Below are 140,219 nucleotides of genomic sequence, written 5' to 3'. Positions count from 1 at the left end.
TCTGGCTCAGCATTTATTGCTTAAAAATGTGTTGCTGGAAAAGCGCAGCAGGTCAGGCAGCATCAAAGGAGCAGGAGAATCGACGTTTCGGGCATAAGCCCTTCTTCAGGAATGAGGAGGGTGTGCCAAGCAGGCTAAGATAAAAGGTAGGGAGGAGGGACTTGGGGGAGGGGCGTTGGAAATGCGATAGGTGGAAGGAAGTTAAGATGAGGGTGATAGGGCGGAGAGGTCAGGAAGAAGATTGCAGGTCAAGAAGGCGGTGCTGAGTCTGAGGGTTGGGACTGAGAAAAGGTGGGGGGAGGGGAAATGAGAAAGCTGGAGAAATCTGCATTCATCCCTTGTGGTTGGAGGGTTCGTAGGCGGAAGATGAGGCGCTCTTCCTCCAGGTATCGTGTTGCCATGGTCTGGCGATGGAGGAGGCCAAGGACCTGAATGTCCTTGGTGGAGTGGGAGGGGGAGTTAAAGTGTTCAGCCACAGGGCGGTTGGGTTGGTTGGTCCGGGTGTCCCAGAGGTGTTCTCTGAAACGTTCCGCAAGTAGGCGGCCTGTCTCCCCAATGTATAGGAGGCCACATTGGGTGCAGCAGATGCAGTAAATGATGTGTGTGGAGGTGCAGGTGAATTTCTGACGGATATTGAAGGATCCCTTGGGGCCTTGGAGGGAAGTGAGGGGGAGGTGTGGGCGCAAGTTTTGCATTTCTTGCGGTTGCAGGGGAAGGTGCCGGGAGTGGAGGTTGGGTTGGTGGGGGGTGTGGACCTGACAAGGGAGTCGCGGAGGGAGTGGTCGTTCCGGAACGCTGTTAGGGAGGGGAGGGAAACATGTCCTTGGTGGTGGGGTCTGTTTGGAGGTGGTGGAAATGACAAAGGATGATATGATGCATCTGGAGGTTGGTGGGCTGGTAGGTGAGGACCAGTAGGGTTCTGTCCTGGTGGGAATTGGAGGGGCGGGGTTCAAGGGCGGAGGAGCGGGAAGTGGAGGAGATGTGGCTGAGAGCATCATCAACCATTGCGGTCTTTCAGCATTTAATGTCCAATCCTCATTGTCTGGAGGGCAGTTAAGAGTCAATCACATTGCTGTAGGTCTGGAGTCACATGTAGGCCAGACCAGGAAAGGACACCAGTTACCTCTCGAAAGGACATTAGTGAACCAGATGGGTTTTTCCAACAATCAACAATGGACTGATAGTCATCATTATACTTGATGTGAAGCTGCCGGTATCGGACTGGGGTGGACAAGGGTCATCAATCACATGAAACCAGGTTATAGTCCAACGGGTTTATTTGAAAAAACTAACTTTTTGGAGCACTGCTCCTTCATCAGGTGCTATTAGACTTGTTATTGAATTCAAATTCCACAATCTGCCATGGACGGATTTGAACTCAGAACATTAGCCAGATGTCTGGATTAATATTCTCACGGTAACACCACGAGTCCATTGCCTCCCCAAAACAAAACTGCAAAAAAGCAAGCAATCTCCTGGCATGGACTGTAAAGTAGGTGGAACTTTAGCTGTGAGTTTCAGGTTGTGTTGGGGCTGTTGTATTGTACGAACAGTTGGGGAAGCACCATGGGGAGTGTAGCTACTGCTGGAAGGTATTTCAGGAAATTGAGAGAGTTTGCAAGAGCCTCCGTTCGGCTTTTCCAGGGGAGAGACACGGCGGGATGGTTACCGTCTATTTACACGCCAGGCCGCTGTGCCAGTGAAACAGCTCAATGTGATAAACTGACAGCCAGGACTCAGAGCAATGGGATCAGGTCAGTGTTGGACGTGGACCAGGCCAGGCACTGTACACTAGAAATTACACAGACCCCCACCCCCAGGTTCAGGTCACACTAGAAATTACACAGACCCCCACCCCCAGGTTCAGGTCACACTAGAAATTACACAGACCCCCACCCCCAGGTTCAGGTCACACTAGACATTACACAGACCCCCCCTCCCCGCCAGGTTCAGGGCACATTAGAAATTACACAGACCCCCCCTCCCCGCCAGGTTCAGGGCACATTAGAAATTACACAGACCCCCCCTCCCCGCCAGGTTCAGGGCACACTAGAAATTACACAGACCCCTTCCCCCCAGGTTCAGGTCACACTAGAAATTACACAGACCCCCTCCCCCCAGGTTCAGGTCACACTAGAAATTACACAGACCCCCTCCCCCCAGGTTCAGGTCACATTAGAAATTACACAGACCCCCTCCCCCCAGGTTCAGGGCACACTAGAAATTACACAGACCCCCACCCCCAGGTTCAGGTCACACTAGAAATTACACAGACCCCCACCCCCAGGTTCAGGTCACACTAGAAATTACACAGACCCCCACCCCCAGGTTCAGGTCACATTAGAAATTACACAGACCCCCCTCCCCCCCAGGTTCAGGGCACATTAGAAATTACACAGACCCCCACCCCCAGGTTCAGGTCACATTAGAAATTACACAGACCCCCACCCCCAGGTTCAGGTCACATTAGAAATTACACAGACCCTCCTCCCCCCCAGGTTCAGGTCACACTAGAAATTACACAGACCCCAACCCCCAGATTCAGGTCACACTAGAAATTACACAGACCCCCACCCCCATCCCCAGGTTCAGGGCACACTAGAAATTACACAGACCCCCTCCCCCCCAGGTTCAGGTCACACTAGAAATTACACAGACCCCCACCCCCAGGTTCAGGTCACACTAGAAATTATACAGGCTCCCCTCCCCCCAGGTTCAGGTCACACTAGAAATTACACAGGCCCCCCTCCCCCCCAGGTTCAGGGCACATTAGAAATTACTCAGACCCCCACCCCCAGGGTTCAGGGCACATTAGAAATTACACAGACCCCCCTCCCCCCCCCAGGTTCAGGGCACATTAGAAATTACACAGACCCCCCTCCCCCCAGGTTCAGGTCACACTAGAAATTATACATACCCCTGCCCACACCCCTGGTTCAGGGCATATTAGAAATTACACAGACCCCCCTCCCCCAGGTTCAGGGCACATTCGAAATTACACAGACCCCCCTCCCACCAGGTTCTGGGCACATTAGAAATTACACAGGCCCGTGCCCCCCCACCCCCAGGTTCAGGGCACATTAGAAATTACACAGACCCCCCACCCCCACCCCAGGTTCAATGCACATTAGAAATTACACAGACCCCCAACCCCAGGCTCAGGGCACATTAGAAATTACACAGACCCCCAACCCCAGGCTCAGGGCACATTCGAAATTACACAGACCCCCCTCACCCCAGGTTCAGGTCACATTGGAAATTTCACAGACCCCATCCCCCAGGTTCAGGGCACATTAGAAATTACACAGACCCCCAGCCCCCAGGTTCAGAGCACATTAGAAATTACACAGACCCCCAGCCCCACCCCCACATTCAGGGCACATTACAAATTACACGGACCCCCAGCCCCCAACCCAAGGTTCAGGGCACATTAGAAATTACACAGACCCCCAGCCCCCAGGTTCAGAGCACATTAGAAATTACACAGACCCCCAGCCCCACCCCCACATTCAGGGCACATTACAAATTACACGGACCCCCAGCCCCCAACCCCAGGCTCAGGGCACATTAGAAATTACACAGACCCCCAACCCCAGGCTCAGGGCACATTCGAAATTACACAGACCCCCCTCCCCCCAGGTTCAGGTCACATTAGAAATTACGCAGCCCCCTCTCCCCCCAGGTTCAGGGCACATTAGAAATTACGCAGCCCCCCACCCTCTCCCCAGGTTCAGGGCACATTAGAAATTACACAGACCCCCAACCCCAGGCTCAGGGCACATTCGAAATTACACAGACCCCCACCCCCAGGTTCAGGGCACATTAGAAATTACACAGGCTCCCCTCCCCCCAGGTTCAGGTCACATTAGAAATTACACAGACCCCCACCCCCAGGTTCAGGTCACATTAGAAATTACACAGACCCTCCTCCCCCCCAGGTTCAGGTCACACTAGAAATTACACAGACCTCAACCCCCAGATTCAGGTCACACTAGAAATTACACAGACCCCCACCCCCATCCCCAGGTTCAGGGCACACTAGAAATTACACAGACCCCCTCCCCCCCAAGTTCAGGTCACACTAGAAATTACACAGACCCCCACCCCCAGGTTCAGGTCACACTAGAAATTATACAGGCTCCCCTCCCCCCAGGTTCAGGTCACACTAGAAATTACACAGACCCCCCTCCCCCCCAGGTTCAGGGCACATTATAAATTACTCAGACCCCCACCCCCCCCCCAGGTTCAGGGCACATTAGAAATTACACAGACCCCCCTCCCCCCAGGTTCAGGTCACACTAGAAATTATACATACCCCTGCCCACACCCCTGGTTCAGGGCATATTAGAAATTATACAGACCCCCTCCCCCAGGTTCAGGGCACATTCGAAATTACACAGACCCCCCTCCCACCAGGTTCTGGGCACATTAGAAATTACACAGGCCCCTGCACCCCCACCTCCAGGTTCAGGACACATTAGAAATTACAGACCCCCCACCCCCACCCCAGGTTCAATGCACATTAGAAATTACACAGACCCCCACCCCAACCCCCGGCTCAGGGCACATTAGAAATTACACAGACCCCCAACCCCAGGCTCAGGGCACATTCGAAATTACACTGACCCCCCTCCCCCCAGGTTCAGGTCACATTAGAAATTTCACAGACCCCATCCCCAGGTTCAGGGCACATTAGAAATTACACAGACCCCCAGCCCCCAGGTTCAGGGCACATTAGAAATTACGCAGCCCCCTCTCCCCCCAGGTTCAGGGCACATTAGAAATTACGCAGCCCCCCCCCCCACTCTCCCCAGGTTCAGGGCACATTAGAAATTACACAGACCCCCAACCCCAGGCTCAGGGCACATTCGAAATTACACAGACCCCCCTCCCCCCAGGTTCTGGGCACATTAGAAATTACACAGGCCCCAGCCCCCAGGGTTCAGGGCACATTAGAAATTACATAGGCTCCCCTCCCCCCAGGTTCAGGGCACATTAGAAATTACACAGACCCCCACCCCCATCCCAACCCAGGTTCAATGCACATTAGAAATTACACAGACCCCCCCCGCCCCCCCAGGTTCAGGTCACATTAGAAATTTCACAGACTCCCTCCCCCAGGTTCAGGGCACATTAGAAATTACACAGGCCCCCAGCCCTACCCCCACCCCAGGTTCAATGCACATTAGAAATTACACAGACCCCCCCCACCCCCCCAGGTTCAGGTCACATTAGAAATTTCACAGACTCCCTCCCCCAGGTTCAGGGCACATTAGAAATTACACAGGCCCCCAGCCCTACCCCCAGGTTCAGGGCACATTAGAACTTACACAGGCCCCCAACCCCAGGTTCAGGGCACATTAGAAATCACACAGACCCCCAGCCCCCAGGTTCAGAGCACATTAGAAATTACACAGACCCCCAGCCCCACCCCCACATTCAGGGCACATTACAAATTACACGGACCCCCAGCCCCCACCCCCAGGTTCAGGGCACATTAGAAATTACACAGGCCACCAGCCCCACCCCCAGGTTCAGGGCACATTAGAAATCACACAGACCCCCACCCCCCAGGTTCAGGGCACATTAGAAATTACACAGACCCCCAGCCCCAGGTTCAGGGCATATTAGAAATTACAGAGGCCCCCCTACCCCCAGGTTCAGGGCACATTAGAAATTACACAGACCCCCACCCCCAGGCTCAGGGCACATTAGAAATTACGCAGCCCCCTCCCACCCCAGGTTCAGGGCACATTAGAAATTACGCAGCACCCCCCCCTCTCCCCAGGTTCAGGGCACATTAGAAATTACACAGACCCCCAACCCCAGGCTCAGGGCACATTCGAAATTACACAGACCCCCCTCCCCCCAGGTTCTGGGCACATTAGAAATTACACAGGCCCCTGCCCCCCCCCCCACCCCCAGTTTCAGGGCACATTAGAAATTACACAGGCTCCCCTCCCCCCAGGTTCAGGGCACATTAGAAATTACACAGACCCCCACCCCCACCCCAGGTTCAATGCACATTAGAAATTACACAGACCCCCCCCCCTCCAGGTTCAGGTCACATTAGAAATTTCACAGACCCCCTCCCCCAGGTTCAGGGCACATTAGAAATTACACAGGCCCCCAGCCCTACCCCCAGGTTCAGGGCACATTAGAAATTACACAGGCCACCAGCCCCACCCCCAGGTTCAGGGCACATTAGAAATCACACAGACCCCCACCCCCCAGGTTCAGAGCACATTAGAAATTACACAGACCCCCAGCCCCACCCCCACATTCAGGGCACATTACAAATTACACGGACCCCCAGCCCCCACCCCCAGGTTCAGGGCACATTAGAAATTACACAGGCCACCAGCCCCACCCCCAGGTTCAGGGCACATTAGAAATTACACAGACCCCCACCCCCCAGGTTCAGGGCACATTAGAAATTACACAGTCCTCCCTCCCCCCAGATTCAGGGCACATTAGAAATTACACAGACCCCCCCCCCCCCCCCCCCCAGGTTCAGGGCACATTAGAAATTACACAGTCCCCCCACCCCCAGGTTCAGGGCACATTAGAAATTACTGGGTAAAAACAATGACTGCAGATGCTGGAAACCAGATTCTGGATCAGTGGTGCTGTAACGTTGATTTTACTGCTCCTCGGATGCTGCCTGAACTGCTGTGCTCTTCCAGCACCACTAATCCAGACATTAGAAATTACACAAACCCCCACCCCCAGGTTCAGGGCACGTTAGAAATTACACAGAACCCCACCCCCAGCCCCCGGGTTCAGGGAACGTTAGAAATTATACAGCCCCCCCTCCCCCAAGGTTCAGGGCACCGTTCTTCTTCAGATAGGCTGGTACAGGGTTGGCACCTTGACTGTGTGCAGTTCCTCTCAAAGAGGCGGGGAGGCAATGGTCTAGTTGTATCCTGTTGATCCAGTGACCCAGCTAATGTCCCGGCGACCCAGGTTCGAATCCTGCTAAGGCAAGGATTCAATAGTTCTAAAGAAACTGACCATGAATCCATTGCTGCTGGTCAGGAAAAGCACATCTGGTTCACTAATGTCTTTCAGGGAAGGAAATTGCCATCCTTTTCCAGTCTAGACAGGCAGGAAGCTGGAAGAACACAGCAAGCCAGGCAGCATCAGGAGGTGGAGAAGTCAACGTTTCGGGTATAACCCTTCTTCAGGGCTAGTCCTGATGTTACTTGGCTTGCTGTGTTCTTCCAGCCTCCTGTTTGTCTACTTTGGATTCCAGCATCGGCACCTGGGGGTGGGGGGGTGGGGGTCTGTGTAATTTCTAATGTGCCCTGAACCTGGGGGGTGGGGGTCTGTGTAATTTCTAATGTGCCCTGAACCTGGGGGTGGGGGGGTGGGGGTCTGTGTAATTTCTAATGTGCCCTGAACCTGGGGGGTGGGGTCTGTGTGATTTCTAATGTGCCCAGAACCTGGGGGGGTGGGGGTCTGTGTAATTTCTAATGTGCCCTGAACCTGGGGGTGGGGCTGGTGGCCTGTGTAATTTCTAATGTGCCCTGAACCTGGGGGTGGGGCTGGTGGCCTGTGTAATTTCTAATCCTTACCCAGTATGACCCAAATGTGACTTCAGACCCACAGTAATATTGTTGCCTCTTAACTGCCCTCTGAGTAATTAGCAAAAGAGCAATAAATGCTGGCCTCACTAGAAACACCCACATCCAGTGAATAACAAACACACAAATAAAGTTTCTGTTTAGAACGGAAATGAGAAACTTCTTCAGCCAGAGGATGGTGAATCTACAGAATTCATTGCCACTGAAGACAATAGAGGCCAGGTCATTGAGTGTATATAAGATGGAGATAGAAAGGCTCTTGAGGATCAAGGGTTACAGGAGAAAGTGGGAATATGGAATTGAGAAACTTATCAGCCATAATTGAATGACGGAGCAGACTTGATGGGCTGAATGGCCTAATATCTGCTCCTATGCCTTATGGTCTTATGGGCTCGAGCAGTGGTTTGTGGGAAGTATTCCAATGTAAGGTAAAAGAGGCAGCCATCTTAAATGGTCAGAATGTTGGCAAAACAGAGAGATTTCAAATCTCCATCAACCATAAGAAATAGGAACAGGGTAGGCCATTCGGCCCCTTGAACTTGCTATGCCATCCAATAGGATCATGGCTGATCGGACATTCCTCACGTCCACATTCCGGTCTTTCCCTGTAACTCTTGATTCCCCAACTGTTCAAGAACCTATCTCAGCCTTAAACATACATAAGGACTCTGCCCCCACAGCTCTCTGTGGCAAGGAGTTCCAAAGACTCACAGCCCTCTGAGAGAAGGAATTTCATCTCAGTTCAGTCTTAAATTGACACCTCTTTATTCTGAGACAATACTGTCTCCTAGACTCTCCCACGAGGGGTAACATCCTCAGCATTGACCCTGTCAAGCCCCTTAATGAGATCACCTTTCACTCTTCTAACTCTAATAAGGACAGACCCAAACTGCTCAACCTCCCTTCACAAGACAGTGCCTCCATTCCTGGTATCAGCCCAATCAACCTTCTCTGGACTGCCTCCAATGCCAGTCTGTTCCCAGAAAGTAATTTGTCTTCTGTCCAGGTCCATTGTTCTGAATAACCCACAGAAGAGGAATGCTTTGTCGCTGGCCATGTTGGAATCTCTGCACAGAGACCTCCTCCACGATGCAGAAAGCAATGACCTCCGAGTTATTGTGATCTCAGGTAATTCCAGCCATGATTTAGCATTTAATGGACCGACTTCGATCATAGTGAGGCTCATGTGGTAAAGTAAAACATAGCCAGGGAAATAAGAATGGTGGCTGAGTGGTTAGCCTGCCTCACGGTGTCAGGGACTTGGGTTCAATTCCAACCTTAGGTGACTGTCTGTGTGGAGTTTGCATGTTCTCCCTGTGTTTGTGTGGGTTTCCTCCCACAGTCCAAAAGATGTGCAGGTTAGGTAGATTGACCATAGCGTCCAGGGATGCTTAGGCTAGGTGGATTAGCCCTGAGAGATGCAGGATTGTAGGGTTAGGGTGGGATGCTCTTTGGAGAGTCAGGGTGGACTTGTCAGGCAGAATGGGATTCCATGGAACTGTGGATGCTGGACATCAGAAATTGCTGGAGAAGCTCAGCAGGTCCGGCAGCATCTGTGGAAAGAGAAACAGACTAAATGTTTCGGATCCAGTGACCCTTCTTCAGAACCAATCTGAATCCGTCCACCTCGGCTTTTAAAAATATTCAATGATTCCCTTCCGCTGCCTTCAGAGGCAGAGAGAGTCCTAACGTTACACAAACCATCTGAGGAAAAAAAAATCTCCCCAGCGCTGACCTAAGAGGGTAAATCTAATTTTAAAGGAACCCTTCTTTTTTTTTTGGGCGCACCACAAGAGGCTTTCCAAGAACACCTTGTCGAGACCTCTCAGGATTTTGTACACACCTGCCCCTCTCGTAAACCCCAGTGGACACTGAGCCCTGTCTGCACTTGTTATAGGACAATCCAGTCCTTCCAGAGATCAATCCAGTGGGTTTCCTTACAGTAGCCTCCAGTTTATTTCCATCTTTCTTTAAATAAAGATTCAAAACTATTTGGAGAGGAGGTCACACCAATGGCCCTGTATAACCGGGGCTGTCAGGTGACTGTGCCTTAGGAGGGAGAGGTAGACAGAATGAGTGCCTCTGTTACCGGCCCCCTTTAGAGATCAGGTAGCTACTCCCACCAAGATCTGGGCCTCTCCCCTGCCTCCTCCATGATCCCCATGTTCCACCTCCCCCTTCTTGAGGGTTAAATGGCAAAGGGAGGTCCCTGGTTGGTGGGGAAGCTGATTTTTCTGTTGCTGGGGTTAGGAGGCAAAGCCAGCAGAAACATTCTGGCCATGTCTTTTGTTTACCAGTTGGGTAAAATGGTCACTGAGCCGCTGACTCTGTGTGAGTTCTCATTCGGGAACAAGGGTTTGATGGACTGTATGGCCTTCATTACTTGTAAAGTGCTGAGGGAAACATACAGGCTGTCTCTCAATCTCTCTCCGTCTCTCACAACATGACAGAATTGTTTCAGTGCAGAAGGAGGCCATTTCACCCATCATGTCTATACTAGCCATCTCAGTATTTTGACCAGTGCCAAACTCCTGACTTTGCCCCTTCTCTTTCTCACTCTCTGGCACTGTCTCCCACTCTCACTGTTTCTCTCTCTCTTCCCTCTCTGTCTCTTTCCCACTCTTCCTATTTCTCTCTCTTTCCCTTTCTTTTTCTCCCTCTGTCTCCCACTCTTGCTGCTTATCTCTCTCTCTCCTCCCTCTCTATCTCTCTTTCTCATTCTCATGGTGTCTCTCTTTCCCTCCGTCTTCCTCTCTGCCTCTGCTCCTCTCTCTCCTACAATCACTGCTTCTCTCACTTTCTCTCGTTCCATCTCTGATTCCTCTCTCCACATCTCTCTCCTTCATCCTTACTGTCTCTCTCTCTCTCTCTCTCTCTGTCCACCTCTTACTTTCTCTCTCTGCCTTTCTCTCTTTCTCTCTCTCCCCCACTCTTACTCTCTCTCTGTCTCTCTGTGTCTCTCTCTCCCTCTCTCTCTCTCCCCCTCTCTCCCCCTCTACTTTGTCTCTCTCTTTCTCCCTCTCTACATCTGTCACTCTCACTCTCCCCACACCAGAGATCTGAGAGTGCAGAAAGCAAGAAAATAATCAACTCTTATTTAGCAGAAGAATATGTTTATGAGTCATTGCTAGAAATGTTTCTATTTATTCTACTTGTAATATTAGCGTCATATTTCCATTCGAGGCTGATACTGTGTGATTGGTGCATACAGCTGAAGGACCTGTATTTTCATCTGGCCACAACCTCAAGGAACTAACATCTGCTGAAGGATGGGATCATCACGCTGAGGTGTTTGCAGTCTGCACGGACGTAAGCTGATCATTTTACACTTAATGGAATGAATAACAATGACAATTATGCCGTGCCTTTAACAGCAACTTATTGTTACTTTAACAGAATAAAATAAAGATGATTATCAAGCCAGATTTAACACTGAGCTGCATAAGAAGATAGTGGGGTGGAATCCGAAAGAGGTGGAGTGATTTAGGAAACAAATGTAGGACTTTAGTGCCCATGGAGCTGTTAGCATGGTCACTCAAGTTAGAGTGCCAGTCCAGAGGGTTGCTTCCTCATTAGAAAGGGGAAGCAGTGGCCTACTGGTATTATCACTGCATTGTTAATCCAGAGTCAAAATGTGTGGTGCTGGAAAAGCACAGCCGGTCAGGCAGCATCCGAGGAGCAGGAGAGTCGACATTTCGAGCATAAGCTCTTCAGCTTATGCCCGAAGCATTGATTCTCCTGCTCCTTGGATGCTGCCTGACCTGCTGTGCTCTTCCAGCACCACACATTTTGACTCTGATCTCCAGCGTCTGCAGTCCTCACTTTCTCCCTGTTAATCTGGAGACCCAGATAATGTTCTGGGGACCCGGCGTCAAATCCCACCATGGCAGATCATGGAATTTGAATTCAATGACAAGTCAACCGATGACCATGAATCATCAATTGTCGAGAAAAACCCATCTGGTTCACTGATGTCCTTTAGGGTAGGAAACTGCCATCCTTAACTGGTCTGACCTACTATAGATAATAGAGACATGCAGTAGCCCCATGGGAAGCGGGCCATACAGGAGGAGGGGCTGAGAAATGATCTTGAGTGAGGAGGTTTCAGGAGTGAGATGGCAGTACAGTTAAAGGTTCTCTCTGCTGATCAAACTTCCTACAATTTACAGGTTATGAATCTGATTCAGGATATGCCGGTGCCAGTCATTGCAAAAGTTAATGGTTTAGCCACCGCTGCTGGCTGCCAGCTCGTTGCCAGCTGTGACATCGCGGTGGCATCAGAGAAATCGAGGTTTGCAACTCCAGGAGTCAATGTCGGGCTCTTCTGTTCCACACCAGCTGTCGCTGTGGGGCGATCGCTTCCTCGGAAGGTATGCCTTACAATCACAGAATCACAGAAATAGGTCATTCAGTCCACACTGACCCTTCAAAGAGCAGCCCACCCACACCCCTACCCTATCCCTGTACCCTGCATTTCCCATGGCTAACCCACCTAGCCTGCACATCTGTAAGACATAGGAGCAGATATTAGGCCATTCAGCCCATCAAGTCTGCTCCGCCATTCAATCGTGGTTGATAAGTTTCTCAACCCCATTCTCCCGCTTTCTCTCCTTAAACCTTGATACCCAGGAACCTATCTATCTTCGTCTTAAATACACCAGTGACCTGGCCTCCACAGACCTCTGTGGCAAAGAATTCCATAGATTCACTACCTTCTGGCTGAAGAAGCCAGAGACACTATGGACAATGTGGGTAATCCCACGGCCTACTCACCTGATCTGCACATGTTTGGACTGTGGGAGGAAACCAGAGCACCCGGAGGAACCCCACACAGACAGTTACCCGAGGCTGGAATTGAACCCGGGTCCCTGGCACTGTGAGGCAGCAGTGCTAACCACTAAGCCACTGTGTCACCCAATCATTTCACATTTTCAGGAATTACAAGTGTTCATCATAAATGTGATTCCCCATCACTGTTAGCAGCACTGGAATCTTATGCAATTTAAAATGCTTTTGATTTCTGTGGAGGGCTGCTAATTGTTAAAGTTCTGAAAGGTGAGCCACTGGACTATTGGCAGAAAAGGAAAGAACTTGCATTTTAATAGCGCCTTTCATGCCCCCAGCAATTCCAATGCTCTCTTGAAACAGTGAAGTACTTTTGAAATGTAGTCACTGTTTTAGTGTAGCCAGTGTTGGATTGAGTTGGACAAAGTTAAACATCGCACAACACCAGGTTGTAATCCAACAGGTTTATTTGGAAGTACAGGCTTTTGGAGCACTGCTCCTTCATCAGGTAGCTACCTGACAAAGGAGCAATGCTGTGAAAGCTTGTACTTCCAAATAAACCTGTTGACTATAACCTACTGTTGTAATGTTCACAAGGCAAAAACCAGTTTTACCCAGAAACAGCAAAGTGGCAATAATCAGAAAGTGTGCTGTCAGTCAGTGAATGGGATCTTTAATACTGGTCTGGGAGAGTCAGATTGGGCATCAGTTACATGTCTCATCCAAAACATGTGAAATAGTCGCAAAGTGGGCCATTCAGCCCCTTCAGCCTGCCCTGTCATTCAATAAGATCATGACATTCCCACCCACTCCCAATAATATTTGATTACATTGGCTAATTAAAATCCATTGACCTCCACCTTAAAAATAAACAATGTCCCTCCCTCCACATGACACCCCTGGCAGTGCAGTGCTCCCTCAGTACTGCCCTTGAAGCATCATCTGCTGTACTTTTCCAGCACCACGAATCCAGAATCTGGTTTCCAGCATCCGCGGTCATTGTTTTTACCTTGAAGCATCAGCCCTGCTTTTGGGTTGGAGTGAGACTAGAACTCACACCTTCCTTTTTCAGGCTGACCCTTTCTTCCCAATAAAAAAACCATTCCTTCATTCCAGTGCTCCCTGGTTCTTCCCAAGCCAAAAATGTATAAACATGGAACAAGATGAGGCCACTCGGCCCTTTGAGTCTGCTCCCCATTCAGTAAGATCCTGATCTGTTTTTAACTTCAATTCTACATTCCTGCATAATCCTGATCATTTTTCATCTCCTTGATCATCAAGAATTTTTCCTCATCTCTAACTGAAGAGGGTGGTAACTTATTATTGAACCAAGACCCCTAGATCTAGATTTTTCCAAAGGAGGGAAACATCCTCTCCATACCCACCTGGTCAATTCCCCTCAGGATCTTGCATGTTTCAATTAAGTTACCTCAAACTGTTCTAAATTCCAGAAGATACAGGCTCAGCCTGTCCAGCCATTCCTCATAAAGCAATCCATTAATTCCAGGGATTAGTCTAGTAAACTTTCTCTCAACTGTTTCCAATGTATTAACATTCTTCTGTGAGTACTGTGACCAGTAGTACACACAGTACTCTAGATGTGGTCTCACCAATGTCCTGTATAACTAAGTTAAAAATCACACAACATCAGGTTATAGTCCAACAGGTTTATGTGGAAGCACTAACTTTCGGAGCGCTGCTCCTTCATCAGGTAGCTACTGGGGCAGGATGATAACTAAAGTATAACCTCCCTACTCCTGCATTCAACTCTCCTCACAATAAACCATCACATTCTATTAGATTTCCTGATTCTTACTAGACCTGCAGACTAGTCTGTGATTGGTGCACTAGGATACCCAGAGGCCTTCTCATGAGGAGATGGGAATGTCAAATATGAAATACAGGAATAATCAGCCAGGATCTTATTGAATGGCAGAGCAGAAAGAAAGGGCCAAATGGCCCACATCCACATTTTGGAAGTGACATTAAACTGAGGCCCAGTCTGTTCCCTCTGATTGACATTAAAGATCCCACAGCACATCAGAGAAGGACAGGGAAATCAGTCCTTGCATCTCAGAGCTCTGTAACCTCTCACCATTTAGATAATATGCTATTTTATTCTTTCTGCCAAAATGGACAATTGTAGTCTTTCTCATATTAAACTCCATTTGCCAGATCTTTGCCCACTCACTCATTGTAGGCTCCTTCGAAACTCATAACTGTGTTTAGAGAGTTAAAGCTTCATAGAGATACACAGCACTTCAGCCCAACTCGTCCACGTGAACCATATATCCTAAATATATCTAGTCCCATTGCCCATTTTAGCCCATGTGTCCACAGCAAATGTATCTAACCTCAGCCTCTTCATTCAAATGATTTATACAGGGGCTTCCCGATTTACGAATGTCTGACTTATAAATGCTCATACCTGCAAACGCAATCCCATACAGGGGTGTAATATTAAGGATCCGACATACAATTGTTTCCCATACTTGTGAACGATTTTTAAAATTGTTTTGCACCGTGTTCCGACTTGCACACAAATCGACTTGGGAACAGAGTCAAGAACTGAACCTGTTTGTAACGCAGGCACGGTCTGTATAAATGATATGGAAGGGGGAATATTAAAAAGGCACTTTGGCCTGTGTCAGTATGCAGAGGTGCCATGTTGGACTGGGGTGAACAAAGTCAGAAGTCACATGACACCAGATGGAGCAGCGCTCCGAAAGCTTGTGATTTCAAACAAATCTGTTGGACTATAACGTGGTGTCATGTGACTTCTGACTTTGTGTCAATATGATCAGGGAAGGAATGTGTTTGTCTACTCAACCTTTGTTGTGCAGAAGAATTGAATAAATTCCATTCGTGACAGGTTGCTTTAGAAATGCTGTTTACCGGAGAGCCTATTTCTGCCCATGATGCATTGCTGCACGGACTGGTTAGTCGGGTGGTGCCTGAGGACAAACTGGACGAGGTGACTATGAAAATTGCGAACAAAATCTGTGAAGCAAGCAGGTCTGTTATCGCGCTGGGAAAAGCCACATTTTACAAACAAATGGCCCACAACCGAAACGAAGCATATCAAATTGCTGCACAGGTCATGGTGGACAACCTGGCACTGAGGGATGGTCAGGAAGGAATTCAGTCTTTCATCCAGAAGAGGAAACCTGTGTGGAGACATTCCACTGAAAGGGCACATGAGTAACAGTCTCCGCCCATCTTGGTGTGTGCAGTGTTTCTGGGTAAAGGTGCACTACTCTGAAGCCTAATAGCTATAAAATTCCCAATGTGAGATCTGATCCCTTCAAGGAACTTCATTTCTACTTGGAATGAATTGTAAATATAATACGGATGTTATTACAAATAAAGAAGATTGTAATTTATGTAAAAAGTAATGTTTGCACTACACATGTACCAGGCAATGAGCATTTCCAGTTAGAGACAATTTAACCATTACTCCTTCTTATTCAATGGTGTTACCATCAGCGAATCCCCCACTATCAACATTCTGGGGCTTACCATTGACGAGAAACTCAACTGACCTCAAGACACAAACACGGTGGCGACAAGAGCATGTTAGAGGCTAGGAATACACCTCCTGACTCCCCAAATCCTTTCCAGCATCTACACAGCACAAGTCAGGAGTGTGATGGAATACTCCCCACTTGCCTGGATGGGTGCAGCTCCAACAACCCTCAAGAAGCTTGACACCATCCAGGACAAAGCAGCCCGCTTGATTGGCACCACATCCACAAACATCCACTCCAAACATTGACGCTCAGTAGCAGCAGTGTGTACCATCTACAAGATGCACTGCAGAAAGTGCTCCTTAGACACCTTATAGGGCACCTTCCAAACCCACAACCACTTCCATCTGGAAGGACAAGGGCAGCAGATATGTAGGAACACCACTCCCTGCAAGTTCCTCTCCGAGCCACTCACCATCCTAACTTGGAAATATATCGCTGTTCCTTCAGTGTCACTGGGTCAAACTCCTGGGACTCCCTCCCTAAGGACATCGTGGACTGCAGCAGTTCAAGAAGGCAGCTCACCTCCACCTTCTCAAGGGGCAACTTAGGAAAGGCAAGAAATGTTAGCCCAGCCAGCAATGCCCACATCCCATTAAGGTTGAAACTTTATTGCTGGAACAGCACAGCAGGTCAGGCAGCATCCAGGGAACAGGAGATTCGACGTTTCGGGCACAGGCCCTTCTTCAGGAATCCTGAAGAAGGGCCTGTGCCCGAAACGTCGAATCTCCTGTTCCCTGGATGCTGCCTGACCTGCTGTGCTGTTCCAGCAATAAAGTTTCAACTTTGATCTCCAGCATCTGCAGACCTCACTTTCTCCCCACATCCCATTAACAATTAATTTTTAAAAAATTAATTACTTGTTTTGGAATTGTAATGAAAATGTAAAGAAAAACCGTGATAGATTACAGAATTATGCCACAGAAGAGACCATTCAGCCCATCGTAACTGTACCCACCCATTGGAAGAGCTCTCTGTTTATCTCACTCTCCAGCTCTCCATTCTCCCTTTAATGTCCCTTTTCAAGTATTTATCCATTCTTCCTTTTAAGAGTTACTGCTGGATCTGTTTCCATTGCCCTTTCATTCACTACATTGCAGTTCACATCAACTCACTGGGCCCAAACAAATTCTCCTTATTGCGTCTCGTGGTCTTCTGCCAGTCCATACAAATTCATCTCATCTGGTTTCTGTCCCTCATGCCTGCGAGAACTGGTGGGGGACTCCAAAATTAGAGGGCATAGGTTTAGGGTGAGAGAGGAAAAATTTAAAAGGGACCTAAGGGGCAACTTGTTCGCGCAGAGGGTGGTGCGTGTATGGAAATGAGCTGCCAGAGGAAGTGTGGAGGCTGGTACAATTACAACCTTTCAAAGGCATCTCCATGGGTATTTGAATAGGAAGGGTTTAGAGACTTATGGGACAAGCGCTGGCAAATGGAACTAGATTAATTTAGAGTATCTGGTCAGCATGGACGAGTGGGACTGAAGGGTCTGTTTCTGTGTTGTACAGCTCTACATCTCTGATTGAAAGGTGGTTCTGAATTCCTGAAGGCTCAGTGTTTTTAACTAGTGTCTTGAGTTACCTGACTGTGCAGCTGCTGCTTGTCGTTACTCCTGCTATGGTGTTTGCACTCACATCTGTCTTGTACCGTCTTCACATCCCTCTGTAACCACTTTGTGACATCCATCATCCAACTACATCCAGGTCAATCCTTCTTTCTGCTGCCCTCCAGTCAGTCCTCTAGAAGAGATCTTTGTAGCTTCTCAGCTCTGATCAAACACACAAAATGCTGACATTACAGGTAATTATAGAGTTCGATGTGCTCTTGTAAAAATGTCTTTGTAGCTTTTCTATCGCACTGTTATAGGGATGAGGAAAAGTCAGGTTTGCTCCCCTCTTGAATCCGTGAGTCTTGACTGGGCTACACTGGTGAAGGTTTTGTTATAATGGGCTTCGGCATTTCTGGCTTACTGAAGAGAAATCTGTTGGGGTCTCTGTACTGATTGCTAACTCATAAGAACACATGAGTTAGGACCAACAGTAGGCCATTTGGCCCCTCAAGTCTATTCCTCCATTCAATAAGGTCATGGATGATCTGCTTCTGGCCTTAACCCATATTCCTGTTTACCAGCTGCCCTTTTTGACACCTTTGTTTGTGAAGAATCTGTCTTCCTCCACCTTAAACATATTCAATGACCCTGCCTCCCCCTCTCTGGGGAAGATTATTTCTCACACTCGCAACACTTTGAGAGAAAGAGATTGTCATCTTTGTCTTAATTGGGAGATCCCTTATTCTTACCCAGTATTCTCCTCGTTGTAGTCACTCGTACGAGGAGTAACATCTTTTTAGTTACACTTTGATGTGGAGTTGCCAGAGTTGGACTGGGTTGAACAAGTCACACGACACCAGGTTATAGTCCAATAGAAAGCGTTGCTCCTAAAGCTAGTGATTTCAGATAAACCTGTTGGACTATTACCTGGCGTCACGTGATTTTTGACTGAGTTACACTTTGGCGGCATACTCCTTGTCATTGTAGGAGTGATCCTCCAATCCATGGTCATACAGCATGCCAACACTCACTTTCAAAGTTCCCAAATGAATAATTTTCATCCAATGTGGACATGGGATCAGTATCCTTGACAGGCCATCCCAGCATGGAGCCGTACCTGTCAGATAAGAATGGGAAACCTCTGAGGAGTTTCATGGGTCAATTCTTAGGATGAAAGGGTTTGTTTAACAAGGAAGAGTTGAACGTGTTGAGTCGGTACTTGTTGGGAGTTTAGAAGAACGAGAGGTGACCTTATCGAAACCTTTAACAATCTGAGGGGTCTTAGGTGCTGAAACGATTTGTCACCATCAGGGAAATCTAGAAATGGGGATAGTTTCAAAATAAAAGGTGGTCCACTTCAAAAAGAGATGAAGGAAAATTTTGGAATTCTTTTCACTGGACAGCAGTGAAGACTGAGCCATTGACTGTGGGGTTAGATTCAAGGCTCATAGAGTCATAGTGCTCAGTTAGACAGATTTACAAACAAAGAGGAAATGGTGGAGGCTGGTACAATTACAGCATTTAAAAGGCATCTGCAAGGTACAGGAAGGGTTTAGAGAGATATGGGCCAAGTGCTGGCAAATGTGGCCAGGCTAGGTTCAGACATCTGGTCAGCATGGATGAGTTGGAACGAAGGGTCTGTTACCATACTCTACATCTCTATGACTGAGGAGATCAAGCAGGTAAGTGGAATTGGTCCCAAGGTGAGATCAGCCATACTCCAGACTCCAGGGAACATCACAGTTCAGTTCAGTTCAGTCTCATGGATCATGATGTGGAGGTGCCGCTGTTGGACTGGCTGGGCAAAATCAGAAGTCACTTGACACCAGGTTATAGTCTGGCAGATTTATTTGAAATCACAAGCTTTCGCAGCACTGCTCCTTCATCAGGTGAAGCCAGGACACTGAGCAGCACTCCAAAAACCTGTGATTTCAAATAAACCTGTTGGACTGTAACCTGGTGTCGTGTGACTTCTGATCTCAGACTCAAGGGGGCAGTAGATCACAAACTTATCCACTGAACTAAATTAGTCTTCAAAGATTGGATCTACTAGACAACAAAGTTGGAGAGAAAATAATTTTCAAAGGGGTTCTGTGTAGTTTCAGGTGAAATTCTGCAAAGATAAAGTCTCACGCACTTTTGTTTCCAGTGTTCTTTCCAACACTGCTTGTGATAATTTTGGGTTTGATCGCACAGTTTGCTTTCTGAAAGACCTTCAAAGAAATTCCCACAAACAAACCTTGCAATCAGCATGTGAGGTCACACTGCTTCGATAACACGTTCATTGCAATTTGCAAAACCTAGGGTTTAGTCATTGTTCCTCTTGGAACAACCTTTGTTAAATATAGTTTTACGTAACTCTGCTGCAGACATTTTGGATTAGCAGATTGTAAAATTAAATCAGGTTTTAACATCTGCGCAGCTACCAAACCTAGCATTGAGTGAGGAACCGTGATTAGCGTAGCTTTAAGTACACCAACACAAGTGCAGGAAGAGTTTGGGGTTCAAATGGCAAATTAAATCTTCTTTTGCCTCTAATACACCTTTTGATATTTGTTGCTCTTAACAAGAAATGGTTTGCATATGTTATGCTTCAAAGAATCTTAAAGATGTTACAACACAGGAGACTATTCAGCCCGTGTATTCCATGAAGACTGTCTACAAATGCAGTCCAGCTCATCCCATTCCACCATCCTTTCCCTGTAATCTTCCTAACGTTCCCACTTCAAGCATTTACCCAGTTTCCTTCATAGTTATCCCATAGTGTCCTCTCCACACACCCCCCAAAATGTTTTTAATTCATCCACAGAATGTGGGCATCACCAGTAATGTTTGTTGTTCATTCCTAATTGCCCTTGAGAATGCGATGGTGAGTCACTTCCTTGATGACTGAATAACTTGCCAGGCCGTTTCAGAATGATAAGAGTTAAGGACGATGTTGTTGGTCTGGAGTCACGTGTAGTCGGAGGGGTAGGGCTGGGAAATTTCCCTCCCTAAAGGACATAAATGAAACAATGTTTTTCAGATCCAAGCCAGTTGATATACAGAAACTCAAGCCTCAGTGGATAGGGTTTATCGATTACTCAATCTTACAGCTCACTCTGCCACCCCACCCAATGCTGCTACAGGTACTCTAACTACTAACCATATGTTTCTTCATAACCTTAAATAATTTCCCAGTGTGAGCAACCAGATAGTTACAAACAGATGGGTTTTTTAACAGCAATACAGTAGTTATACTATCACCATTACCTGGTTCAAGTTTATTTCTAATTCACAGATTTATTTTCAAAAGTGCTTTGTTTGATTTGAATTGCTTTGACCAAATTGTTAATCCAGGCCTCTCAATTCCCTTATAACACAACTGCAATGCTACTGTTTCTATGTAAACTCCCCATAGTTTCAAAGGAAGCCAGGTACCATTCATCTGCAGTAGGGAGTCCAGGACATCAAGCTGTTCCAGGAAACAATGACCTGGTTTTATTTGTTCCCTTTCTGTCCTAGCACATGAACTGTCATAGAGTAATAGTGATGTACAGCACAGAAACAGATCCTTAGGTCCAACTTGTCCATGCCAACCAGATATCCCAACTCAATCTAGTCCCACCTGCCAGCACCTGGCCCATTTCCCTCCAAACTGTTTCTGTTCATATACCCATCCAGATGCTTTTTAAATGTTGTAATTGTACCAGCCTCCACCACTTCCTCTGCCAGCTCATTCCCAACAGGTACCACCCTCTGTGTGAAAACGTTGCCCCTTAGATCTCTTTTATACCTTTCCCCCTCACCCTAAACCTATGCCCTCTAGTTCTGCACTCCCCCCACCCCAGGGAAAAGACCTTGTCTTTTTATCCTATCCATGCTCCTCGTGATTTTATAAACCTCTATAACGTCACCCCTCAGCCTCCGATGCTCCAGGGAAAACAGTCCCAGCCTGTTCAACCTCTCCCTATAGCTCAAAACCTACAACCCCAGCAACATCCTTGTAAATCTTTGTCCATTCCAGCAAGATTGGTGAATGTGTCTGATTAGCGAAAAAAAACTAATACATCATCCCCACTCTGATACTTTATAGTCATAGAGTCATAGAGATGTACAGCATGGAAACAAACCCTTCGGTCCAACCCGTCCATGCCGACCAGATATCCCAACCCAATCTACTCCCATCTGTCAGCGCCTGGCCCATATCCCTCCAAACCCTTCCTATTCATATACCCATCCAAATACCTCTTAAATGTTGCAATTGTACCAGCCTCCACCACATCCTCTGGCAGCTCATTCCATACACGTACCACCCTCTGTGTGAAAAAGTTGCCCCTTTGGTCTCTTTTATATCCTTCCCCTCTCACCCTAAACCTATGCCCTGTAGTTCTGGACTCCCCGACCCCAGGGAAAAGACTTTGTCTATTTACCCTATCCATGCCCCTCATAATTTTGTAAACCTCTATAAGGTCACTCCTCAGCCTGAGAATATTTCTGCAATTTCTACAGTGGAAACTCAATATTTATGAAGATGTTTCAATATTACAGACACGTCCATTTGTGTTGGTGTTGTGTTCTGCTCCTTTCCTGTCTGTTATTCCCTTCATGCCTCGTTCAAGTTCAAGCACACCGTAATCCTACCATGGGCCATAGGGGTGCTCGCTCATTAGGGATGGCTGGTAATGGTCCGTGGTAGGATTATGGTGTTATTGAACTTGAGCAAGGCATGAAGGGGATGATGGTTTAACCTGAGGGCCACCACATCTCATGAAGTTGAGAAGGAGAGTCCTTCTTAGTAACCTCAGCTGGTGTGGGAATTGGACCCACTATGTTAGTATCACTCAACGTTGTAGAGCAGCTGTCTAACCAACAGAGCTCATGTACCCTCCTCAACTTCAGTTGACTGGATGGCTGGTTTGTGATGCCAACAGCGTGGGTTCAGTTCCCACACTGTCTCATGTTACCAATGAAGCACTTTCTTTCTCACTTCTACCCCCTGAGGTGTGCTGACCTTCAGGTTAAACGTCACCAGTTGTCTCTCGCTCATGAGAGAGTAGCCCTAAGGTCCAGTGGGACAATGGTGACTATAACACAACACAGAATTCACTTGTGAACCTAGATACTGAGCGTCAGCAACTGTGTCACCTCATCCAACCTATCCCCTGTGGTCATACATACCCATTTAGAGATGGGAGGGACTCAAGACAAACATTAAAGACAATAAACTCAGAATAATCTTTTGCTTCTCAAACTCAGAAATGAAGAACTCCGCTGTGTGATTATAACCACTGAGGCTAACAAACCCAACACATACAAGGATCAAAGTCAGATACTTCTGAAGAAATGTCACTGAACTCTATGTTTCTGTCTCCATAGATGCTGTCAGATGTGCAGAGTTTCTCCAGCCATTTCTATTTCTGTTTCAATTCAGGATATGTCTGGTCAGTGCAGTTTAATAACATATCACATGAGTCCATTAATCCACCGGGCCATCAGGTAGCTGCTTAGTTATTAATGCAAAGTTTAATTTTAGTCATGACCATGTTGTCTGTGTTTCCTGAATCTCCTCAATTTTCTATTCCCTCGTTCTTGCACGAGGGTGACCAGCCTCTACGAGGCCATTGTCTCCACAAGAATAATCCACAATACTAGCACACAATAAGCACAATAAGCACAATAAGGAGTAGCCATGGGCACCCGCATGGGCCCCAGCTATGCCAGGAGTAGCCATGGGCACCCTCATGGGCCCCAGCTATGCCAGGAGTAGCCATGGGCACCCGCATGGGCCCCAGCTATGCCCAACTTCTCTTTCCAATCCTCCCACTTCCTCCAAACGAAAGGAGTAGCCATGGGCACCCGCATGGGCCCCAGCTATGCCTGCCTCTTCGTAGGATATGTGGAACAATCCATCTTCCGCAACTACACTGGCCCCACCCCCCACCTTTTTCTCCGCTACATCGATGACTGTATCGGCGCCGCCTCGTACTCCCACGAGGAGGTTGAACAGTTCATCCACTTCACCAACACCTTCCATCCCGACCTCAAATTCACCTGGACAGTCTCAGATTCCTCCCTCCCCTTCCTCGACCTTTCTATTCCTATCTCAGGCGACCGAATCAACACGGACATCTACTACAAACCAACCGACTACCACAGCTACCTGGACTACACCTCCTCCCATCCTGCCCCCTGTAAAAACGCCATCCCATTCTCCCAATTCCTTCGACTCCGCCGCATCTGCTCCCAGGAGGACCAGTTCCAAAAACGCACATCCCAGATGGCCTCCTTCTTCAAGGACCGCAATTTCCCCCCCGACGTGGTCGACGATGCCCTCCACCGCATCTCTTCCACTTCCCGATTCTCCGCCCTTGAACCCCGCCCCTCCAACCGCCACCAGGACAGAACCCCACTGGTCCTCACCTACCACCCCACCAACCTCCATGTACAGCGCATCATCCGCCGCCATTTCCGCCACCTCCAAACGGACCCCACCACCAAGGATATATTTCCCTCCCCTCCCCTATCAGCATTCCGTAAAGACCACTCCCTCCGTGACTCCCTCGTCAGATCCACACCCCATACCAACCCAACCTCCACTCCCGGCACCTTCCCCTGCAACCGCAGGAGGTGCAAGACTTGCGCCCACACCTCCCCCCTCACCTCCCTCCAAGGCCCCAAAGGAAACTTCCATATCCGCCACAGATTCACCTGTACCTCCACACATATCATCTATTGCATCCTTTGCACCCGATGTGGCCTCCTCTATATTGGGGAGACGGGCCGCCTACTTGCGGAGCGTTTCAGGGAACACCTCTGGGACACCCGGACCAACCAACCCAACCACCCTGTAGCTCAACATTTCAATTCCCCCTCCCACTCCACCAAGGATATGCAGGTCTTTGGACTCCTCCATCGTCAGACCACAGCGAAACGACGGTTGGAGGAAGAACGCCTCATCTTCCGGCTAGGAACCCTCCAACCACAAGGGATGAACTCGGATTTCACCAGTTTCCTCATTTCCCCTCCCCCCACCTTGTCTCAGTCAAATCCATCAAATTCAGCACCGCCTTCCTAACCTGCAATCTTCTTCCCGACCTCTCCGCCCCCACCCCAGTCTGACCTATCACCCTCACCTTGACCTCTTTCCACCTATCACATTTCCGACGCCCCTCCCCCAAGTCCCTCCTCCCTATCTTTTATCTTAGCCTGCTGGACCAACTTTCCTCATTCCTGAAGAAGGGCTAATGCCCGAAACGTCGATTCTCCTGTTCCCTAGATGCTGCCTGACCTGCTGCGCTTTTCCAGCAACACATTTCCATCTCTGATCTCCAGCATCTGCAGACCTCACTTTCTCCACAATAAGCACAAGGCTGTTCAGGAGACAGGTAGCTGAAGTTCATTTACAACAACATCGATTGACAATATCGTAGACCTAGTGTAGTTGCTGTGCTTACTGATCTTACTGTACATTATATATACACACAGTTGACTGACTCAACACATTTCATTTACTCCATTACATAATTCCACATTTTGTTGAATTCAGTTCTTATAGCTGCTGTAGCAGGATTTGAACCCAGGTCCCCAGGACATTTCCTAATTCTCAGAACTAATAGTCTAGCAATAATACCAGCTATTGCCAGTTGGTATCTGAGAATAAGTGTGTGTGAGTGAGTGAGTGGATGAGTGAACGTATATCTGAGAGTAAATAAATCAGTGAGTGAATGCGTATCTGGGAGTAAGTCAGGAACTAAATGCGTACCTGAGGATGTGAGTGAGTGAAGCCCCAACCTGGCACAGAATCACACATATGTTCTTCCTTATTTGTCTCACTGACAGGCTGGAAATTGACTTTCACACTGAATACAAGGCCAGCCTGGCAATGGCAGAGGCTGATGCTTGAGAGCAGTCTACTGACCTGAGACAGATATCTCCCTGATCAGACTGAGGTGGGGACAGGGGTTGGAATGATCCAGTGTGAACAGGACAGCTTGTCAGACAACTCACAAACTTACACCCTGTTTCCATAGCATCAAAATAGTTTTGAGGATGCAGCTAGATGACACAATCATACCCCAAGGCAGATTTTGCATTCCACCTTCTCATTGTTAAGGCTTTTTAAACAATGCCATCAATTTTACATGATTTGGAGATGCCAGTGTTGGACTGGGGTGTACAAAGTTAAAAATCACACAACACCAGGTTATAGTCCAACAGGTTTAGATTAGATTAGATTAGATTAGATTAGATTACTTACAGTGTGGAAACAGGCCCTTCGGCCCAACAAGTCCACACCAACCCTCCGAAGCGCAACCCACCCAGACCCATTCCCCTACATTTACCTCTTCACCTAACACTACGGGCAATTTAGCGGGGCCAATTCACCTGACCTGCACATTTTTGGATTGTGGGAGGAAACCGGAGCACCCGGAGGAAACCCACACAGACACGGGGAGACTGTGCAAACTCCATACAGTCAGTATGGAGTCCACACCACCTGATGAAGGAGCGTCGCTCCGAAAGCTAGTGTGCTTCCAATTAAAGCTGTTGGACTATAACCTCGTGTTGTGTGATTTTTATCAATTTTACAGGTACTTTTCCATTGCCAGTTGACTCCCTTCTGTCCTCAGTAAATAATGTCTGGCTGCGGCATAATGACATTGTTCTAGGGCCTGGGAGAAGCTTTTCTTGAATGTCGAAGACCGAGCACTCACTGACTGACTTCCAGTTGACTTGATTTAACTTATTGTCACGTGTATCTTATTACAAAATACAGTGAAAAGTGTTGTATAGTGTCTCCAATCTCCAGCACCAACTTAAAGCACAGAAAACTAAACCAAATCAAAGAATATAAAGGCAGGAAAATGAAGTTATAAAGCAAGTGTCCAACTAATCCAGGGAGTCAGGTGTGTAATCCCTATGTTTGAGATTCAAGATTTAAAATTCTCTTCTTTGTATTTATATCCCTCCCTGATCGTCTCTCTTCCCATCTCTGCCACCTCTTCCTGCCCTAATCTCTAATATTCCTCTCAGATCTACCTCTGCAGCTTTTCCTTCATTCACTCGTGCTGTGGGTGTCACTGGCTGGGATCAGAATTGATTGCTCATCCCTGGTTGCCCCTTGAACCGCTGCAGTCCATGTGCTGTGGGTTGACCCACAATGCCCTTAGGGAGGGCATTCCAGGATTTCAATCCAGCGACACTGAAGGAACGGCGATATATTTCCAAGTCAAAATGGCGAGTGGCTTGGAGGGCAACTTGTGTTCCCATATATCGGCTGCCCTTGTCCTTCTGGGATGTCGATTGTCCTCAAGTCTCTCACACCTTCTCAGAGTAAATGTGAAGGGAATTATGAGGAGTTCACTGCCCTAATCCAGTTCGTTTGTCGTCATAACATTCATCACTTCCTTACTCGGGAGTCAATGTGGTCAGTTCTAGTGTCTCTGCTGCTGCCCTGGCTGAGACCAGCTCTCAGCTAAACACGCAATGTATCAGATCGGTTGTTTCAAGCTGAGAAGCCAGAACTAAATACCCCTTTCAACCAACATGAGCTTGTCTGTGCCCATTCACAGCAGTTAGGTGGGTGAATGAGTAAATGGGTGAATGGATTTATGGGTAAATGGGTGAATGTGTGAATGGGTAAATGGGTATTTAGATATATGGGTGAATGGGTTTATGGGTGAATGGGTATGTAGGTGAATGAGTATATGGGTAAATGGGTATTTAGGTATAATGGGTGAATGGGTTTATGGGTGAAAGTGTAAATGGGTGAATGGATATATGGGTGAATGGGTATATGAGCGAATGGGTAAATGGATAAAGAGGTGAATGGGTTTATGGTATTTGGGCGAATGGGTATATGGGTGAATGGGTGAATGGATAAAGTGGTATATGGGTATATGGATAAATAGGTAAACGGGTATATGGGTGAATGACTACATGGGTGAATGGGTATATGGGTGAATGTGTATATGGGTGAATGGGTGAATAGATAAAGAGGTAAATGGGTGAATGGGTAGATGGATAAAGAGGTAAATGGGTGAATCAGCTGCTTGCTGTGATGCTGAGCAGTCTTGGCCAAGGAGACTTCCAGACCCACGTATTGTGAGTTTTCTGATCTCAGTTGGAGTGCCAGCAGAAGCTTTGCAGTTTGCTTGGATATAAAATGTTTCCATTGCACCATTACATAGTGACTCCTGGGAGTTTGTCTCTCTTTGTTCTGCTTTCCACTCCAGATCGTACCTAACATCTCAAGAAAAAACAACTTAAAATTGTTTGCACATGTTTGGATTTTTATCATACTGATGATTGGCCATAATTTCTGTATTACACTGAAGTTAATTATTGCCAACAGCCTGACTGAAATGACTCAACCTTCAGGCATTTGAAGTACTACAGTGGCTTAACAGGTAAACACACTACCAACTCTGATAATGATCCTTTCGGGAAAAGGAAGGAAAAAAAAGTGCATTATTGCCCCTTTCATGACCACAGGATGTTCCAAAGTACTGTACAACAAATGAAGTACTTTTCAAATGTATTGTAGGAAATTCAGCAGCCAATTTGCACACCGCAAGTTCCCACAAATCAATAACAATGGGCGAATCTGTTTCTTTTTGTGATACAATCTAGAAATAATATTGGTCAGGACTTGGGGGAGATCTCCCCCACTTTTCTTCAAAGTAGTGTTCCAGGGTCTTTCAGTTCATTAGATTCGGGCTCAGTTCAAAGTCTCTTACTAAAGACTGCGTCTCTGCCAGTGTAGTATCACATCAGTCCAGCAATGGAGTCTTAGCTTTGATGTCTGTGCCCCATTTCCTAGAATGGAGCTTGAACACATAACCATGTGGCTCAGGAGTGAGTGTGCTTCCAGCTGAATATGGAATGGATCCCTAGTTTTTCCAGAAAGAGCCTATCCCAGATGCAGGGCTAGTGGAGACATTGCAATTCCATTTGACGCTGCTGTCATAGAGTCATAGAGTTGTACAGCACAGAGACAGACTCTTCGGTCCAACTCATCCATGCAATCTGATATCCTAGATAAATCTAATTCCATTTGCCAGCATTTGGTCCATATCCCTCTAGCCTTCAGTCCTGATGAAGGGCTTTTGCCCAAAACGTCGATTTCCCTGTTCCTCGGATGCTGCCTGACCTGCTGTGCTTTTCCAGCACCACTCTAATTTAGACTCTGATTTCCAGCATCTGCAGTCCTCACTTTTGCCATATTCCTCTAAGCCCTCCAGATGCCTCTTAAATGCTGTAATTGTATCAGCCTCCACCACTTCCTCTGACAGCTCTGGCTGCTGTCACTACAGAAAGGGAACGAGGTTCATCCATGTCACCAGTCACAGGGTGGTGAGGGAAGGGGCTTTCTCCTGTGTGCCGTTGCCCACAGAATGGGAAACCCAGCCTGCAATGAATATATGTGAGATTTTGCTCCAATAACTGAACTATACAGGCCAACCCCTCAAATCTGGCCAGATTCTATACACAGAGGCCAGATTTCAAATGTTAATAATGATTAGTATTCCAACGTAACCTGTGAGTTGTGAAATTCTATAATTCCACAACAACTCAAACACAGTATTGATAACGTGTTGCAGAATGAGTTAAGGAACAATGTGTACTATACAGTAATTAGTACGGAATTTGCTGCAGAAGCCACTTAGAGACATGTAACGTTGTTGCACGTTTTAGAAATTGCCTGTGAATTTTATAATCTCAATTTCACACTTGGGGTACAATCTGAAACGTTCATACCCTACTTGGATCGATACGCAAGAGAACCTAGCATCTATACAGTATCTGTATAACATCTCAAAAACATGCACCTATCTCAATCCCAAACCACTTAAAGACAAATAATGTTTGAAATGTGATCATCCTGTTGGGTACAAGCACAGAATCCTGGGTTTTATAAAATTTAAAAAAGAATGCAAAAATCAAGACATGATGATAAATGATTAAAATCCTGGGTTCAGACGTAACTGGAGTATTGTGTCCAGTTCTGGGTCTGGGCACTGCACTTACAGAAGGATGTTGAAAGCTATACTGGCACTGAAAGGCCTCATGAGAATGCTTCCAGGGACAAGAGACTTCAGTTATCCAGACAGATTGGAGAAGCTAAACTTTTCTCCTTAGTGAAAAGAAAGTTGAAAGGAGGTTATCAAAATCTTGGGGGATCTTGATAGAGAGAAAGAGAGAGAGCGAGACTGTTCCCACTGAGAACCAGGCAACTCCAACATGACGTGAGTGACAAAAAACCCAACAGTGACTTGAGGACAATCGACTAACGTTGGGATCTGGACTATCCTGCCCGAGCAGAGACAGCTTCAGAAGGAAATTTGAGAAGCAGCTGAAGAGAAGCAGTTTGCAGGATCACAGGGAAAGGACTGGGAGGTAGAGCTTATTGAGTCGCTGTTGCTGAGAGCCAACACAAATAAATTTGTTCTACTCTGTGACTACTTTATGATATCATCGTACAGGTGATAAGTTATTGATTAATGTGGTGCTGCTGAAAATCAGTCTGGTCACTCAGCTTTTCATATGGTAATGCAGATTAAACTGCATTAGCCCATCCCTGGATCAGAACTAAGGCAATGAGTTCTCATAATGGTTACCTCCCTGAACACTTAGCTCATCCTCTGTTCATCAGTTTTCTATATGTTTCCAATGCTTTCCAATTTCATTTCAAATCTTCAAGCTTTGTTTTTCATCTTCCTTGAACTTTATCAATGTACACCTCATTTACAGGTGAATGTGTGTGAAGCATTTGGTTTTCTTGGGAAGGACAATGCAGCAACTTCTTCACAATTGTTTAATTTATAAATCTTGTACTTACAGTTACATATGGATGGAAACAGGATGTCAAATCCTTTATTCCCACCATAAAGGTATTTTCTGTGAACTGGAAAGATTGCAACCAAGGTGGAGGAATGCTCCACTTCTAATTTCTTAAATGGCAATTATATTTCATTCCCATGGATCACACCTCTTGGTAATCCAATTGTCTAATTCAGGAACTGATTTCTCGAACTAGTCCACTCTATTACTTCGGAAAACTGCTCTATAAATGCTGTGTCTGGTTTTATTAACAGGAGGCTTAAAGAAAGGGCTGAGGTGACAACATAAATGACCCCAACTTCTTCTACTGTCCTATATCTATCTCAGGAGGTGTCTCCATTAGGTCCTAACAGTATTGCCGGTTATCTTTAATGTGTTTGCAACAAACATTAAATTAAAAACTGCTTCACCTGGAAGAGTGCTGGGGCCCAGGACAGTGAGAAGGGAGGAGAGGAAGGACAAATGAGTAGGCCATTCAGCCCACCAAGAGCATGTTTCTAGATCATGATGAGCATTGCCTCAATGTCACTTTCCCAATTTATAGAGTCATAGAGATGTACAGCACAGAATCAGACCCTTCGGTCCAACTTGTCCATGCTGACCAGATATCCTAAATTACTGTAGTCCCATTTGCCAGCACTTGGTTCACATCCCTCTAAACCCTTCCTATTCATATACCCATCCAGGTGCCTTTTAAATGTTATAATTGTACCAGCCTCCACCACTTCATCTGGCAGCTCATTCCGTACATGCACTACTCTCTGTGTGAAAAAGTTGCTCCTTATCTCCCTTTTATATCTTTCCCCTCTCACCCTAAACCTTTGCCCTCTAGTTTTGGACTCCCATACCCTGGGGAAAAGACCTTGTCTATTCACCCTATCCATGCTCCTCATGATTTTATAAACCTCCATAAGGTCGCCCCTCAGCCTCCGACTCTCCAGGGAAAACAGCCCCAGCCTATTCAGCTTCTCCCTATAGCTCAAATTCTCCAACCCTGGCAACATCCTTGTATATCTTTTCTGAACCCTTTCAAGTTTCACAACATCTTTCCGATAGGAAGGAGAACAGAATTGCATACAATATTATCTTCACATCCCTGAATGTAATTAGTCGCCAGAAACGTATTGATCTTTGTTTTGAACTCGCTCAGTGATTGAGCATCCACAGCCCTATGATGTAGAGAATTCCTAACATTCCCCACCCTCTGAATGGAGTAATTCCACCTTATCTCGGTCTTAAAAGGCCTGTTCTTTTTCCTGAGATTCTAGTGCCTTGAGTCCAGGGAAACATCCTACCTATATCCATCCTGTCACGCTCTGTAGGAATTTTCACACTTTCAATGAGATCGCTTCTCACTCTGGATAACTCTAGAGAATATTGACCCAATCTCCTTGGTCTCTCCTCAGAAGACAATCCTGCCATCCCAATCTGGGGAACATCTGGTATATTTCTTCAATGGCAAGTATGTCCTTAGTCATAGAGTCAGAGAGATGTACAATATGGAAACAGACCCTTCGGTCCAACCCATCCATGCTGACCAGATATCCCAACCCAGTTTAGTCCCACCTGCCAGCACCCTGCACAACAAAGACTCAAGTTCCTGTTCCAATTCCAAAATGCAGAGACAGTGACCGTTCCTGCAGATATTTACATCCCAGACGCACAGAGGAAGTGGTAGAGGCTGGTACAATTGCAGCTGTTTAAAAATATACCATCTGGATGGGTATATGAATAGGAAGGGTTTAGAGGGATATGGGCCAAGTGCAGGTAAATGGGACTAGACTAGGTTAGGATATCTGGTCAGCATGGACGGGTTGGACCGAAGGGTCTGTTTCCATGCTGTATGACTCTATGCATCCATCCCACATTCCACAGGCTGTACTCTCCACTTGGCTGAGCTGTCCTGCTATTCTTTAACTGCACCAAGCATTTATTTGCACAAGAAGGTGCAGGGGGATGGGGATAACCTGTTGGACATGATTGAAGCTAGGATTGGGTTGTCACAGAGGGATGGCTGCTTTGTTTGGTGACTGAGGACATGAGAGAAAGATGTGTTTGGTGGTGACATGACACCTGAAGGTGGTATGAGTAATATTTAAATGTGGATGTGTGGTGGGAGGTCAAGACAAAATGAATACCAACATAGCTCGAGGAGGGAGTGAAAGGGTGGTAACGGAAATATGAGAAACAGGATGGACACAGTCAAGATCCTCTCAATGATGGTGGGGGAATGACTTGGTGGAAGAATGAGAAAGATATATCAGAAGAGCTAATACAAGACAGTAAGACATAGGAGCAGAAAGAGGCCATTCAGCTGGACCCAGCCAATGAAGCATACATTCTCTGAATGAACAGAAAATAGAATTCAAGGGAGAGTTATCAAGGCCCAACAGACGACATGATGGGTAAGTGTATTTGCAGTTAAGTGACTGCTGAACTCCTGTGACCAAATTTACATAAATAATTCCAAAGAATAAATGATCTATACTTAGCCACTGTCTCAGAATGTGTTCCTACATTCTGTAAAAATGCTAATCCATTGACTTTTTCCAAAGATTGCCTAGTATACTAATAAGTATCTTCTATCTAAACACCTTTGTATAATAGGTAAGTCATGAATGAGACTGTTACAATATGTAAGAAGCTAAAGATTTAGATGAGGACTTTGTGGTAATCATTATATGCCACGTTTGTGATTTTGTATTCCACAATAATGGAACTGGCAATAGGACACATAGCAATAGTAATGGTGCACAATTGAAACTTCTCAGAAAATAAGTATAACAAAGGGATTAGGTGAGGTAAAGTACAACTAAGCAATGTATACAGTGTAAGGCCCTGTGTAGTGTTGTAGAACAGAGAGACCTAGGGGTTCCAGTACATAATTCTTTGGTGTTTGCATATCAGGTAGGCAGGATGGTTAAGAAGACATTGAGCACACTTGCCTTCATTGCTCAGACCTTTGAGTATAGGAGTCGTGAAGTCATGCTGAGGTCGTTCAGACACTGGTGAGGCCTCTTCTGGAATGCTGGTCACCCTGTGGAGAGGATCTCCAAGAAGATCGCACATTTCGACACAGACATCAAGTTTCTCTATAAATTCTGTGTCTTAGGATTGAGTCCTCCAGTATCACCTGACGAAGGAGCGATGCTCTGAAAGCTAGTGTGTTTCCAATTAAACCTGTTGGACTATAACCTGGTGTTGTGTGATTTTTAACTTTGTTATAGGAAAGATATTATTAAGCTGCAGAGGTTTCCGAAGAGATTTAACAGGATGTTGTGGGAATGTAGGGTTTGAGTTATTGGGAAAGGCTGTATAGACTGGGACTTTTTTCACTGGAGCACAGGAGGTTGAGGGGTGACCTTATAGAAGTTTATAAAATCACCTGGGTAATAGATAAGGCAAATGGCAGGTGTCTTTTCCCTAGGGTGAGGGATTCCAAGACTAGCGGGCATATTTTTAAGGTGAAAGGAAAAAGATTTTAAAATGACATGAGGGGCAATTCCTTGACGGAGAGTGTGGTTCATGTGTGGAACGAACTTCCAGAGGAAGTGGTGCATGTGGATACAGTTATAACTTTTAGAAGACACCTGGATAAGTACATGAATAAGAAATGTTTGGAGGAACAAGCAGGTGGGTGGGACGAGCTTAGTTTGGGATGTCTGGTTGGCATGGACTGGTTGGTTGGGTCTGTTTCCGTGCCAAATGTCTCTATGATTATAACCAAACAAACAGGTCAGCGACAGGAACAGCAGAAGCAGCAACTTTCAGAAGGGTCCATTTTCCTTGAGGGTTAACAGCGGAGGTGTAGCCATGGCAACAGTGTTTGTGAGTGTGATGGTACATGCCTAACAGTATTTATATTCCCAGCTCACAGGGCAGGATTCCACCTTTTGGAAAGGCCCACCATGACCCATCGCCGCACATGCCATATTATCCCAGTTCCAAAACACAGCTCCTGATGGACATTCGACATTGACTAGAGAGTAAATCTCTTCAACGCCCTAGACTTCAAAACATCTGGTAGTTATGGCTCGAAATAATCAAAGAGGGTGAGGTTGGATGAAGAGTAGCTAAAGTGTTGCTTATATATATATATATATATATTATATATATAAGCAACACTTTAGCTACTCTTCATCCAACCTCACCCTCTTTGATTATTTCGAGCCATAACTACCATAATATATATATAATATATATATATATATTTATAATATATATATTTCCCCAGAAAAGTAAAATGATAAGGTTTGGGCTGTTTTAAACTGCACCCTGCAATGTCAAATGTTTCCCATGTCCAAAGGTTTTAATTCCCATCAAACCTGAATAAATGGATTATATTCTGATAAATCACTGAGCTTTGACCTCTCACTTAGTAATAAATCTGCAATGCTCTACAAAGATTTAAAGATTAAACAAAATACTCCGATACTGCGCATACGCACACAGTGCCCCACCTAGATATTGACGTCGACCATAAACCTGGCCTTTAACTTAAGAGGAGCAGGGCACTGATGTTTGTGTTTATCAGTGTTACAATAACACTGGGCGCCCAATCACACGCTCCGTCTCCCCGACACTCCCTGCTCGTCCAATCACACGCTCATCTCCCATTCTCTCCCTGCTCGTCCAATCACACGCTGCGTCTCCCTGACTCTCACTGCTCATCCAATCACACGCTGCATCACCCCGACTCTCCCTGCTCATCCAATCACATGCTGCCTCTCCCCGACTCTCTCAAAGGAACAGTGTTGAGCCTTGGCCATTTTCTCCACCCTCATGAGTTTGGGCCAAACCTTCAAGTTAAGACTTAGTTGCAGATTCATCTATAACACCATAAGACCATAAGACATAAGAGTGGAAGTAAGGCCATTCAACCCATTGAGTCCATTCAATCATGGCTGATGGGCATTTCAATAACATTTACCTGCACTCTCCCTGTCTCCCTTAATTCCTTGCGAGATTAAGAATTTATCAATCTTTGAATTTTAAGAATTTATTAATCTACACCGACAGTTGATATAAAACAAAGAACTGCAGATACTGGAGATCTGAAACACAAACAGGAATTGTTGGTGAAAACAAAGTTCACATTTCATGTCCAGCGAAGGTAAAAGACAGACGGTGGTGGTGGAGGGTTGTTTTTCAGACTGGAGGCCTGTGACCAGTGGAGTGCCACAAGGATCGGTGCTGGGTCCACTACTTTTTGTCATTTATATAAATGATTTGGATGTGAACATTGGAAGTATATTTAGTAAGTTTGCAGATGACAACAAAATTGGATGGGTAGTGGACAGTGAAGAAGGTTACCTCAGAGTACAACGGGAATGTGATTAGATGGGCCAATGTGCTGAGGAGTGGCAGATGGAGTTTAATTTAGATAAATGTGCGGTGTTGCATTTTGGAAAGCCAAATTAGAGCAGGACTTCTACACTTAATAGGAAGGTCCTGGGGAGTGTTGCTGAACAAAGAGACCTTGGAGTGCAGGTTCATAGCTCCTTGAAAGTGGAGTCGCAGGTAGATAGGATAGTGAAGAAGGCATTTGGTATGCTTTCCTTTATTGGTCAGAGTATTGAGTACTGGAGTAAGGAGGTCATGTTGCAGCTGTACAGGACATTGGTTAGGCCACTTTTGGAATATTGCGTGCAATTCTGGTCTCCTTCCTATCGGAAGGACATTGTGAAACTTGAAAGGTTTCAGAAAAGATTTACAAGGATGTTGCCAGGGTTGGAGGATTTGAGCTATAGGGAGAGGCTGAACAGGCTGGGGCTGTTTTCCCTGGAGCATTGGAAGCTGAGGGTGACCTTATAGAGGTTTACAAAATCATGAGGAGCATGGATCAGGTCAATTGGTAAGGTCCTTTCCCTTGGGTGGGGGAGTCCAGAACTAGAGGGCATAGGTTTAGGGTGAGATTGGAACAATTTAAAAGGGACCTAACAGGCAACCTTTCACTCAGAGGGTGGTGCGTGTATGGAATGAGCTGCCAGAGGAAGTGGTGGAGGCTGGTACAATTACAACATTTAAAAGGCATCTGGATGGGTATATGAATAGGAAGGGTTTAGAGGGATGTGGGTCAAATGTTGGCAAATGGGACTAGATTAGATAGGGATGTCTGGTCAGCATGGATTAGTTGGAGCGAAGGGTCTATTTCCGTGCTGTCTATCTCTATGGCTCTATGACTCTTCACCAGAATCTACAGCCTATCACCAGAAATGATGGCAGATTAGAAAAAGGAGATAGCCAGGATAGAGCATAACAATGTGAGAGGAGGGAAGAAATTGTGAGCATAGTTCATACAGTTTTCCCATGAGGGGTACAAAGACGGAAACTGCACCAATTCTGTGATCAGTCCCCTTTCAAAAAAAAAAGCTGAAGGAGAGAGACCTGAGAAGCAAGGAATGTTTTGAATGCAGCTCAGACCCATGTGAGTTCCTGTATCTTTTGTTTGAAGGTAGTGCAGCTCAAGGCGAAGTTGTTCATTGTGAGAACAAGTTCAACCAGGTGGAGGAGGACACTAGTTGGTCTGGTTTGCTAAAAATAAACCTGCATTGATTTGGTAGCTTTGACACATTAACAAGGCCCAAGGTATTTCACAGAAGCGTAAACAGAACAGAAAATTTGACACTCAACCACATGAAGAGATAATAGATCACCAAAGGCTTGATCAAAGACCAGGTTGTCACTTTGAATTCAAGATCTTGCTCATGTGTTTAACTTCTAGCCATCTTTTGTCTCTTAGTGGTCCATCTCCAACCTTTTCTTCACCCTCTTTAACATTTCTAACTCTATCTCTGGGGATGGACTGATCACTGGTCTATGGTGAACTCCCTACAAACCCCAATTATGTATTCACTCTCCACCATTTTAGCCAGCGGCTACAGGAACTTGGTGATTGTCCCTTTGGGCATCCAATAAAGCACATAGTTCATGCTTTCATCATATTGCAAATAGTTGTGAAAATATCAAACAGCTCATCGTTTGGACTGCATTGAAATTACCCACATCAAGCCTTATAAATCTATACTATTGCAATAAAGATGGATATTTCATTAAGAAGACTGGAAAATATTTTATTGATATTTTATTATTGTTTAAAGCTTCCATAGCAACATCAACAAACAACAATTACAATCTAATCAAATTAAGCAGTAGTTCAAAGTATAAATGCCTGATTTGTTACATTGCCATCCTGTTAACTTGCTTTCTCCCTGTTGAAGACTGGTTGCTAGAATGAAATCATGCAGCCTATTAGCACCCAACAATGGTAAACATGCAATCTCCATTACACATCCAAACAAGTGGGAACATACATGCAACATGAAATGAGCAAAACATACACTCAGAATTTATTTAATCAAATTGAAAGTGCCCAGCCCTTCCAAAATTATTTCTGATGCCCTGTCCCTCTTATCAAGTTTCAGTATGAATTAGTTCTGAGGATAGGTCATCGGACTCAAAATATTAACCCTGATTTCCTGCCACAGATGCTGCTGAGCTTTTCCAGCAATTTCTGTTTTTGTTTCTAATTTACAGCATCCTCAGCATTATTGTTCTACTTCTTCATAAATTGTCTTTTCTCTTAGATGTGTGTACTTTCCCAAAATTTGCAGGTCTTTTATTTTAATTTCAAAGCAGATTACTGGGGGATTTCAACTGTACTAATTTTACAGACCATGTTACACTATTTCCTCACCATCACTGGGTCAAAACCTGCCTTCCAAGGAGCACAGTTAGTGGATCTGCCAGAGGCAGATTTATAATGTGTTAGTAACTTAACACAATTGAGTGGATTTTAGCACCAGGTGTGATTTTAGTTATGTCATAGTGACTGACCAAAAATAAAACTAACAGCAGCTCCTATAGTTTTTTGTAATAGGCAGAGTATAAATGGTACTTAACCAGCCCAAGACAAAGTGTTCATTGTTGGATTTGATTCCACAACTGGACAGCAATGCTGAATAATTCTGAGTGCACTAATTGCTAAGCTAACAAACAACTTAAGATCATCAATCAAGCTGTTAACATAGTTCATTCTTGCTTGATAGATGCAACATGCATTCAGAACCCAGGGCCTGTTCTCTGCAAACAAAATGGATATCTTTAAGACTTGCACCTTTGTTGAATGAATTGGGATCTTGAGGAGCTTGTGGTTTCCCATTGCTTTCTCTATGATAACACCTGAGCCAATCAGAGTTGACTTGCCAATCAGTGAGCACCCCTTTCTCCTGTAGTATAAGATGTTTGGATCATTTGGAATTTGGCATTCTTGAGTTTGTCCTGATGAGTGCAAGATTACTTCAGCAACATGGCTCTCATTTCAGCAATATTCAGGCTGTGGATCTATATCTTCAACTTCCAATCAAAAGTTGGGATGTTAATGATTATTCAAAATTCAGCACCATTTGCGAGTCCTCGGACATTGCAGCCAGTCCTGTTCATATGCAGCATGACCTGGACTATATCCAAGCTATGTGTGACAGTGGAAGGTAAATTTGTGCCATCCAAAGGGGTTTTACAAAATATTAAGGACCAAAGGGTAACTAGGTAGAGAATAGGGCCCCTCAAAGATCAGCAAGGCGGCCTCTGTGTGGAGCCACAGAAAATGGGGGAGATACTAAATGAATGTTTTGCATCAGTATTTACTGTGGAAAAGGATATGGAAGATATAGACTGGAGGGAAATAGATGGTGACATTTTGCAAAATGTCCAGATTACAGAGGAGGAAGTGCTGGATGTCTTGAAACAGTTAAAGGTGGATAAATCCCCAGGACCTGATTAGGTGTACCCAAGAACTCTGTGAGAAGCTAGAGAAGTGATTGCTGCGCCCCTTGCTGAGATACTTGTATCATCGATAGTCACAGGTGAGGTACCGGAAGACTGAAGATTGGCAAACGTTTTGCCACTGTTTAAGAAGGGTGGTAAAGACAAGCCAGGGAACTATAGACCGGTGAGCCTGACCTCAGTGGTGGGCAAGTTGTTGGAGGGAATCCTGAGGGACAGGATGTACATGTATTTGGAAAGGCAAGGACTGATTAGGGATAGTCAACATGGCTTTGTGCATGAGAAATCATGTCTCACTAACTTGATTGAGGTTTTTTGAAGAAATAACAAAGAAGATTGATGAGGGCAGAGCAGTAGATATGATCTATATGGACTTCAGTAAGGCGTTCGACAAGGTTCCCCATGGGAGACTGGTTAGCAAGGTTAGATCTCATGGAATACAGGGAGAACTAGCTATTTGGATACAGAACTGGCTCAAAGGTAGAAGACAGGGGGTGGTGGTGGAGGGTTGTTTTTCAGACTGGAGGCCTGTGACCAGTGGAGTGCCACAAGGATCAGTGCTGGGTCCTTTACTTTTTGTCATTTACGTAAATGATTTCGATGCGAGCATAAGAGGTACAGTTAGTAAGTTTGCAGATGACACCAAAATTGGAGGTATAGTGGACAGTGAAGAGGGTTACCTCAGATTATAACAGGATCTTGATCAGATGGGCCAATGGGCTGAGAAGTGGCAGATGGAGTTTAATTCAGATAAATGTGAGGTGCTGCATTTTGGGCAAGCAAATCTTAGCAGGACTTATACACTTAATGGTAAGGTCCGAGGGAGTGTTGCTGAACAAAGAGACCTTGGCGTGCAGGTTCATAGCTCCTTGAAAGTGGAGTCGCAGATAGGATAGTGAAGAAGGCGTTTGGTATGCTTTCTTTTATTGGTCAGACTATTGAGTACAGGAGTTGGGAGGTCATGTTGCAGCTGTACAGGACATTGGTTAGACCACTGTTGGAATATTGTGTGCAATTCTGGTCTCCTTCCTATCGGAAAAATGTTGTGAAACTTAAAAGGGTTCAGAAAAGTTTTACAAGGATGTTGCCAGGGTTGGAGGATTTGAGCTACAGGGAGAGGCTGAACAGGCTGGGGCTGTTTTCCCTGGCGTGTCGGAAGCTGAGGGGTGACCATATCGATGTTTATAAAATTATGAGGGGCATGGATAGCGTAAATAGGCAAAGTCTTTTCCCTGGGGTCAGGGAGTCTAGAACTAGAATGCATAGGTTTAGGGTGAGAGGGGAAAAATATAAAAGAGACCTAAGGGGCAAATTTTTCACGCAGAGGGTGGTACGTGTATGAAATGAGCTGCCAGAGGATGTGGTGGAGGCTGGTACAATTGCAACATTTAAGAGGGATTTGGATGGGTATATGAATAGGAAGGGTTTGAGGGATATGGGCCGGGTGATGGCAGGTGGGACTAGATTGGGTTGGGATATCTGGTTGGCATGGACGGGTTGGACCGAAGGGTCTGTTTCCATGCTGTACATCTCTATGACTCTATGACTCTATCTGCATCAGGGGATGACTATCTCCAACAAGAGAGAATCTAATCATCACCCCTTTACATTCAGTAGGATTACCATCAGTGAACCCTTCACTATCAACATCCAGGATGTACCATCAAATTGAACTGTGGCTATATATTAAATTCTGTGGCTATAAGTGCAGGACAGAGGCTAGGAATTCTGCAGTGAGTAACTCACTTTCTGTCTCCTGTCTGCCATTTACAAAGCACAAGTCAGGAATTATTTCCACTTGCCTGAGTGAGTGCAGCTCCAACAACACTCAAGAAACTTGATATAATCCAGGACTACACAGACCCTGGATTGCTCACTATCTATCGCTTCACTCCCTTCACATCTAGGACATGGTAAAAGCAGTGTATGCCATCAATAAGATACACTAGAGGAGCTCATCAATGCTTCCCCAACAGCACTTTTCCAATCCACTACCACGACCATCTAGAAGGACAGTGAAAGCAGATGCATAGGACCAGCACTGTCTGAAATTTCACACCGTCCTGACTTAAAAATCCATTGCTGTTCCTTCTCTGTTGTTAGGTCAAAGTCCAGGAACACCCTCCATAACATCCCTCTGGGTGTAACTACACCCTACGAGCTGCAATGGTTCAAGAAGGCAGCTCACCTCCACCTGCTCCAGACCAGTTAGGGATGGGCAATAAATGCTGTCTTAGCTGGTGACACTCACATTTCATGAACAAATAAATTCAAGGCATTCCATTGCTTTACTTGCATGATAGATGCATAATAAAGTTTCCCAAAAGAATTAGGACTGGTCTATTCTGGTATAAATGAGACTTAAACTCTGATTTTTTTTTACTATTCATGTTTTAGGAGTGAACATTCCTGTCTGGGTTAGTGTTTATTTCCAATTGCTAATTGCACTTTCGGCACGTTGTAGGAACCATCATCTTGAACCGCTGCCATCTATGTCCAAATGTCCTCATCATTTCTAAGCAACCTCTCTGCCACTGAAAATCAGAGTTTACAAATCTCTGAGATGCGATTTACTTTTGAAGATTAAGTAGTCTAGTTAAATTTTTTCCTTACTTTTGATTTCCAAATCTTATTCTTCCATGCTTCACATATTTCTTTCTCTCTCAGTTCCACTTTTTGCGCATAGTTTGACACTGAATGACATTGTCTAACTGACACTTGCTAGGACTTTCACAACTCACTGGGGTAGTGCTCTAGAAATCAAGCCCATTATTCCCAGAGTTGTCACAAACATGAAGTGATTTAGTTTAGCTATTCAAAGTCCTCAATCTACCTGACTACTTAACTCAGGTTATAATAAAATACTCACCAGACATGTCAAGACAATAACCATTTATTACAACAAATTTCCTTTCGACAATGGCAAATATGGATTATTAACCTGTAACTCTGCCAGTTAAACTCTATCCCTTCTTAAATTTACCCTTTCATAATCAGATAGAGACACAAAGACAGCCAAATGCAGGTTGAGTCCGTGATTAAGAAAGCGAATGCAATGTTGTCAATTATCTCAAGAGGGTTGGAATATAAAAGCACCGTTGTGCTACTGAGACTTTATAAAGCTCTGGTTAGGCCCCATTTGGAGTACTGTGTCCAGTTTTGGTCCCCACACCTCAGGAAGGGCATACTGGCACTGGAGCGTGTCCAGCAGAGATTCACACGGATGATCCCTGGGATGGTAGGTCTAACATACGAGGAACGGCTGAGGATCCTGGGATTGTATTCATTGGAGTTTAGAAGATTAAGGGGAGATCTAATAGAAACTTACAAGATAATACATAGCTTGGAGACGGTGGACGCTAGGAAATTGTTTCCGTTAGACGAGGAGACTAGGACCGTGGATACAGCCTTAGAATTAGAGGGGGTAAATTCAGAACAGAAACGCGGAGACATTTCTTCAGCCAGAGAGTGGTGGGCCTGTGGAATTCATTGCCACTGAGTGCAGTGGAGGCTGGGACGCTAAATGTCTTCAAGGCAGAAATTGATAAATTCTTGATGTCACAAGGAATTAAGGGCTATGGGGAGAATGCAGGTAAGTGGAGTTGAAATGCCCATCAGCCATGAATGGCGGAGTGGACTCAATGGGCCGAATGGCCTTACTTCCGCTCCTATGTCTTATGGTCTTATGGTCAAATCAGCTATATTACCAAAACACAATTTGATAGCATCAATCCGGACCACAAGATTGAATACATTATATGACAATACCGTGGCTTTAAGAGATGTATTTTGTCCCCTTTTTTTAAGAGAAGTTTTAAGACAGAGGTGAAAGACTGGCTATAAACAGCTTGTGAGACCTTGGGTTATTTTTAAAGTTGGAACAATAGAAGCATCCTGGATGGATGGGGTCAAACCCCCACAGAACCAGGATTTCAGTTTTAGTTTTTCTGTAGCAGTTGCTGGAACCTGGAAGCTGTTTTTCCTCTCTCTGTTACAGCTAAAAGCAGAGGTTCTCTTCCTGCTGCTAGAATTGCATGTGAGATGATCAAATTTTCTGAATTTGCCTTTACCAAGGGTGTGTTTATGGGATGTTACTGTATTGGAACAGTTACTGTTTAGCAGTTAAATAATCTATTATTCTGTTAAGTTTCCAATAGAGTTATTTCAATTCTTTCTTTTATTGCATTTAACTGTAGTGTATGAATAAACTGTTATTTCATTTCAAGACTGGTGGTTTGACCAATTGAATTGCATCCAGAATGCAATGTCTTTAAAATAAGAAAAAGTTATGATCCATGCTATCTCCTTAATATATTTTGAGGGGATTTGGTCTGGTACATAATGATTGTTTCTTTCAGTTTCCTCTGATTCATGTCAGTTCTTCGCTGTTGTTTGTACATGGATGTTCTCTTTTATTTAATGCTTGAGAATTTGACCTTTTAGAGTCCTGAATATTTTTCTTCTCTTTTATTTTACCAGTGGAACATATGGAAGAATGTGAGTGCAGGGCAGCTAGCTTTTACTCGAGAATTTCTGTATCGAAGGAGTCAGGTGGTTTAGAATTTCTAATCACTGCAAGTGATTAGCGTGAAAGTCCATAAAAAGCCTGAAGTCAAGAGTAAGACTTGAAACATTCAGTTGACACTGACCATAAAATCTGGGCAACATTCTTCGGTTCATTTGGATTTCCGGAGCACCAATCAGTGAACCTAATTGTGAGATTGGTGTTGCTCAATCTGTTTCTGTGACCTAGTGACAGACACTTTGTGTCTTATACAAAGCTGTCAGTGATCCAGGAATTCCTGATTTAGTGGCACCGAGGTGACATTTGTTTTACACAGATGCCAGACCATGACCATCTCCGACAACAGAGAATCTAACCATCTCTGCATAACAGCCGATGGTGTTACCATGAAGGGCTTTTGCCCGAAACGTCGATTTTCCTGCTCCTCGGATGCTGCCTGAACTGCTGTGCTTTTCCAGCACCACTCTAATCTAGAATTTGGTTTCCAGCATCTGCAGTCCTTGTTGTTACCCATCACTAAACCCCCACTATCAACTTCTTGGGTATTCCCATTGACCAGAAACTGAACTGGATCAACTGTGTACTTACTAAGGCTACATGAGCAGTCAGGAATTAGATAGTGGTAACTCATCTTCTGACTCCTAAAGGCCTGTCCAATATCTACAGTCAGGAGTGTGATGGAGTACTCCCCACCTACCCAGATGGATGCAGCTCCCAGGCGCATTCATTCATCCATCCAGGACATGGCAGTTGACTTGTTTGGCATCCCCTCCAATACTTTCAACATTCACTTTCTCCATGATCAATTAATAATTGCAGCAATGTCTACCAGCCACAAGCTGCACTACTGTGACTCACCAAGACTACTCATCAGCACCTTCTTACCCCATGACATTGACTGCCTAGAAAGACAAGGGCAGCAGATACATGGGAACACAACTCGCTGCAAGTTCCCCTCCAAGCCACTCACCATCCCGACTTGGAAATGTAGAGTCATAGTCATAGAGTCATACAGCATAGTAACAGACCTTTTGGTTCAACCAGTCCACGCCAAATATGTTCCCAAACTAAACCAGTCCTACCTTCCTGCTCCTGGCTCATATCCCTCTGAACCTTTCCTATTCATGAACTTATCCAAATATCATTTAAACATGGTAACTGTATCTGCATCCACCACTTCCTCTGGCAATTCATTCCACACACAAACCACACTCTGTATGAAAATGTTGCCCCTCATGTCCTTTTTAAATATTTATCCTCTCACCTTATAAAATATGACCCCCAGTTTGAATTTCCCCACCCTAGGAAAAAGGCCCTCATCATTCACTTTATCTATGGCCTTCATGATTTCATAAACCTCAAAAAAGTCACCCCTCAACCTTCTGCACTCCACCCTTTCCAGTCTAAGTTTGTATCTCAAGCCCTCCACCTCCAGCAACATCTTGATAAATCTTTTCTGAACCCTCTCCTATTTAATAATACCCTTTGTGTAACAGGGCAACCAGAACTGCACACAGTAATCCAGACGTGGCCTCACCAATGTCCTGTACAACTCAACATGATGTTCCTATCACCATTTCTTCAGTGCTGCTGGGTCAAAATCCAAGAGCTCTCTCCCCAACAGCATTGTAGGTGTCCCTACACAAGAAGCATTGCAGAGGCTCAGAGAATCAGCCCACCTTCTCTGGGCAATTAGGGATGGATAGTAATGCTGGCCTAGCCAGTGATTCCCACATCTCACAAATAAATACATTTTTAAAATGCCTGTTTCAAAACTCTAAATTAGCAGTAAATCAGGATGAAAGTGGATCGTTAGTCTAAGTAATCAAGAGCAGGCTCTTGGGAAAAGAAAAGACAATTTTCAACACACCTGCAAACTAAAACAGGTAGTGCTGAATTTCTGTGAACCAGCGCAGACAGGTTGCTCCCCTAATCATCTAGAAAAATGTGTTATTACAAATGTCAATACTGCTCCTCGCAGGGAGGATAAATGTTACTGGCTGGACAGCAGCCAATAAGGAAGACATATACAAGGACAGTTGTGTTATCTGTAAATATCAACGCTATGGAATTTACCTCAGCTTCCGTTGCAGCAGCACAACACAGAATCAGTTTTTTTCAGAGCAGTGATTCTAAAACTAAAATAATCTTTACAACTATTAGGCCTTTAACTCCAGGACTAGATATAAAGCCTGAACTTCACTATGTTAAATCATTTCATTAAGTCAGGGAGTGAAATGAAAGAATAACAATATCTGATTAAAAATGATCCTATAAAAATCTGGCATAGTACAGCTGAAGCTCTTTGAGTTCAGCCACAAAAAGCAATATAGCAACAGCTCAAAGAATTGCACATTTTGGGCATGGACCTAAGTAAATGAAAGACTTGCATTGATATAGCATCATTTAGGATGTCAGAACATTTCAATGCACATTCCAGGTGATGAAGTTTAGATTAGATTACCTACAGTATGGAAACAGGCCCTTTGGCCCAACAAGTCCACACTGACCCTCCAAAGACTAATCCACCCAGACCCATTCCCCTATCCTATATTTACACCTGACTATAGACTATGGCTACGTAGAGCAGTTGATCTTCCGTAATTACACCGGCACCACTCCCCACCTCTTCCTCCGCTACATTGATGACTGCATTGGCGCCACCTCGTGCTCCCGCGAGGAGGTTGAGCAATTCATCAACTTCACCAACACATTCCACCCTGACCTTAAATTTACCTGGACCATCTCTGACACCTCCCTCCCCTTCCTGGACCTCTCCATCTCCATCAGTGACGACCGACTTGACACTGACATCTTCTACAAACCCACCGACTCCCACAGCTACCTGGATTACACCTCTTCCCACCCTACCTCTTGCAAAAATGCCATCCCGTATTCCCAATTCCTCCGCCTCCGCCATATCTGCTCCCAGGAGGAGCGGTTCCACCATAGAACACACCAGATGGCCTCCTTCTTTAGAGACCGCAATTTCCCTTCCCACGTGGTTAAAGATGCCCTCCAACGCATCTCATCCACATCCCACACCTCCGCCCTCAGACCCAACCCCTCCAACCGCAACAAGGACAGAACGCCCCTGGTGCTCACCTTCCACCCTACCAACCTTCGCATAAACCAAATCATCCGCCGACATTTCCGCCACCTCCAAACAGACCCCACCACCAGGGATATATTTCCCTCCCCACCCCTCTCCGCCTTCCGCAAAGACCGTTCCCTCCGTGACTACCTGGTCAGGTCCACGCCCCCCTACGACCCACCCTCCCATCCTGGCACTTTCCCCTGCCACCGCAGGAACTGTAAAACCTGCGCCCACACCTCCTCCCTCACCTCTATCCAAGGCCCCAAAGGAGCTTTCCACATCCATCAAAGTTTTACCTGCACATCCACTAATATCATCTATTGTATCCGTTGCTCCCGATGCGGTCTCCTCTACATTGGGGAGACTGGGCGCCTCCTAGCAGAGCGCTTTAGGGAACATCTCCGAGACACCCGCACCAATCAACCAAATCGCCCAGTGGCTCAACATTTCAACTCCCCCTCCCACTCTGCCGAGGATATGGAGGTGCTGGGCCTCCTCCACCGCCGCTCCCTCACCACCAGACGCCTGGAGGAAGAACGCCTCATCTTCCGCCTAGGAACACTTCAACCCCAGGGCATCAATGTGGATTTCAACAGTTTCCTCATTTCCCCTTCCCCCACCTCATCCTAGCTTCTAACCTCCAGCAACTCGATCCTCTGACCTGTCCGGACTTGTCCGACCTGCCCAGCTCCTTTTCCACCTATCCACTCCACCCTCTCCTCCCTGACCTATCACCTTCATCTCCTTCCCCACTGACCTATTGTACTCTATGCCACTCTCTCCCCACCCCCACCCTCCTCTAGCTTATCTCTCCACGCTTCAGGCTCTCTGCCTTTATTCCTGATGAAGGGCTTTTGCCCGAAACGTCGATTTTGCCTGTCTTCGGATGCTGCCTGAATTGCTGTGCTCTTCCAGCACCACTGATCCAGAATATGGGCTATTTAGCACGGTCAATTCACCTAACATGCACATAGAGTCATAAAGATGTACAGCACGGAAACAGTCCCTGCGGTTCAACCCGTCCATGCCGACCAGATATCCCAACTCAATCTAGTCTCACCTGACAGCACCTGGCCCATATCCCTTCAAACCCTTCCTATTCATATACCCATCCAAATGCCTCTTAAATGTTGCAATTGTACCAGGATTGTGGGAGGAAATCCATGCAGATACGGGGAGAATGTGCAAACTCCACACAGACAGTCACCCGAGGCAGGAATCGAACCCAGGTCCCTGGTGCTGTGAGCCACCGTGCCACCCCATTTCTTTTGAAATGTGGTCAATGGAAATGTGGCAGCTGATTTGCAAACAGGAAGCTGTTTTTTGTACTGAAATTGTATAATTTTACTGTGAAAAATGATAAAAAGGTGATTATTTAAGCTGACACATTGATATGAACACGTCTGTTTTCCCACAGAACAGCTCTGGGCCGCTGGATGTTTCCAGCTTCTTCTGCTTCTGTTTCAGATTTCCAAATCTGACATTTTTAGCTTTTTTGTTGTTTTAATGTCACTAGTGTTTAGAAAAAGGTGAGGTGTTTTGTGAGCAACAATTTCAATACTGACATGTCTCCCGCAGAAAGCATACTTCACTGAGTCTCAAAAGTAATTGCTTTGCCTGTCTGGCATTTTTCAGATGTTTAAGTCATGGAATCATAGAGATGTACAGCACAGATCCTTCTGTCCAATTCATCCATGCCAACCAGTTATCCTAAATTCATTTAGTTCCATTTGCCAGCACTTGGCCCATATCCCTCCAAACCCTTCCTATTCATATACCCATCCAGACACCTTTTAAATGCTGTAATTATACCAGCCTCCACCACTTTCTCTGGCAGCTCATTCCATCCATGCACCACCCCCTACGTGAAAACTTTGCCGCTTAGGTCCTTTTTACATCTTCCTCCTTTCACCTTAAACCAATGCCCTTGAGTTTTGAGCTCCCCTATACTGGGAAAAAGGCTTTGTCTATTTACCCTATCCATGTCTTAAGATTTTATGAATCTCTACAAGGTCACCCCTCAGCCTCTGACACTCCAGGGAAAACAGCCCCAGCCTATTCAATCCTTCAACCCTAGCAACATCCTTGTAAATCCTTTCTGAACTCGTTCAAGTTTCACAACATCCTTCCTATAGCAGGTAGACCAGAATGTAGTATTCCAATAGTGATCTAACCAATGTCCTGTACAGCCGCAACAAGACATCCCAACTCATATATTCAATGCACTGACCAAAAAAGGCAAGCACACCAAACACCATCCTCAATACTTATAAATCCATCTTCAAGTATATATGAACCTGCATCCCAGGCAACACGCCCCATGATGGTACAACAAAGTGTACAAGTCCTGCCCTGTTTTGCCTTTCCAAAATGCAGCACCTTGCATTTCTCTAAATTAAACTCCATCTGCCACTCCTTGGCCCATTTGCCCATCTGAACAAGGTCCCATTGTACTCTGAGATAACCTTTTCACAGTCCACTACAGCACCTATGTTTGAGTCATGATAAGGTCTAATATCAATGTCTCTCTTCTTTATAGATCAACAATATGCCTTATCTTCATTTGTACTGTATATCTCTGCTAAAATGTGGAGGAGTCAGTGTTGGACTGGGGTACACAAAGTTAAAAATCACACAACACCAGGTTATAGTTCTACAGGTTTATATGGAAGCACTAACTTTCAGAGTGCCACTCATTCTTCAGGTGGTTGTGAAGCAGGATCATAAGACACAGAACTTATAGCAAAAGATTACAGTGTCATGCAAATAAAATGATATATTCAACAAACCTCGATTGTTGTTACGTGGCTGACCTGTGCCTTAACTCAATCTCCCTACCTATGTGATTTGGTAACAATATCCTCATCTGTTAAAAAAATTACCAATTAGAGTTTTGAAATTTTCAATTCATGTCACCCCCTCAATACTTTTGACACATTTACGAATGATCAACAGTGTGTTTTGAAGAACAAATTTTATTCAGTCATTATGGCAATTTTGGTTGCAAAAATTGCCAAGAAATGGTCCATTGTCTCTCAGTAGCTTCTCCAGAAGCCAGACTATCAGCGAAACTATTTACAGGATCTCTGCAGTATCGGAGCAGAGGTTCTTTCAACACCAACTTCCACAGCACATCAGTACGCTACATGGAACGTGTCTCTTAGCTGCACAGTTTCTGTTCTACAGTAAATGATCGCAATGTTTAATATGGGAGTTGATTTGGATGTGCCCCACATACAGTATGTCACAGCTGAAGTGATACAAGATGAGAGAAGGCTGTTCAGGGTAGGCACAAGGCACCTACACTGCAGCAGCCACACCTACCATTATATCGCTCCAGTACTTAACGGTCTTGGCACACTTACCCACCAATGACCTGGGACACTAAGTGTACAGTCCCCCAGGGTCAGCAGGCAACTATTGACAGCAAGGACAGCCTGCTTCATAACAACAACTTTGCATTCATATGGCACTGTTAAAGTGACAATACCTCGCAAGGAGTTTCATGAGTTCAAAGTAAATTTGACACCAAGCCACATAAAGGAGGTTATTTGAGTAGATGATCACAAAACTGGTCAAAAGGGTCAGTTTTAAAGAGCACCCAGGCGGAAAACAACTGAATTCAAAGAATAAAACCTGAAATTAATGGCTAGTCTCACTACAAGTTACCACGAAACCATCTTTGATTGTCCTAAAACCCCATCAGGTTTACGAATGTACTTTAGGGAAAGAGAATCTGCCATCCCTACCTGGTCTGTGACTCCAGACCCACAGTAATGTGCTTAATTAAAAATGGCCATACTACAGAGGAGGAGGTGCTGGATGTCTTAAAATGCAGAAAGTTAGATAAATCCCCAGAATCTGATCAGGTGTACCCTATAACTTTGTGAGAAGCTAGGGAAGTGATTGCTGGGCCCCTTGCTGAAATCATCGATAGTCACAGGTGAGGTGCCAGAAGATTGGAGGTTGGCTAACGTGGTGCCACTGTTTAATTAAGGTGGTAAGGAAAAGCCAGGGAACTATAGACTGGTGAGCCTGACGTCAGTGGTGGGCAAGATGTTGGAGGCAATCCTGAGGGATAGTATTTACATGTATTTGGAAAAAAGGACTGATTAGGGATAGTCAACATGGCTTTGTGCGTGGGAAATCATGTTCTCACGAATTTGATGGAGTTTTTGAAGAAGTAACAAAGAAGATTGATGAGGGCAGAGCGGTAGATGTGATCTATATGGACTTCAGTCAGGCGTTCAACAAGCTTCCCCATGGGAGACTGGTTAGCAAGGTTAGATCTCATGGAATACAGGGAGAACTAGCCATTTGGATACAGAACTGGCTCAAAGGTTGAAGACAGAGGGTGATGGTGGTGGAGGGTTGTTTTTCAGACTGGAGGCCTGTGACCAGTGGAGTGCCACAAGGATCGGTGCTGGGTCCACTACTTCTTGTCATTTATATAAATGATTTGGATGTGAAGATAGGAGGTATAATTAGTAAGTTTGCAGATGACACCAAAATTGGACAGCAAAGAAGGATGGTGTTTGGTGTGCTTGCCTTTATTGGTCAGTGCATTGAATATATGAGTTGGGATGTCGTGTTGCAGCTGTACAGGACATTGGTTAGATCACTATTGGAATACTACATTCAATTCTGGTCTCCCTCCTATTGGAAGGATGTTGTGAAACTTGAACGAGTTCAGAAAGGATCTACAAGAATGTTGCTAGGGTTGGAGGATTTGAGCTATAGGGAGAGGATGAATAGGCTGGGGCTGTTTTCCCTGGAGCGTCGGAGGCTGAGGGGTGACTTTATAGAGGTTCATAAAATCATGAGGGACATGAATAGGATAAACAGACAAGGCTTTTTTTCCCCTGGGGTTGGGGAGTCCAAAACTGAGGGGATGGGTTTAGGATGAGAGGGGGAAAATGTAAAAGGGACCTAAGGTGCAATGTTTTCACACAGAGGGTGGTGCGTGTATGGAATGAGCTGCCAGAGGAAGTGGTGGAGGCTGGTACAATTACAACATTTAAAAGGTACCTGGATGGATTTATGAATAGGAAGAGTTGAGAGGGATATGGGCCAAGTGCCGGCAAATCGGAATAGATTACGTTAGGATATCTGGTCAACATGGAAAAGTTGGACCAAAAGGTCTGTTTCCATGCAGTACATCTCTATGACTGTGTGACTCTATCGCTGTCAACTGCCCTCTGAGGTGGCCTAGCAAGCTCAAGGGCAATTAGGAATGGGCAACAAACACTCCCCTTGCCTGATGGAGGATGTGAAAAGAATTTGGTTCATTTATTCATGGATGAGGGTGTGGTTGGGTCAGCTAGCATTTATTGCCTCAAGGGCATTAATGAATCAGATGGATTTTTCTAACAATCAATAATGGTTTCTTAATGTCACCATCTGCCACAGTGAGATTCAAACCCACTCCCCAAGAACATTACCTGGCTGTCTGGATTAACAGGTGTCCCCAAACTGGTCCCTTTGTTCTAAAAGCTGTTCCTTTTTTCAAGGATACTGTGTCCTTCGTTTTTTTTTAGTGGGGTAATAAACCACTTCTGGCTCTGATTAGACTGATTTGGTAGAGAAATTAAAGGGTATTGAGAGGCCTTTTTATTTATATGTAAACAGATAAGACTTCAGGCCAAAGTGGTCATGTTTTAGAAGTGGCCTGTATAATGAAAGGGGAGTGGTCAGCTCTCAAGCTGAGCAGTTCAGTCCAGAACTAATTAGGAATTCAGCTGTGTGGAAACAGGCTGTCTCATTCTTTCTTTATGAGAGTGGTGCTGGAAAAGCACAGCAGGTCAGGTACCATCCAACGAGCAGGAAAATTGACATTTCAGGCAAAAGCCCCTCATCAGGCTTTTGCACAAAACATCAACTCTCCTGCTCCTCGGATGCTGCCTGACCTGCTGTGCTTTTCCTGAACCACTCTAATCTTGACTCTAATCTCCAGCATCTGCAATACCCACTTCTGCTCTGTCTCTCTCTTTCTGCCCTTCAAACTTCAACCTGGAAGCATCTGTTCCATTCTTCACTGTGTTTTAAAGGGGGTTTGGTTATTGGGACTGTTGTATATATTCGGAACAGCATAATTAAGTCTAGTTTGGATAGACTGAGTTCTGTAAGGGTTCTTTATTCTGTTCTTTGTGTTTCATTGGGTAATAAATATTGTGAATAAATCTCTGTCTGTTTTAAAACCTGGTAGTCAACCTCACTAACTTTCTCTGGGTAATTTTCACTGTACATTTACTGAAACAAATTACAAAGTTACGGTCTGGGCTGCCTGCTTAAAAATGTTTTGAGTGGTCTGGCCTAGTCCATAATGCAGTCAAACAATAACACAACACTAGGTTTTAGTCCAACAGGTTTATTTAAAATCTCAAGTTTTCAAGGCAAGGTTGTGATTTCAGATAAACCTGTTGGACTATAACCTGATGTCATCTGACTTATGACCTTGTCCACTCCAGTCTAACACCGACCTCTCCACACCAAATAATAATACCACAGGACCATTGCCGCATGTGGATGAATCTAAAACTTGGGTCATCATTTAAGACAGAATTGAGGAGAAATTTATTTTCTTTCAGAGGGACATGAGTTTTTTTGAATTCTCTTCCTGGAAAATTGATAGAAACAAAGACCTTGTTTTTTTTAATAAAGAAGAGAGAGCTCGATTCATGATTAGCAACAGAAGGTCAGCCAACATCCAAGGAGTAGGAAAATCGACATTTCTGGGATAAGCTCACCAAGGGGTGGCACGGTGGCTCAGTGGTTAGCACTGCTACCTCACAGCACCAGGATCCCAGGTTCAATTCCAGCCTCAGGTGACTGTCAGTGTGGAGTTTGCACATTCTCCCTGTGTCTGTGTGGGTTTCCTCTGGGTGCTCTGGTTTCCTCCCACAGTCCAAAGATGTGCAGGTCAGGTGAATTGGCCGTGCTAAATTCCCCCTAGTGTTAGGTGCATTAGTCAGAGGGAAGTGTGACTGGGTGGGTTATTCTTCGGAGGGTCAGTGTGGACTTGTTGGGCCTTGGGCCGGAGGGCCTGTTTCCACACTGTAGGGAATCTAATCTAATCTTATCCTCAAAATGTCAACTCTGCAGCTTCTCGGATGCGGCCTAACCTGCTGTGCCTTTCCAGCACTACCCTTTCTGACTCTACAGATCTTACTGTCTCCAAGCCATGATAAACAATGGTTTTATTGACAGGCTAGATTAGATTAGAATCCCTACAGTATGGAAATAGGCCCTTCAGCCCAACAAGTCTTACACCAACCCTCAGAAGAGGAGCCTATCCAAACCCATTCCCCTACATTTACCCCTGACTAATGCACCTATCACTATGAGCAATTTAGCGTGACCAATTCACCCGGCCTGCACATCTTTTGGATTGTGGGAGGAAACCCACACAGACACAGGGAGAAGGTGCAAACAGACAGTCGCCCGAGGCTGGGATCGAACCCGGGTCCCTGGTGCTGTGAGGCTGCAGTCCAATTCCAAACACTCCTCTGCTAGAAGACAGAGTAACCAGAGCTACATGGTCTAAGGAACAAGTGGAATGGCCTCTTTCTGCTCCTTAAATTATATGTCCCACATCCCAGAAGAATAAAATAAAATCAGCTCCAAATAATCTCAAATATATAAACCTAGCTATGGGGATTGATGCCCAAACTATTCTGAGAGTCACTAGCTGACAGTAGGTGGCAATATTTCAACTTTCCAACAACCGGATAAATGATTTTATTCAACCAGAAAAGAAAATCAGGTGAAATTATGATTCGAACTGTAGGGAAACACAGTGCTGATTGGGGACCTCTCCATTCCCTGACCTAGTGTAATCCTCTAGTGAAGTCTCCAACAATGATGTCATGTCCAGTCCATGTGTACATTTCAAAGCTGAATCCACATTCCCCAGTGTCCTTCCTCCCAATCCAACCCACCCACCCCCTTCAAAGCTAAACACCAGTAAGATCCAGGAAATGCAGCCAGGGGAGTGGCAAACACAAGATGAGAGAGTCAGGAAAGAGGGTTTGCACTGGTCTCGCCTTCTGTTTCAAAGACGTGTTATCCCACCCACTGCTTGGAAACGGAGCTCTATTGCGCACGGGCAGTTGCTTAGAAATGAGAGCTCTTTAAATCGAGAATTAATCAGTAACTCGCAAGGCAGAGGCTGGGAACCCAAAGCTCAAGGAAGGAACTTGCAGACGGCCGTCAAGATACAGCTGGCAGGCTGGAAAAGAGGATGAGATTTGAGACATTGGCGCTGGTATAATTATCCAGTGTGCTTTTCTCTCTCTCTCTCTCTGTCTGTCTGTCTGCTCCGGGAAGCGCAGGTAAATCACTGAGTGTTGCTCTGGGTCTGGGGGTTTCTTCTTTCAGTGTGTTAGTGTGGCTTCAGGTCTTTACTCTGACCTGACTGACTACAGACGGTCTGGCTAATATTATTTTGTGTCTTTCCGGGTATTTAAATATTTTTAAAATCCTATATTCAGTCTTGTTGTTTATCCTGCGTCCTTTAACCGAGAGTCATTCAGATGGAATTTAAAGTGGGATGCGATACATCTTGGGAGAGCTAACAAGGCAAGGACAAAGATATGCCGAATGCAGAAAGTACAGAGGGCACCGTGTTGCGCGTATGTATAGACCCTGGAAAGCAGCCGGACTCATAGATGAGGTGGTGAGGAAAGGACTGGGGTTCTTTGTTAGTCAAGGTATTGAATCCAAGAGCAAGGTGGGTTTGGTGGAGCTATATAGACGTTATTTAGATCACACCTGGAGTACCGTGTGCAGTTCTGGTCACACTATTAAGAAGATGTGACAGTACTGGAGAGGGTTCAGTGGAGATTTACTAGGTTGTCATGGCTGGAGCAATTCAGCTCAGAGAGAGAGAGAGACTAAAATAGGCTCCCCCTGCTTCCCTTAGAGCATGATGTGGAGGATCCAGTGTTGGACTGGGGTGAACAAAGTTAAATATCACACAATACCAGGTTATAGTCCAACAGGTTTATTTGGAAGCACTAGCTTTCAGAGCACTGTTCCTTCTTCAGGTAACTAGTGGGGCAGGATCATAAGACACTTTATTTATAGCAAATAACATGAAATTTATATGCAATTAAAATTATATATAATTAAAACTGTCAATAACAGTAATCTAGGTTTGTTCAATATATCCTTTTAATTGTATGATACTGTGATCTTTAGCTCTAAATTCTGTGTCCTATGATCCTGCCCCACTAGTTACCTGATGAAGGAGAGTGCTCTGAAAGCTAGTACTTACAAATGAAGCTGTTATGTGATTTTTAACTTCTTCCTTATAGTAAAGGAAGCAGAGGGGGCCTGATTGAGGTGTACAAAATTCTGAGAGAGCACGGACAGGGAGAAACTTTTCCCCTTTGCAGAAGGGTCAGTAACTAAGAGACACGGTTTGAAGGTAAGGATCAGGAAGAAGAAATGTTAAAGGAAGAATATTTTCATGGAGTTGGACATCTGGAAATCACTGCCTGATGATAGAGGGAGGGACTGTCAAAACATTTAAGAACCTGATTGGATGATCACGAGAAGCCCTATAGCATACTATGGACCAAGTGGTGGGAAATGGGACGAACGTAGGTGTTGAATAATTGGCATGGACGCGATGGGTCGAAGGGCCTCTTTCGATGCTTTAAAACTGGAAAACTCCACAATCCAGGGCCATAGGGAGTTACATGTATTGCTTTGCTATGTGCATCCATTTATGTTATAAATTACGTGATTAGATATATTTACACGTTAATCATCACAGATCACCACAGATTCTGTCAGTTGTAACCTTTTAATGCCGAATTGTGAAATTCCCTGTTGTGGTGAATTAATGTATTAAAATCAACAGAAAGAAAAGGTTTTCGATACAGACTAACACGACCTTAGAATGTCCAAAGTGCTTTGCAGCCAATGGAATACTTTTGAAGTTTAATTGCTGTTGTAATGTCAGAAGCAGATTTTAACAGCCAGTTCCCATAAATGGCAATAATGACCAGGTATTCAGTGTCTGTGATGTTGATTGAGGAATAGATATGGCCAGCACCACAGGGACTCATGCTTGTTATTGTATTTTGGGAACTTTTTCTCTATATCCACCTGTGAGGGTGGATAGATTTCTTTTTTTTAATTATTCTTGGGGGATGTGGTTGCAGCTTTGAAATGTCCACATGAATTGGGCATCATTGCTGGACACTTCCTTTGCAGTTTACAGAACGTGGAGCAAGGTCACAGTGGATAGCTTTCTATTCCCTTGTTCGCTTATATTCCTTTCTCTTTCCAATGCCGTCATCTTCCTCGGCATTATGGAATAAAAGTTTCACTCATATCTTTTTGAAAGATCAGTTATCGGATTGTCAGAAAGTTGAAAATCACCACTGCTGTCAGCTCCGAAGCGAAAGACAGCATCTCTGACAGTGCAGTACTTCCTCAATCCTCGCAGTGGGGTTGCATGTCGATTTTTGTGCTTGATTCCTGAAATGGGGCTTGAACCCACAACCACCTGGCTCAGTGGAAGATGTGCTACCAGCTGAGTTATGGCTAGACTTGAAATGTTAGCTTGCTCTCTCTCCATGGATGCTGCCTGACCCGTTGTGTACTCCAGCAGTTTTTATTTTCAGTACAGATTCCAACATCTGCAGTAATTTGCTCCTACAAAAGCCTTTTAGTTTGGGTAACTGGATGGTGCAATCTTTCCAGGGTCAGGGGAGTTTGTAAAGCAAAGCAGGTATGGGATTGGGTTCAATCAGAGTACCCTGTTAGTGTACCCAATATCCACAGTACCCTGTGCCATGACTGATATTGGTGTGCTGAGTTGATTATCCATCTTGCGTCATTGCAAGCTTATGTACAAGTCAATGTTAGTCTGCATTTTTCTGTCAATGCATTGTGTTGACATGCTTTACCACACATTAGGAGATCTTAATGTAACTATTGTTTTTCATATAAAGGTGAATTACATTGGTGTGCCACATCATGCTGCTTTGCCTGATTTGTTTGCGCACCATTTTAAGGCGTGTTCAGTTAACATATCTTGTCAATGTGTATTTAGCATACATTAATAATGCTTCTTATCTCTGTGAATGATTCATTCCAGATCATTCCACCCAGAGGTTTGGATGATGTAACTGCAGGGAGGGACATTATACATGGGGAGGTGGTGACAGAATGGTATTGTGACTGGCCCAGACAGGGGCTATGGGTTTGAAGTTCAATTCAAATTGATTAAATTTGAAATCTCTTTTTAAAAAAAACCTGGAATTAAAAAGCTAGTCTAATGTTGACCATGAAACCACTGCCAATTATTGTTGTAAACCCCCTCGCCCCACAGTTCACTAATACCTGTACTCCTAACCTGCTGTGGTGCTGGAACAGCACAGCCTTCTGATGAAGAGCTTATGCCCAAAACTTTGACCCTCCTGCTCCTCAGATGCTGCCTGACCAGCTGTGCTTTTCCAGCACCACCTTTTTTGACCCTGATCTCCAGCATCTGCAGCCCTCACTTCCTCCTCCTTACTTGGTCTGACCTATATGTGACTCCAGGTTGAAACTTTATTGCTGGAACAGCACAGCAGGTCAGGCAGCATCCAGGGAACAGGAGATTCGACGTTTCGGGCACAGGCCCTTCTTCAGGAACATTCCTGAAGAAGGGCCTGTGCCCGAAACGTCGAATCTCCTGTTCCCTGGATGCTGCCTGACCTGCTGTGCTGTTCCAGCAATAAAGTTTCAACTTTGATCTCCAGCATCTGCAGACCTCACTTTCTCCTCCTATATGTGACTCCAGACTCACAGTAGCTTGGTTGACTCTTATCTGCCCTCTGGGTAATTAGGAATAGGCCATAAATGCTGGCTGAGCCACCCTTATCTCATGAACTAATAGAATAAAATCTCTCCATATGCTGAACTCGGTGCAGAATCTATGTTGGGTTGTTTGGTCATGGTGCATTCCTGGTCTGCAGACAGGTAAAGCCAGCTCTGGTTTCTGCAGCTGATTGGAAATCTGTTGGAAAGTGCAGGCATCTCGCTGTGGAATGGGGGGACAGGATCAGGCTTGATTGTGAGGCAGTGATCTTCCAGCCCTCACCATCTGGATTCCTGCAAAAGAATGCTTGCTTATCTGAGTGGGTGGAGTACAGCTCCCTGAATGAAACCACTGGTTGAGTCACAGTCTTGGGTGAGAGAAAAACACAAAAGCTGCAAGCCACTGGCTGCGATACACACATCCACGTGACAAACATGGTTTACAATTGCATCAAGTGACCGTCTCCCTCCCAAGGACCTGAAGGAAAATATTTGCACGTTTAGAGGGAAAGGACAAGGGGACTGTCACCTCCACTCACTTCCCAAATCCCCAGCCTCTTTGTGCCTGATAATCACTCTGTGAACTCTCTTCTACTTCTCCATTAGAAATTACCTGGCATGGTGGCTCAGCGTCAGGGACCCAGGTTCGATTCCAGCCTCGGGTGACTATCTGTGTGAAGTTTGCACATTCTCCTGGTGTCTGCATGGGTTGCCTCCAGGTTTTCCTCCCACAGACTAAAGATGCCCAGGTTAGGTGAATTGGCCATTGTAAATTGCCTATAGTGTTCAGGGATGTGTAGGTTACATAGAACATAGAACATTACAGCACAGTACAGGCCCTTCGGCCCTCAATGTTGCGCCGCCCTGTCACACTAATCTGAAGTCCATCCCACCTACACTGTTTCATGTATGTCCATATGCCTGTCCAGTGATGACTTAAACTTGGCAAATCTACTACCGTTGCAGGCAAAGCATTCCATACCCTTACTACTCTCTGAGTAAAGAAACTACCTCTGACATCTGTCTTATACCTATCTCCCCTCACTTTTAAGTTGTGTCCTCTCGTGTTTGCCGTCCCCATACTTGGAAAAAGGCTCTCCCGGTCCACCCTATCTAACCCTCTGATTATCTTGTATGTCTCTATTAAGTCACCTCTCAACCTTCTTCTCTCTAACGAGAACAGCCTCAAGTCCCTCAGCCTTTCCTCGTAAGACCTTCCCTCCATACCAGGCAACATCCTAGTAAATCTCCTCTACACCCTTTCCAAAGCTTCCACATCCTTCTTATAATGTGGTGACCAGAACTGTACACAATACTCCAAGTGTGGCCGTACCAGTGCTTTGTACAGGTTAGCTGCATTAGTCAGAGGAAATGTAAAGTAATAGGGTGGGGGAATGGGTCTGGGTGGGTTACTGTTCAGAGGGTCGGTGTGGACTTGTTGGGCCAAATTGCCTGTTTCCACGCTATAGGGATTCAGTGATTAAATGCTGATATTCAGAGAAACAGCTGCTCACATTAATCCATTTGATTTAAAAAGACACACAGTCTTACTTTATGAAGTGGAGGAGCCAGTGTTGGACTGGGATGGACAAAGTTAAAAATCACACAACACCAGACTATGGTCCATTAGGTTTATTTGGAAGCACTAGCTTTCAAAGCACTGCATCACCTAATGAAGGAGCAGCGCTCCAAAACCTAGTGCTTCCAAATAAACCTGTTGGACTGTAACCTGGTGTTGTGTGATTTTTAACTTAGTCTTACTTTAAGCTGGGAGGATGTTCACACGCAGCGGAGACCAGTTGAGGATGGCTCTTGTGGCTGTGTGGTAATGTCTCTGCAACTGAGCCAGGAGGCCCAACTTCAAGTCCTCTCTGTTCCAGAGGTGTGTAATAACGTCCCTGAACAGGTTGGTTACGAAATATCTAGACCAGTTGTGGTGGAAGAGATTACGGAGCAGAGGTGTATAGTTGTATCAGGTAATTGTTCTGAAAAAGTTAACATTTGAGGCGCATGGAGTTTCACCCATTCTGATGAGGTCTCACAGCCTCTGGGTGGAGAAAGAATTGGAGTTTGGAATGGTCTCCTGATGGAGACACTCAGGTCTACTCTACCCCTTGTTAGTAACAGTTAATATGCCCGAGAGTTGATGTAAGCTGCACAGAGTAATTGCTATATAATTCCGGTAAAGTCGCCATAGTCTTATTAGACCCTCAGGCTGCTCTCTCATTAGAGAGAGGGAGAGAGAGAGAGAGATGGCTGGTGTTGGTTTAACCTGAGGGTCACCATGCCTCAGGGGTAGGGAGAGGTTGGGAAGGAGAGGCGTTCATGGTAACCTCAGCCGGTGTGGGAATTGAACCCACGCTGTTGGCTTCACTCAGTATTGCTAACCAAGTCCAAACTGTTATAGAATAAACTGCATCTTGTTGTGAAACACAAATGCCTCTTCTGCCAAGCTATTTTCATGGTCCTTCCTCCAGTGCAGACAAATGGCCAGTCCTGTGGGAGGACTGGTGTCAGCTCTGAACCCCACCCACCTAGCCAAAAGTACAACGAGGTATCAGCTCTGAACATCACATGGTCTTATAGCCAGGAGCAAAACCACAAAAGCAATTTGTGCTTCTATAACACCTTTAGTTTTGTTCTTTATTTTCCTTTATCGATGCGGGCTTTACTAGTCCAGCCTGCATTTATTTCGCATCCCTAATTGCCCTTGGACCACTGCAATTTGTGGACGTGGGTAGTTGTTGTTAGTAAATGACAGTGCTGTTTTATCTTTTGTTCTTGGGATATGGGCAATATTGACTCAGTCTGCTTTTATTGCCTAGTCTTAATAGCCCTGGAGAAGGTGGTGATAAGTTACTCCTCGAACCACTGCAATTTATAGGGGTCTGGGGACATTGTTCGTAAACAAAGTCAGAAATCACACAACACCAGGTTATAGTCCAAGACGTTTATTTGAAATCACAAGCTTTCATCAAGGAACAGTGCTCCGATAGCCTGTGATTTCAAATAAAAGATTTCAAACCAAATTCACCCTTAACTTTTAGGGAGGTAAAAGAAGGAACTTGTGGAAGAAACAGTTAACAAACCGATGAGTTAAATTTCTATGTTTTGGTTACATATTGCCATCCGACTGGGTTGGAACTATGTAGAGCTGGGGGAACATCAGGGCAATTCCAAACATGGCAGTAAAAAGAAATGGAGAACAGGAAAGAAACATCAGCATGATGTGAAAACGACTGCTCATTCTCAAAAGAAATAGGAGCAGGTGTAGGCCATTCAGCCCCTCAAGCCCCCTGTCATTCAAGAAGATCATGGCTGATCTGCTTCTGCGCAGAATTCCTCTCTCCTGCCAGCAATTCATAGCCACCAATTTCTCATTTTCAAAAATCTATCAAATATTTTCCAGCCTCCACAAGTCTCTGAGATAGAGAGCCCCCAGACATTCACCACACTCTGGGAGAAGAAATTATTTTGCATCCCACTTTTAAATGAGTCTCTCTTTATTCTATAACTAAGTCCCTCAGTGTGAGATTCTCCCACCATTGGGAACGTGTTTTCAATGTCAGCCGTATCAAGCTTCCTTCACGTCTTGTTTGTTTCAATAAGATCGCCCTTGATTCTTCTAAACTTAATGAATGAAGGCCTAATCTATTTAGCCATTCTTAATAATTCAACCTCTTCTCCCTCACTATCATCCAGTTAAAAAACAGTTTGGTTTGAAAGGGTATTTTTGCCAGATTTAACCCAAAACATGAACACTGTTATAATTATGTTTGCAGCAGCCCAGTGCATCTGCAAGTCTACATTAATAAGTATCATTGAGGGAGCCAGAGATTAAAAACAGAAAGCTATGTCTATTGCTGCGCAAGTAAAATGCAAAAAAATCACACAGAAGCATTTCAGCATTGTGTTCCTTTTCAAGAAGACAGTAAGGTCTGCTGATGCTGGAATCCAGAATCAATTGATGTGAAGCTGGAAGAGCACAAAGGTCAGGCAGCACCTGGATACAGCAGAGAAGCAGCACCTACCCATAGATTACTCCACCATCAGAGAAGCTACACAAGAATGTATGACAACAGAGTTTAAGAGAAAATGTACCATGATAGCTTGGAGGGGAGAGGGATACGCTGGAGTCTGATGGAGATTAGGGGGAGAATCTGAAATGACCTTTTATTAAATAAAATCCATTGGTATGAATTTAGGCAGCGCTTTGCACTCACTGCCTTGAACCCATCAGCTATCGGAGTGAGTAATGCTGACACACAGAAAAATCTCTGCACTATTGCAAACATTAATTAGAGACAAAAAAACCCTGCAGACGCTGGAATCCAATGGAGACAGGCAGGAAGCTGGTTTGCTCTGTTCTTCCAGCCTCCTGCTTGTCTACCGTGTTGCTAACATTGGAAAGAGAAAACAGGATTAGGCTCTTCATCCTTTTGGGTCTGCCCTGACATTCTAGATCAAGTGTAATCTTCTCCCCAATACCATTTTCCCACATGCTCTCCAAATCCCTGAATGTGATTACCCTCCAGGAACCTACTGATTTCTGTCTTAAATCTATTTAATGATTTAGCCTCCATAGCTTTCTCTGGTAGAGAATTCCAAAGACTGATCCTCTCAGAGTGAAGAAATTCCTCCTCATCTCAGTCTTAAAGCCATTAACTTCAAAATGTGTCTCAGAGTAACCAGTTAGAGGAAGGATCGAAATCCACCATGTCATGCCTTTTAGCAAGTTTCAATGAGATGAACTCCAATTCTTTGAAACTTTAGATAAAACAGTCCCAGTTTCCTCACATTTCCCTCAGAAGACAAACATTTGATCCCAGGGATTGATCTAGTGAATCTCTGTTGCTTTCCCTCTATGGCAAGTGTTCACTTCCATAGATAAGGAGACCAAAACTGTACACAGTACTCCAGGTGAGATCTCACTATGGCTGTACTTAACTGCAGGAATACATATTCACACAGCACAGATATAGACGTTTCGGTCCAACTCATCCATACCATGCAGACATCCCAATCTGACCTAGTCCTATTTGCCAGCACTTGACCCATATCCCTCTGAACCCTTCCTATTCATACACCCATCCAGATGCCTTTTAAATGTTGTAATTGTACCAGCCTCCACCACACCCTCTACACAAAGAAGTTGCCACTCAGGTCCATTTTAAATCTTTCCCCTCTCACCTTAAACATATGCCCTCAAGTTCTGGACTCTCCCAACCCAGGGAAAAGACCTTGTCTATTTACCCAATCCATGCCCCTCATGATTTTATAAACCACTGCAAGGTCACCCCTCAACCTCTGACACTCCAGGAAAACAGCCTCTCCCTATAGCTCAAATCCTCTAACCCTGGCAACATCCTTGTAAATCATTTCTGCACCCTCTCAATTTTAACAACATTCTTCCTATAGAGGGGCGACCAGATTTGTACACAGTATTCTAAAAGTGATCTCACTATTGTTACTCCTGTGCACAAATTCCTTTGGAGTGAATGCTGACATACAAATTGACTTTCTACTGCTGTTCCTTCCTTTGATTTTCAAAAAAAAGCCTTCACCAAAAACACTTATATTCACACAATTCCATTGAGAAAATGAGCAACCAATTTTTCCCACTCAGCAATTGCAAGTAAATTTGTTTCTTGAAGGGTTTGCTTACTCCAATTTGCTGGTCTTTATGTGTTGTTTTTAATTTGATGCCATAAATATTCTTGTCGGCATTCAGAATTATACTAAAAGTGCACCTTTTCACCCCTTACTCACCAACAGCTCTGTGTTTCTATGTGCCAAATATCTGCATAAATATAGCAAGGTCCAGGGAAATCAAACAACGAACTCTTGTCACACTATGCGGGATTATTGGAATTACCCATGATATCACCAGATCTGCTCATCGTTTGGAAGGTGACACACTATCAGACAGTAAATCAATAACAACAACAACCTGTATTTGCATTGTACCTTTTACCTTGATAAAACACTTCAAGGTGCTTCAAGTGAATATTTTACTTTGGGTTACAACACATCAAGACACATAGAATCATAGAGCTGTCCAACTCGTCCATGCCAACCAGATATTCTAAATTAATCTAGTCCCATTTGCCAGCATTTGTCCCATATCCCTCTAAACCCTTCCTATTCATATACCCATCCAGATGCCTTTTATATGTTGTAATTGTACCAGCCTCCACCACTTCCTCTGGCAGCTCATTCCAAAGACATAAGGAAATATTAGGAAAGAGATGTAGGTTTTATGAATCATCATAAAGGAGGAAGAGAGGTCTAGGAAGACTCTAAGAGGTAGGAGCAAAAAAAGGCCATTCAGCTCATCAAGTCTGCTTCACCATTCAACAAAACCATGGCTCATCTGATGATCTTCGACTCCACTTTCCTGCCTTTTCTTGATAATGCTCGATTCCCTTACTGATTAAAAATCTAACTATCTCAGCCTTGACAATTCTTAACCATCTCAATAGCTCCCCGGTAAAAAATTCCACAGATTCACCACCCTCTGAGAGAAGAAATTCCTCCTTATCTTTGTCTTAAATGGACAACCACTTTCTTTGAGATTATACCCACTCGCCCTAGCTCTCCCGCTACAAGGCCATAAAACCGTAAGATCAGAATTGTGTCATTCAGCACACTGAATCTGCTCCCCTGTTCGATTAAAGCTGGGTATGTTTCTCTACCCCATTCTCCTGCCTTCTCCCCATGACCTTTGATCCCCTTATCAATCAAGAACTTATCTACCTCTGTCTTAAATACACTCAATGACTTGGCCTCCTCAGTGCTCTGCAGCAATGAGTTCCCTAGATTCACCACCCTCTGGCTGATGAAATTCCTCCTCATCTCAGTTCGAAAGGGTCATCCCTTCATTCTGAGGCTGTGCCCTCAGGTCCTAGTCTCTGCTACTAGTGGAAACATCTTCTCCCTGTCCATACTATTCAGACCCCTCAGTATTTTGTAAGTTTCAATGAGATACTACAACCGGTGGGGGTGGAGTGTCGAATAATAAGTCTCTGCAGGTGATCGAGAGTGTCAGACAGTGTGAGTAAAGTCTCAATAGCTGAATAGCAAGCAAAGAGGTGACCTGAAATCTGAATAAATTTACTTGTATGATCTTTTGTTCTCTCTGCCTCTAAATTCTGTGTGTTCTTCTCTCTCACTACATCTGACGAAGGGGCAGTGCTCTGAAAGCTTGTGATTTCAAATAAACCTGTTGTTCTATATGCTGGTATCATGTGACTTCTGACCATGTGTTGAAGTGTCAGTTTTGATGCTTTAAACAGTTTTGATGGTGATGGTTGATGTATTAGTAAATTCACTAGAATACTCCCTGGGGAGTGTTGCCGAACAAAGAGATCTTGGAGTGCAGGTTCACAGTTCCTTGAAAGTGGAGTTGCAGGTAGATAGGATAGTGAAGAAGGCGTTTGGTATGCTTGCCTTTATCACTCAGAGCATTGAGTATAGCAGTTGGGAGGGCATGTTGCAGCTGTACAGGACATCGGTCAGGCCATTTTGGAATACTGCATTCAATTCTAGTCTCCCTGATATAGGAAAGATGCTGTTAAACTTGAAAGGGTTCAGAAAAGATTTATAAGGATGTTGCCAGGGTTGGAGAGTTTGAACTATAGGGAAAGGCTGAATAGGATCGGGCTATTTTTCGCTAGAGTGTCAAGAGGCTGAGGGGTAACCGTATAAAAGTTTAGCGGGCATGGATTTGAATAGTAAGGTCTTTTCCCCAGAGTATGCAAGTCCAAGATAAGAGGGCATGGGTTCAAGGCGAGAGGAGAAAGACTTAAAAGGGATTAAAGGGGTAACTTTTTCACACAGATGGTGGTATGTGTATGGAATGAGCTGACAGAGGAAGTGGTGGAGGCTGGTACAATTACAACATTTAAAAAGGCATCTCGATGGGTATATGAATAGGAAGGGTTTAGAGAGATGTGGGCCAAGTGCTGGAAAACGGGACTAGATTAATTTAGGATATCTGATTGGCGTGAACAAGTTAGCCATAAGGGTCTGTCGCCATGCTATACATCTCACTGACTCTATCTTCTTCCAAATAAGGGTGGCTGTGTTTGTTTACATTCCGAGAAAAGTACAGGCTACCAGTTTTAATTTATTCATCTGAACCATACCAGCTACAACATTCAGATCTCGCAGTAATGCATTGAGGTGTCAGTGTAATATATCTCGTCTGTTCTGGATCAGGGTGCGATCAAAGAAATTCAAGCCAATTATGTCAAAAATATTTTTGTTCCATTACCTTATAATTTAGATCCCCCTGCACTGCATATGATCAGAGAGCTGAAAAGATAATAACCTTTTAATGTCTCAAAAAAGCAGAGATTGTAGCTATTTTTCTCTCTCTTTCCCCTCCCCCGCAGCTTCTTGGGGAATCACTTTTTTCCACATTCCATTCCCTCTCACACTTGGGAATCAAAAATAAACCTGGTATTTAGGAGCTGTGCATAGACGTAATTGAAATGTATACAATTATGAGGGATCTGGACTTCTTTGGCAATTTATTTCACTACTTAGAAGGAAGTTAATAACCAGGAGGCATGGATTAGAAGTAAAAACTAAAGTTGCCCTGGCCCCAGAGGACAGCTCTGCCATTAGACAGAGCGAGAGAGAGAATGATTGGTGGTGGTTTAACCTGAGGATCACCACACCTCAGGCAAGCATAGAGTTATAGAGCTGTACAGCACGGAAGCAGACCCTTCGGTCCAACTCATCCATGTTGACCAGATATCCTAAAGTAATCTAGCCCCATTTGTCAGCATTTGGCCCCTATCCTTCCAAACCCTTCCCATTCATATACCCATTCAGAAGACTTTTATATTTGTAATTGTACCAGCCTCCACCACTTCGTCTGGCGGCTCATTCCATACACACACCACCCTCTCTGTGAAAATTAGATAAGATTAGATTACTTACAGTGTGGAAACAGGCCCTTCGGCCCAACAAATCCACACCGACCCGCCGAAGTGCAACCCACCCAGACCCATTCCCCTACATTTTACTCCTTCACCTAACACTACGGGCAATTTAGCATGGCCAGTTCACCTAACCTGCACATCTTTGAACTGTGGGAGGAAACCAGAGCAAACCCACACAGAATGTGAGAATGTGCAAACTCCACACAGAGAGTCACCTGAGGCGGGAATTGAACCCGGGTCTCTGGCGCTGTGAGGCAGCAGTGCTAACCACTGTGCCACTGTGCCACCATGCTGCCCACAAATGTTGCCTCTCAGGTCCCTTTTAAATCTTTCCCCTCTCGCCTTAAACCTATACCCTCTAGTTCTGGACTCCTCCACCCCAGGGAATAGACTTTGTCTATTTACTCTATCCATGCCCCCCATGATTTCCTAAATCTCTAAGGTCACCCCTCAGACTCCGCGCTCCAGGGAAAACAGCCCCAGCCTATTTAGGTTGAGAGGATGGGACCTTAATGATAGCCTCAGCTGGTGTGGGAATTGAACCCTTGTTGTTGGTATCACTCCATGTTGCAAACCAGCCATCCAAGCTCTCTGGCTTTCCATCCTTCCCCTGTAATAATAATGAATTCTTTATTTACGATTAAATATTTCACAGTGGAATATATGGAGCTGCCGTGTTTATAAGGTCACTTTCTACAGTTCCCTAAAATCTATTCAATGGGGCAACTGAACCTGATAGAAACATGAAGGGAATCAAAGGTCGTGGAAAAAGTGGCGTTGAGGATTACCAGATCAACAACAATCTCATTGAATGGCTAGAGCAGGCTTGATGGGCCAAATGGCCTTGTAGTGCTCTTATGTCTTATGGACCTCCACTTCTTTTGCAATCACAAATCAAGTAAAATACTGAGAGAGTGTGGGAGTCGTGTGCTAGGCCAAACCTGTTGAAGCCAGTGAGTGCTTCAATTAGATAGGGAATGGTAAAGCCACCACAATCTCACACTCCCATCAGACAGACATCAACTGGTAGGACCTTAAAGGGAACCTCAGTTGATGCCGGAATTGAATCGGTGTTGTTGGCATCACTCTATATCACCAACCAGCCAGCCTGCCAACTGAGCTAACCAACCCCCTACACTTCAATTGGAAAAGGAAACTTAGATGTAAAGGCACCTTAGATGCCTTTAAGCAATTAAATGTGTTTTATTTGATTGACTGAAAGAGAGTTGAATAATGTAATAGAATCTGGATCAGTGGTGCTGGAAGAACACAGCAGTTCAGGCAGCATCCGAGGAGCAGTAAAATCGACGTTTCGGGCAAAAGCCCTTCATCAGGAATAAAGGCAGAGAGCCTGAAGCGTGGAGAGATAAGCTAGAGGAGGGTGGGGTGGAGAAAGTAGCATAGAATACAATAGGCGAGTGGGGGAGGAGGTGAAGGTGATAGGTCGGGGGCAGGGGGAGGATGGAGTGGATGGGTGGAAAAGAAGATAGGCAGGTAGGACAAGTCATGGGGACAGTGCTGAGATGGAAGTCCACCACAGAACACACCAAATGGCCTCCTTCTTTAGAGACCGCAATTTCCTTTCCCATGTGGTTAAAGATGCCCTCCAATGCATCTCATCCACATCCTGCACCTCCGCCCTCAGACCCCACCCCTCCAACCATAACAAGGACAGAACGCCCCTGGTGCTCACCTTCCACCCTACCAACCTTCGCATAAACCAAATCATCCACCGACATTTCCGCCACTTCCAAAAAGACCCCACCACCAGGGATATGTTTCCCTCCCCACCCTTTTCCGCCTTCCGCAAAGACTGTTCCCTCCGTGACTACCTGGTCAGGTCCACGCCCCCCTACAACCCACCCTCCCATCCTGGCACCTTCCCCTGCCACCGCAAGAACTGCAAAACCTGTGCCCACACCACCTCCCTCACCTCCATCCAAGGCCCTAAAGGAGCCTTCCACATCCATCAAAGTTTTACCTGCACATCCACTAATATCATTTATTGTACCCGTTGCTCCTGATGCGGTCTCCTCTACATTGGGGAGACTGGATGCCTCCTAGCAGAGCGCTTTAGGGAACATCTCCGAGACACCCGCACCAATCAACCAAACCGCCCCGTGGCCCAACATTTCAACTCCCCCTCTCACTCTGCCGAGGATATGGAGGTCCTGGGCCTCCTTCACCGCCGCTCCCTCACCACCAGACGCCTGGATGAAGAACGCCTCATCTTCCGCTTCGGAACACTTCAACCCCAGGACATCAATGTGGACTTCAACAGCTTCCTCATTTCCCCTTCTCCCACCTCATCCTAGTTCCAAACTTCCAGCTCAGCACTGTCCCCATGACTTGTCATACCTGCCTATCTTCTTTTCCACCTATTCACTCCACCCTACCCCCGCCTCCAACCTATCACCTTCATCCTCTTCCCCCACTCACTTATTGTACTATATGCTACTTTCTCCCCACCCCCACCCCCACCCTCCTCTAGCTTATCTCTCCACACTTCAGGCTCTCTGTCTTTATTCCTGATGAAGGGCTTTTGTCCGAAACGTTGATTTTACTGCTCCTCGGAAGCTGCCTGAACTGCTGTGCTCTTCCAGCACCACTAATCCAGAATCTGGTTTCCAGCATCTGCAGTCATTGTTTTTACCTAATGCAATAGATTCCCTGCAGTGTGGAAACAGGCCATTCAGCCCATTGCGTCCACACTGACCCTCCAATGAGCATCCCACTCAGACCAGCCCTGCTATCTTAGCCCTGTAACCCTGCATTTCCCATGGCTAATCCATCTAGCCTGCACACTATGGACAATTTTGCATGGCCAATCCACCTGAACCCGTATGTGTTTGGACTGTGGGGTGAAACCACAGCACCCAGATGAAACCCATGCAGACACGGGGAGAATGTGCAAACTCCATACAGAGGGTTACCCAAGGCTGGAACCAAATCTGGATCCCTCGTGCTGTGAGGCAGCAGTGCTAACCACTGAGCTACCGTGTGCTCTCTCTGCTACTATTGTGGTGCTGTAGTCTTTCTAGATATACTGCTATGTTTGCTCAAATCTTTTTAGTGTGGCTTGGTGGGGGAGGGAGGGAGGGAGAGATAAAGCATTAAAGAAATTGGAGTCGTGTTACCAGCAAGGATCAAATTAATTTAGAACTGTTCTCAAAATCAAACGGCTTTTGTGCGATAAATCTGGAGTGAATAGAAATGTTTGCCCAGTGCTGCAGCAGTTGATCAAAGATGATTAACAACCTCTTTCATTTTGCTGTATATTCAGTCTACCAACAGTAACCTGAAACTTGCTTTCAGAAGCCAGTAATACCAGTTAGTGGAGCAATGGTAAATGTTTGTGATAGCTTTTTATCTGAGGTGAAGGTAGCTTTGTTTGCCTTTAACAAAAAAAAGCCTTAACCCTTCATGGATCAAAGCAGGTTTCTGACCCAGCTGTTGCTCTCTTGCTTATTTAAGGGCATTTATCCAGGAGGCGCATGCCAAGTAGAACTTTAAAGTGTGTTTACAATGTGACTGAATGGCCATTTAAAATGGTACAATGGAGCGAAGGAGACAGGATAATCCTGAAATAAATCAGAAGAGATATGCACCTGCTGCCAGTTCTGTGTGCGAGTCAGCTCTGATGACAAGTTGTATTTGGTTTGAATGCACATTATTGTCTTTCATGCTCGTGCCTGTGGGGACAGGTGACCTGTCCCACCCCAACAGGTTCCAACAGATTGCAGGTTGTGTAGAAATAATTTGAGCTTGCATTTGGTGGAAAATTCCAGTTCAGACATGCTTTTCGCTGTTCAATTCGATGATATGCCAGTGACCTCTAAATATGATTGTCCCCATACGACATAAAGGTGTGTGGACTCGTACACTCTGTGGAATGCAAATGAACAGTGGCTGTGTTAGTGGAAACAGAGGGGACCAATTTGCAGGTTCATCTCAGCCCTACATTTGCTCTTGTGATTCCAGCATCAATCATGTCCAGTGGTCCCTCCCAGCACTCACCACGCCATCGTCCACAGGTTTGAGGAAGGGAAGAAACTGGTTGTTCTCCAGAAGAATGTCAAAACCCCATGAGTTTATTAAAACTGCATCCCTTAAACCCAACAATACATTCAGAATCAAAAACATAAATTGCTGGAAAAGCTCAGCAGGTCTAGCAGCATCTGTGGAGAGAGATCAGAGTCAATGCTTTGAGTCCAGCGAACCTTCCTCAGGAACGTTAACTCTGATTTCTCTCCACAGAAGCTGCCAGACCTGCTGAGCTTTTGTTCTGTTTTGGTTTCTGATTTACAGCATTTGCAATTCTTTCAGAATATATTTAGAACCTCACATTTTGGAGACTGTGACTTTCTAATGCACTGAGGAATAGCATTTTTCTTGTTTCTGTTTATTCTCATGATGTGGCCATTACAAGCTTGGTCAACACTTATTGCAAATCCTTAACTGCGCTTGAAGGCAGCTCATTACTAGCATCCTTGGCAGTGTAGGGACACCCAAAATGCCCTTAAGCAGGGAGCTCCAGGATTTTGACCCAGCGACATGTTTCCAAGTCAGGATGGTGAGTGGCTTGGGAGGGATCTTGCAGGGGATGATGTTCCCATGTATCTGTTGCCCTTGTCCATCTAGATGGAAGTAGTCGTGGGTTTGGAAGTTGGTGTCTAAGGAGCCTTGGTGTATTTCTGTAGTGCATCCTTATCAATGGTACTCACTGCTGCTACTGAGTGTCAGTGATGGAGGGAGTGACTATTAATTAAATAAATAAAGATGTAAGGAATAATAGGATGAACCATTGTGGGGGGGAGGTGACGTTGGTGGGATGAGGCTTATATAGGGCATGGACAATGTGGTGTATGTTAGTCGGAACAGACCGTTTGTTTGCGGATTATAATTTCTATGCAATTCGACTTGCTGCTATAAGAACTTCAGAGGCCATGCTATTGTGAGAAATAATCAACTCACTGAATTCTACTCGGGAGCTCGGATGGATTGATCATCATTGAGGATTTCTTCCAGTTTTTGCATGTGTTCCTTCTTGAATCTGTGGAAAATTTCCACAGCTGTTCATTCCATTTGGAGTTCATGAGACCAGCAATTTTGTTTGAGGGTTGATAGACTGTCAAAGAATAAATGTTTCACGATAACAACATTGGGATCTTGCAGCCTTCTGTGCTGACAGATACTGTTTGCTAGCAGCACCCTGTTGAGAACATGCATACTGTCAATGATACCTGGTTGTGAGGGAGCAGTTGAAAAGTGTGGCGCTGGCAAAGCACAACAGGTCACTCAGTATCCGAGGAGCAGGAGAGTCAACATTTCGGGCATAAGCTCTTCATGAGGAAAACCAGCCACATCTTCAAATCCCTGAGCTCTTACACATTAATTGTTTAGATCCACCTGATGAAGGAGCGGGGTTCCGAAAGCTAGTGCTTCCAAATAAATCTGTTGGACTGTAACCTGGTGTTGTGTGATTTTTAATTTTGTCCACCCCAGTCCAACAACAGTACCTCCAAGTCATGACTGTTTAGATCATCTGAGATCATGTAATGGGAGTGCTGATGACCTATTTAATGCAATGGTGTACTTCAGATTGGGAGATACAGTGAGTGTTCCCTCAAAAGGCCAAGCAACAAAGAAATTAAAAGCTGCAATCAATTTTGAGAGGTATTGACATAGAAACATAGAAGATAGGAGCAGGGCGAGGCCATTCGGCCCTTTGAGCCTGCTCTGCCAATTATCAAGGTCATGGCTGATCGTCCAACTCAATAGCCTAATCCTGCTTTCTCCCCATAACCTTTGATCCCATTTGCCCCGAGTGCTGTATCTAGCCACCTCTTGAACACATTCATTGTTTTGACATCACCTACTTCCTGTGGTAGTGAATTCCACAGGGACACCACTCTTGTCAAATCTTGACTCCCTGGTCCAACAGGTTTCTGCCTGCTCTGCAGAAGTGTAAGATCCTTAATTCTCTCAAGCTATAAAGGCTGACATTTCTGAGGGGCAATCCTGGATTATGTGGGATCAGCCAATGGCCTAGCCAGAGGCTGGGGTGTTACAAATAGCTTTCACATCTCCAGCGCTGGGCAGAAGAAAATATCAACTAATTTTCCACTTAGGATTTGGGAATGTTGCTGAACAAAGAGACCTTGGAGTGCATGCTCACAGTTCCTTGAAAGTGGAGTCGCAGGTAAACAGGATAGTGAAGGAGGCGTTTGGTATGCTTGCCTTTATTAGTCAGTGCATAGAGTATAGGAGTTGGGAGGTCATGTTGTAGCTATTCAGGACATTGATGAGGCCACTTTTGCATTACTGCGTGCATTTCTAGTCTCCCTGCTATAGGAAGGATGTTGTAAAACTTGAAAGGGTTCAGAAAAGATTTACAAGGATGTTGTCGGGGTTGGAGGATTTGAGTTATAGGGAGAGGCTGAACAGGCTGGGTCTGTTTTCCCTGGAGCGTCGGAGGCTGAGGGGTGACATTATAGAGGTTTATAAAATCATGAGGGGCATGGATAGGATAAATAGACAAGGTCTTTTCCCTGGGGTGGGGGTGTCCAGAACTGAGGGCATGGGTTTAGGATGAGAGGGGAAAGATATGAAAGAGACCTAAGGGGCAACATTTTCACACAGAGTATGGTGCATGTATGGAATGAGCTGCCAGAGGAAGTGATGGAGGCTGGTACAACTACAACATTTAAAAGGCATCTTGATGGGTGTATGAATAGGAAGGGTTTAGAGGGATATGGGCGAAGTGGCTGGCAAATGGGACTAGATTAATTTAGGATATCTGATTGGCATGGATGGGTTGGACCGAAGGATCAATTTCTGTTCTGTGTGACTCGATATCTCTATCGCTGATGAGAGAGTAGGACTATAATAATTTTAGTTAGGGCATGGAGGTGTGGTAGAGGCATTCAAGAGGGTGTTAGATGATTATTTTGATAATGCAGGGATAGAGGGAAAAGGCAGGCAGCTGACAGTAGGAAATAGAATCAGCGCAGTTACGATGGGCTGAATGGCATCATTCTGCAGTATAAGGATTCTGTGATTTTCCCAAACTTCCCGAGAAACACTACAGCTGCTCAGCAAAGTGTGGGTAAGATGCAGGAGATTAATTGTATCTCCGCAAAATGCAACGTTACTGACAGATGTGGAACAGGGTCAGAATATTATACTTATCCATCTCAATTACAAGTCGCTATGCTATAACGCACATATCATTAACACAAATTCTCTGTCGCAAATTGAGGACACTGTTTATAAAGCACGAACTTTTAAAATGTGTGTTGGCTGTAATACGATTACAGCACCAATACTTTAAACACTGTCTCTGAAGCGCAATTTTTCTATAACATGGAGTCACACAAGAATGCATTATCAAAGAACTACCGGTAATTATAATTTTGATCAATTTCATTTGCCTACATAACAACAATCTGGGATAGTTCCATTTTGTATGTGAATTGTTTTGTTACGTTGCTGGATAAAAGTCTAAATCTTTTATAGGTCATTCCTTCCTCACTGTAACCTTGCTAAAAAGTTCACTGGTTATTAGATTCCTTCCAAAGGACCTTTATGACCTGATTGCTATTGTTCTTGCATCATTTTTGCATCTTTGAGGTTCCTCAGTTCAGCTTCACTGCACAAATAAATATTTTCTGGAGAGTTACAGTGATGTCTGTCGAAGGAGTTTTTGTTTGTGTTGAACTGCTTTACTGCCTAATTGCTGCTATAGATCGTCAGATCCCTGAGTTGTGGACTAACAGCTGAAATTTCTCATCCCGAGAACTTACTGGGGAGTATGTGGATGTAACACTGGGGAATTTTCCCCACACCAACAGCAGCTGAGATCAGGTGCTTGCTGTACACTAATTGGCTACTGCATTCCAACAACAACTGTGTTTAAGTACAGACAGTTCTGCTATAACGCTGCAGTTCCATTCTCATACAACCCCATGTTATAAGAATATCATGTCATAGCAGCACCATTTAAACTAATGGGGATGGAATTACGTTATAATCAATACATGCTTTAAAAATTCATGCTTTAGAAACAGTGACCCCAATTCATCAATCATGTCATAGTGAATTTGCATTAGCGAAATGCACGTTATAGCAGAACAACCTGTAGTGAAACTGAGCACAAACTTTGCAATGTCCTGAAGCTGTGCAAGGTGTGGTGTACTTAATATGAGGCCAACTAGGCTCAGATTTGCCACTTTCCTGTAAGTCAGATCACGTACTGCATAAACTCACAGGGAGAGGCTACATCATCCATTGTTGTGCTATTTATGAGTTCATGTTCAGAGATGTGTAGGTTAGGTACATTAGTCAGGGGAAATGTAGAGTAATAGGGTTGGGGAATGGGTCTAGGTGGGTTACTCTTTGGAGGGTCGGTATGGAATTGTTGGGCTGAAGGGCCTGTTTCCACACTACAGGGAATCTATGATTCTATTCTGTGGCATCAATCTTAGCCAATACAAAAAATATTTATTTTCAAGAACTTACCTTTTCTCCACCAGGTAATGTCCTCAAAAGGTTCCAATAATTTGCTGTTTCAGTGAAACATTTTTAAAAAAAATATTCATTCACAGAATGTGGGCATTGCTGGCAAAGCCAGCTTTTATTGCCCAGGGAGCAGTTAGGAGTCAACCACACCGCTGTGAAGTTACAGGTATACCAGGAAAGGATGGCAGATTTTCTTCCCTAAAGGACATTAGTGGGTTTTTACAACAACTAACAGTGGTTTCCGTGGTCATTATTTGACTCTTAATTTCAGATTTTTATTGAATTCAAATTTCACCGTTTGCAGGATTTGAACCCAGGTCTCCAGGACCTTACCTGAGTCTCTGGATTAATTGTCGAGCAATAATGCCATTACCTGCCAGCGCTCCCTGGCCCATATTACATACCTTCAAGCCAATCCAAAATCCATTCTCTAAGAACAAGGCTGAAATTATTCTTTTTCACAGCAGTGAGATTACCCCTTTTCAGGACGTATCCCACATTCATGATCACTTAGCGATTATCACACATATGATGGGACATTCTACCTTCAGGAAGTGAAGCAAAATAACCAGAGTCTGTGAATCTGGTCAATGAATGCAAACATTTTGAACAGCAAACTTAGCTTTTCTTCAAAGAGCCACGTGTATTTGCAGGATGTTGAACATTGGAAGATCATTTCTGGACAGTGGTCAGGAGAGCATTGGAGTGGTCAGGTGACAAAGACATGAGAGCCTCAGGAATCGATAAGCTGATGCAAGCTGGGGATCTGACAATATGGGAAAGGTAGTAGTTGGCGATTATGGTGATGAAGAGAATGTGAGCCCAGCACATTTTCGAATCCAGAAGTTGCAGACAATCTGAGTCACCCTGAGGTAGTGCCCTGGGTGGGGAGGATGGGGTTGGGGAGGGAGGGGGTGTTGTGTGGAAATGAACTCAATAATGAGAGGGTTTGGGGGGGGGGGGGGGGGGTCACCAAAGCGATTCAACTGGACGAAATAGCGGCTGACCCTGGACGAGTTTGGGGGAGGTTGAAGAGAGGTCGTTGATCTATCAACATACTTACGGAACCCACATCTTCAGATGATGCTGCCAAAGGACAGCATAAAGATAAGGAAGATAGCACCTGTAAATATGATCTGGGGAAATTTCCAAGGTAATGGTGAGCAGGCAGGAAGAGGATCCGTTACAAGAGATTTTATATCTTGATTGGACGGGTAAGAATAGAACCAAGAGAGAATGTTTCTGCCCTCACTTGTTCCCAGGTCTTGACTGTGACAAAGACAAATGTGATTTGTGCCCTTTTCAACTCACCTCATGCAGGACACATTGCAACCATTTCCCAAAATCTTAAAGCTTCCAAAAATAACTCCCCGAGGCTCCCAGCCTCATTCCTGATGAAGGGCTTTTGCCCGAAATGTTGATTTTCCTGCTCCTCAGATGCTGTCTGAGCAGCTGGGCTTTTCCAGCATCACACTCTCGACTCTAACCTCCAGCATCTGCAGTCCTCACTTTCGCCTTCCAAAAAATAATAGCCAAGCTGAACCTATCTGTTGTTGAATAAAGTACATAAATTTCATTTTTGCAGTCACTTGGCAGTTCCAGGGTATAAATTTAGCTGAAAGAGAGACATGCTGCTGAAAATGTTATCTTGCACTCTTCAGAACAAACACTGGAATGCCATATTTTAAATGATTGCGACAATTTATACAAAACGGAATTTGGGAGAATTTACTTTCACTCAAAGTATACTTTGTTATGATAGTGTGAAATTTGGCATTCTTGCTTTTATCCCAATGAATACAAGAAGAACAACTTTGGTAATATGTATCTGTCTCTTCCAACAGATTCAAATTCCATTTTCCCTAAACTTGAATGTGCTGAAATTCTTTGAAACTTTAGCTTTTCCATAAAATGATCAAGCGAGCAGCAATTAATCAGGAAAATATTGCTGCTGAAACATTGTGAGGTTGTGCACTTTGGTAAGAAGAATAGAAGAGCTGAATATTATTTAAATAGAGAAAGACTGCAGAAAGTTGTAGAACTTAGGGACTGGGGAGTCCTCATGCATGAATCACAAAAAGCTAGCGTCCAAGTTCAGTGGATAACAGGGAAGGCAAATGGAGTGTTCCCTTTTATTTGAAAGGGAATGAAATAGAGAAGTAGGGAGGTTTTGTTAAAAATTCTACAAGGTCTGAGTCAGACCACATTTTGTGAACAATTTTGGTGTTCTTATCCACTTATCTGCTGGCATTGGAGGCAGTCCAGAGAAGATCCACTTAACTAAAACCAGATATGGATGGGCCTTCTTTTATGAGGAGAGGTTAAATAGATTGGGCCTGTATTCATTAGAATATAGAAGAATGAGAGATGACCTTATTGAAATATACAAGATTCTTTGCGATTTTTGAGAAGATTTGTAACCGGAAATGATATCACCCACTGTAACAGACTAAGACACACAAATAGAAAGTGGGACAGAACACCAATGCTTCACCGGAGTCTCTCTGATGATGTTACCTCGCAGGGTGATGAAATGTCTGAGAATAAACCTTGCAGCTCAGTGAGCAAACTTACAACCTATACAAGATTCTTAGGGGACTTGACTTCCCACATTATTGCAATGGTCAAGAAGGCATAACAACGCCTCCTTCCTAACTCAGGAAATTTGGCATGTCCATAAGGACCCTCACCAACATCGACAGACGCACCATTGAAAGAATGCTGTCTGGGTGCATAATGGCCTGATATGGCAACTGCTCTACCCAGGACCATAAGAAATGACAAATGGTTGTGCGCACAGCCCAGACCATCATGGAAGCCAACCTCCCATCCATGGACTGCGGCGGGAAGGCTGCCAACATCAACAAAGACCCCTCCCACCCTCTCCTCCAACCTCTTCCATCAGGCAGAAAATACAGAAGCTTGAATACACGCACCAGCAGGTTCAGGAACAGCTTCTTCCCGGCCATTATTAGACTGATTTGCTAATGTTGATCTCGCCGAGCGCGCACCCTGTGCAATGTAACCTGTATGCTTCTGTTTAAGTTATTTTTACAACCTTTGATCTTTACATCCCTACTGACTATGATCAGCCTGTTCTGTTTGTAAACAAAGCTTTTCACTGTACTTTGGTATCCATGACAATAAATCAATCAAATCAAAGTGTCTAGGACCAGAAGGCATGATCTTAGAATAAGGGGTCACACATTTAAGACAGCGATGCAGAGGAATTCCTCTCTGTGGTAATAAATTTGTGGAATGTTTTGCCAGACAGTGCTCACAAGGCTGGTTCATTAAATATATTCAAGGCTGATCCATAAATTTTTAATCAGTAAGTGAATCAAGGATTGTGGACAAAGGCAGAAAAGGGAAGTTGAGGATTATCAGATCAACCATGATCACAGTGAATGGCAGAGCAGACTTGATGGGCCAAATGGCCTACTCCTGCCCCTGTGTTTCATTGTTTTATGATATAATTGGCAAATTAAGTGATATGGCTTTCAGGATAGGAATACATGACTATGGATAAATTGTAGGGTAAGATTTATCTGGGATCTGAGTTTGTTAATGCACATTGCTCTCTCTGAGGTTTAATTATAATATTAAGGGTTATAACATCCCAACAACTGTTGATTGTTGGTTTTGCGTTTCATTGTACACTAGTGACATCAATAGAACTCCTCAGTGCACTTTACAGTTCATTTCCATTCTAAAGCAATCATACTGAATGTTTGATCTCTGATATTCCCAATTTGCACCTCCAATTATTCCGTCTGTGTAAGCTGTTTGTGTATTCCAAGGATTTGCACAGTTTCAAATGTCACCCTGTTAGATGATGGGTGATCATTAACATAGCAGGCAGAAAGATTGAGAACATAATCCTTTGGTTTTTTTAGTGATGAATACTCTCTCAAGCTCTTGGCAACCTGGGCTTCATTAATGGTAAACTTCAGTCATTGTCATCCACAGCTCACACTGTTATGTAAGAGGACACTCATTGTATTGCCCTGAGTAGGAGAGGGAGTTAATGCGTACCTAACCTTGCACATCACCCCCAGTAAACTAGTCAAGGTCAAATAACTTGTGCGATATCCTCATACACAGCTGGTTATTCTGCATGGTTTTGCCCCAGTGAGGAGATAGAACATAGAACATTACAGCGCAGTACAGGCCCTTCGGCCCTTGATGTTGCACCGACCTATGGAACTAATCTGAAGCCCATCTAACCTACACTATTCCATTCTCATCCATATGTTTCTCCAATGACCATTTAAATGTCCTTAAAGTTGGCAAATCTACTACTGTTGTAGGCAGTGTGTTCCATGCCCCTACTACTCTGAGTAAAGAAACTACCTCTGACATTTGTCCTATATCTATCACCCCTCAATTTAAAATTATGTCCCCTCATGCTAACCATCACCATCCGAGGAAAAAGATGTAGTGAGAGTTTATTTTTTCAGTAGTTAAAATTGGTTATAGCTTGGAGTTGTGTTAATTTCAGCATGACAAATTAAATAACTTGATCCCGTTTACTCTCCTTCCAAGCCTCCCTGTTCCCTGAGATGACTGCTAATGGTACCAAGTCTAAACAGTCTACACTGCTGGTACTTGGCTGCTATTTTTGGATTAGACATACAAGTGGATGACCTATCCAGCTGCTACATAATGGAAACACCACCATTGATACATGTGGGTCTGTCATTAACATGGGCAGGGGGAGGGGATCAGATGGGGCAGTCACAAATTTATTGCAGCTTGGTTTTAACTCTTGGAAGAACCTGTTCCGGTCCTGTCCCAACCTCCCCACTAAGGAAAAGCTTGCATTTATATAGCACTTTTCATAACAGCAGGACATTCCACTTTGCAGTACTGTCAATGTCATATAGTAACAGATGCAACAGCCGATTTACACACAGCAAGCTTCCACAGACAGTGCTATGATTTTAAAAAATTAATTCATGGGACATGGACATCACTGGCTGGGCCAGTGTTATTGCCTGTCCCTAGTTGTCCTTGACAAAATGGTAGTGAGCTACCTTCTTGAACCATTGCAGTCCATGTGCCGGGGCTTGACCCATAATGCTGTTAGGGAGGGAACTTGCAGGGGGTGGTGTTCCCATATATCTGCTGTCCTTGTCCTTCTGGATGGAAGTGATCATGGGTTTGGAAGGTGCTTCCAAAGGAGTTTTGGTAAATTTCTGCAGTGTATCTTGCAGATGGTATACACTGCTGCTACTGAGCATCAAGTGGTGGAGGGAGTGGATGTTTTGAATGTGGTGCCAGTTAAGTGGGCTTCTTTCCACTGGATGGTGTCAAGCTTCTTGAGAGTTGGGGCTGCACCCATCCAGGGCAAGTGAGGGGCATTCCATTACACTCCTGACTTGTGCCTTGTAGATGGTGGACAGGCTTTGGGGCTGACTTATTCACTGCAGGATTCCTAGCCTCTGACCTGCTCTTGTCTCCAAGTTTCTTGTCAATTATACACCTCAGGATGTTGATAGTTGGGGATTCAGTGATAGTAACACCACTGAATGTCAAGGAACAATGCTTGGAGATCTGTCACTGAGATGGTCATTGCCTGGTTTTTGTGTTTCATAGATGTTATTTACCAGTTGCCAGCCCAAGCCTGGATATTGTCCAGAACTTGTTGCCTATGAATAGTTAGGAATTAGGTTTTATTGTCAGGTGTACTCAAATGCATGGATACAGGAGTACAGCGAAAAATGTATGAAGTTGCCATTCCTGGTGCATCCTAGATACAAGGTATCTCGATACAAAATCTTTGGTACACGTAGGAAAATAATGAAATAAGTTAGAAGTACAACATTACAGTTCTCCTCAGTATAAAACAGTATCTGAGGAATCGTAAATGGTGCTGAACGTTGTGTAATATCCGTGAACATCCCCACTTCTGACCTGATGATGGAGGGAATGTCATTGACATTGCAGCTGAAGGCCTGGAATAATAATTAGATCATCTGTTTTTCATGGTGTTGTTCAAGGGTTAAGCATCATCCAGTACACAGGGAGGCAATTCTGTTACACTTCTTTTTCAAAATAATACCATGGGATTTGTTTACATCTGTCTGAGAGGGGCAAATGAGGTCTTGGTTCAACAAGTCATCAAAATGTCTGCCTTCCTGACCGTGTATAGCGTTCCCTGCTGTACGGCATTGGGATATCAGCCTTGTCTTTGGTTCTGGAGTATCCACAGACCTCTGACTCAAAGATAACAGTGCCACCCCCAACAGACACAGACCTCAATGTTCAATCCCTATTGCTTTGGTGACCTCCATTCCAGCTCCCCACCCCCAATAATTTGGCTGCCTCTTTAACCAAAACATTGGCCTTAGCTTTAGCTTTGGAAGAACTGTGGATGATGTAAATCAGAAACAAAAACAGAAATTGCTGGAAAAGCTCAGCAGGTCTGAAAGCATCTGTGGAGAGAAATCAGAGTTAACGTTTCGGGTCCAGTGACCTTTCCTCAGAACAAGCCCTGAGTTCTGAGGATGGGTCACTCGATTGGAAACATTAACTCTGATTTCACTCCACCAATGGTGCCAGACCTGCTGAGCTTTTCCAGCAATTTCTGTTTTTGTTAACTTTTCATTTTTTGGGTTGGGTTCTGTGAATAGGATGGGCCAATCGGAATGTTTCCCTTCATTCAGAAAAGATTTACAAGGATGTTGTCGGGTTTGGAGAGTTTGAGCTATACCAATAGGCTCCATAGGCTGTTTTTCCTGGAGCGTCAGAGGCTGAGGGGTGACCTTATTGAGGGACATGGATAGAGTAAATAGGCAAAGTCTTTTTCATGGGGTGGGGGAGTCCAGAACTAGAGGGCATAGGTTTCGGGTGAGAGGGGAAAGATATAAAAGAGACCTAAGGGGCAACCTTTTCACACAGAGGGCGATATGTGTATGGAATGAGCTGCCAGAGGAAATGGTGGAGGCTGGTACAATTGCAACATTTAAAAGGCATCTGGATGGGTACATGAATAGGAAGAGTTTAAAGGAATATGGGCCAAGTGCTGGCAAATGAGACAAGATTAGGTTGGGATATCTGGTCGGCATGGACAAGTTGGACTGAAGGGACTGTTTCCATGCTGTACATCCTGTGTGACTCTTATTAAAGATGCTTTATAGGCAAGCAGTTGTTGTTGTAACATTCCTTTATATATAATCGAAGCACTTTGAGCATTGTGCAAACTGGTGCTGAACAGATTGCAGGGGAGCCTTACTCCCGTGGTTCACAAATAAAAACAACATGCGAGTGATGCTGATACTCGAAACATTCCTATCCTCTTGCCAATAAAACTGGACCAGTTTATTTTGCTTGGTGTCATGGTGTGGGCTGGATTTGAAGTGAGAACTGGAGCAGTGACAGGAAGGTTGCTAACTCGTCAAATTCGACAGGAAAGTGGAGTTGAAGCTGAGTGGAGTTCAGCCACGATTGTACTGAGTGCCGGAGCAGCTGAATGGCCTACTGCTGAAGAAGGGCCTGTGCCCGAAACGTCGAATCTCCTGTTCCCTGGATGCTGCCTGACCTGCTGTGCTGTTCCAGCAATAAAGTTTCAACTACTGCTGCTCCTAGTTGTTATGTAAATTGTTTCCAAATGGTTTGAGAAGGGCCAGCCTTTCTCAGGAGAGATCGCCAGTGGTTGGAGGTGGAAAATGTATTGAAAACAATCGTGTTCTCCAGTGCATGCCGTGCATCTGAAGAGGACATTTGTTTGCTTTTCTTTACCTTTTCCTGATGTTGGCAATCTGAAGATAGTGCTCTCAAGCAGCACACACGCCCACCTATTACATACAAAAAACCACTGGCACACTACATGATCCCAGTGCCAGGTTTATGTCATTAAGCGACAAATTAACACCCACCTGACATACAATATTGCAGACTGAATGCAACCAGCCTACAACCCATGTTTTATATAACCTGTTCTATCCATTATAAACATATGCTATCCTATATATCCTTCATCGTGTGGCACAAATTTTCAGAGGGCCAGCACAGAAGAAATGGGCCAAGTGACCTCCACCTGGGCTCTGCTGTTCTACAAATCTCTATATTTCTATTTTAGTGTTTAGAAATTGATTGTTTAGTTTTGGGAATGTTCTCCCATTTGTGGGAAGTTTGGATAATATGTAAGCAATCCATGTAGGGTCATCACAGTAAAGCATGTTATAAGTTCAGTACTCTTTGAGATCCTGTCTGAAATAACTGTACAGAGGCTGGTATCCCGTCACCAAGTCACCTTTTATTTACCTGTGCACAGTACACAGGCTATGGCCAGCTTGCTTTGGGGTCAGTCCCCTGAACTGAGGAGATTCTAAATCCTCTGTTTCAGTTGGCTAGCCAGGGCTTTCCTGATTGGTGTTGTTAACCTGGGCCAATCAAGGGTCTTGTAGTCAATGAGATCCACCTGGATCCAATCACTATGTCTTTTTGAAGGAATTTATTTTTGTGGTTTGAAAAGCATTTGAGGACTGAAATGAGAAAAGACTGTGTCAAAGCCAGTGTTTGAAAGGGGGGCTACAGGTCTAAAAAGCAAGTAATCTGACACCCATCACAGATATTGTGTAAATGATTGAACAAGCAGCAATTGAAGATTGAGTTACAGATGATTTGGCAGCGAGTATGGAGTGTGGACTAATGACAGTTATCAATGACAGAGACCTTATTGTCTGCCAACATCTGTGATTGGTTCTCAGGTAACTGAACAATTTGGAACTGGGAACAACTTTCAGAAAGAGAGAGAGAGAAAAAGTATTTGGTTCTTCCCTGAACTCGTGAATAGTCTCTCTGTTCTCTGCAGTCATAACTCATTGTAAACCTCATGCAAGCCATTTTATCTTTCCTACAACAGTTGCTGTAATCTGTAACTCAGAAGTCAGAGGCTTTTTAATAAGTGAACCAGCCACCTTGTGTCTCTTACCAACTAGTGGAAGCATCTGGAAAAAGATGATTGAAGCAATGGTGGTGGCCGGCAGATCATCTCCAACAAAAAAACCTGAAACAAAGACAACCAAACTGTTTTTCCCACTTTTCTCCTCTGTCCATTAATGTTAGTCTGACTGTGTGTGTCTGTCTGTGTGTGTGTGTGTGTTTGTATATCTGTGTGTGTGTGTCTATGTCTGTGGAAGTTTATAAGGGGATTAGAGTCTTAATTAGTAGCATTAAATGCTGACAGCTTATGACCATTTACTTGTTGCTACATTCTTGTAATACCCTCTCTGAATATGAGGGTAATTTGAACATGTTAAAATCTGTAGTCTCAGTTTTTCTTGTATCCTTCCTGGGGAGCTAATGGAGCAGGTAAACCGCTTCAGGGCTGATTCCACCTCAGTCAACCAACAGCCTGATGACAGTATTCCTTCCCTATCTCCATACAGACAACTCCCAGAGTGAAGATGTTCTAAAGAAAATGTTTAGACTGAAGAGAGTGGGTTGTGAGAGCAGTAATTACTGCCTGATGAAAGTCCAGATTCCTAGATATTCCCAATTCATAACTGATTATACATTATATGCTTGCATCAGGGCAGTAAACTGTAAGGCCTTAAGAAATAGTCAACATGGCTTTATGCTGGGAAATCATGTCTCACAAACTTGATAGAGTTTTTTGAAGCAGTTACAAAGAGCATTGATGAGGGCAGAGCGGTAGATGTGATCTATATGGACTTCAGTAAGGCATTCGACAACGTTCCCCATGGGAGACTGGTGAACAAGGTTAGATCTCATGGAAGGAGAACTAGCCATTTGGATACAGAACTGGCTCAAAGGTAGAAGACAGAAGGTGGTGGTGGAGGGTTGTTTTTCAGACTGGAGGCCTGTGGCCAGTGGTGTGCCACAAAGATCGGTGCTGGGCCCATCTTTGGATGTGAGCATAAATAATTTGGATGTGAGCATAAGAGGTATAATTAGTAAGTTTGTAGATGACACCAAAATTGGAGGTGTAGTGGACAGTGAAGAGGGTTACCTCAGATTACAACAGGATCTTGATCAGATGGGCCAATGGGCTGAGAAGTGGCAGACAGAGTTTAATTTAGATAAATGTGAGATGCTGCATTTTGGGAAAGCAAATCTTAGCAGGACTTATACACTTAATGGTAAGGTCCTAGGGAGTGTTGCTGAACAAAGAGATCTTGAAGTACAGATTCATAGCTCCTTGAAAGTGGAATCGCAGCTAGATAGGATACTGAAGAAGGCGTTTGGTATGCTTTTTATTGGGAGAGATTGAATAGGCTAGGGCTGTTTTCCATGGAGCGTCGGAGGCCGAGGGGTGACCTTATAGAGGTTTATAAAATCATGAGGGACATGGATAGGATAAAAAGACAAAATCTCTACCCTGGAGTGGTGGAGTCCTGAACTAGAGGGCATAGGTTTAGGTGAGAGGGGAAAGATATAAAAGAGACCTAAGGGGCAACTTTTTCACACAGGGTGGTATGTGTATGGAATGAGCTGCCAGAGGAAGTGGTGGAGGCTGGTACAATTACAGCATTTAAAAGGCATCTGGATGGGTATACGAATAGGAAGGGTTTGGAGGGATATGGGCCGGGTGCTAGCAGGTTGGGATATCTGGTCAGCATGGACGAGTTGGACTAAACGGTCTGTTTCCATGCTATACATCTCTATGACTCTGAATAGGACTGGAGCATACCACTCAGCCCTACCAGCTTGCTCTGGCATCCAATAAGATCAAGGCTGATGCGACATTCCTCATATCCACTTTCCTGCCCTTGCCTGTAACCCTTAACTCCCCGACTGATCAAGAATCTCATCTATCTCAGCCTTAAATACCATTCTCCCTGACAACACTTTTAGTCACTGTAGTGATTGTTATGAAGTCAGCCAGATGAACCTCATAGATTATGCGTTCCCTGATTTGGGACAATCAACCCTAGTCCAATCAGGGAGTCCTGGCTGACAGTTACAAACAGGGGTGTCCCGACTGCCTGCCCCTCTTCTGCGGTTACGTTAGAGCCCGGGTGTCCTTGGAGAAGGAGCACGCGGTGTCCACCAACACCCTGGAGTTGTTCAGGGAGAGGTGGGCGCCGCAGGGAGTGGAGTGCATCATTTCTCCCTCCAATTCTATTTTGATTTAGTCCCTACCCTCCCCTTCACTGTTTTTGATCACACAGCACTGCCTTTTGATGAGAAGGGCAGTGCTTGTCACTGGCCACCCGGGTGTTTTCCTATCTTCCTGGTGGTGGAAATTGAATAAAGATTCGTGCACCTTGTGTCTTTCACTGTGTCTCCCACCTGCACACACACACCATGGGTGCTGGGGAAAAAAATAAGCACTACCGCACTTAGGTGGTAGTGTGGGGGTTAAAGGGGGAAAAAAAAAAAAAAAAAAAAAAAAAAAAACAAACAGGGGTGTCCCGACTGCCTGCCCCTCTTCTGCGGTTACGTTAGAGCCCGGGTGTCCTTGGAGAAGGAGCACGCGGTGTCCACCAACACCCTGGAGTTGTTCAGGGAGAGGTGGGCGCCGCAGGGAGTGGAGTGCATCATTTCCCCCTCCAGCTCTATTTTGATTTAGTCCCTACCCTCCCCTTCACTGTTTTGATCACACAGCACTGCCCTTTGATGTGAAGGGCAGTGTTTGTCACTGGCCACCCGGGTGTTTTCCTATCTTCCTGGTGGTGGAAATTGAATAAAGATTCGTGCACTTTGTGTCTCTCACTGTGTCTCACACCTGCACAAAAAAAAACAAACAGGGGTGTCAGAGGTCCTGTTCACTCTGAGTGCTACCTCTAAGGGAGCCAAACCAGTGTTGAGTACTATTCACGTGTAAGTAAAGGGAGTTGGGATACTGGCCTCTGTGGAGTTATTTCTGTCACCTGTCTTAATATATCTTTATGTGGCTTAGGTGTCAAATCTTATTTGGTTACATTTAGAATACTTCACTATGTAAAGGGTGCTATGTAAATTCAAGTTCATATTTAGTATATATAAAAAAGAAGCACAGTTTTATAAAAAATTAACAGTTTTTTTAATGGACTGCAGGTTCTGTTCAAATGAGCTACACTTGACCTTAACAGGGCTCCTATTGATGCCTGCATAAGGTTGATCAAGTGTCACATTCCAAGGAAACTTCAGCCATTGCTGGTTTTTTTGTTTTCCTAAGCTGAACTTGCATGTCTCTCCCTGCTCAAAGCTAAACTGCTGAAACACGAACATTCGTGAAAATACCATAACACTCAAACTTTTGGTATTCTAATGTACAACTTCACTCCGAGGAATAATTAAAAGTTAACATTTATTTTTCCACTTGAAACAATTGGGCTGTTTTTAAATCACTTAGAATGTTGACATGAAAAACAACTTCAATCTCAAGCAAGGAGTTGCTTGACTTGCTAAGGAGGGAGGATACTGAAATGCTACTCGACTCTGATCTCCAGCATCTGCAGTACTCACTTTCTCCTATTGAAATGCTACTGTTGGTTAGGTCAGTTGGCTGGTTGGTGATGAAGCGGGATGCCAGCAGCATTGGCTCAGTTCCCACGCCAGCTGAGGTTACAAAGACAGACTCTTCTTCTCGACCTCTCCCATCATCTGAGGCGTGGTGACCCTCAGGTTAAGCTACCACCAGTCATCTGTCTCGAATGAGAGAGTAGCGCTATGATCCATTAAGACTATGGAGAGTTTATTTAAAGCCAGTGTCAATCACCATTAAATGGACAAATAGTTAAGCTAATCCTTTGAAACAAACTTTCTTTCAATATAAAGGGATATATTGAGAGCACTCGTATGACAAAGTGGTAGTCTCCTGAGCCAAGAGACCTGGGTTCAAGTCTCACCTGTTCCAATGGTGTGTCATAGTATCTCTGAACAGGGTGAAATAAATTATATCTAAAAGGATACATTTTACTTGCCAACAAAGGCACTAGTTAGTTCTACTGCCAAATCCAGTTCTATTTATAAATGTAACAACCTGGATTTTGCAGTCAATAGTAAAATGACAGCATGTACTGTTAACCTCAAAGAAAACTGGCTAAAAGTGTTCAGCGATCTTTTATGGTGGTTTCCTCTATTTCTGAAGGCTGTTTGCAGCAGCTGTGATGTCAGCAAGCTACGTAGGTAACCAAATACATTGAAGTATTCCCACAGACAGCAAACCAGGAAGGAGCAACTACTGATCACTTCACTTCTGAACTGTAAATGTTATAGAGAGTGAAATAAACGATTGGGACATAGATATGCATTAAGATAGAAGATAAAATTTCTCAAACTTCAGGGATGATCAATAAATACTGGCCCAATCAGCAAAACCCACATCCCACAAGTGAATGCAAAAAAAAATCTTTTAAAAATATTAAACTTTTAATATCACAATCCTGAAACTTGATATTCAGCAAAGATAAATTTTCAGACACAGTCAGGCTGTTTAGTAGTAAGCGTAACATTTGTACACCATTTTGAAAATGTTACATCTCATTCAAAATGGTAACTTTTTTGATGCTTTTTACATCAGAACTGGGATGGAAGAGTGAAGTTTTCTTCAGTTCAGTGATTTCTAATTGGTTGTTCTTTGGGGGAGTTTGACCATACACCCTCCGGAGAAACATAGTAACATAATCAATAGCATTTGTTACTGACCACAATTTCAGGGTTTCTGTGTATAACTGTGCATATCCGGGTTCCAGGGATACTTTTATGATTGAATTCTTCAACAATCCAATCACTTGCAAAGTGTTGAAATCAGGTTAAATTATAAAATGTAGGAGCAGAGCAAGTCACTCAGTCATCCATTCAGTCTGCTTCGCCATTCAATGAGATCCTGGCTGATCTGATAGCTCACACTCCACTTTTTTGTCTTTTCCCTATAACCCTTGAATTGTTTGTTTGATTTATTGTTGTCACATGTACTGAGATACAGTGAAAATTGTTGTTTTGTCTGCTACAGAGGCAGATCAAACCATACAAAGAGCATCAGGGTAGTAGAACAGAGTGCAGAACACAGTGTTACAGCTGCACAGAAGGTGCAGAGAGACAGAGGTTCGCATTAATGTTTGGTAGGTCTGTTCAAAAGTCCGATCACATTGGGGAAGAAGCTGTTCTTGGATCTGTTGGTACGTGTTTTCAAACTTTTATATCTTCTGCCCCATGGAAGAGAGTGGAAGAGAGTATAACCAGGATGGGAGGAGTCTTTGATGATGTTGACTGCTTTCCCAAGGCAGTAGGAAGTAGAGATGGATGGAAGGATCGCTTGGGTGATGGACTGGGCTGTGTTCATGGCACTCTCTTGTGGCCTGGGCAGAGCAGTTTCCACACCACACTGTGATGCATCCAGATAGGATAGTTTCTATGGTGCATCTATAAACATTGGTGAGAGTCCTTGTGGATATATTTAATATCCTTAGCCTCCTGAGGAAGTAGAGCTGGTGTTGTACTTTCTTGACTGTTGCGTCAACAGGACAGATTGTTGGTGATCATCACTCTCAGGAACTTGACACTCTCGACCACTCAAGAAGCTTGATACCATCCAGACAAAGCAACCTGCTTGATTGGCACCACATCTACAAACATTCAATCTCTCCACCACCGGCGCTCAGTAGCAGCAGTGTGTACTGCCTGCAGGATGCACTACAGAAATTCACCAAAGATCCTCAGACAGCACCTTCCAAACCTACGGCCTCTTCCATTCTAGAAGGACAAGGGCGGTAGACTCCAAGCCACTCACCACCCTGACTTTGTAATATACCACCATTCCTTCACAGTCATTGGATCAAAATCCTGGAATTCCCTCCCTCCAGGCATTGTGGGTGAACCCACAGCAAGTGGACTGCAGTGATTCAAGAAGGCAGCTCACCCCCACCTTCTCAAGGGCGAATAGCGATGGGCTATCAATGCTGGACAGTCAGCGATGCCCAAGTCCCACAAATGAATAAAAAAATAATCTCCACCTCATCACCATTGATGGTGATGGGGGTTGTACTCTCTGAGATTAGGGTGGCGCTAGAAAAGCACAGCAGGTCAGGCAGCATCCGACCAGTGCTGAGCTGGAATGTCACTGTCCCCATGACTTCTTCGTTTCCACCTATCCACTCCACCCTTCCTCCTGACCTATCACCTTCATCCCCTCCCCCACTCACCTATTGTACTCTGTGCTACTTTCTCCCCACCCCCACCCTCCTCTCATTTATCTCTCCACCCTTCAGGCTCTCTGCCTGTATTCCTGATGATGGGCTTTTGTCTGAAACGGCGATTTTCCTGCTCCTCAGATGCTGCCTGACCTGCTGTGCTTTTCCAGCACCACTCTAATCTAGACTCTGATTTCCAGCATCTGCAGTCATTGTTTTTATCTCGTCGTTGTTTGAGATCAAACCTATGACAATAGTGTCATCCCTGACCGTTTTTAAATTATCTGTTTCAGCCTTGGATGTCCTTCCCAACACAGCTTTGGCAGCGCTCTGCAGTAAAGAATCCCTCATCTCCAGCTTAAGGGGACAACCTCTCCCTCTGAGATTCTGCTCTCCGATCCTGGACTGTCCCACTCGGAAAAACAACCTCTCCTGTCAGGTCCCCTAAGAATCTTGGATTTTCCAATAAGATTGCGTCTTGTTCTTCTAGCCTTCAATGAGTATAAACTCAACCTAGGCAAACCTCTTGTCATTAGGCAGTCCCTTCACACCCGGGATCAGCCTTATGAAGCTTCTCTAGACCGTAAGGTTCCAGTGTTGCTGCCAATTTCAAGCAGGCAATGATATTGCACATTCAGTTTCATTGTCATTGCTACCACAATATTCAGGCCAATACTTGTGTCATGACACATTAGATCTGTTCAATGGCTCAGCTGGTTAATATAATGAGTCACCAAGGAATACTGGTGAAAACATTCTTCGGATGGTTCCCTAGACTGTGTACGAGGTTAGCTGTGAATGGAGATTGAACACAGACAGTACATAATCCCTCGCCACACTGGAAATCAGCCAGAATGGCTACTTCTGATTGCTATGCCATCACCTCAGTCCATGTTTGTGAATGTTGGGTGAGTGCAGGGTTAGACTGTCCTCCCTTAACCTTCCCTAAAGCCCACACAAAGTGCCACTGACCACCTGTTACTCACCAGCTAGCACTGACGTTCCTGAAGGGCAATGGTTGCGCTGATGGTGCCCATCATTAAACTCAACCCATGCCACAAGTCAACATTCAGCACTGTACTATCAGGTGTAAGGGGGGTGGGAGTGGACACTGTGCTGAGGGGTGTAAGGGGGGTGAGAGTGGACACTGTGCATTGGAGTGTAAGGGGGGTGAGAGTGGATTCTGTCTGTGGGGTGTAAGGGGGTGAGAGTGGATTCTGTCTGTGGGGTGTAAGGGGGTGAGAGTGGACACTGTGCTGTGGGATGTAAGGGGGTGAGAGTGGACACTGTGCTGTGGGGTGTAAGGGGGTGAGAGTGGACACTGTGCTGTGGGATGTAAGGGGGGTGAGAGTGGATACAGCTGTGGGGTGTAAGGTGGTGAGAGTGGACACTGTGCTGTGAGGTGTGAGGGGGTGGGAGTGGACACTGTGCTGTGGGGTGTGAGGGGGATGAGAGTGGACACTGTGCTGTGGGGTGTAAGGTGGGTGAGTGGACACTGTGCTGTGGGGTATAAGGGGTTGGGAGTGGACACTGTGCTGTGGGGTGTGAGGGAGTGAGAGTGGACACTGTGCTGTGGGGGGTGAGAGTGGACACTGTGCTGTGGGGTGTAAGGGGTTGGGAGTGGACACTGTGCTGTGGGGTGTAAGTGGGATGAGAGTGGACACTGTGCTGTGGGGTGTAAGGTGGGTGAGTGGACACTGTGCTGTGGGGTATAAGGGGTTGGGAGTGGACACTGTGCTGTGGGGTGTGAGGGAGTGAGAGTGGACACTGTGCTGTGGGGGGTGAGAGTGGACACTGTGCTGTGGGGTGTAAGGGGTTGGGAGTGGACACTGTGCTGTGGGGTGTAAGGGGGGGTGAGAGTGGACACTGTGCTGTGGGGTGTGAGCGGTTGGGAGTGGACACTGTGCTGAGTGGTGTAAGGGGTTGGGAGTGGACACTGTGCTGTGGGGTGTAAGGGGTTGGGAGTGGACACTGCTGTGGGGTGTGAGCGGTTGGGAGTGGACACTGTGCTGTGGGGTGTAAGGGGTTGGGAGTGGACACTGTGCTGTGGGGTGTAAGGGGGGGTGAGAGTGGACACTGTGCTGTGGGGTGTGAGCGGTTGGGAGTGGACACTGTGCTGAGGGGTGTAAGGGGTTGGGAGTGGACACTGTGCTGTGGGGTGTAAGGGGTTGGGAGTGGACACTGTGCTGTGGGGTGTAAGGGGTTGGGAGTGGACACTGTGCTGTGGGGTGTAAGGGGTTGGGAGTGGACACTGCTGTGGGGTGTGAGCGGTTGGGAGTGGACACTGTGCTGTGGGGTGTAAGGGGTTGGGAGTGGACACTGTGCTGTGGGTGTAAAGGGGGTGAGAGTGGACACTGCTGTGGAGTATAAGGGGGGGGGGGTGAGAGTGGACACTGTGCTGTGGAGTATAAGGGGGGATGGGAGTGGACACTGAGCTGTGGGGTGCAAGGGGGGATGGGAGTGGACACTGAGCTGTGGGGTGTTAGGGGGGTGAGGGTGGACACTGTGCTGTGGGGTTTTAGGGGGGTGGGAGTGGACACTGAGCTGTGGGGTGTAAGGGGGGTGGGAGTGGACACTGTGCTGTGGGGTTTTAGGGGGGTGGGAGTGGACACTGTGCTGTGGGGTTTTAGGGGGGTGGGAGTGGACACTGTGCTGTGGGGTGTAAGGGGGGTGAGGGTGGACACTGTGCTGTGGGGTTTTAGGGGGGTGGGAGTGGACACTGTGCTGTGGGGTGTAAGGGGGGTGAGAGTGGACACTGTGCTGTGGAGTGTAAGGGGGTGGGAGTGGACACTGTGCTGTGGGGTGTAAGGGGGTGGGAGTGGACACTGTGCTGTGGGGGGTGGGAGTGGACACTGTGCTGTGGGGTGTAAGGGGGGTGGGAGTGGACACTGTGCTGTGGGGTGTAAGGGGGGGTGAGAGTGGACACTGTGCTGTGGGGTGTGAGCGGTTGGGAGTGGACACTGTGCTGAGGGGTGTAAGGGGTTGGGAGTGGACACTGTGCTGTGGGGTGTAAGGGGTTGGGAGTGGACACTGCTGTGGGGTGTGAGCGGTTGAGAGTGGACACTGTGCTGTGGGGTGTAAGGGGTTGGGAGTGGACACTGTGCTGTGGGGTGTAAGGGGGGGTGAGAGTGGACACTGTGCTGTGGGGTGTGAGCGGTTGGGAGTGGACACTGTGCTGAGGGGTGTAAGGGGGTGGGAGTGGACACTGTGCTGTGGGGTGTAAGGGGGGTGGGAGTGGACACTGTGCTGTGGGGTGTAAGGGGGTGGGAGTGGACACTGCTGTGGGGTTCTAGGGGGGTGGGAGTGGACACTGTGCTGTGGGGTTCTAGGGGGGTGAGAGTGGACACTGTGCTGTGGGGTGTAAGGGGGTGGGAGTGGACACTGTGCTGTGGGGTGTAAGGGGGTGGGAGTGGACACTGTGCTGTGGGGTTCTAGGGGGGTGGGAGTGGACACTGTGCTGTGGGGTTCTAGGGGGGTGAGAGTGGACACTGTGCTGTGGGGTGTAAGGGGGTGGGAGTGGACACTGTGCTGTGGGGTTCTAGGGGGGTGAGAGTGGACACTGTGCTGTGGGGTGTAAGGGGGTGGGAGTGGACACTGTGCTGTGGGGTGTAAGGGGGTGAGAGTGGACACTGTGCTGTGGGGTGTAAGGGGGTGAGAGTGGACACTGTGCTGTGGGGTGTAAGGGGGTGAGAGTGGACACTGTGCTGTGGGGTGTAAGGGGGTGGGAGTGGACACTGTGCTGTGGGGTGTAAGGGGGTGGGAGTGGACACTGTGCTGTGGGGTGTAAGGGGGTGGGAGTGGACACTGTGCTGTGGGGTTCTAGGGGGGTGGGAGTGGACACTGTGCTGTGGGGTTCTAGGGGGGTGGGAGTGGACACTGTGCTGTGGGGTTCTAGGGGGGTGAGAGTGGACACTGTGCTGTGGGGTGTAAGGGGGTGGGAGTGGACACTGTGCTGTGGGGTTCTAGGGGGGTGAGAGTGGACACTGTGCTGTGGGGTGTAAGGGGGCTGAGAGTGGACACTGTGCTGTGGGGTGTAAGGGGGTGAGGGTGGACACTGTGCTGTGGGGTGTAAGGGGGCTGAGAGTGGACAGAGCCAGGGTGCAGCACAGCTGTCCCTGTCTGATTTTTCGCTCCGTTGGGTTTGATGTAGAACTGAGAAGTATGCGAACACTAGTTTACTTCCCCATTCCTGTCCATTGTCAATGTTGTGAGTAAGGAAGACTTGTTGAGAGGCTGTTTACTGTTGGAAACAGAGGCAACGAGTAAAGACCGGCTCCCTTTCTGCTTTTGGAGAATTCATGAGGAAAGGCAAAGAGCCACAATTTGAATGTAGAACCTGGGTGAGTGTTGGACACTGATCATTAGACTGTCTTAGGACACATCCGGTGTCTGTCTGGCTTGAAACAGCAGCTGATCAGGGAAATACATAGTTACAATGCAGCTATTTTAAAATAGCTTCCAGGCAAGGGATAGGGGGGGGAAGCAGGAGACTGACGCTGGGTAACCATGAAGAGCCAGTCCAAGCAGGATGGACCGAATGGCCTCCTTCTGTACTGTGGCAATGTGAAAATTCAATGGCCTCTCATCCCTGTCCACCTCTGGGTGGATCCAGTACCCAGAATCAACAGCACACTCATTGTCTGATTTGGAAATACACATCCCAACTCCTTGGGATGAATTTCTCGTAACTTTTATAACTGCAAGTTTACAAATCTTCATGCTGGTACAAGGATCCGTTCCCTGACCTATCTTGGACAGACTAATAAAGTACTGGTTCTTGATAAATATTCCAACACCAACAGAGATTTCCATGAAGGACTCTCCTTCTCAACCTCTCCCCTCACCTGAGGGGTGGTGACCCTTGGGTTAAACCACCACCAGTCAACTCTCCCTAATAAGCCCTTTGGTCTGTTTGGACTATGGCAACTTTATATAGGTTTTTAACCAAATATATTATATATATTATATGTATCTGTCCATAGATCACCTGAACCAGCAAACAGTTTGCTGTGTTTCTTTAAAAATGCTGATTTTTCCTCCTGTTTGGAGATGATACACTTTGATTTCTGTGTTATAGTTTCCCACATTGGCGTCTTCTGTCTCAATATCGACAGGCAATGGAAGTGGTTGGGAGGTAATGCTCAAAGAGGGGGAAATCACCTCCCTGTTTTCACCCCAGATTTTTGTAGCAAAGTGTCAAGATAGGCTGCGATATTCTGGGGGCGAGAGAGGAGAAATGGATAAAGGCAGATGCTGGAAATCTGAAACAAACACCGAAAAGTACTAGAGAAACTCAGCAGGTCTGGCAGTATCTGTGGAGAGAAGAATAGAGTGAACATGGAGTCCCAAACAATTCTTCATCAGAACTGAAAAGTTTCGGAAAATAGATTATTTTCTATACTGGGGCACAAAGGTGTAGATGGTGTAGAGACACAGTGTAAAGGACAAAGGGGTTGTTAATAGTGGCGAAAGAGAAAAACCCATCTGGGTCACTAATGTCCTTTAGGGAAGGAAATCTACCATCTTTACCTGGTCTTTGTGGGCAGCGCAGTGGCTCAGTGGTTAGCACTGCTGCCTCACAGCGCCAGGGACCCGGGTCCAATTCCCACCTCGGGCAACTGTCTGTGTGGAGTTTGCACGTTCTCCCCGTGTCTGCATGGGTTTCCTCCGGGTGCTCCAGTTTCCTCCCACGGTCCAAAGATGTGCAGGTCAGGTGAATTGGCCATGCTGAATTGCCCGTAATGTTAGGTGCATTAGTCAGGGATGAATGTAGGGGAATGGGTCTGGCTGGGTTGCTCTTCGGAAGGTCGGTGTGGACTTGTTGGGCCGAAGGGCCTGTTTCACACTGTAGGGAATATATATATAATAAAAATTATCTACTTGTGATTGCAGACCCACAGCAATGTGTTTGACTCTTAACTGCCCTCTGGGATGGGCAATAAATACTGGCCTGGACAATCAACTTAAGGTAGAAAATTATTCACAAACAAACAATGCAAACTTGGCAATAGCAAATGGTCTCTGGTTTTCTGTGTTCAACTTATTGGAGCTGAACTGAGTCACGGTTTTCCATCCCCTAGTGGATTTGCAATGGCCGATTCGCACACGTTATCTTTACCTCCTCATTTTTAATTATGTCTTGGACCAGTCTCCATGGAAACTGAAGCTTTGTGATGGTGTCGAAAATGGAAGTGGGCCTTCTCCACCCAGCCTGTGGCATCTTTTCCTGAAAGATCAGGTCTTTTTTGTAAAATTCATTCACGGGATATGGGCATTGCTGGATGGGCCAGCATTTATTACCCATCCCTAAATGCCCGAGGGCAGTTAAGAGTTAACCACATTGCTGTGGGTCTGGAGTCAAATGTAGGCCAGACCAAGTAAGGATGGCAGTTTCCTTCCCTAAAGGACATTAATGAACCAGGTGGGCTTTTCCTTACAACAGTTTCATTCCCATCATTTGACTCTTAATTCCAGATTTTTATTGAATTCCAATTTCACCAGCTGCTGTGGTAGGATTTGATCCCAAGTCCCCAGAACATTACTCAGGTGTCTGGATCAATAGAGTCTAAAAGGGTGGCACTGCAAAAGCACAGCAGGTCAGGTAGAAGCAGGAGAGTCGATGTTTCGGGCGTAAGCCCTTCATCAGGAATGTCCGAAACGTAGATTTTCCCGTTCCTCGGATGCTGCCTGACCTGCTGTGATTTTCCAGCACCAAATTTTCGACTCTGACTCTTCAGCATCTGCAGTCCTCACTTTCTCCAAGTCTCCAGATTAATGGTCTGGCAATAACACCACTAGGCCATCACCTCCCCACCTGCAAATGGTGGGAAGCCTGTCAGGGACTGGAACCTTCCATTCGGCCTGTTGGATCCAATGGCATTGGTAATATGTTATTGCTGTTGGCACTTAGCCCCTTGGTGATGGAGCATGGGGTTCCACTCTTGGGTGGGCTGCTAGGGAACTGCCCTGCTTTCCTGACTCCTTTCAGACCCCAGGAGAAAGTGAGGACTGCAGATGCTGGACAGCAGAGTCGGTGAGGCAGCATTCAAGGAGTAGGAGAGTCAACGTCTTGAGCATGAGCCCTTCATCAGGAATCAAACCCTGGGGTATACCCACCTGGGGTGTCTGACATCTCTGGTCATTATCTTTAAAATTTCTACTTCTTAGTAAAGTCACCATGTCTCCTTCTGTGCCCTCCCAGAAGCTGCTGTATATTCTGTTGGCCCCAGGCACCACAGAAATTGCTGGAAAACATTCCTTGATTTCTCCTGGGGCTCTGGGACTTTAATCCCTAAACAGGTTCAACTGGAAAAATAACACAGGATTGGATGTGAAATTGGTTGGAAATCCAATGCATCTAAGATTAAATTCACTCCCAGTGGATCTGTTAAACAGATCCAATGAACCCTGTGGAATACTGTGTACAGTTTTGGTCCTTGTATTTAATAAAATTATATACTGGCAGTGGAGACTGTTCAAAAAGAGATTCACTCGATTGGGATAAAAGGGTTTACTTAAGGGTTCAGAAAGGATTTACAAGAATGTTGCCAGGATTGGAAGATTAGAGCTATAAGGGCAGGCTGAATAGGCTGGGGCTGTTTTCCCTGGAGTGTCGGAGGCTGAGGGGTGACCATATCGATGTTTATAAAATCATGTGGGGCATGGATAGGGTAAATAGACAAAATCTTTTCCCTGGGGTGGAGGAGTCCAGAACAATAGGGCATAGGTTTAGGGTCAGAGGGGAAAGATATAAAAGGGACCTAAGGGGCAATCTTTTCATGCAGAGGGTGGTATGTGTATGGAATGAGCTGCCAGAGGAAGTGGTGGAGGCTGGTACAATTACAACATTTAAAATGCATCTGGATGGGTATATGAATTGGAAGCGTTTGGAGGGATATGGGGCGGGTGCTGGCAGGTGAGACTAGATTGGGTTGGGATAACTGGTCAGCATGGACGGGTTGGACCAAAGGGTATGTTTCCGTAATGTACATCTCTATGACTCTATTAAGAATGGCTAAATAGATCAGTCCTTTGTTCATAAGAGCTGAAAATGTGTTGCTGGAAAAGCGCAGCAGGTCAGGCAGCATCCAAGGAGCAGGAGAATCGACGTTTCAGGCATGAGCCTTTCTTCAGGAATACTCCAGCATCTGCAGTCCTCACTTTCTCCTTTGTTTATAAGAGTTTAGATTGTGTGGGGTGATCTTATTGAAACAGCTAAGATTTTGATGGGGTAAAGACAAAAGACTCAGTATTTGGGAAATCTGAAGTAAACACAGATGGAGGAACTCAGCAGGAACTCTGAATACTGAATGGCCTGGACAGAGTGGTTGTTAGGAGGATGTTTCTATTGGTTGGAGAGACTAGGACCTGAGGGCACAGCCTTAGAGTAAAGGGAAGACCCTTTAGAATGGAGATAAGGAGAAACGTCTTCAGACATGGAGTGGGGAATCTATGGAATTCTTGCCACAGGAGGCCAGGTCATTGAGTATATTTAAGACCGAGATAGATAGGTTCTTGATTGTCAAGGGTTACGGGAAGAAAGCAGGAGAATGCAGGAGAAGCTTATCAGCCATGATTGAATGGTGGAGCAGATTTTTTTAGATTAGATTAGATTTGATGGGCTGAATGGCCTAATTTCTGCACCAATGTTGTATTGTCTTATTTACTGGTCTTCCTGAAGAAGACTTATACCGGACTCAAAATGCATCACCTGTCTCTGCAGTTGCTAAGTTTCTGAGGGAGTAGATGTTTCCACTAGTGAGGGACTCTCAAACTGGACACTTAGTTACAGGAGAAGGGGAGACTCATTTAAAACTGAGAAGCAAAGGAATGATTACTCCCAGGGGATAGCGAATGTCTAGAATTGTCTACCCCCAAGAGTTGTTCGATCACTTCAGTGATTGAGTTGGAGGCTCGATCACTAAAAGTATTTAAAGAGAAGGTGGATAGATTTGTGAAATCTTGGGGAGGTAAGGGCTAAGAGGAGCTGACATGAGAGAGGAGTTGAGATGTGGGGATGATCAGCCATGACCTTTAAAGAATGGGGTAAGCTTTAGGGTCTGAATAGCCTACTCCTTCTCTCATCTCTTCTGAACTCTCTTGAGTAAACGTTCTTTAATCTACTCATTACATTCCATTAATTCAAAACAAGAAACAGCATTATGTGGAATCACATTTCAGGTGCTTTTCACCAGCAGCTCTCTGCTTATCCAGTGTTTTTCAGATGTTTTGTTGAATTAATCTCACTCCGGAGTTGCAAACCAAACATTGTAGCAGATGTTCAAGCTTTCAAAGGGTTGGCTCTAGCTTTGAAGAAGTCCAAAGTGATTATAGAGGGAGAAAACAAACAGCCATTTTCAACTGAATGGGAAAGATGTGGCTGCTTTAGGTACACAGTGCTACTGTGAGTAACTGATGGGTTCTTCACCCAGAGGGTTGTGAATCTGTGGAATTTCCTGCCCAGTGAACAGCTGAGGCTACCTCGTTGAATGTTTTTAAGGCAAAGATAGATTTTTAAACAGTAAAAGAATTAAGGGTTACAGTGAGTGGGCTGGTAAGTGGACCAGAGTCCATGAAAAGATCAGCCATGATCTTATTGACTGGTGGAGCAGCATCGAGGGGGCAGATGGCCGACTCCTGCTCCTAGTTCTTATGTTGTTATATACAGTTGTATAAATCTTACAGAATATGTGGAAATCCCAGTTTGGGTTGGGATTGCTGATTTCAGTCTGCAAGGATGTTGTGATGAATAATCAGCGCGGTCTTCCAGTGTAATATAACTTGTTGTTCTCTTCTGGCATTCTTGCAGTTCTTCCTGATGAGGTCAAAATGAAAATCTTTGATGGTGTTATTGTTTTCCTGAGCAATGCTCAGGCTCTGTATCATCCAAGTCTCTGTTGATGATGAATCTTTTACAAAGCACAGGCTTGGCCACAAGCAGGAGGGTTGTGTCTGATTTTGAGCATCACTCTGTAGGAGGGATGTGTATGTTTTGGAGAGGGTGCAGAGCAGGGTCTGAGGCTTAGGAAGATCTGTCATTGCAAGGGTTGGTGACTGAAAGGTTGTTCACGTTGGAAAAGCGAGAATATACTCATGCTGGTCAATACCATGAGGGATCAGGACCAAACATCTACTGAGAGAAACTGTTCCCATTGGTGGAAGGATCTAGGACCAGGGGACATCATGTGGCAAAAGCATCAAAGATGACATGAGGAAAGTCTTCTTGATGCAGTGATTGGTTAGCATCTGGAGTTCACCATCTGAAACTATGGCAAAGGCAGATTCAATTGTGAATTGGATGCTGGGTACTAGATAAGGATTGATGTTGTATAACAGTCTGAAGAAGAAAAAATTGCAGGTTTGCATGGAAGAGGTAGTGAGTGTCTTTGGATGAATTGCTCTTTCATCGAGCTAGTCCAGACATGGTAGGCTGAATGGCCTCCATTTGACCAACACAATGATGTTGACGGGAGCAATACAATCGTCGTCAGTACCCTCACGTTCAGTAAAGGAAAGATAAAATTGATTTCTTGCTTCAGGTTGTTATTCAATGAGTATCCAGCCAACTCCAACTATCCTGCAGGTGACAACTGCAGTACGGGCAGAGGAAAGGAAAGCCGATGTATTTCCAAGTCAGGATGGTGAGTGGCTTGGAGGGGAACTTGTCGGGGTGGTGTTCCCATGTATCTGCTGCCCTTGTTGTGAGTACGAAAGGTGCTGTCTGGGGATCTTTAGCAGTGCACGAACGAAAAAATAGTTCTGCTCTTCCCAATAATGTGTGATTCAGAATTATGACATCGTTTCGCATTGCATCAAGACATGAGTGACAGTAAAGGTTCTTTTTTGGCCCTGACACCCAGCTACATAAACAGTGCTCAGCTAACTCATAGGTGTGTATTGTCACAACGTGAGATGCATTAAGAATGAATAATGCAGAACTATTATGGATTGAACACATGGTGTTATGGGTTGTGTTTATTTTCACTCCTTAGCAACCTCAGTGCATCACCTGGAATTCAAGTACATTATCAGCCTTCCATTGTCTCTGCAAGACATGACAGAGAAAGATTATGTCAACAGTGAATGAGCTTCATTTATTTTTTTAAGAGTGCACCTCAACCCTTGTTTTTTACACAAGGTCAGAAGCCACATGACATCAGGTTGCAGTCCAGCAGGTTTATTTGAAATCACAAGCTTTCGGAGCGCTGCCCCTTCTCAGTCTGATTGCTTGTGATTTTGAATAAACCTGTTGGACTTGAACCTGGTGTCGCGTGTGACTTCTGACCTTGTCCGCCACCAGCACCTCCACGTCTTGCTTTTACAACCCAGCGACTTGGCCATTCTGGGCAGCGGGAATAGGTAGCTAAGCACCTGACATAATGCATTCCATAATTGATCATCACTGGTGACGGTTCAGCTACCTTTGTGGACAGGGACATCACCTCAACACAATCAACAGGGTTTGTACAGCAATACTGCAGTGCTTCTGAATTAATGCCCAGTGCTATAGAAGGGCCATGCGCAATACCACCTGTATATCTCGACAGTCTCCGTGCTCGTGGAGAGTAAACAAAACACAGCACTTGCTGCGTAAGTCAACCAAATAATTAAATTCTGAAGAAGGGTCACTGGACCCGAAACATGATCTCTGCTTTCTCACTCCCACAGATGCTGCAAGACCTACTGTTCTCCTGCAATTTCTGCTTTTGTTTTAAATAATTAAGTAGCTGCTTTTAAATGTTTGTTGTTCTTTTAAACAGGCAGCTATGTTTGTAGTGGAGGGATATGTTAGACTGAAAACGTTGTAGTCCAGGCACGAGGGCTAATGTTCTGGGGTCATAGGTTCATGAGCAGCTGGTGGGAGTTAAATGTGGTTAATAAATCAAGAACACAAAGCTAGACTCAGTGATGTGACCATGAAACTAGCATCTGAAACAAAAACAGAAATTGCTGGAAAAGCTCAGCAGTTTCGGCAGCATCTCTGAAGAGAAATCAGAGTTAACATTTCAGGTCCAGTTCAAGTAACCATGAAACTATTATCGATTGTTACAAAAATTCACCTGGTTCACTAATATTCTTTAGGGAAGGAAATCTGCCATCCTTACCCGGTCTGACCTACATGTGACTCCAGACCCACAGCAATATGGCTGACTCTGAACTTCCCTGTGAATTGGACGAGCGAGCCATTCATTTCAAGGGCGATTCGGAATGGTCAACAAATTCTGACCTTGTCTCTGTCAGCCACATCCTGTGAAAGAGTACGTTATTAAACACACACATATACAGTTGTACAATTGAGAGTTCTTGGAGTTTCAAAATAATTTTGACATTCTGTCTTTATTTACTGAAACAATTTTGTGACATTGTTTTGCTGGATAGTCAGATGTGCTGTTTGCTTAAAATCCTGGACAAACCTCCACAACCTGCTGATGAACTTATGACTCATGTGTAAAAATTGTTCAGTTTCCTATAATTTTCTGACAATAACTATGTTTGGACCTCTGAGGAGAGAGAGAGACACACACACATACTCTCTCTCTCTCTCTCATATATACACACACACACACACACACACACACTCTCACTCTCACTCACTCTCTCTCTCTCTCTCTCTCTCTCCCACTCTCACACACACACTCACTCACACAGACACACACATTCACTCTCACTCACACACATACTCTCTCTCTCTCTCACACACACAGACACACTCTCTCTCTCTCTCTCTCTCTCTCTCACACACACACACACACTCTCTCACTCTCTCTCTCTCTCTCTCTCTCTCACACACACACACACACACACACACACACAAAACATGCACTTACTGGTATCAATATTCTTAAATCCTACAGGGTCCCCTTCCCCAGTTTGTTGTGTGGACTACAGAATTGTTACTGTACAGGAGGAGGCCATTCAGCCCATCATACCTGCACTGATTCTATTCCCTAGTGCTAACCTCCTGCCTTTTCTCCACTTCCCTGCACACCAGTAACGCTGTAGTGCCCCCGTTGAGTACCCCTAATGAATCTGCTTCTCCTACATTTCCAGGCAGCGCATTCCACACCCTAATTACTTGCTGGGTGAAAAGGATTATCCTCACATTAACCTCGCTTTGTTTATTTTAAATTATTGCCCTCTCCTCCTTATTCATTTTACATGTGGGAACAACCTCTTCCCATCTACTCGATTCAGCCCGCTCATGGTTTTGAAACCTCAATCAAGTCTTCTCTCAACCACCTTCTCTCAGAGGAGAACAGTCTCAGTTTAATCAGTCTGTACTCATCACTGAAGTTTCTCATTTCTCTTGTAAATTTCTCCTGCACATTCTCCAATGTGTTCACATCTTTCCTATAATATGGTGACCACATAAAACTCCAACTGAACTGTGCCACCTTGACAGTTTAGTGTTGACATGTAAGAATCATTGAAGCATCATAGCCCAGTGTCCAGATTGATGGTGATAAGTATTAAACTCAGTAATGTTGCGATACCAGCTCCCACTGATGTTAACATCCCCAGTGAGGGTTGGTTAGTTCAGGTGGCTGGATGCAGGTTTGCAACGCAAAGTGACACCAACAGCACACTACGACTCACTGACCCACAGCAAGAACTGCACCTTCTGTGGCTTGGCCCTTGGAATTTCACTTGCCATGAGAAGTGCTCCATTGATCAACATCTAGATCAGAGTGATGCTGGAAAAGCACAGCATTCAAGGAGCAGGAAAATCGACATTTCGGGCAAAAGCCCTTAATTGGGAAACACACATCATACAGTCCTCACTTTTGCCATTGATCAACTGCAGAGTCATGGAGTCTGACATCACAGGTTCTAAAAAGAGACAGTGCAAGACAGCAGTTGATGACATTTCCCTCCCGGATCATCTCAACACCTTCTATGCGCACTTTGAGCAGAATTTCGGCAGAGTGGTAACACCTATTCTGACAAGTCCTGACGAACCTATCCCAACAGTCACTGCATCAGAGGACAGATCAGTTTTCCTTCATGTGAATCCAAGGAAAGCAATGGGACCAGACGGAGTACCAGGCCGTGCACTCGGAGCATGTGCAGATCAACTGGCAGAGGTCTTCTCAGACATCTTCAACCTCTCCCTGCAGCAGGCCACTGTCCCTGTCTGTTTCGAGCAGGCCAACATCATCCCAGTGCCTAAAAAGGCTCATGCAGCATGTCTCAATCACTACCGCCCCAGTGACCCTAACTTGGGTGGTCATGAAATGCTTTGAAAGGCTGGTCATGGCATTAATCAACTCCAGCCTCCCCACTACTCTTCACCCACTCCAATTTGCCTATCGGACCAACAGATCCACATCAGATGCCATATCATGTGCCCTTCACTCCTCCCTCGAACACCTTGACAGCAAGAACAGCTATGTAAGAATCCTGTTCAGCCTTCAACATTATTATCCCTTCGAGACTGATTATTAAACCTAGTGTTCTCGGACCAAACCCCACTCTCTGCAACTGGATCCTCAGTTTCCTGACCCACAGGCCACAATCAATGAAGACTGGGGACAATATTTCACCCTTACTAACACTCAACACTAGAGCCCCCCCAGGGATACGTACTCAGACCCTACTGTACTCACTGTATACATATGACTATGTCGCCAAATACCAGACTAATGCCATTTACAAGTTCGCTGATGATGCCACCATAGTCTGTTAAATCTCAGATGGCGACGAAACAGACTACAGATGGGAGGTGGAAGACCTGAAAAAATGGTGCACTGAGAACAACCTAGCTCTCACTGCTGGCAAAACCAAGGAACTCATTATTGACTTTCAGTGGGCTGTTATTCATGCCCCCTACACATTAACAGCACAGAGATGGAATGAGTGGAGAGTGTCAAGCTCTTAGGAGTGGACATCCACAACAAGTTTTCTTGGACTCTTCATGTGGACGCACTGGTTACAAAGGCCCAACAGTGTCTCTTCTTCCTCAGGTAGCTGAGGAAATTTGGCATGATGGTGAATACCCTTGCCAACTTTTATAGGTGCGACTTTGAGAGCATTCTGTCTGGATGTATCACTACCTGGGTAGCAACTGTACTATTCAAGATAGAAGACGGTTACAGAGAGTGGTGAACTCGGCCCAGGCAATCACAAAGACCAACCTCCCATCTACAGGATCCATCTACCAGGCCCCGCTGTCAAGGAAAGACCGCCAGCATTCTCAAAGATCCATCCCACCCTGGCAATGTTTTTCTACAACCTCTACCATTGGGGAGAAGGTACAGAAGCCTGAACACACGCACCAGCCGGTTTTGAAACAGTTTCTATCCTACTGTTGTTAGAATACTGAATGGACTCTCAAACTCTTAACATTCAACTGTACCTGTGTTTTTGGTTTTGCTGCTGTTTACCTATTACTTACTATCTGTACTACTTAACCGTCTGATCTGTATTGCTCACAAGACAAAGCTTTTCACTATGCCTTGGAACATGTGACAATAAGTACAATTCAATTCAATACAGCTTGGAGACAGGCCCTTCAGCCCAAACTGGTCCATGCCGACCAAAATGTCCATCCACGCTAACCCCATTTCCCTGCACTTGGCCCATATCCTTCCTATCCATGTATTTGGATGAGAGAGGAGCTGGATTCATCAAAGACTGAACAATACTGAAGAATAACAAGTCAAACAAGGCTAAATCTACCAACAGCTATGAAGAGCTTGTGATATGAGGAGCGATTGAGGACTCTGGGTTTGTACTCGATGGAGTTTGGAAGGATGATGGGGGGGGATCTGATTGAAACCTACAGAATACTGAGAGGTCTGAATACAGTAGACAAGGAGAAGATGTTTCCACTAGTAGGAAAGACTAGGACCCGAGGGCACAGCCTCAGAGTGAAGGGATGACCCTTTCGAACTGAGATGAGGAGGAATTTCATCAACCAGAGGGTGGTGAATCTGTGGAACTCATTGCTGTAGAGGGTAAATTCTTGAATGTATTTAAGATAGAGATAGATAGGTTCACAATTAGTAAGGAGATCAGAGATTTTGGGGAGAAGGCAGGAGAATGGGGTTGAGGAACACATCAGCCATGACTGAATGACAGTGTAGACTCGATGGACCAAATGGCCCAATTCTGCTCCTATGTTAAATGTTATGCTGTTACAGTGGCACTGATGTCCTTTCCTCTAACTGTGTAAATGGTGCTTTCTGTCCCTCTGCAACAGTGAACGGAAGGGATTAGAACCAAGCTATAGCAGATCGGGAACTGGGCAGCTGGTTGAGACAAAACATTGCGCTGTCAAACCAATACGAAATAACTCCAGATGTTTGTGGTCACCTCAGTTTGTCTTGGCATGTTATAAATATATCTTGTTCCTCAACGCTGAAAGTAGGAAACAATGTTTGGGATCTGACCTTGTCATTTTCTTGCCTGGCCTTGACTGGAAATGATGTCATTGGTTTAACAAGTAATCACTGTAAAGTTGTTGAGATTTGCAGGCTTGGTGAAGCTTTCAATTGAAAAGGCAAAAAACCCAGATCACATTTTAAAAAAAAACACTTGGCTATCCAGATGAATTGACAGAAGTACTGAGAGCTGGGAAGTGGCAAAGCAAAATAAAGCAGCAGAGCTCTTTCTTGGTTAGCATGGACATAATGGGCTGAATGGTCTCTTTTAATAAAGAGACTAAAGGACAATTCCAACTGTTTTTTTAGGAATGTGGGCGTGTCTGGCTGGGCCCAGCATTTATTGCTCGTCCTTAGTTGCCCCTTGAGAAGGTGGGGGGTGAGCTGCCTTCTTGAACCACTGCAGTCCATGTGCTGTAGGTAGACCCTTAGGGAGGGAATTCCAGGATTTTGACCCAGTGACAGGAACAGCGATATATTTCCAAGTCAGGAAGTAGGTGGCTTGGAGGGGAATTGCAGGTGGTGATGTTCCCATCTACCTGCTGCTCTAGATGGAAGTGGTCATGGGTTTGGAAGATGCTGTCTGAGGATCTTTGGTGAATTACTGCAGTGCATCTTGTAGATAGTACACACTGCTGCTACTGAGTGTCGGTGGTGGAGGGAATGGGTGTTTGTGGATGTGGTGCCAATCAAGTGGGCTGCTATGCCCTGGATGGTGCTAAGCTTCTTGAGTGTTGTTGGAGCTGCCCCCATCCAGGCATGTGGGGGGTATTCCATCACACTCCTGACTAGTGCCTTGTAGATGGTTGGAGATAGTGGGGACTGCAGATGCTGGAGGAGTCCGAGTCAGGAAAGTGTGGTGCTGGAAAAGCACAGCAGGTCAGGCAGCATCAGGGGAGCAAGAGAGTCAACATTTCAGGCTGGACCCTTCATCAGGTCTTGCCCAAAACGTCGACTTTCTTGCTCCTCAACTGCTGCCTGACCTACTGTACCTTTTCCAGTACCACACCTTGTAGACGGTGGACAGGCTTTGGGGAGTCATGAAGTGTAATACCCGCTGCTGTATTCCTAGCCTTGGAGATACAAAGATGGTGGAGATCCATCATTGCAGCAAAAATCTGACCAGGTGCTAAACATCCTTACAGACCTGATACAACCATCCTGTTCCCGTCAAACTCAAAACAAACTGCCAACCGTTAGAGGAGTTTCTACAGTCGGGCAGCACACGGTCAATAATCCTGACTGTCACAATAGCTACAATAACAACCAAGGAGAAAGTGAGGACTGCAGATGCTGGAGATCAGAGTCAAAATGTGTGGCACTGGAAAGGCACAGCAGGTCAGGCAGCATCCGAGGAGCAGGAGAATCGACGTTTCGGGCAGGTCTTGATGAAGGGCTTATGCCCGAAATGTCGACTCTCCTGCTCCTCGGATGCTGCCTGACCTGCTGTGCTTTTCCAGCACCACTCTCTTCAACTCATAATAACAACCAAGTAAGTCAAACTCAGAAACTGGGTCATTTACACTTGCTAGAAGCCATATGTATTTTTACAGAGGGACCAGGTCTTTAGCATGGCCAATCCATCCTAACCTGCACATTTTGGAAACCCACGCAGGCACGGGGAGAATGTGCAAACTCCACACAGACAGTTGCCCGAGGGTGGAATTGAACCCAGGTCCCCAGCGTTGTGAGGCAGCAGTGCTAACCACTGAGCCACCGAACTCCCTGTATTTGTCTCGATACACTTCAATTAACTCTAGGTTGACCACCTCTGTTTTAGAGTATCTTCTGATCTATCTGGCATTAGGGAGTGCCGTGTTACAGCAGGCGAAGGCAGCGATGGGTATGGACAGACAAGTGGAGTTATGGCCATGATCTTATTGAATGGCAGAGTGGGCTTGTAGGACCAAATAGCCTATTCCTGCTCCTATGTCCTACGTGCCAATAATATTGTGTCAAAGAGTGAGGGAAGCTTATAACGAAATCTTTTCAGACGTATCACCTCCTGATATTGTGAGCTGAGAGTTTTTACTTCAGAACTCTTGTTTCACTCCCTGCAGGAAACATCGATTCCTTTGGAAGGAAAAGCAGGGATACACATTGATACTAACATTCAACATAAAATTCCTTCTGTTGCTGGAGTAGACCAGAAATGCCAGTAGAGTCGAGGTATTCTGAGATGGACTTTGACGTTACGCCTAGGAACAAGCTTCAGAGTGTGGGAAGAATGGGAAGTGGTGACAGTGGCTTTGGTTCCAGGTCCAGAAACTCCAATCTGGTAAGTGCCACAGTCTGACCAGGGAGATGGTGGTGTAGTGGTAAAGCCACTGGGCTAGTAAGAAGTCACCATAGTCCTACCAGACCATGGGCTGCTCTCTCAGAGGGGACTGATGCTGGTTTAACCTTCTCAGGCAATTTGCAGTCAATAAAGTAATCCTGAAATGTAGTCACTGTCGTGTAATGTTACAAAGTGAAAATTATATTCAAGGAGTACGTACAGTTCTCGCTGGTTCTGCCAAAGGGTCACTTTTGAAATATTCAAGGGCCATAAGAGACACATGCTGAAGTAGGCCATTCAGTCCATCAAGTGTGCCCCGCCATTGAATGGGACTGTGCCTGATCTGACCGCCATCAGCTCCATTCTCCTGCATTTTCCCCACAGCTCAATTCCCTTACTGAGTGAAAGTCTATACCTCAGCCTTGAAGACTTTATCTCTCTGCTGTGTACGTTTCTTTTACCATTTGATTTTCCTGCATTTTTTTTTTGACTACCCATTGGACTTTATCTGCAGGATGATGACTTCATGAGCTATATGTCTCACGAGGAAAAGGAATGTATTCTGTTCTTTGAGACAACTCTGGATTCGCTGAACGATGATTTGGAGGAAGGTTACTCTGTGTGCAGTGTAAAAAGTGAAGATCTGGCCACACCAATACAGACCATCCCAGGAACTGAAGAAATCATTGACTTAGTAGCGACCCAATCTCCGACAACAAAATGTATTCCTAAATATGACAATGTCCTTCCAGGTATGTTAAGTGGCCACACTACCTTGCTTTTCCCTCCATCTATTCTGGGTTCAAATCAATGTCTCATTTTGTTACAAAACTATAGAGTTCCCTTCATATAGAAATAAATAAACATAGAAGATAGGAGCCGGAGGAGGCCATTCGGCCCTTTGAGCCTGCTCTACCATTAGATTAGATTAGATTACTTACAGTGTGGAAACAGGCCCTTCGGCCCAACAAGTCCACACCGCCCTGCTGAAGCGCAACCCACCCATACCCCTACGTGTACCCCTTACCTAACACTACGGGTAATTTAGCATAGCCAATTCACCTGACCTGCACATCTTTGGACTGTGGGAGGAAACCGGAGCACCCGGAGGAAACCCACGCAGACACGGGGACAATGTGCAAACTCCACACAGTCAGTCGCCTGAGGCGGGAATTGAACCCGGGTCTCTGGCGCTGTGAGGCAGCAGTGCTAACCACTGTGCCACCATGCCGCCCATTACATTACATCACGATCATGGCTGATCATCCAACTCAATAGCCCAATCCTGCTTTCTCACCAGAACCTTTGATCCCATTCACCCCAAATGCTATATTTAGTCATCTCTTGAATACAGTTCGTCAAATTAATGCCAGCCAACCAGTCCTTCCTGATTTAACTTGCTTTCTCTTACTCTGTTCAACTGCACTGTTCTTTTGCTGTGAAACTTGCCTCTTCTACCAGGCTGTTAAAGAAAAATAAATGGGAACAATTTTCTTCATTATATTAAGTATGATTATGTATATAATCCAGTGATGCAACACAATGGAGCATTGTTGTACCTTGCAATACACAGTTAATCCTTTATATCACGAGTTCTCAATCCTGATCAGGTCCCTGAGTATAGTCACTGGATGATTACATCACAGCAGGAGGCCATTCAGTCCATCGAGCATGAACTAGCTCTTTCAAAGAGCAATTCAGGTTGCCCCATTTCTGACTCCATCCCTACAATCCAATTATTTATCCAATTCCTATTTTGTAGGCTATTATTAAATTGTATCCACCGTCTTATGAAGCAATGAGTTTCAAATCCTATGCAAAATATTTCCTTAGGTTGTCTCCTGGTTCTTTTTCCATTTACCTTAACGCCGGGTCCTTGGTTATCAACCTCTCCAGCCACTTCAAACAGTGAGAATGTGCAACCATCAGCAAACAATGTTCAGCACCACTCACAACTCCTCAGATACTGGAGTCCACGTCCAAATGCAGCCAGACCTGGACAATATTCAGGCTTGGGCTGAAACGTGGCATGTAATACTCACATTATGTAAATAGCAGACAAAGATCATCTCCAATAAGAGACAGTCTAATCACCACTGCATGACATTCAATGGAATTATCACTGAATCCACCACTACAAACATCGTAGGGGTTACCATTGATCAGAAACTGAAATAGATTCACCATATAAATGCAGTAACTACAAGAACAGTTCAGAAGCTAGGAACACAGCGAGTAACTCACCTCTTGACTCCTCAAAGCCTGTCCACCATCTACAAGGCACAAGTCAGGAGTGTGATGAAATACTCCCCACTTGCCTGGATGGCCATTTAAATGCTCATTGGATAAACATGTGGATGAGAATGGAATAGTGTAGGTGAGATGGGCTTCAGATTGGTTTCACAGGTTAGTGCAACATCAAGGGCCAAAGGGCCTGTACTGTGCTATAATGTTCTATGTTCTAACACTTATGAAGCTTGACACCATCCAGGACAAAGCAGCCCACTTGATTGGCATCACATCCCTCCACCACCAACACTCAGTAGCGGCAGTGTGTATTAACTACAAGATGCACTGCAGAAATTCACCAAAGATCCTCAAACAGCACCTTCCAAACTCAGGACCATTTAATCTGGTAGGACAAGGGCAGCAGATACATGAGAACATCACCCCCTGCAAGTTTCCCTCTAGGCCATTCACCATCCTGACTTGGAAATATATCGCCGTTCCTTCACAGTCGCTGGGTCAAAATCCTGGAATTCTCTCCCTAACGATATTCTCTCCTGTGGTCAACCCACACCACATGGACTGCAGAGGTCTAGAAGGCAGCTGATCCCCACCTGCTGAAGGAGCAACTAGGGACAGGCAATAAATGTTGGTCCAGCCAGCATCAGCCATGTCGCACTAATGAAGAAAAAAATTACCAATAACTCCCAGGGTTATAAGTCGAGCAATTACATGGTCAACCCGTTCATGTCACTGTTATGGCACAGGGATAGCAAATCAGCCTCACAATCACTGGATTTGATATAGAATAGAATAGAATCCCTACAGTGTGGAAACAGGCCCTTCGGCCCAACAAGTCCACACCAACCCTCCGAAGAGAAACCGGCCCAGACCCATTCCTCTACATTTACCCCAGAATAATAAACCTAACCTACACATCCCTGAACTCTATGGGCAATTTAGCGTGGCCAATTCACCTAACCTGCACATCTTTGGACTGTGGGAGGAAACTGGAGCACCTGGAGGAAACCTGCACATACATGGGGAGAATGTGCAAACTCCACACAGACAGTCGCCTGTGGCGGGAATCGAACCCAGATCCTGGTGCCGTGAGGCAGTAGTGCTAACCACTGAGCCACCATGCACAATTGTCCCTAATCAGAATTTATGAATAACAGTTCTTGGACACAAAGCTTATAATTTAAACAAAAAAAATAGATTTATTAATACTATAGCATTAGTGCAACAAATCTAAATGGCAAGGTCGTCCAGTAAATATACTTTAAACTTAATCTTCTTTGATCATAATCCTCAGTCACACAAACTGACAGACAGAAACAGTTAAGAGATAAATTACAAAGAGAAAAAAAAATTGTAATTTGCTTTTTCAATTCTTGGATAATGAATTGTCCATAGGTACATAACTGTACATCTAATTTTATCATCACTGGTGAATGCAAACTGTTTCAGTAGGTAACAGAAGTATTTACTTATTTCTTACAGACTGGGATTCTTTTCTCAGAACATTCAACAATTGCCTAACTGGATGAGAGAGAGAGACAAGTAACACAGAGCAGCTAGTTGTAAAGCTTTCAAAATCGTTTTCCAGCTGCCGAAGGCAGTCAGAACCAACTCTCTCCCTCCTTTTTCTGCGGTTGGCTGGTTAGCGTTGGCCATCCCTTGACTGACCAACTGAACATCCAACCAGACGCCATCCCAGAGCAGAGCAGCACTTGATGCTAAACTACACTTTTCCTTATTGGGAACATTGTTCCTCAGTAATTAAGATGCACTGTCTTCCAGGCCAGTCACCAACAGCAAACATATACATTTACATTTGTTTTCTTTTTTAAAAAACACGGTTTTCAAAGCTCAACTAACTCTAACCTCAATTCACAGTTCCACCTAAAAAAAGGAGAAAAATAAAAGAAAAACAGTGAAGGTCTCTACGTACTTTCATTTATCCAATGATTAAAATGAGAGTGATTTTATTATGGCAATAATTTATTTCCTCCTCCCATTGACAATAATTGGAGTCACCATCAATCCACGTATGGGAATAAAAGTTGTGACAATGTTAACTTGTGAAAAGAAAGGCATTTCCAACAAGTCAAAAACGTGTTTCTTTCTTTCTTTCTAGTGGACAAAGACAGTGGTGTGCTGCGGAAAGAGGAGGTTCTGACAAAGCCAGAGAGTCCACCTGCCGACCCCCCTATGGCACAGGTTAGAAAGCAAAGGAGCTTTGAGAGAACTTTACCAGAATCGGAAATAGAGTCAGCCAGAGTCTCTTGGAGCCAGACAAAGCCGCCCGGATCAGTGCCAACTCCGATGGTCATCGCACAGAAGATTGCAGAGAAAAAGGTCGGGAATGGGGTCACATCGCCTTTGTCGCCAAAAGAGAGGAAGTGGTCCACATCTGAGAGCGATCAGCCAGACTCGATCTCCCCGACCGAGAGTCATGAGTTTCAGTACAAAAATGTGAAGCTGCAAAGGTTCCCGTCCAACATCAGCATTTCTATGGCAAACAAGGAATACAACAACACCATCACCAAAGCAGCTGTCAAAGTTCAAGAGCGCAAAGCCCAAGTGTTGGCCAATCTGGGTGGGGCAAGCCTTCTTGCTGTTGAATCTGATGAAAGGCAGCAGAAAGATAAACTCAACGGCCCAAGGAGGAGCTTGTCATTCAATGAGGTGGTGGCAAACCAAGCGAGGGGTGAGTCCCCGAACAAACTGGGGCTGGTCAAAGAATTGGATGAGTCTGAGTTGGATAATCCCAGTGGCTTCAAGCCAAAGACCAGGAATCCAGCTCTGTCTCAGTCAATGAAGGTCCAGCCTGTGTCCAACGGTGCCCCTGTGACCAATCCCATCACCCCAGCTGTGAAAGCTCCGGTCTCCAAGCCTGAAACAAAAGAGATTCCTCATCTCGGTCCCTTAATATCTACTTCTGAAATCCACAGGTCAAGGTCCATTCAAAGACCAACTGGGTTCAGGTCTCAAGGAATAACAGTCCAGTTCTCAGGCCGCGGAGCAACAAACGATTCCCGCAAAGAAGCTTTACGGAAATTGGGCTTACTGAGGAGCAATGACATTCAATGAAAACTTGATGATCGCTTTTCAGGGACATTTTATGATGCCTTTTGTTCAAGAGCAAGGAAGACGAACCTGCTTCCATGCTGCCTTTAAATATAACCAAAAGGATTTCTTTAAAGTGCTAGCCTTTGACTAATGATGGCTGACTTATTGTTGAGTGATCAGAATGACACGTTGACCAGAGAGCCTGCAAACTGAAGCAGATCTTCACTGATCTCTCTCTTTTTTTTAATTCAGTGGAGATGACATTATTGGCCAGAATGGATCAAATTTGGGTCATTGTATATGTGATTCTCATCTCTTTGAGCTTGTTTCGAGCACTGTGCAATGTTCCAAATGGACCTAAATTGGAAGTATTGGTGAACCTTGGGCTATCTCAGCTGCAGGAAGATGAATCACCTAAGCTTCAGACCATCTTCAATGTCATAAACCTCACCAATAAGATGTAACTCACCAAATCATGAATTATAAGGAGTGGACTTGGCTATTTGCCCAATATACTCCTGTCACAGTGCAGCTATAACCCAGTGACAAGTTGCTAAATACTCTGTTTATGTGAAGCAGAGTGAAATACTCTACAAATCACATTTAGAGAATATATTTGTTTATTTGACTCCTGTGCTGTTAAAGCGTGGACCTTATCTACTAGACTGTACTGATCTAAGCTCAAAAATGCCAACAGAGTAATGTCCCTACACCAAACAGCTCCCCCAACTGCCAACTTCCAGGCTATCTACTTGTGAAAAAAAACTGTCAAAGTGACAGCAGCAAACCAGTCTCTCTTGAGTTAAACACTAAAATAAAGAACTCAGGATTCTGAAAAGGGATGCTAAAAAAACTGAGTCAAATCTGGTAGTGTCAGAAGTGGACTAACTGCTTACTAACCCAAAGGAAGGTTCAAAAGTGGAACTTATCTTTAAGGAAAGACAACACCATTTTTATTTGTATTACATATGTCTTAACATCTATGTTATAAAGAGCCACAATCTCATTTTAAGTAATACATTAACCTTTATTATTTGTTGGACGATATGATTCTGTTCATAAAGTTGTTGCAATCGGAAACAGTAGATTTATGAACAAAGTACAATTTTAAATCACATAAAGGGGAAGGAAAGTAAGGGATGTGTTTTTCTTTTGGTCAAAGTGCTTTTCAGCAAATGAAAACACAATGCCCATCAACAATTTCCCCTGTTCCAATAACATCCTTAATGACAGAGAACAGAATCTCTCTCCAAGCTCTGGTAATCTATCAAGCTGTGAGCTCTAGCAAGGCTACACATGCAAATCAAGAAAGTGCAATTTACACAGACTATAAAAGAGTTATTTAAACCTTACTAATGTTGTGAGTGCTTCTCAGAACCTCTGATGTGGAGGTGCTGGTGTTGGACTGGGGTGGACAAAGTCAGAGGTCACATGACACCAGGTTATAGTCCAACAGGCTTATTTTAAGTCACCTGATGAAGGAGCAGCGTTCTGAAAACTTGTGGCTCCACATAAACCTGTCGGATAATAACCTGGTGTCGTGTGACTTCTGACTTCAGAAAACCTCAGGCACTGTGCTCCTCCCTTCCATAATCTTTGTCGCTCTTGCCTCTACCAAACAAATTGCCCTCAAACTCTCTGTCCTGTTATTAACTATTCTTTGCATTTATGGCCCATCCGTAGTTGCCCTTGAGAAGGTGGTAGTGAGCTGCCTTTTTGAACTGCTGCACTCCCTATGCTGGGGAGACACGGCAGTGTTGTTATTGAAGGGAGTTAAAGGATTTTGACCCAGCGACACTGAAGGAATGTTGTTACATTTCCCAGTCATGATGGTGAGTGGCTTGGAGGAGGATTTGCTGGAGGTGGTGTTCCCACTTATCTGCTGCCCTTGTCCTTCTGGATGGTAGAACCCATTTTCTTAATTACTAGTCCCAGAGAAATTGCCACAACGTCACCACCTGCGACGTTGCCCCATTTCCCAACCCAATTTTGTGCTCAAGGTTCTACCTTCCTAGTTGTGCATCTCTTCCAGAATTCAGTTGGAATCTATTCACTCAGGTTTCTGCCCATCTTATAGCTCTGATGTAACGTTAACCATATTTAGACAGGCATCGTGTGTGGCTGCAGTCAGGATTCTTTGGTTTTAGCGATCCATCTCATCCATCCTGCAGCCTTTGATGTGGCTGATCCCTGTGATGACGCTCCACTCACTGCCCAGTCAGCGAGCTGCCTGTTCCTGCTCTTACTCTTTATCATGACTGTGTGAAGTATCTCATTTCTGCCCCTACACTGTGGATGCAGCAGAGAGCCAGGGGTCCATCATTAGCCCCTTGCCCTTTCTCAATTCCATGCCCCATGAAGACATCATTCCCTAAAAGCTAAAAATAGATCTCTGCACTTTTTTGAAATGCTTGTGATGTTTGTCTGGCAAAATATCAACCATTTCCTGAAGAATTCGAGCCTTGACAACTCCACTGGATTTACACACTGTGCCATTAGAATCAGACTAGTTACAGTATGGATAAAGGCCATTCAGCCTGCCCTATCTCTGTTGGCTTCTTACAAGAGTGACTCAGGGGAGTCCATCATCCAATAAAATATTGACACTTAGTTGTTAGTTTGACATTTTCTGGCAAAGATATTCACAGACTATCAAAAAGTGTAGTTACAGAGTAACCAGGATGCAAATAGGTATCTCCTTAGTTTGATAGATGGTCATCATTTTTGGAACCCTTTTGTTCTCTGAAAAGGGTATGGAAGGTTGGGATGGGCCAGGATGTGTGAGCTAGCTCTGAGACTGATACACTTTTTATTCCATTCAGGTTAGGTGGATTGGCCATGTTAAATTGCCCATAATGTCCAGGATGTGCAGGCTTGGTAGGATAGGATTACAGGGATAGGTTGGGAGGGGTTGGGTCTGGATAGGATGCTCTTCGGAGAGTCAGTGTGGATGTGATGGGCCAAATGGCCTGTTTCCACACTGCAGAGATTCTATGATTCTGTGATCAAGTGATGTGAACACCACTCAGACAAGAGGAGTTGAAATGACAGACCAGTCCTGGTTCAATGGATATTTTCTAATCGACATGTTCAGAGATGTTATTACACACCTCTGGAGCAGATGGGACTTGAACCCAAATGGAATGGTTCAAGAAGCCAAATGGCCTTCCTCCAGTTCTAAGCTTCTCAGTTTGTGACCAGGTGAGCCCAGAGCAGTTTGGTGCTGTCCTCCTCCCTTCAGTTATTGATTGGGATTTCTGCTGGTTTCTCAGGGACTGTTCCTGACAGAAGGAAAGCTTTCCCAAAGTGTTGCCATGGTGATGGCAATTGGTCACATTGAAAATAAAATTGTCAAAAAGGAAATTTCTAGCAAGATCGTTATCCTCTGGTCCCTTAGACTTTCCTTCCTTTTTGATTACTTCAGTTGGTAGGTTTTGTACAAATGGGATGTTTTGTGTAAATTTGTATGAATGGCATTGTAACAGAATATTTTATATAATTTACACAGATGCTTCAGGTCAAAATCTTTATTCAGTGCCATCTCTATACAATAAACTGAACCATTCACAATTACTGTAACTATTAACTTCAAATCATGTTTTCCACATTTTTCTTGCTAGCAGAAGGTTTAGACCATGTGTCATTCTCTCTGAGTCATTAGTACAAGTTACACACCTCAAAGTCTATTGGCCATCTCTTTGGAGTCTTGCTTGACTTGGTCAGATTTCCACTCACTGTTGGTCTTAAATTTGGGATGTCAAGGTTGCTAAATATTTAAATGAATCAACCCCCCATTGCAGGAGGAAAACATCTCGCCCTCACTTGTCCATGTCAATGGTAACGTGCTTCACAATTAACACTGCACTGAATGTTGCAGTGTACCTGAGAATGATCCTCCAAATAAGACATTTTGGAAATTAGGACCATAAAAAATAGGAACAGAAGTAGGCTATTCGGCCCCTCGAACCTGGTCTGCTATTCAATAGGATCATGGTCGATTCAACAATCCTCACGTCCACTTTCCTGCTCTTTTCCTGTGACCCTTGATTTCCTGACTGATCAAGAATCTATCTATCTCCACCTCGATTATACAGAAGGACTCTGCCCCCACAGCTCTCTGTCGAGTTCCTCATCTCAGTCTTAAATTGCTGTCCCTTTATTCTGAGACTGTGCCCTCTGATCCTAGACTCTCCCACGAGGGGAAACACTCTCTCAGCATTTACCCTGTCAAGCCCTTAAGTTGTCGGCACAATGTCTGTTCTTATTCTGGTTTGTATTGTACAACATTGTTGTTTAAATCAAAGTAATTCTGAGTCTTTCCATTCAGTGACTACTTTTTGCTGCATTATGAGGTTCCTCCTCTATGTTTTCTGCTGCATGCAGAGTGACTGATTGGTTAAAAGATTTTGAGGTGAACATACAGAGCTGTGTGCTATCATTGGAGTGGATTACCTACACTAGAATATTGTGAGCTGGTCACTAGTTACAGTATATTCATAATGTGAAGTGCTTACTAACTTTCAGCTCGTCGCACCAAATAAAACTACAGTGATGGGCTGTTCATGAATTAACTATTACATTTTTTTATTATATTTGCATATATATTTCTGTCTTTTCAACAGATCATTTTGAAATGCATCCCAATATTAAATGATATTTATGCACATTGCAAATATAAACATTTTAAAACTAATTACTTCACTTGTGTTCCACTGATAAATCACATACGTGTACACTCGAGTACAATTATCAAACAAGTCAGACAATTTTTTTTTAAAGACACTGTGAATGTTTTGGAACAGTTGTGTGGGGGTATTGGTGGGAGATTTCTTGTGTTTCTTATTGTAAACATTAAAAGACTACAAATGTAAAGAAAAAGATTCTTGCATCGATGGGGAGTTTTCATGGTTAAAATTATCTTTTAGAGTCATAGAGTCAGAGATGTACAGCACGAAAACAGACCCTTCGGTCCAACTTGTCCATGCCGACCAGATATCCCAACCCAATCTAGTCCCACCTGCCAGCACCCGGCCCATATCCCTCCAAACCCTTCCTATTCATATACCCATCCAAATGCCTCTTAAATATTGCAATTGTACCAGCCTCCACCATATCCTCTGGCAGCTCATTCCATACACACATCACCCTCTGTGTAAAAAAAGTTGTCCCTTTGGTCTCTTTTATATCTTTCCCCTCTCACCCTAAACCTTTGCCCTCTAGTCCTGGACTCCCCGACCCCAGGGAAAAGACTTTATTTATCCTATCTATGCCCCTCATAATTTTATAAACTTCTATACGATCACCCCTCAGCCTCTGACGCTCCAGGGAAAACAGCCCCAGCCTATTCAACTTCTCCCTATAGCTCAAATCTTCCAACCCTGGCAACATCCTCGTAAATCTTTTCTGAACCCTTTCAAGTTTCACAACATCTTTCCGATAGGAAGGAGACCAGAATTGCAAGCAATATTCCAACAGTGGCTTAACCAATGTCCTGTACAGCCACAACATGACCTCCCAACTCCTGTACTCAGTACTCTGACCAATAAAGGAAAGCATACCAAACGCCGCCTTCATTAGCCTATCTACCTGCGACTCCACTTGCAGGGAGCTATGAACCTGCACTCCAAGGTCTCTTTTGGTGCTGTGTTGAGGGGCATTAATCTACAGACCAAAGTCCATTAACAAAATGTCAGTTTTATATTCGCTGTTCGGAATTGGGCACTGCTGGCTAAGCCAACGTTCATGATGTGGAGATGCCGGTGTTGGACTGGGGTGGACAAAGTTATAAATCACACAACATCAGGTTATAGTCCAACAGGTTTAATTGGCAGCACTAGCTTTCGGAGGGCTGCTCCTTGCGGTGCTCCGAAAGCTAGTACTTCCAAATAAACCTGTTGGACTATAGCCTGGTGTTGTGTGATTTTTAACATCTATGGTCCATCCCTAAAATCCATGGAGAAGGTTGACATTTTGCTTCCAATTAAAAATGGAGAAACAATTTCTATTTTGTGCAGTCCCTGAACAGACTGCTGCCTCATCAAACTTTGGTCCAATGCCCACTGGATGTAGTTAGTCATTGTCCATCAGTGCTTCTGCAGAGTTGGAAGATACACATTCCTTGCTGTCTTGAGGTTGGGTATCAACACCAAGTGTAGAAGCACTCACTCTGAAAGGAGTACTGTAATTACACTAAATGTAGAAGTGCTCAATGGTCAAACCTTTTCCTCTGCATTAGTTTACCCTCACAGAGATTCCCACTGAGAAAGTGGGCCCCAGTTTGCCAGCTTCCCCAGCTATTACCATACCTGTCCTAATAACCTCTGGGTGCTGTGAAACGTTGGCCCAAGGTCACTCATTCTCTCAGTTTTCCCTTCCTTCAGCGGCTCAGTGGTTAGGTAAAAACAAGTGCTCCAAATGCTGGAAACCAGAGTCTAGATTAGTGTGGTGCTAGAAACGCACAGCAGGTCAGGCAGCATCCGAGGAGCAGGAAAATCGACGTTTTGGGCAAAAGCTCTCTATTCCTGATGAAGGGCTTTTGCCCAAAACTTCAATTTTCCTGCTCCTCGGATGCTGCCTGACCTGCTGTGCTTTTCCAGCACCACTCTAATCTAGGCTCAGTAGTTAGCACTGCTGCCTCACAGCACCAGGGACCCAGGTTCAATTCCAGCCTCGGACGACTGTCTGTGTGGAGTTTGCACATTCTCCCCGTGTCTGCGTGGGTTTCCTCCAGGTGCTTCCGCAGTCCAAAGATGTGCAGGTCAGGTGAATTGATCATGTTAAATTGCCCATAGTGTTCGGTGCATTAGTCAGAGTGGGTTACTCTTCTGAGGGTCGGTGTGGACTTGTTGGGCCGAAGGGCCTGTAGGAAAACTAATCATAACTAACTAATCGTAATAAAGTGGTAACACTCCAGTTGGCACCTTTGGGCCCAGCTGAAACTGGAAACGTGGCACCTGGTGTTTGACACACCTCATTAGAAAGGCTCATTCACATTGAAAGGTAACCTGTATCCATTTGTAAATTCCCTCTCAACTATCAGGATGCAAAGGATCTTAACAAGTGACAACATATTAATTTCTACCTTGCAAAGTTGTTCAATTACCTGCTGGCATCTCTTTCGATTTGCTGTAGTGCCAGGCCACTGTTAGGTACGTGATACCTTTCAATTCTCCTTTATTCTGAATTGACACTGGAACCGGGTAAAGATTGGGTACTAAGCTTCTCTGCTTTAAAAGAGAGCTCCTCCAAGTAAATTCAATCCAATGGTAACATGATGAAACATGATTAATGGGCCCTCCTGTGGCACAGTGGGCGTGTCCTTACCCCTGGACTGGGAGGGCAGAGCTCAAGCCCCACCTGCTGTGTAGTCACATTGTCAGAACAGGTTGAGGAGAAAAACGGGTTAATGAAAGAATGATGTCAGAAGTCACATGGGACCAGGTTATAGTCCAACAGGTTTATTTGTAATCACAAGCTTTCGGAGTGCTGCTTCTTCATCAGGGTAAGTGGAAAATGGAACGTGATTAAGGGGGTCTTGCAGTGCAGTGGCAGTGTCCCTACACTTGGACCAGAAGGCCCAGGTTCAAGACCCACCAGCTCCAAAGGGTGTGTAATAACATCTCTGAACAGGTTGATTACACAAATAGGTCAAAAAGACCTATTTGGCGCAGTGGTAGTGTCTCTACCTCTGAGCCAGGAAGGCTGGGTTCAAGTCCTGCCTACTTTAGAGCTACATAATAATATCTTTGATTAGAACATTTTTAGAAGTGATGGCCATCTTTCTGACCCAATGAGAATATTGTGTCAAATACAGGATGACCAACATGATCATCATTATCATTACCAGAAGAAACATAATTTAAAACACGTTTGCCATGGTATCTAGTTGTTACTGAGTGATATGACATTTGAAAAGGAATGTTTTATAAAGACTGAAGATAAATGCAGCAATCATTTGTAGACATCAGCCCACTCTCTTACTCATACCTGGAGCACATCCAAGTAGACGTCTAAAAATGTTGTTTGTGTGAATCACTGCATTAAACAAGCATTTTCTTGCCTATCCCTAATTGTTAGGAGTTAGCCACGTCACTGTGGGTCTGGAGTCACATGTAGACCAGACTACATTCTGGTTCTGAAGAAGGGTCACTCAACACAAAACGTTAACCCTGAATTCTCTTCATAGATGCTGCCAGACCTCCTGAGCTTTTCCAGCAATTTCTATATTTGGTTCTGATTTCCAGCATCTGCAGTTCTTTTAGTTTTTTGTAGACCAGGCCAGGTAAGGATGGCAGATTTCCTTCTCTAAAGAACATTAATGAACCCGATGTTCTTACGAAAACTGACAGAGGTTACATGGTCAGGCTTTTTTAATTGTGGATTTTTAAAATTGGATTTAAGTTTCACCATCTGCCATAGTGGGATTTGAACCCGTAATCCAGATTCATGTTTTTAAAATTCACTCACAGAATTACTGGCTAGACAGCATTTATTGCCCATCCGTAATTGCCCAGAGGGCATTGCTGTGGGTCTGGAGTTACATGTAGGGCAGACCAGGTAAGGACAGCAGTTTCCTTCCCTAAAGAACATGAGTGAACCAGATGGGTTTTTCCAACAATTGGCAATGCATTTGCGGTCATCATTAGGCTCTTAATTCCAGATTTTTTGTTATTGAATTCAAATTTAACCATCTGCTGTATTGGACACCCAGGTGTCCAAAAATCCTGGAGTTCCAGATAACTAGCCCAGTGACATTACCACTACACTACTACCTCCCCCCACATTAAGCATGGAACACTCCAGTTGAAACGTAACAAGGGTTTCAGCAGGAGCTACAATGAAGCATTAGCCTCAGACATCAGAACCCTTGAACTGAACTGACCAAATCATCCCAATTACTTCATCAATCTCGCTAACAATTTGTAAACATATATAACTCCACTCCAGTTGCTTAGTGCAATAAATGTTGGGCAGAAACAAAACAGCAGAGGCAAGAAATGGAATCATACCGTCACATAGTCCAGACAATGCCCTCAGCCCACCAGAGTCTGTACTGCCAAAAATGCACCAGCCCTGCTTTCCTGCACTTGACACGTTGGCTTGAATGTTATGACATTTCAATTGCTCATCCAAGTAGTTCTTAAAGATTGTGACATTTCCCAGCTCAACTACTCTCCCAGGCAGTATTCCAGATACCCACCAACCTCTGGGTAAAAAATGTTTTCAACTCCCCTCTAAACCTGCCTTTCACTTTAAAATGATGCCCACTTGTTATTGACCTTCTAGCTAAGGGGAACAGCAGCTTTCTATACACCCAGTCCTTGCCCCTCCTATTCTTATATCCCTCTATCAGATTCCACCTCAATCTTCTCTGCTCCAAAGAAAACCCAAGCTTATCCAACTTTCTCCGTACCTAAAAATCTGAAATTAAAACAGAAAATTCTAGAAATACTCAGCATGGCAGGCAGCAATCGAACTCGAACCAGGTAATGTTTTGACTCTCCTTCAGAATTGAAGAGTTGTATCGGATTCAAAATATTATTTCTCTATTTCTCCCTCCATCAGTGCTGTCAGGGCTGTTTGTGTTTTTATCATGACGATAACATTTGGAAATCAGAAACGTTGATCTATTTCTATCAGAATATGAGTCTGATATTTACTCAGTAACTTCTGTTATTGCATGGCCTTAGGGAATATTTACATTCAAAAGAGGTTTCAGAGTCTTTATTCGAAATGTGTGTTTGTACTTTCCCAGAATAATGCACCTCTTATGCTTCAGTCAACAATAACCCTCTTCACTGCACCGTGTAACTAAAATCTACCAAAAGCGTAAAGTAGGTACCTAGTAAATTGATACTTTCATAAAACAAACTGTCTTTTATATGGGCAGAACCAGGTCAGCCTGTCACAATGTTGAACAAAATTTATTTCACACTGCATTCATGTTCAGAATTATTCTGGATAATGAATTCAAATTCTGAATTAGAAATAAAAGACTTGTGTTTATGTAGCGCCTTTCATGACCTCTCAAAGCACTTGATAGCCAATGAAGAGCTATAGCTCCTGGCATAAAGGTGGGAAAGACAGCAGACAATTTGGCACAGCAAGCTCCCACCAATATCAATGCCATAATGATCAATTCAATCTTTAGGATGCTGACTGAGGAATATGTGTCAGACAGGATACCATGGTAAGATTCCTAAACGAAAAACCAAAGTACTGCAGATGCTAGAAGTCAGAAAGAAAAACAGAAATTGCTGGGCTCTTCTTGGATGTGGGAGTTTCGGGAGAGTTGATGTCTTACTGAGGATTACATCTGCAATAAATGTCGTTGGTTGCAAATCCTGTCAGATTGAATGGATCGGTTGGAGCGACAGTTGGAGGCAATGAGGAATTTACAAGAGCAAGGGGGTGTGATGGATGGCAGTTATAGGAAGGGAGATAAGCTGCAGTTACAATCAGATAGATGGGTTAACTCAAAGAAAGGTAGGAGGGGTAGGCAGGTAGTGCAGGAGTCTTCTGTGGCTATTCTCATTTCAAGCAAGTGTGCTGTTTTGGAAAACGTAGGGGGTAATGGACTTTCAGGGGAATATAGCATGAAAGCCAAGTTTCTGGTTTCAAGACTGGCTCTAATGTAATGAGGGATACACCGGGTTCCAAGCGATCGATTGTGTTAGGGAACTCTCTAGTCAGGGGCACAGACACATTTCTGTGGCCAGCAGTGAAAAATCAGAATGGTGTGTTGCCTTCCTGGTGCCAGTATAAAGGATGTCTCAGAGAGGGTGCAGAAAGTTATCAAAAGGGAGCAGGACCTGCAGGAAGTCATTGTACATACTGGCACCAACGACATAGGAAGGGGAAAAGATGAGATTCTGAAGGGAGAATATAGAAAGTTAGGCAGAAATATAAAAAGGAGGTCCTCGAGCGTAGTAATATCTGGATTAATTACCGGGAGCTAATGAGGGCAGGATTAGGAGGACAGAGCAGATGAATGCTTGGCTGAAGAGCTGGTGTATGAGAGAAGGATTCACATTTTTGGATCATTGGAATCTCTTCTGGGGTAGAAGTGACCTGGACAAGAAGGATGGATTGCACCTGAATTGGAAGGGGACTTATATACTGGCAGGGAAATTTGCTAGAGCTGCTTGGGAGGATTTAAACTAGTAGGGTGGGTAGGGGGGTGGACGTGGGACGAAGGGAGATGATGAGGAAAGAGATCAATCTGGGACTGGTACAGTTGAGAATAGAAGTGAGTCAAACAGTCAGGGCAGGCATGAACAAAGCAGAGAACAAGGTAGGACTGATTTATTTCAAAGGAAGAAGCCTAACAAAGAAAGCAGATGAACTCAAGGCATGGTTAGCAACATGGGACTGGGATATCATAGCAATTACAGAACCATGGCTCAGGGATGGACAAGACTGGCAGCTTAATGTTCCAGGATACAAACGCTATAGGAAGGATAGAAGGGGAGGCAAGAGAGGAGGGAGAGTGCCATTTTTGATAAAATTACAGCTGTACTTTAGGGAGGATATTCCTGGAAATACATCTCGGGAAGTTATTTGGGTGGAACTGAGAAATAAGAAAGGGATGATCACCTTCTTGGGATTGTATTATTGACCCCCTAATAGTCAGCGGGAAATTGAGAAACAAATCTGTAAGGAGATTTCAGCTATCTGTAAGAGTAATAGGGTGGTTATGGTCAGGGATTTTAACTTTCCAAACATAGACTGGGACTGCCATAGTGTTAAGGGGTTAGATGGACAGAAATTTGTTAAGAGTGTACAAGAAAATTTTCTGAGTCAGTATGTGGATGTACCTACGAGAGAAGGTGCAAAACTTGACCTACTCTTGAGAAATAAGGCAGGGCAGCTGACTGAGGTGTCAGTGGGGGAGCAATTTGGGGCCAGCAACTATAATTCTATTAGATTTAAAATAGTAATGGAAAAAGATAGACCAGATCTAACAGTTGAAGTTGAAAAGCCAATTTTGACAGTATTTGGCAAGATCTTTGCAGGTAAAGGGACAGCTGGAAAATGGGAAGCCTTCAGAAATGAGATAATGAGTATCCAGAGACAGTATATTCCTATTAGGGTGAAAGGAAAGGCTGGTAGGTGTAGGGGATGCTGGATGACTAAAGAAATTGAGGGTTTGATTAAGAAAAAGAAGGAAGCATATGTAAGGTATAGACATGATAGATCGAGTGAATCCTTAGAAGAGTATAAAGGCAGTAGGAGTATACTTAAGAGGGAAATCAGGAGGACAAAAAGGGGACATGCGATAGCTTTGGCAAATTGGGTTAAGGAGAATCCAAAGGGTTTTTACACATACATTAAGGATAAAAGGATAACTAGGGAGAGAACAGGGCCCCTCAAAGATCAGCAAGGCGGTCTTTGTGTGGAGCTGCAGGAGATGGGGGAGATACGAAATGAGTATTTTGCATCAGTGTTTACTGTGGAAAAGGACATGGAAGATATAGAATGTCAGGAAATAGATAGTGACAGCTTGAAAAATGTCCATATTACAGAGGAGGAAGTGCTGGAGTCTTGAAATGCATAAAGGTGGATAAATCCCCAATACCTGATCAGGTGTACCTTAGAACTCTGTGGGAAGCTAGGGAACTGATTGCTGGGCCCCTTGCTGAGATATTTGTATCATCGATAGTCACAGGTGAGGTGCCGGAAGACTGGAGGTTGGCTAACGTGGTGCCACTGTTTAAGGAAGGTAAGGACAAGCCAGGGAACTATAGACCAGACAGCCTGACATTGGTGGAGGGCAAGTTGTTGGAGGGAATCCAGAGGGACAGGATTTTCACGTATTTGGAAAGGCAAGAACTGATTAGAGATAGTCAGCGTAGCTTTGTGTGTGGGAAATCATGTCTCACAAACTTGATTGAGTTTTTGAAGAAGTAACAAAGAGGATTGATGAGGGCAGAGCAGTAGATGTGATCTACATGGACTTCAGTAAGGCATTCGACAAGGTTCCCCATGGGAGACCGGTTAGAAAGGTTAGATCTCATGGAATACAGGAAGAACTAGCCATTTGGATACAGAACTGGCTTGAAGGTAGAAGACAGAGGGTGGTGGTGGAGGGTTGTTTTTCAGACTGGAGGCCTATGACCAGTGGAGTGCCACAAGGATCGGTACTGGGTCCACTACTTTTCGTCATTTATATAAATAATTTGGATATGAACATAGGAGGTGTAGTTAGTAAGTTTGGAGGTGTAGTGGATAGCTAGGAGGTTACATCAGATTACAACGGGACCTTGATCACATGGGCCAATGGGCTAAGGAGTGGCATATGGAGTTTAATTTAGATAAATGCGAGGTGCTACATTTTGGGAAAGCAAATCAGAGCAGGATTTATACGCTTAATGGTAAGGTCTTAGGGAGTGTCGCTGAACAACGAGACCTTGGAGTGTAGGTTCACAGCTCCTTGAAATGGAGTCACAGGTAGATAGGATAGTGAAGAAGACATTTGGTATGCTTTCCTTTATTGGTCAGAGCATTGAGTACAGGAATCAAGTGTGTGGTGCTGGAAAAATACAGCAGGCCAGGCAGCATCAAAGAAGTAGGAAAATCGATGTTTCGGGCAAAAGTCCTTCATCAGGAAACATTGAGTACAGGAGTTGGGAGGTCATGGTGCAGCTGTACAGGACATTGGTTAGGCCACTGTTGGAATATTGCATGCAATTCTGGTCTCCTTCCTATCGGAAGGATGTTGTGAAACTTGAAAGGGTTCAGAAAAGATTAACAAGGATGTTGCCAGAGTTGGAGGATCTGAGCTATAGGGAGAGGCTGAACAGGCTGGAGCTGTTTTCCCTGGAGCGTCGGAGGCTAAGGGGTGGTCTTATAGAGGTTTATAAAATCATGAGGGGCATGGACACGGTAAATAGGCAAAGTCTTTTCCCTGGGGTGGGGGAATCTAGAACTAGAGGACATAGATTTAGGGTGAGAGGGGAAAGATATAAAAGGGACCTAAGTAGCAACGTTTTCACACAGAGGAAAGGAGCTTGTATGGGAGGAGCTGCCAGAGGATGTGGTGGAGGTGGGTACAATTGCAACATTTAAGAGGCATTTGGATGGTTATATGAATAGGAAGGGTTTGGAGGCATAAGGGCCAAGTGCTGGCAAATAGGACTAGATTAGGTTGGGATATCTAGACGGAATGGACAAGTTGAACTGAAGGTCTGTTTCCGTGCTGTACATCTCTATGACTCAGTGACTTGAAACATTAACTCTTCTTCCTCTCCACAGACCTGCTGAGCTTTTCCAATAATTTCAGTTTTTGTATCAGGGTAACATTCTGGCTTGGACTGACAAATGGCTGATGATCCTTAATATTATAGGCTTGTACTTCTACCCTCCCTACTCATCGAGTCAGAGAGATGAACAGCATGGAAACAGACCCTTCAGTCCAATTTGTCCATGCCAACCAGATATGGGTTCACTCTGGACATCAATAACCCAAGGCAGTTTTAACAATGAGAGATACCCAATGTTCTGTATTAAAGCAAAGTACAGTACAAACCTCTACAGCAATCTTACCCAGTACAATGCCCACAATCACAAGTGACTTGGTTAATGTGGGTGTGTGAAGATCAGACCAAAAGAGATGATCATCCCACTTAGTCCAAACTTCCAGACACTGAGCAGGTGACCTCCTGAGCTAGCTAGCTAGCTATACACTAAAGCAAGTTTTCATGTTATCGTTGTTCCATACAGATAGGCTGTGTGTTCAAACTTTGACACTACCCAGTCTCCAACGAATGGTCATTTTGATCACTGGCAAAATCACAAATTAGTATGTTTTCCACAGTCAGTTTGATTGATTCCCTATTAGGCCTTAACCTTGGATAAAAGCTCATCTGTTACACTTAAACCTTGACCTCAGCTAGCTTCCTCATACTGTTGCCACCTTGATGTCAATCTGCTCTCTATTAACACAGTACAATACAATGATCAAGCACTCTCTATCAAATTATCAATAATGCACATTATCATGTCTAATTCACTGTTTTTAAATTAGCCTCCAGCTTTTCAGAATTATTATGAGAGTTCAGTCCATTACAGTTGAACTTAAAACACATATTTCAAATACACGTTCTTTCAAACAGAAACATATTACAGCCAATGACATTTCTCATCAGTACATCATCACCAGGCTTCATATGTTTTTTCTTGTTGTTTCTTCAGCTAACCCATCACATTTTGGGTTAATATCTACAATTTCCACCCCTCCAACACCAGTGTGCTACGTCTGGTATAAGCACGATCCTACAGAGTTATGTGCAGTAGCTCTCCGAGATTATTCCAATAATATTATGACAACGTTATAAGTGGACACAATATTTCCAGCAAAGATTACACAATCCCTGCTCTTAACCCAACTTCACTTCAGCTTCAAAGAAAGGGTCAATGGGAAGATCCTCTCATCTGCCTGCACCCAGGAATTAGTTGAGTTGTGAAATCTGAAGTTTAAAGGCTAAGTTCCACTCTGAACTAGGGTCACTGGATTTGAACTGTTAACTCTTTCTCGCTCCACAGATATTGCCCGATCTGCTGAATTTCTTCAGCAGTTTCTGCTTTTGTTTCAAAACATTCCAGTTCAAATAACACAAATGTGTCAACTCAATATTGACTGGGATTCTCTAAGGCTTAGAAGTGTGGATGGAACAGAATTTTCTAGAGGGTTTTCTAGAGCACTATGTAAATAGTTCAATTCTGGAAAAGACCATATTGAACATGGTGTTGGGGAACGAGCCCGGCCAGGTGGTTGATGTTTCAATAGGGGATTACTTTGGGAATAGTGATCACAATTCCATAAGTTTTAGGATACAAAGACAAGCATGGTCCTAAAGGCAGAACGCTAAATTGGGGGAAGACCAACTATACCAATATTCGGCAGGAGCTGGGGAATGTAGATTGGGAGCAGCTGTTTGAAGGGAAATCCACATTCGATATGTGAGAGACTTTTAAAGACAGGTTTATTAGAGTGTAGGACAGACATGTTCCTGTGAAAATAAGGGATAGAAATAACAAGATTAGGGAACCACAGATGACAGGTGAAATTGTGAGACCAGCCAAGAGGAAAAAGGATGCATTCATAAGGTCTAGGCGACTGACAAGACAGACAAAGCTTTGGGAGAATATTAGGAATGTTGGACCAATCTGAAACGAGGAATTAAGAAGGCTAAAAGGGGTCATGAGATATCCTTAGAGAGCAGAGTTAAGGAAAATCCCAAAGCCTTTTGTTTATATATAAGGAGCAAGAGGGTAACTAGGGAAAGGGTTGGCCAACTCAAGGACAAAGGAGGAAAGTTATGCAGAATCAGAGAAAATAGGTGAGATTCTTAATTAAAAATCACACAACACCAGGTTATAGTCCAACAGGTTTATTTCGAAGCACTAGCTTTCGGAGCGACGCTCCTTCATCAGGTGGTTGTTGATACTCCACAGAATACCTGATGAAGGAACAGCGCTCCGAAAGCTAGTGCTTCGAAATAAATCTGTTGGACTGTAACCTGGTGTTGTGTGATATTTAACTTTGAACACCCCAGTCTAATGCCAGCATTTTCAAATCATGAGATTCTTAATGAGTACTTTGCATCGGTGTTCACCGAGGAGTGGGACATGGCAGATGTTGAGGTCAGGGATAGATCTTTAATTACTCTTGGTCAAGTCAGCATAAGGAGGGAGGAAGTGTTGGGTGTCCTAAAAGGCATTAAGGTGGACAAATTCCCAGGTCCGGATGGGATCTATCCCAGGTTACTGAGGAAAATGAGAGAGGAAATAGCTGGGGCTTTAACAGATATCTTTGCAGTATCCTTGAACAAGGTGGGGTGGGGAGGTTCCAGAGGATTGGAGAATTGCTAATGTTGTCCCCTTGTTTAACAAGGATAGCAGGGATGAGCTGAAAATGTGTTGCTGGAAAAGCGCAGCAGGTCAGGCAGCATCCAGGGAACAGGAGAATCAACTTTTCGGGCCTTCTTCAGGAATGATCCAGCAGGGATGATCCAGGTAATTACAGGTCTATGAGTCTGACGTCAATGGTAGGGAACATACTGGACAAGATACTAAGGGATAGGATCTATTCCCATTTGGAAGAAAATGGGCTTCTCAGTAACGGGCTGCATGGTTTTGTGCAGGGAAGGTCATGTCTTACAAACCTAATAGAATTCTTTGAAGAGATGAAAAAGTTGATTGATGAGGGAAGAGATGTAGATGTCATGTGCATGGTCTTTAGAAAGGCATTTGATAAGGTTCCCCTTCGTAGGCTGTTGAAGAAGGTGAAGTCACATGGGGTCCAGGATGTACTAGCTCAATGGACTGGGAACTGGCTGGGCAACAGGAGACAGAGAGGGGTAGGGGAAGGGAGTTTCTCAAAATGGAGACCTGTGACCAGTGGTGTCCCACAGCGATTCATGCTAGGACCACTGTTGTTTGTGATATACATAAATGATTTGGAGGATGGTGTAGGTTGCCTCATTAGAATAATTTGCAGATGACATGAAGATTGGTGGAGTAGCAGATAGTGAAGGAGACTGTCAGAGAATACAGCAGAATATAGATAGATTGGAGAGATGGGCAGAGAAATGGCAGATGGAGTTCAAACCAGACAAATGCAAGGTGATGCATTTTGGAAGATGCAATTCAAGAGCGAATGGAAAGTCCTGGGGAAGATGTACAGAGAGATCTGGGTGTTCAGATCCATTGTTCCATGAAGGTGGTAACACAGGTCAGTAGAATAGTCAAGAAGGCATACAGCATGCTTTCCTTCATCGGACGGGGTATTGAGTACAAGAGTTGGCAGGTCATGTTACAGTTGTATAAGACTTTGGTTCGGCCACATTTGGAATAATGCGTACAATTTTGGTCACCACATTACCAAAAGGATGTGGATGCTTTGGAGAGGGTGCAGAGGAGGTTCACCAGGATGTTGCCTGGTATGGAGGGTGCTAGCTATGAGGAGAAGTTGAGTCAATAAGGATTGTTTTCATTGGAAAGAAGGAGGTTGAAGGAGTACCTGATTGAGGCCTACAAAATCATGAGCGGTATAGACAGGATGGATAGCAAGAAATTTTTTCCCAGAGTGGAGGACTCAATTACTAGGGGTCATGAGTTCAAAGTGAGACGGGCAAGGTTTAGGGGAGACATGCATGGAAAGTTCTTCAGGCAGAGGGTTGTGGGAGCCTGGAACGTGTTGCCAGTGGAGGTGGTAGAGGCAGGAACAATAGCATCATTTAAGATGTATCTAGACAGATAAATGAATAGGCAGGGAGCAGAGGGATACAGATTAGTGGAAAATGAGTGACAGGTTTAAACAGAGGATCTGGATCAGCGCAGATTAGGGGGGCTGAAGGGCCTCTTGCTGTATTGTAGCATTCTTTGTTCTAATAAATATGTCAAGCTCAGTCTAGCTACCACAATCCACCTGTACTTATACAAATGTAAGTTTTTGTTGTAAGTTACATAGAGAGACAGGAATAGGCATTAATATTAACACATGCAGAGTGAATGGCAATGGATATAGTAACAACAGAAGCTAATGCCAACATGTTATTGCTATACAAGTTCTGAATGCTGTACACTGGGGTGGCATGCTGCCTCAGTGGTTAGCACTGCTGCCTTACAGTGCTAGGGACCCAGGTTCAATTCCAGTCTCCAGTGACTGTCTGCGTGGAGTTTGCACATTCTCCCCATGTCTGTGTGGGTTTCCTCCCACAGTCCAAATATGTGCAGGTTAGGATGGAATGGCCATGCTAAATTGTCTATAGTGTTCAGGGATGTGTAGGTTAGGTGTTTTAGTCAGGGGTGAATGTAAAGTAATAGGGTAGGGTAGGAGTATAGGTTTGAGTGGGATATTTATCGGAGGATTGGTGTGGACTTGTTGGGCTGAATGGCCTGTTTCCACACTGCAGGGATTCTATGAAATATTTTCAGGCAAAAAAGATAGTTGTCTTAGGCAAAATATCGCGACATGGTATTATTCACAGGACAGATTCTTTCACCATCCTGAATTGGAAACTGCTGACTCTCTGGGTCAGAATCCAGGAATTCCCACCCTAAGGGCATTGTGGGTCGACCTACAGCACATGAAGTGTAGCAATTCAAGAAGGCAGCTCACCCCCACCTTCTCAAAGGGGAATATTCTGGCACTGCGGTAGTGTCCCTACATCCGAACCAGGAGGCTGAGGTTTGAGTCAAACCTGCGCTATGGGAAGCAAGGCCTAATGGTGTCAGGCAACAAAATGTGGAGCTGGAAAGGCACAGCAAGTCAGTCGGCATCAGAGGAGCAGGAGAGTTGACATTTCAGGTGGGGAGGCTTCATCAGGACCTGAAACGGTGACTCTCCTGCTCCTCCGATGCTGTCTGATTTGCTGTGCCCTTCCAGTTCCACATTTTACTGACTCTAACTATCAGCATCTGCAGTCCTTACTCTCGCCTAATGGTATTATCAATCCAGAGACCCGGGTAGTATCCAGGGGACTTGGCTTTGAATTCTGCCAGAGCAGATAGTGGAATTTGAATTCATTAAGAATCTGGAATTAAGAGTTGAATTTCTGAGGCGAAAACAAAAACGTTAGGGTGGGAAAGCTGATCTACATGTGACCCCCAGACTCACGGCAATGTGGTTGACTCTTGGATAGGGACCAGCCAGGGACACCTTCATTCTATGAATTTTTTTAAAAGCATATAGGCAGGTTAAAAAATGAAGTTGCCAACTCATTGACCCTTATCCAAATTCTTGGGCTGGGGTCAAAGATTAGGTTCCATTTTTTTGACAAATTCTGTGATTGTTTTCAAATGCAAGAAGGTTTAGTTGTCAAGCCAAAGGCTTCCCATCAAATAACAGACTTTCTGGAATGTCTTATCTACAAAATATATCATTTTATTTGAAGACACATCTTCTTCATAAAATTCCATAATGAGGATGCATGAAAGAAATATTATAGTTTGTCAATGGGTTTCTGTGTAACATCACTCATCACAGACTGTCACAATAGAAGCATTTACCTCAGTGATTCTAATGCAAAAAGCTTCCGAGAATCTGCCTCTTCTCAATGAATCACTCATTTCCCCATTCCTTACGGTTCAAGCAAAAGCCAATGCATAAAGATTCCATTGTTACCCTGGGATCTCCAACAAACAAGGTCTTTCTTTTAAAACTCAGTTCGAGATCCCAATTGTTGCTTTTTGACAACGACATGGCACAGTTCAGTCAATCTAAACCCTGGCATAAAAGGTAGGTTCAAGAATTTCTTTAACAACGTTTTATAGGGTTAGCTCAGTGGGCTGGATGGCTGGTCTGAAATGCAGAGTAACACCAACAGCGTGGGTTCAAATCCCACACTGGCTGGGGGTACCATAAAGGGCACTCTTTCTCAACCTCTCCCCTCAGGTTAAACTACCGCACATTTGTCTGTCTGTCTCTCCCTCTAATGAAAGAACAGCCCTACAGACTGGTAAATATATGGTGACTTTCCCTTCAGGGTGCAGTGGGGCTGTGTGGCTGGATTAACCAATCAGAGACAAGAGTTAAAATCACACAACAGGAACTTAAATTCTGTGAATTAAAATAAACCTGGACTAAAACAAAAAGGGGAAAGTGAGAACTGCAGATGCTGGAGATCAGAGTCAAGAGTGTGGTGCTGGAAAAGCGCAGCAGGTCAGGCAGCAACCGAGGATCAGGAGAATCGACATTTCGGGCAAAAGCCCTTCTTCAGGAGGTAGTTCCTGAACAAGGGCTTATGCCCAAAACGTCGATTCTCCTGCTCATTTGTTGCTGCCTGACCTGCTGCGCTTTTCCAGCAACACATTTCTCAGCTCTAAAACAAAAAGGCAGCCTCAGGAATACTGACGTAAAAAAACATTTGAATCAACCCTTTCCTGCCCTCCTTATCAAGTCAAGCCCACAAGTGAATTCCAGATCTATGTGGAAAGGTGGTTCAATCTTCACCGTTTCCTAAAATGGCACAGACGCTCAAAAGCGAAGGGGATAAGGTACCAGTGATGTGACATTTTAAGAACTGAATTAGTGCAGCCGAAGGCTATTGAGGTGGGAGTGGTCACTCTGTGCTTTTGTTTTCATTTGTAGGATCTGGGTATTGCTGACTGGGCCCAATATTTATTGCCTGTCCCTAGTTGCCCCTTGAGAAGGTGGGGGTGAGCTGCCTTCTTGAACTGCTGCAGTCCATGTGCTGTAGGTTGACCCATAATGCCCTTTGGGAGGGAATTCCAGGATTTTGACTCAGGGACACTGAAGGAACGGCGATATATTTCCAAGTCAAGATGGTGAGTGGCTTGGAGAGGAACTTGCAGGTAATGATGTTCCCATGTACCAGCTGCCCTAGATGGAAGCAGTGAGGTGCTGTCTGAGGATCTTTGGTGAATTTCTGAATGCATCTTGTAAATGGTACTCACTGCTGCTACTAAGTGTCAGTGGTGGAGGGAGTGGACGTTTGTGGAAGTGGTGTCAATTAAGTTGCTGCTTTTTCCTGGATGGTGTCAAACTTCATGAGCTGCACTTATCCAAGCAAGTGGGGAATATTCCATCACACTCCACACTTCATACCAGCTCTGATGAAGAGTCATCTAGACTGGAAACATTAGCTTGCTCTCTCTCCATGGATGCCGCTGTGACCTCCAGAGTTTGTTGTTTTCACTCCTGAGTTGTGCCTTGTAGATAGTGAGTCAAGAGTGTGGTGCTGGAAAAGCGCAGCAGGTCAGGCAGCATCCGAGGAGCAGGAAAATTGACGTTTCGGGCAAAAGCCCTTCATCAGGAATGTCCGAAACGTAGATTTTCCTGTTCCTCGGATGCTGCCTGGCCTGCTGTGCTTTTCCCGCACCACTCTCGTGACTCTAATCTCCAGCATTGCAGTCCTCACTTTCACCCTTATAGACAGTGGCCAAGCTTCAGGGCATTGGGAGGTGAGTTACTAACCGCTATATTGCTAGCCTCTGATCTGTCCTTGTACCAACTGTGTTTATCTGGTCAATGGTAACCCCCCAGGATGTTGGTAGTGGGTGATTCGGTGATGATAACACCATTGAATATCAAGGGACAGTGGTTAAATTGTCTCTTATTGGCGATGGGCATAGCCCAGCAGTTGCGTAGCCTGAACGTTACTTGCCACTTGACAGCCTAAGGCAAGATATTGCCCAGGTCTTGCTGCATTTGGACATGGAATATTGTTCTCCTGCCTTCTCCCCAAATCCTGCAAGATTAACGTTCAGGGAGAGATGCTGTCCCTCACCACGTCACAGAAAACCAGTTTGCGAGTTGCACCCTTGCTTTCAAGGGGATGAGAGATGCTGACCCCAGACACAGAGGAGGAAGAATGGAAATACAGCCTGCAGCAAATGTCCACATGTTGTACCAGCGTCTGGACAGCAAGGGTCTTGGGCAGAAAAGACTGTACTAAGATGGGCCTGTTATATACACTTGCAACAAAGTTTAACACGGCTTCATTCAATAGGAAACACTCATTCACTGAGAAAACCTCTCTATCCTTTAAATAGTATCAGCTGGGATCTTTCACTCTACCCGAATGAGGCAAGGCCTCAGCTCCTCATCTCATCTAACATCGCTATAGGAAGGTCATTAAACTGGAAAAAGGTGCAGAAATGATTTACCAGGATGTTACTGAGATTGGAGGGTTTGAGGTAGCAGGAGAGGCTGGATAGGCTGAGACTCTTTTTTTTCCGCGGAGCATAGAAGTTTGAGAAGTGACATAGAGGTTTATAAAATCATGAGGGGTGCGGATAAGGTGAATAGACCAGGTCTTTAGCCTAGGGTAGGGGAGTCCAAAATTAGAGGGTATAGGTTTAAGGTGAGAGCGGAAAGATTTAAAAGGGGCCTGAGGGGCAACGTTTTCCACACAGAAGGTGATGCATGTACGGAATGAGCTGCCAGAGGAAGTGGTGGAGGCTGGTACAATTACAAGTTTTAAAAGACATTTGGATGGGTATATGAATAGGAAGGGTTTAGCATGATATGGGCTAACTCAGGCAAAGGGGAATTAGTTCAGTTTAGGAAATCTGGTCAGCATGGATGAGTTGGGCCAAAGGGCCTGTTTCCACGCTGTTTGCCTCTGACTCTATAACAGGATAGTTCAACATATCCTGTATTACAACAGTAATGGTTCTTCACAAAAACAAGCATTTTGTGACATTGAGGTTGTGAAGGGTGCTATATAAATACAAGGTTTTATGTTCCCTTTAATTCATTTATCCGGCAACCAATGATCCGACTGGTTTAGACTGGTACAGAAATGTTTGCAGCAGATTAGATAAACACAATGGGAGAAAGAAGGATATCCTAATGGAAGGTGAGTGAAGGAGGGTGGTAGGAGGATTATAGCATGAACCTCTTCGGCTGAATGGTCTGTTTCTGTGCACTTTGTAAAATACAGAAGAGAGGGGATAGTGGGGCAGATGACCAACCGTTTGGTCAAAGAGAAGATGCTTCAAGCAGTGATGTCAAAGACAGGAGTGAGATGGAGAGGCAGAGGGATGCCAAAGACCAGAGTGTTATCAGCTGATTACATGCTTCAAAGGTGGGCCAATTCAAAACCAGGGATGCCCAGAAAATGTCACCCGCAGCAAAAAACAGAAATTGCTGGAGAGACTCAGCAGTTCGGGTAGCATCTGGAGAGAGAAGCAGAGTTAGTGTTTCGGGTCCAATAACGCTCCATCAGAACGGTTCCAATTAGATTTCCAGCATTCAACAGTTCTTTGTTGCATTTACGTGTCACCTACACTTGGTGTAACTTGTTCCCACCAGCACTCCTTCAGTGTAACATTTATATACTGAACATGGGCAGTACCTTTGTGAAAGATCCAGGCTCCAGTTAAACTTACTATACCAACGTGATGGAACAGATGTCCAAACAGAAATTCTGTCATTCTCATTTGACCACTATCCCAATCCTTTCCAGATTTTTTAATACATTCTATGACCCCATTTGTCCTGTCCGTAGACTTGCTTATGGTCATCACCACCCAGGAAGTAAAGAGAATTCACGAAAATCCAATCACTAGGTGAAGATCTGTAGCAATACCAGGATTAGCGGTCTCCCGTTTGAGGATGGAGATGAGGAAGAACTTTGTTTGTCAGAAGTGGACAATGGGGTTTGGAATTTTCTTTCCAGCAATCATTGAATATAGTCAAGGATGAGTCAGGAAGATTTCTGGGTTTTTTTTTCTTGGGTGGGGGGGCATGGGATTGCAGGTGGGAGGATAGAGCAAAAGCCACAATCATGTCAGGCATCATCTTAATGACGGAGAAGGTTTGAAGGGCTGCTACTTCCTTTGAAACAAACCTTTGATTAGATACCACAACCAAGGCTGAGCATTGGGGTTCTTGTGGTGCATTGGTAGTGTCCCTATTTCTGAGCCAGGAGGCCTGGGTTCAAAATCCCACCTGCTCCAGCCATCTGTAAGAACATCTCCAAAGAGACTGATCAGAATATATCTACAATGCTGGATCTAAAGCACTGCCTTTAAGTCCCTCTCAATGTAGTCTGATTTGTGACAGAAACATAATTATTTTGTCTTTTAAATCTCAGGCATTTACACAGGAAGGGGGTGTTGTTGCCATTGTAATAACAAACATCCTGCAACAACTGGGATTACCATCAGTACATTCCGTCTCGACTGCACAGATCTGAACGCTCTTGCTCTAATATCGTCCTCAATTTTAAAATGTTCATCCTTATTTTCAAATCTCTATCTGGTCACATCCCTCTTGATTTCTGTAAACTCTTTCAGTTCAGGCACCTTCTAATGGACATACAGACACAGGAGCAGAAATAGGCCATTCAGTCCCTCCAGCCTGTTCCACCATTCAATGGGATCATGGCTGATCTGTGGCCTAACTCCATATACCTGCTTTTGGTCCATATCCCTGCTTTTGGCCCATTTCCCTTAATACTTCTGCTAAACAATAAAAATCTATTAAAAATTAACAACTCATCCAGCATCCATTGGCATTTGTGGAAGAGAGTTCCAAACCTCTCCCACCCTGTGTGTGTCGAAGTGCTTCTTAACATCTCTCCTGAATGGTCTGGCCCTAATTCTCTGACTGTGTCCCCTAGCTCTAGAATCCCCAAGCAGAGGAAATCGCTCATCTTTATCTCGTGTCATTTCCTGTTAATATCTTGAATACTTTGAGCAGATCACCCCTTAACTTCAAAATTCTAAAGAATTCAG

General features: G+C 44.8%; 2 protein-coding genes across 3 annotated transcripts; both read left to right on the top strand.

Moving 5' to 3' along the window:
• Positions 1–1,551: 1,551 nt before the first annotated feature.
• Positions 1,552–15,762, top strand: echdc3 (enoyl CoA hydratase domain containing 3). Its single transcript, XM_087999350.1, has 5 exons — positions 1,552–1,754; positions 8,593–8,714; positions 10,798–10,895; positions 11,756–11,956; positions 15,244–15,762. The coding sequence occupies exons 1-5, from the start codon at positions 1,567–1,569 to the stop codon at positions 15,574–15,576; spliced, it is 942 nt and encodes a 313-aa protein (XP_087855476.1). The 5' UTR covers positions 1,552–1,566; the 3' UTR covers positions 15,577–15,762.
• A 38,951-nt stretch (positions 15,763–54,713) lies between these two features.
• Positions 54,714–119,882, top strand: LOC122561857 (proline and serine-rich protein 2-like). Of its 2 annotated transcripts, XM_043714144.2 has the most exons (4): positions 54,715–55,008; positions 109,492–109,709; positions 110,224–110,461; positions 114,076–119,882. In XM_043714144.2, the coding sequence occupies exons 2-4, from the start codon at positions 109,584–109,586 to the stop codon at positions 115,029–115,031; spliced, it is 1,320 nt and encodes a 439-aa protein (XP_043570079.1). In that variant the 5' UTR covers positions 54,715–55,008; positions 109,492–109,583; the 3' UTR covers positions 115,032–119,882. The 2 variants fall into 2 exon arrangements, with proteins under 2 accessions (XP_087855475.1, XP_043570079.1); XM_087999349.1 differs by lacking the exon at positions 109,492–109,709 and having other exon boundaries at positions 54,714–55,008.
• The last annotated feature ends 20,337 nt before the right edge of the window (positions 119,883–140,219 follow it).

The sequence above is a fragment of the Chiloscyllium plagiosum genome, unplaced genomic scaffold (genome assembly GCF_037043375.1).
Source record: "Chiloscyllium plagiosum isolate Xiang-an unplaced genomic scaffold, Cpla_swu_hap1 HiC_scaffold_23, whole genome shotgun sequence".
Lineage (NCBI taxonomy): Eukaryota > Metazoa > Chordata > Chondrichthyes > Orectolobiformes > Hemiscylliidae > Chiloscyllium > Chiloscyllium plagiosum.
The sequence above is the reverse complement of the archived record's forward strand: the minus strand, read 5'-3'. Positions and strand labels throughout refer to the sequence as shown.

Coding starts and splice junctions, on each gene's coding strand:
- echdc3 (XM_087999350.1), top strand. CDS start 1,567: ATGGGGAGTGTAGCTACTGCTGGAAGGTATTTCAGGAAATTGAGAGAG. Junction 1,755..8,592: donor ACTCAGAGCAATGGGATCAG/GTCAGTGTTGGA, acceptor TCTTCTGTCCAG/GTCCATTGTTCTGAATAACC. Junction 11,957..15,243: donor GGCGATCGCTTCCTCGGAAG/GTATGCCTTACA, acceptor CATTCGTGACAG/GTTGCTTTAGAAATGCTGTT.
- LOC122561857 (XM_043714144.2), top strand. CDS start 109,584: ATGCCAGTAGAGTCGAGGTATTCTGAGATGGACTTTGACGTTACGCCT. Junction 109,710..110,223: donor GGTCCAGAAACTCCAATCTG/GTAAGTGCCACA, acceptor CTTTATCTGCAG/GATGATGACTTCATGAGCTA. Junction 110,462..114,075: donor ATATGACAATGTCCTTCCAG/GTATGTTAAGTG, acceptor CTTTCTTTCTAG/TGGACAAAGACAGTGGTGTG.